At 31.9% G+C, this 144,179-nt stretch overlaps 3 protein-coding genes and 3 long non-coding RNA genes across 8 annotated transcripts; 3 read left to right on the top strand and 3 right to left on the bottom strand.

Annotated features, from left to right (window-relative positions):
• Positions 1–6,029: 6,029 nt before the first annotated feature.
• Positions 6,030–10,462, bottom strand: LOC139510515 (uncharacterized). The gene is made up of 4 exons (XR_011661897.1): positions 10,348–10,462; positions 8,471–8,538; positions 7,247–7,363; positions 6,030–6,641 (listed from the first exon to the last, which is right to left on the bottom strand). It is a non-coding gene; the product is annotated as an uncharacterized lncRNA (long non-coding RNA).
• A 16,203-nt stretch (positions 10,463–26,665) lies between these two features.
• LOC139511714 (uncharacterized) lies at positions 26,666–34,712 on the top strand. 2 transcript variants are annotated; one of them, XM_071298745.1, is made up of 3 exons: positions 26,666–27,374; positions 31,329–31,460; positions 33,540–34,712. In XM_071298745.1, exons 1-3 carry the CDS (start codon positions 27,140–27,142, stop codon positions 34,466–34,468), a joined length of 1,296 nt encoding a protein of 431 aa, XP_071154846.1. In that variant the 5' UTR covers positions 26,666–27,139; the 3' UTR covers positions 34,469–34,712. The 2 variants fall into 2 exon arrangements, with proteins under 2 accessions (XP_071154846.1, XP_071154848.1); XM_071298747.1 differs by having other exon boundaries at positions 26,743–27,374; positions 33,543–34,712.
• Positions 34,713–41,901: 7,189 nt separating this feature from the next.
• LOC139511713 (uncharacterized) lies at positions 41,902–44,417 on the bottom strand. The gene is made up of 2 exons (XR_011662083.1): positions 44,103–44,417; positions 41,902–42,353 (listed from the first exon to the last, which is right to left on the bottom strand). It is a non-coding gene; the product is annotated as an uncharacterized lncRNA (long non-coding RNA).
• A 22,925-nt stretch (positions 44,418–67,342) lies between these two features.
• LOC139511712 (uncharacterized) lies at positions 67,343–72,063 on the top strand. The gene is made up of 2 exons (XR_011662082.1): positions 67,343–67,712; positions 71,821–72,063. It is a non-coding gene; the product is annotated as an uncharacterized lncRNA (long non-coding RNA).
• A 10,735-nt stretch (positions 72,064–82,798) lies between these two features.
• LOC139511710 (kelch-like protein 13) lies at positions 82,799–111,890 on the bottom strand. Of its 2 annotated transcripts, none has more exons than XM_071298743.1 (8): positions 111,751–111,890; positions 106,213–106,515; positions 101,023–101,123; positions 99,931–100,111; positions 90,711–90,826; positions 85,827–86,027; positions 85,453–85,569; positions 82,799–83,136 (listed from the first exon to the last, which is right to left on the bottom strand). In XM_071298743.1, the coding sequence occupies exons 2-8, from the start codon at positions 106,464–106,466 to the stop codon at positions 83,042–83,044; spliced, it is 1,065 nt and encodes a 354-aa protein (XP_071154844.1). In that variant the 5' UTR covers positions 106,467–106,515; positions 111,751–111,890; the 3' UTR covers positions 82,799–83,041. The 2 variants fall into 2 exon arrangements, with proteins under 2 accessions (XP_071154844.1, XP_071154845.1); XM_071298744.1 differs by lacking the exon at positions 111,751–111,890 and adding an exon at positions 107,647–107,856.
• On the top strand, positions 97,564–139,938 carry LOC139511709 (uncharacterized protein PF3D7_1120600-like). The gene is made up of 13 exons (XM_071298742.1): positions 97,564–98,107; positions 122,231–125,393; positions 126,187–126,274; positions 127,350–127,545; positions 129,103–129,246; positions 130,085–130,279; positions 131,363–131,621; positions 132,634–132,766; positions 134,254–134,813; positions 136,053–136,246; positions 136,989–137,097; positions 138,530–138,772; positions 139,759–139,938. The coding sequence occupies exons 2-13, from the start codon at positions 122,243–122,245 to the stop codon at positions 139,815–139,817; spliced, it is 5,331 nt and encodes a 1,776-aa protein (XP_071154843.1). The 5' UTR covers positions 97,564–98,107; positions 122,231–122,242; the 3' UTR covers positions 139,818–139,938.
• Positions 139,939–144,179: the final 4,241 nt, after the last annotated feature.

Here is a 144,179-nt window from a genome sequence, read left to right as displayed (position 1 = left end):
GGCCATATTCCTGACTTGGTACAGGACATTTTTGAAGGAAAAAATGGTGGGTTGAACCTGGTTTTGTGGCATGCCAAACCTCCCTCTTTTATGGCCATGTGAAATATAACATTAAAATGACAACACAACATTACAGGACTACAATATAAATAAATAGGACACAATTGACAAAGAAACACACGATTAATAGCTAAAACAAGGCAACAAGTTTAAATTTTTTAATACGCCAGAAGTGCATTTTGTCAACACAAGAGTCACCAGTGACGCCAGAAACAAAAAATTAAAAGCTGAAACAAGCGCAAAGTTGAACAGCATCGAGGACAAAACGTTAAAAAAAGCCGTGCCAAAAACGGCCAGGGTTTTCTGTTAGGTACCAGAACATCCGTATTATTTAGAACAATTTATACTTTTGCAAACAGTAAATTTTGTAAAATTTCTATACAAAAGATGCAAATGATAAAACTGAAGTAATAGCTATTTACAGGAAACAACCGAAATACATTACATAACCCGACAAAATGCAACACATCCAAATAAGTTTAAACCTCAACGCCAAGTGACGTGATATTAGAAATTGTAAAAAATGACGTCACATTTGAATTAGAAAACATATCATGAAAAATGACGTCACATTTGAATTAATAAGATAGAACTAGGATTGATTTAAGATTATGTTTGAACTAAATACTGATATTACATTTAATGACAATGCACTTTTCAGAACTTATTAATAGCAAACTAAGGTAGCAATTAACTGTATTATATAGCAATGTCGCGTTTGTTTTGAATCTAACTTCAAACGTAAGTAAAACATTGTACAGATTACGTTGAACAAAATCAAATCTAATAAATGAAGGCGGTGATTATTTTTCTTTACCATAACACATGAATATAATAGAAAATACGTAAACAGATTAGACAAAATCGATGAGAATTACAAATATAACATTAAACATTTAAACTAAATACATGAATTTGGGATAGATAAGTACCGTAACACGTCTTATGGTAATGGGAATTCACACTCAGCAAAACAGTCACAATCGGAAATAAGTCACGTTTGGTAATTAAAAGATTAGACGACGTAATGACAAACCACAATCTACCATGAAGTGAAAATGTCCTTAGCTAGTTTGGTCAAAGACACCTCGTATGGATCCACCAATTGGTGATGATATCCATAAAATTTACGGAGTGTCAATTTTAATCTGTCCTCCTCATAACTTTGTTGGAGCAGTTTCTGCGTAAGGAGCACACTCCTGTATATGAAGTCCGTATAGTGGGAACACGCACGAGATTAACGTATCAATTGTGATATGTAAACACCATACAAGGGGGCAGAGGGTATGTTACTGCTGAGAAATGGGAAATTGATAATTGGGAAGTTGAAATCGTCCCGTTTATCATAGATTTTCGTGTGGAGTCGTCCATCTGAGTCAATATTGAGAAAAAGATCAAGTATGAAGCAGTTCTTCTAGTATCGGTAGTATCCTTAATTTCAAGTTCACTGGGATATATGAGATGTATGTATTGGCTGAAATATGAGTTATTCAATGATAGAACATCATCAATATATCGGAAAGTAAAATTAAAGAATTTCGCAAGGTGCTTTTTCTTTTTGTCTTTTAGAAGGTTCTATATGAATTCTGCTTCATACGAGTACGAAAACAAATCGGCCAGCAGGGGTGCACAATTAGTACCCATTGGAATACCGACTGTCTGTTGAAATTTCAACAAATATATTGTCAATCAAAAAGTCCAGCATTTTGATAATATCATCTTCGGTATACTTTCTGGAAGATTCAGTGTGATTCTTTACAAAATATGAATTATTGTAACCCAAAACAAGAAATTTGTATCTACGATTCCCATTTTTATAGAAAAAGCTCTGTTTTATGAGATGGTGAAGTCGATCTTTCAACTGAGCATGTGGAATAATAGTATATAGCGTAGAAAAATCAAAAGTTTTGATGCCGCAAAAAATCGATTTATGAATTTTGAACAGCGATATACAACAGTTGCCTATATTAAACCCTTTTTCCTAACAGGACAGCTCTGTTAATGTAGACAATTCAAAAGATGTGGGGACAGCGATAATGGAATCTCTTGTTGGAAAAAACGTCAATGACTTTACTTTCAAGAAAAAAAGTAATAACTTTAAATAGCAAAACTAGTATCAAAGTAGATGGTGAATTAATACAAGTCGACCCACAGCTACTGTTCCAAAGATGCACCAGCCCCCAAGGGTGACTGGGGCATAGACATATGGTCACTTGGTATTCTTCCGACCGGCAGTAAAACGCTTGCCGAAGTGGGGCGTCCGTTTGGCTGTGCGGGATGTATCAAGTTCGCAGGCACGTCCGGTCAGATTGGGGGCGTTAAATCCGATGCCTCGTGTAAGGAGAGTGCCACGCTCTTTGCACCTTAAGAACTTTTGCAACAACTCTTTGAGGGTCCGTAGGTGCAAGGCAAAATATCTGTCCCTTTACAATATACCCTCATATTCCCGTGGCAGTCCAAATTTCCCAAACCATCATCCCAGATGGCCTCTTTTGTGACAAGACTTACTTATTGTATTTATTGTGAACTTGTTCTCGTCCTGAATATGCATGAAATATTTGCCACTGGACGTTAAGCAACCAACAATCAAAACCAAAGATGCACCACCATAGCTAATGGACCATTTGAAGACATCAGAAATATGAACTCTGTAGTGTTTCATCTTCGTTATTTGACAATAACGGCTTACCTAGACAAGCAAATAAATCATTCTAGCAGACTCTATTTTGGACTTTGATGGAAGTGGATGTTTAGAAACAGGCACCAATGTTCACCATGTATTAGATGGTGGGTCTCTCATACATCGCATACCTTGGACAAAGGGAAACTCATTTAATAGTATTTGTCAAGCGTATATTGATTACATTAAAAGCAAATACTATGAAGTAAGTATTGTATTTGATGGTTATCCAGTTGTACCAACTGTGAAAGATATTACTCACAAACGACGATCAAAAGGATGTATTTCTCCAAAAATTAATATTTCCTCTGAAATGCCCTGTAAAACTAAAAAGGATGAATTCTTGAGAAGAGAACAAACACCGATTTATCAACCTGTTAAGTGCAAAATAAATTTGAAGAAACTAATTATGCCGTAATCTATGCCCCTGCCGATGCCGATTTGATTATTGTTCGGACAGCAGTCTCAATTTCGGATGAACGACATGTTGTAGTTATAGGTGAAGACACAGATCATCTTGTTTTACTTAGCTATCATGCCATTCAAGTCAGAACCGAGCAATGTGTTAAAAGATCCGAATATGGGATATCAAAAAGACAAAGGAACATTTGGGTGAAGCCATCTGTCGGTTGTTGCCGTTAATACGTGCATTTAATGGGTGCAACACCAACACCAGAAAAACTGCTTTAAGAAATACGATGTAACTGCGAACAGAAATTTGATTCAAGAAGATATATATTCGTGCCGAAAACATGAAATTGCCTGTTTTGCTAGTTGTGTCTTGACATTTACTGTTCAAATTCCAGCATAGTAACACAAAGTGATTTGGACGAAATTTAGAATTTATGTTGTTTTGAAAGGGGGGAAATAGTCATAATACTATGATTTTAAGTAACAAAAAAGTGTTATATAAACAGGTTTAAGGACTAATCATGTCACTTTTGATATGAACTAAGTATGGACATTGTCTCATGAATGTGTAGCCGATTTTGTTTTTGATTTTCCTCTCCAACTTCTGTTCAATATATCTATATAGTTCTATGGGATAGATGTAAAGGAGGAAGTTTCAACTGACAAGAACGACAAAATCAACGATGAAGACTTACTTGCTGTTTCTGCTTTTCTTGATGAAGCTTCAGTAATTAAAATAGCGACAAGTAAAGATACACTTTACACTTTTTTTAATGACTTATGCTACACATTGAGAACCAGTATAGCTTTCAATATGCCATTTTGCTTTTCTTTATTGACATATTTGTTTGTTTATCAGATTTAGATTATAACACAATTTTAACTGCTGTACACCTAATATTTACATTTTCACCTATTATGCCTGTGGTTGTCAATATAGTTGATATTGTATGCGCCTGTCATACAAATGAGAGGTTAAGCTAGCTATTAAATCATTTGTAATCCTCCATTTTCTTCATCAGAAATGCCTGTACAAAGGCTAGTATATGGCAGTTGTTATCAAGTCGTTTGATGTGTTAAAGTTTTTGATTTGCCATTTGATTAGGGTCTTTCCGTTTTGATTTTTTCTCAGAATTAGTTTTTTTGTTGTTGTTATTTTTACATTTTTTATTACATGCCTGTGCATCCTGTTTTGGTTGACAATTATAGAAAAAAAAAAGTTTGTTGGAGTAAAATTTAATTACAAACCACTGCCTATGTAAAGCTATACGCCAAGACTCCTGATTAATGTAGAAGATAGCCAATATTCTGTGTCAGGAATACTTTGTAGCTGTAAATAAAGGCAACAGTAGTATACCGCTGTTCAAAAATCGTAAATAAATGGACAAAAAACAAAGTCGGGAAAACAAACTAAAACTGAGGGAAACGCATTAAATATAAAAGGAGAACGTGTTGAAAATTTCTCAAATAGTTTTTATTTAGTTTCACTCATTTTTATTTGAAGATCTTTTTTAGTTTACTACTAACTTGATTAATCTCTAAATACGTGTTTCATCATTATAACCAATTTGGTATGTGAAGTTTACAATCGAAGAGGACAACGCTCTTTTGCGTAATCGAACCCTAAGAAATCATTTGGATGTATAAGCGCCGTGTTGCAAGGGTAAATATTTTCCTAATTCAAAACTAATATCTTTTCGAACAGCAGTCTTACTTGTTTATCAAAGCCGACATATTGAATTTGATATAAATTCGTTATTTACAGACAGTAAGGCACATGAAATATCTCCTTTTTGTATGTGACCAGGTTAGAAATGTGTCTGGTAACTCTCATTTTCAGAGTAAATCGATGATATATATGTATTTATTGTCCTTCCCTACGCCTATATTACCCTGCTCACTAGGTATGTAACTCTCGTATCACGGCTTTTAGATTCCCAGGATCATCTTAAATGATATAATGAAAATAGTTTGTAACCCGGATTTGTTTTTTCTCTATCGATTTATGAATTTTGAACAGCAGTATACTACTGTTGCCTTTATGTAAAGCCGTCTTAGGGAGGGGAAAATGACCAGTAATTGAACGATAAACAGATATATGTAATCGGGTTTTCTTCTTATAGATATAGTAAAATATCAGCTGATCGACACATATGAGCTTTTTCGCTGTGCTAACTCGCCAGAAGCTCATATTGTGGCTCGCGGCTGATATTTAACGATATCAATGTTCAGAAATCCTTGTAACCTTTACTTATCAACTGTTCGGCATGATTTTTTTTGTATCGTCATCAAGACAAATGTTACTATATACAAAAATGAATCATGGTTTTGCTAAGTCGACATAATAAATTAAGTATTCTTTCATATCTCACTTTGGGTTATTATACCGGCATTTCCTCATAATTAATTGAAACTTAATTTTAGTTCAAGTTAACCCATGTTAAAAATGTAAAAGAAAACTGACAAAATATAAAAGTCAGACGTTGTAACAATAATTATCTGATTCTAGTTGCGAGGTGTATAGAGAGATTTAACGTTCCTTTGATTATCTTTCTTTGATTAATGTATATCTAGAATAGATTTTATCTCATATAACAACAAATAGTTACAACAAAAACCCGTATGTCGATTTTTGTTGTTTTGTTATCGAAAAAAGAAATGTGAGTGTGTCGTATCTATAAGTTATTTGTATTTTTTTTGAAATATGGTGGAAATATGGAAGACACATGAAGGGTTACATAAAACTTCGAGGGCGGGATATTCTCACCCTGTTTCCATGCTCAATTTTATCAAATAATACATTGGATGTTACATTCTGTTTTATTTTCTCAAATAATAATTAAAAAAAAAACAACATTAAGATATGACAAAAGCCGGCTGAGGACGAGGTTATTGACTTCGGGGCAGCAAACAAAATACATAAGACGGGGTTAAACAATTTGTTTTTAATTAATCTCTCCTTTTTTTAAATTCTGATCAGTGAACTACACTATTAACATAACAGAACATACACTAATGTATGTAGTGTAAAGATTGTTTATACATGTAACTATATTTAATACAGTGGTGTGAGATAACTTGGATTAATTGGGAAGTGTTTTAGTATATTTTGAAAACCTATTAAAAAACAATATGAATATTTCGGTTAAACGGAGAAAGACACATGTAAACATTATACAATATAATATATAAGCGTTATTAAGGGCAACTCTTTATTTGATTTAGCATGTCAATTTTCTGCAGTCCGGTATACAACCACAATATACTGGACACTTTCTTCCATTGATAGTGTAACGTACAACATTAGTGTGTATACAGTATGGATTGTCAGGGCTGGTTTTGGGACAATCTTTTAGTACTTCTTCTTCAGTTTTGCAACACCAATGTTTGCAGCCCGATATACATTTGACATTATCGATGGTTTTGTAAAATGTTCGGGTGGAACAGTCTTTTGATGGAGCAGGAGGGCATCCTGTTGTTTCAGCGCAAGCTAGGATGAAAATAAAGGAATATTTTATAGCTAGTGACTCATCGAAATACAATGCAACAATTTCACAAAAAATGCAAATCTAGATTAAAACAGAATCTGGAATTAGTTTTATTACTGAAAAAAACTATATATTTTTATTTGCGATATTGTTTACAACGATGTCAATACGATCTTTCTATTTTAAACGGAAATTATATATATATACATATATGGTATAGCTCTAATCTCATTTCACCGTATACACTAATATCAATAATATAATTATATCATAAGTACATGCTTAAAACATCACTAAATACTTTTTTTAAAGAATATTAATAATTAGTGGAAAGTCCGTCATCTCGCTTCAAATACCATACACATTATAAGTAGAGGGAACTGGATATTAGTTTAAGAAATAGTACTATTATTTCTAGTTTAAAATAATTTCAATTATATAAGCCAAATAGTGCTGGTGTTGTTACAGTTCATTGTATCAGGATATTACGCATTCTCTCCTCGTGTGTGTATTATACCAAGATGCACAATAAATGTCACAGAAGCTTCAATGTAACGTTACCATACCAACTATAACACACATGTGTTTCGTTAAAAATCTTACTTACTTGGAAAGTTGTTTTTACATTCATATCTTGTCAAACATCCTTTCGTGTAGTGTTTAATTACTTTATCACATCCATCAGGGTGACGTGGTCGCCTTGGACAATTTCGAGCTCCCGAAACTGTAGAATAAGAATATAATCATTAAGAACAACTTGCAATACAGAAGTATATGCAGTATAATTATATTGCAAAAATTGTAACATGTGTAAAGCAAAAAAGAAATAGTTTGACATAAAAAAAAAAAAAAAAAAAATCTTGATACCTTTTCTTAATTATTTACAGATCACAATATATAAATGTAATAGTTGTGTGTATAATCCTTGAAGTTTCAATGTAAAAACAAAATGTAAGGTTTGTATTTTACACTAATGTAGACTTGGACTCAACGCCCACGTTTCTGGCTACATGAGGAGATAATTATTATTCTGCACATATCGCAAAATGGTAATAGATTTAGAACACAGTGTCATTTCTTACAAATTTCAAAAGTACACATGATTTCCAAATGATATTGTTTATTTTTTCAAAAGCATGAGACTTGGAATTTTTTGTTTGTTTTGTTTCTGCGATTTAATCTGCATTCTCTAGATTTTTTTCAAAAAACCAAATGACGAATAGCTAATATGTGCGATAGTGTATGTGTTTAACAGTTATAAAACAGTATGATACTTATATAAATTATAAACATGCAACATATCCATTTAAAGAACTCTCTACGAAAAACAATTACAGTTTAATTACATAATTAGGATTTCTATATAAAATGGTATATGTAATCAGTTTTTTTATATTTATCAAGCGATCGACATTGCTACTATACTAATACAGGTTACCAGATAACACGAAGCGATATACATATACAAGACGTAAATAGTTTCATGGTATTCTGCTTCTGTTGCAAGCTAACGGTTGTGTCAAAGTTTTGTTTACAGTTCAATTTGGGGTCCTCATTGTGGTCTGCGTTTATGTCCTGTCGATTTCTTTCAAACACAAATTCAACGCTTAAGATGTCAAAAGATGTACAAAGTTAAACAAATATCGGCAGTATGTGTACTCGGCTCGAAACAGGAGTAATAGGTCGCTGAAGCTCGCATTACACCTGTGTATTGGCCTAGTACAAATACAGCTGAAATTTAACGACATTAGATAGTTATTGTCTATATATATTTTATTTTCATTTAGAAATCGTTCAGAATTATGTAGATATAAAATAACTATATATTTACCGAAAACAAAAGAAGTCACAAGAAGAATCAATATCAGATGCATCATAAAAGTCGTTTAGATGGAGAACCTAGAAAGAAAAAAATATCATATATCATAGGTACTTGCTTTGAAAATTTAATATCTTAATGTTTGTTTATTTTAACATTTTGTGTTAATGGCAGTCGCTATCTATCACGATTACCTTAGTTGTATTTGGCAAAACATTTATGAATTTTGGTCCTAATGCTTTTCAACTTCGTACTTTATTTTGTTTTTTCAACTTTTTTGGATTCGAGCGTCACTGGTGAGTCTTTTGAAGTCTGGCGTAGATACAAAATTTATCCTCGTATCTATGATGAGTTTATTCACTACAATAGACTAGAGCTATTTCTGTATTTTTCATATTATATAGTATTTTCTAAATGCATCTAACTATATAGTGTTATGTTGACTCTTATGGTCATTTTGAATAACATTGTTCGTCCGTTATACATGTGTGGAAGTTGACAAATATGGTTCAGTTATCCTGGACCGATGGTGTTTATGAATATTTAAACTTCTCCATTTTGGAACATCTGAGGCAACTCCTTTTTGTGCTGCTCAAACTTAGTTTTTAATTGTTTTTGTTGTCTTCTGCTTCGACCATTTGAACATCTTGAAACTGGTCTTCTGAAGGGTCAATCCACAAAAATATGCACATTCAAAGCTAGATATAATATGATTGTTATTTATTGTTCTCCTTATTAATTATGAGAGACGTGTGCTTACCAATCATATTTTACATACCAATTATATTAATCGTGTATTATGAAAATTGACTTCTTGTTTATTTTACATTGCATGTTGCATACATATATTAGTTAATAGAAACATAACCTCCAGGGCCCGGTTGTTCCTAAAAAAAAAAAAAAAAAAAAAAAAGACGTCGTGTATATTTTGATGGAATACAATTTGAATAACTCGGTCATAATAACCAATGAAAGAAGAATACTAACCCATTTGTAGTATATTTATAATACTGATACTGAATACAGCTAGTAGCACCAACAGTCGAAGAAATTTAACTGCTGCCTTGTGGTTGTGAAATGTTTTAAAAAAATATTTAAATAACAAAATGAATTGACTTTTGCCATTTTTTTCTCACATCTGTTTCAAAAACTTTTGAATTGGTAATATAGATTCGGCATAAATAAAAATGTTTGAATATTGTATTCTTCTTAACGCGATAACGTAAATATTTGATTTAGAAAAATAGAAAATCTCTTGAAATTTATTGAAATGCATTATCATTTTTAAATTCAACACGAGAAGGTTATTTCACTGAGGGCGCAGCGCTAGGTGAAACATTTTTTAGACTGACCATTTTTGTGGACTTTCGTCGCTTTTTGGGGGCCACAATTGTTTTAATCATTCATAAGGCACTTGCCATAAAAAAAATAAACAAAAAAAAGTTAACTATTGAAAATAAATTTGAGTCTTTGAAGTTTGAATTTCTCGTATGTACAACAAAGGTAGATAATCTGTAAAATATTGATGGCCCTAAAAAGGACCGTTTATGAGAGATATCATCGGTACTCGATGCATGTCTGAAGCCTTGTTTCCTCGTCAACCAATAGGCTTTCTGTAAATCCTGAATGTTTCTATTTTGTTTACTTAAGTTTCTGACGTCATTTCAAGGGAGTCCGATCACTCGAATTTACAAATCAAGAAACTCAAAAGGTTTTTTGACGGTGAATAATAGAGTTATTCACTGCTTGTGTATAAATCTTGTGTGTCCTTCCTTGCAACTAAATACAAGTTTAATGAATTATTCCATCTCACGTGATTGCGTTTTACCCAATATAATTCTTTATAATACATGTGAGGTATAATAATAAATTAAATGATATATGCTTACCTCGTATGTTTTTGTACAGCTTAACTGTAATAGTTTTTTTTTATCGTATTGGACGTCTAAAGTAAATGTGAATTAGTGAAAAGGTTTCTGGGACTTCAATTTAAGTACTTCTAGTCATTTCCTTGTACGTAGATAATGTAAAGGGTTATTAATAGTATGGCACAGAAAGAACTTGTTTACATTTTTCTTTCCAGAATGATGATTAATAATAATAATAATCTTTTTTGTCATATTAATATATTTAAACATGTTTGTTAAAAATAAAAAGAAACAACATACACTCATTAACATATCAGTTGTTGTAAAGTATATAATGCAGTGACAAAACAAAAATGCAAGTTACTTTTGGATTATAGCTCTTCATCTTTTATATAAGCTTTGGATTTCAAATATTTTGGCCACGAGCATCACTGAAGAGACATGTATTGTCGAAATGCGCATCTGGTGCAACAAACTTGGTACCGTTGATTTTATTACAACATATACAACAAATCCTTAAACAATCAAACAAGAGTTCTTGTGTCCTCAGTTCCATTAACTGTTTTAATTGATTTTAATGAATTTATCAAGAAAGGAAAATAAGTCGATATGTAAAGTTTTCGTCTAAAAGATGTTCAATGGTAACATTTTGCTTTGATATAAATTGTGACAATAAAATATATGTAGGATTATATACATTTAATTTGACCCCTGTGGATTTTTTTCTAAATATGAAATTTATTGTGAAATAAAATTTATATTGAGACAGCTGAGTACATTTTAGCCTACAAAGTTGGTTTATAAGAATATCAAGACTATTTTGAGCATGTTTTATGTGCTATTTTTGTTTGACTGTCCGTATTTTCATAGCTAGACCGGCCATAGGTCCATAAATTAATGTATTGTTTACAAACACTTTTTTCTAAACGAAGTTTTTGTCGCAATTTTATAAAAAAAAAAAGTGAGATGAAAGATATATGATTTTTATTTGATTTCTTATAAAAGATATATTAACAAGTGGAAAAGGTATCACTCCAAGGGATTGGAATTTTTTTAGCCAATTTTTAGGGCAATATGTAACAACTTTATCCCCCTTTTCGTATATGTTTATAGCAATAAATGCAGACTGTTGCCATGAATACACATACAGAAATTATATTTTACAATTTTAATAACAAGAAATCAAGTATATGAAAGATACTAATTACAAACATATGCACATATATAATACAAACAGTAAGCTAATTTTTTTAAGAAAGCAAGGAAATGGGGATGGTAAAATTCATGAGGGTAAATTTTGATATATTTTCCTAACTGTTTTTTGCTACCTCAATTAATGTAGAGTAGTATGCGGAACGAAGCTAGAACTACCTGGGAATTTGCTTCTGAGTAAAACTTAAGAAAAGTATCTGTTTTGTTTCTGTTGTACAGGAAAATCGGTTCTATTTATTCTGTCATAGCTGACAATTGTAACATTTTCTACGACTTTTTGTAATAAAAAAAACTAAATAAAACAGTTACGTGTGGTTATAGTATCTTTATTATTCTGTTTAAAAAATTCAACTTGCCCCTTGTAAGAAATAATCGTTTCCAATTGCGCTATGAGTTTCCTTGTAAAATAATTCGAGACAGTCGGATATTTTTCTTATCCCATTTTTGATGTTTGACCAAAACCGTAAGTTCATGATATCAAAGTACAAATAAGGTTTCTTGTGTAATGCTTTGTTATTGTGAATATCTTTTTTTCGTAATTCTTATTTTTGACCTTTTTTGTCGAATTTATAATTTTCAAATGCCTGCTTGGTATCCTCTATTTCTATTTCTGTTTAATATCGGCACATACGATATATTCTCTTAATAATTTATATTAATGACAGAGCATATATATCTATAAGTCTTTTTTTTTATAAATCCCCAAAATCTGTACATGTATTTTTTTGTACATAAGAAAATGCCTATACCAAGCCAGGAATATGACAGTTGTTATCCATTCGTTTGAGCTTTTGATTTTGCCTTTGGTTGAGGACTTTCCGTTTTGAATTTTCGTCTGAGGTCGGTATTTTTGTTATTTAACTTTTTGTTTCATATATGGTTCTCATGCAGATGTTACTATATGCAGTTTCGACAAAGTCGACATCGCATTCGTTCCACTTGCACCTTTAATGGTTTTTCTTAGTTTAATAATTTCGCACCAGATTTTGTTTAAATTGATATATCCTAAAAAATCAATAAAAACGCTCATAATAACTACACAATTGTGGATGTTTTGTGAGACCTATGTTAGTTGCCTTTTTTTTTCTTTTCTTTATTTTATATTATTTTGCAAATTGATGTCTGGCATTAAATTGAGAACGGAAATGGAGATTTTGTCAAAGAAACAGCAACCCGTTGTGCTTCAGCTGCCCCCACCCCACCCCACCCCAAAAAAATGTGAACTAGTTCAGTAAAAATGGACAATAAACTACAAAACATATAAATAAAAATAAAAAAAAAATACTTACAAGTATAAAAGAGGGACGAAAGATACCAGTGCGACAGTCAAACTCATAAATCGAAAATAAACTTACAACGCCAAAACTAAAGAACAAGCAACACGAACCCCACAAAAAACCATAACAAAGGGCAGAGTCACAAATTGAATATATGGCAGGGTTATATTAAACATGTTTTGTGAGATTTCAACCCTCCCTTATGCATCTAACCAAATTAGAATAACCAAACACAAATCAATATGCACAGTAAATCTCAGTTCAAAAATGTTCTAGTCCGATGTCAGAATAGGTAACAAAAGAACTACATTGTAAGTAGAATGACAATGGTAATACAGTTAAATGTACCAAAGAGCTACTAGCAGTTAATCATATGCAATCTCTAGACCTCAATTTAACTGATTGACGATTATGTCTTCATCATATGAAGCACAATCCTTCCGGTTAGGGAGGTGGTACATGTATGATCCCATCACAACATATTATGAGAAGGACAAAATCCGTATCATGTCAACAACTGTTTTAGAATAAAAGTTTTTATTTTCGATGCAAAGACCCAACGAGTGAATCAATATAAATACAAAATATGCCATCTTTAATGATCTGACAAGAGTTTCGTAACCATATCTTTTCTGAATAAGTCTGTTTAAAGGTTTGGTTAGCTTTTGTGAAAAGTGTGAAATACCCGAACTTAAAAGATGTCTGCATGTTGATTTATATTTACGAATGATCTCCAGGTACCGATGATAAAATTTAGTAACTATTTTGACTAGTTTGTGACATCGAAAACCCTGGTGTAATAATTTTTCCGTCAGAGATGTCTATCAAATACGTTGTTACATACACGAGCGAATCGAACAGGTTGATATATATAAACACTATAAGGTAGTGATAAGAGAAGGTCACCATCTAAAAATGGATAATTAACTATAGAAAATGAAAAATAATATCTTTTATCATAATTTTTGGTATTAAGCTTCCGTTAAAGATATAGATATCAAGTTCCAGGAAAGGAAAGTGATAGAGGGTTGCTGCTCACAAGGAAGCTATTAAACCAAGAGTTCCAAATGATGAAGTTGAAATCATCCCTTCTTAAATTTTACGGACGCCATCACGAGTTGGTTGACCGTTATGGAATAACCGTATTACAAATGATATCGGATATGTTCCTTACGTCGTACTACAATTTCCTTACCTTTAAGGAATGTGACGTGCCGAATTAGAATATTTACCGGATTTGTTATCACATAAGCAACACGACGGCTGCCACATCTTGAGCAGATTCTGCTTACCCTTCCGGAGCACCTGAGATCACCCCTAGTTTTTGGTGGGGTTGGTGTTGTTTATTCTTTAGTTTTCTATGTTGTGTCATATGTGCTGTTGTTTGTTTGTCTTTTTCATTTTTATCCATGGCGTTGTCAGTTTGTTTTAGATTTGTGAGTTTGATTGTCCCTTTGGTATCTTTCGTCCCTCTTTTGTTAATATCAGTTTTTTTGTAAAGGTAGATCAGCAGGATAAATCTATTTATCTTACCTATACATTTCTAGGAATATGATTAGTTAAAAGCGTCCACGTGGAGACTGTGTATATTTTTTATAAGGTTAGTAGGGAAGCGGGGCCTATTTCATACACGGTTAGTAGTGGTGTGACGTCCCTTTATATTACATATTAGGTAAGGGAGGCGGGGCTTATTTCATACACTGTTAGTGATGGTGTTATGTCCCTTTATAAAAACAAAACAGTATTGAGAAAAACTCTTAAAGGTTTCAGCAGAGGAAGAAATTGATTAAGATTGAAATAAATTCATAAAACATATTTAAATCTAACAATCTGTTTTTGGTAGGATCAACGGAAGTAGTTTCCTAATGCTAACAGCATTGAAGACTTGCAAATTTTGATAGGTCACTAGTCTAAATTTCACACTTTAAGATAGTCGGTAAAACAAATTCGTTACATAGTGTGCTGGTGACGTAATGCGGTATATATGGGGTCAGTAAATTCCATATGGGGAACAAAAAAGTTCAGCGGCAGTTATCGTATCAAACCAGGTTTAATTAACATAATTCTGTCGTTTGTTGTTACTTAAAAGACCTAAAAGAGTTTGAACATATATTTGCATTCTGAATTTTTAAATGTCCATTTACTTAGGATTGTGATTTTTTTCTTAATAACATTATTGGGTAAAGTGTTATATAGAGTAGAAAATCAAAATTTTGAATAGACTCGAAATCACCAGTATAAGCATGCAATTTATCAAGTACTTCCAACGAATTTCTGACACTACGAAAGTTATTAATTTCACTATTTTCACTGGCCTTAATTGAAAAAAATTATGACCATGTTTTTAATTGTAACAACTATATACTAGTAAATAGAATAGACAGGCTACAATGTAGTAGTTCAAACTTGAACAATTATGGTTTGAAGACGAGATAAATCTATATAACATGTAAGGTGTTGTGTGCAGCTTGGGAAGCCAGTACAAATAGGTAGTACAGTCAATGTATTTGGTTCTGTTTGTTAATAGGTATCTTGAAGATCATGTTTGTAACAGATGGCATTTTCCAAAAATGGAGTAAGTTGAAATGTCGATGAATTTATAATATCCTTTAGCAGAACCTCTATAAAGGCAACAGTAGTATACCGGTGTTCAAAAGTCATAATTTGATCGAGAAATTCGGTAAGTGCAAAAAAACAAACACCAACAATTTTATTTAGGAGCCGGTGTCCTAAAGCCATTCTTCCCCATGCCAATTTTCCGGGGGGGGGGGGGGGTGGCTGGATTGATCAAATCCAACTTTTCCCCTTCAGCGTGATGGGGCGGGGATAGCAGAATCATTTTTACTCCCTTGTATCCCCTAGGCCTTTTGTAATATAACGTCGGCATGTCTTTTTTTATGCCCGCGTCACACTGTCCCGATTTTTACGCCGATGGCAACACGATTATGGAAATTTTCAAAATCGGGACTGATCGTATCCAGATCGGGCTATTCGTAGTGCCATCTTTAACCATCTTAGAACCATCGGCCACTTTTTCTAGCCTTCGGGGACAACTTCGGGAAGGGTTCTAAATTTTTTAACATGTTAAAAAATCCCCGAAGGTGCGTCCGATGTTGAGGGTTCGTATTGAGTTCGTATCACCATCCTCACCATCGAAATGTCACCGGAAATGCATCTTTGAACATCGTATTGCATTCGTGTTTCCATCGTTTCCATCGGGCAGTTTTGACATTACGATGTCTACACGAATGAATCACGAAGCTACCCGAAGGTCTCACGATGGCAACACGACTTCGTGAAGACCTCGCAATCCCGTCGTGTTGCCATCGAATAAAAGTACGAAGGCGACATGATTGAACTACGACGGCAATAAATCCAGGTAAATGTAAGTTAATTTTCGCGCTAAAATACATTTAAAGTGCCATGCGCGATATGCACTGGTCAGTCTAATACGACAGTTAAGAAAGACGTTCACAAAACATGGAGCTCATATCATATAATTCTATGAGAACAAGAAAGGCGACAGCGTTGTTTCTATCAATTCAAATGGAACAAGAAGAGCAGCTATTACAGGCTTTACTTTTACAAGTAAAATATTATTTTTGTCAATTTTTCATATCAAGTAACATAATGAAAATCATAAACGCGCCTCGTACACCAACACTGCAGGTACACGTATATAGGGAAATCAACTTTTTCTTCATTATTCTGATTTTGTATGTATCGTCTGAGTTGTTGTCACACGAATGTTTACTCCATGACCATTTTGTTTTCTATATATATGTCATATTTTGCCGCATTTGTTGCTTTCCCCACATCCTTCCTTTTGTCTATATTATCATGATATTCTCCTGGAAAGAGCTCTTTTTGAATAAAAGGGATCAACGAACCCATTACCTTACCTTTAAGATAGATCAGTAAACATGGGCATAATTATGGGTGATCAGGGCCGTAACTACATTGAGGCAAATGAGGCAAATGCCTCATGTAAAACATTTCAAAAAAAAAATGAAACAAAAGGTTGTTCTCATATCAAATTCGCGGAAAGTGTCTTGCAAGAAACAAGACGTTCTCTTCAATCTCTGGTGTATCCCCTGGATGTTTTTCGTTATTCATGTTTCTAGTTTCATTTTAGTTTTCAGAGTTTATATTAAAGAATACAAAACAGTTTGTTTTATTGTAAATAAAACTAGATAGCTGACATGGTTTGAATCAAAGTAAGGTCACATATTTCCCGGTATCAAATAATTTGAAGAAAAAAACAAGGTATTGCCATATATGACCTTTTACATTGAAAGGTTAAACTTGCATTAAGTCGTGTTGAGAACCTTTAACAGATAATAAAGGAGTATGGGGACATAATCGCACACAAAGTCAATGCATAGAAAAAATACAAATGATCAATGGTCAGAGTTTGTGTTCTGCTCTTCATCTTGATAGTTGCCGGATGGTCTTCAACAATACTTTTAAAGAATCATTAATACCGTAAAAGATCGTAAAACAAGGTGAAGATGGTCCCTAGTGTGGACTTAAGCAGTACTAGTACTTAAAGTATAATACTGCAATGTCACTATATTTAAATCTAGTCATAAAAAAATCTCCAAAGTCTAATTACAATACAAGACAAGAACAAACAGACAGATACGGTATTAATAATTAGGAGAATTACGATTTTTGCTTTATCCTACATATCGGTCTTTTAATGTTGTCTCTAATACCTAAAAGTCTTAAATTACAATGAATCTTTGTTTTTGCTTTGGTACCTGATTGTCGAAAAAAAAAATCTAAAAATTAATTCAAGATAGAATCTGGGAAACGCTCAGAATGCACGATTTTGCGTTATTTTTCTCAGAGCTTCTGGGGGCCTTAAGCGGCCCCCAGACCCCTCGCCCAAAATTTTTCGCCTCGCTCCGCCAGGCGAATAAATTTTGCCTCACTATTAAAAGAGGTAGGTTACGGCCCTGGTGATTATTCAGACTAGCGCACACTTTTTACAGTTCAAACAAGGCAATGCCGAGCGTGGCACCCCCTCGTATGTAACATATTGGGGACAAATATGGACACTATATTTGTATATGACACATGCAGAAAATGGTAAATTGAATATGCGTATTTGATACATAAACTATTTTTTTAGAAATCAACCAAAACATTCAGTAACTGGAAATACCTTTAATATTGTCTTTAGAACCAGCAGGTAAAAAAAAAGCAACCAAATTTAGACTTCGTATGGCCATCGCGCCATCATCGTAATCCATCGTGTAGCCTTCGTAATCCATCGTGTAGCCTTCGTGATCCATCATGTAGGCTTCGGCTGAGATATGAAGCTTAAATACCCGTCTTCGGTTAACCTTCGTATGTCCATCTTTTGCTATCGTATATAATTTCGGCACCATCGTATAGACTTCGTTAATCATCGTACTTGCTTCGGTCACTTTTTGGTATTTTAACGAGATCGGGACCAACTTCGTACGAACTTACAATTTTCGCATTCGGGTGTCCGTCGTATATATAAATCGGGACAGTGTGACGCGGGCATAATAACGAAATAACTACGAACGATTTTAACAGACATTGACTGAGAAAACATGTCTATTAAGTATGGTTGTGAAATGACAGTTTTCAACCGGAGATAGATAAGACTATTTAATTTTAAATTATTATAATGTTGTTAAAAAAAGAGAAAAACTATTTAATTTTGAAGCTTTACTTACATCTTTGAAATACAAGTTTCCTCGTCATACTAGCTTGTCGTCAAAAAAACTAAACCTAAAACGTGAATTGTTGTGGCAAAACATAAAAATGTTCCTTGGGTAATAATAAACCCAAATGAAAACTGTTTGGCATTTCAAAGGATGAGAGTATTAGTATGGTGTATACACCTACATGTAGTAAGTTGTCATGTCAAAAAAATGCATGCAAATGTCACCTTTTTGAAGATTCGGACGATCAGACAAAAAGCAATTACAGACAGACTGATTGATATGTAGGTATAGTACAGTATAGTATAGTAAAAATATAGACCGGCTGGTAGTGTGAAAAGTAGACAGAGTGATGGACACATACACAGACTGGTGGACACGTTTTCAGACTGTTGGAAACGTACACTGACTGGTAAACATGTAGATAGACTATAAAAAACGTAGAACTGGTGGATATGTAGACAGTATATTAGACACAAAGAATGACTGGTGAATATGATGTCCGACTATTGAACATAAAGAAAGACTAATAAAAAACATATACTGACCGTTAAAAATGTAGACGGACTAGTGGACATAGACAGACTGGTAACCATGTAGACAGACTTGTGGACACATAGAGAGACTGTGCATGTGGAGAATGTAGACAAACTAGGGAAATATTAGACCGGTGAAAATAAAGACAGACTAGTGGACGCATAGACATACGAACGAACAATTGTGTAATTTAAATGTAAATTGACAATAAATATTTGTCAAAATAAAAAACTAATTCAAACTCTGTTGGAATGAATTTTCAGACTTATATAAATATAATGAAATCTATCATATAAGGGAAAGATTAGCATGTGGGAAAAGTGACTATTTGTATACGTAATGCCAAATTTTCACGGTGGGAGAACTGCAATCATCCAAAATTTCCCTAGGGGACAAATTGGCATAGGGGAAGAATGGCTATATAAAACCTGCTGAGGACCATCTCCGGGTGTGTAGTTTTCTCGCTGCCTTGGCTGCCTTGAAGACTCATTGGTGGCCTTTAGATGTTGGCTACTCTGTGGTCGGGTTGTTGTCTCTTCGGCATACTCCCCATTTCCATTTTAAATTTTGTACTTAAAACGTACTATTTGACAGAAACTGCCATACTCCTGATTTCGTATATTAGGACATTTTAAAGAAAATGGTGGGTTGAACCTGGAAAGAAAAGAGTTTGGTTAACAGATAATGTCTGTCGTTGTTTTTTGTAATAGTTATTAGGTCCGAAATATTAGTATTATATGTACGAACTTTCCCACGATTGCGGTTTATTCTACGCCCATGAGAACGATTTTAGAAACAATATTAAAAATGTTCGGAATCGGATCTTGATGTACTCCAATATTACAGATTCCCCATGATAATATTATTTAGACCGAGAGGATACTGTCTGTAGGTGGCACGGTAGTATTTGCATTCCAGAATTTAGGTTGCTCTTTTGTGTACCCTACTTAGGTAAATGTATCTAAACAGTGTGATTGGACAAAAAATACAGTATCAACTGAACATACTTTCTCAAACTGAGGGATGAATCAGGTGTAGAAAAATATGAAATAATTTTACATACAGATGAAAATGAATTTTTGAGAATTTTTTTAAATTTTGTATTCACTGCACCATAAAAGACCTAAAATTACTAGTGGCCTTAGGTTTCTAAAAATAGCAAAAAAAGTAAACGGTCATGATACATATTCAAATTCATTTCTGAATAGTAAAATGAAAGTACTTCAGTTAAGTGTGAATATAGATTTTTTTGCAGTGTTAGAAAGTGGTGAAAATTCTAAAAAGGCTATCATTATTCCTATGGGCCAGGAAATACTACCGTGCCACCTGTAAATTATTAATCCAATTTATTTCAATTATTTCCGTGATCGTATAAATTTTGAATGAGATTCCACAGGCTACATTGTACGTATTTACTATTTCTAAAGATTGAACTGTTGAAAATGTAATATGATGATAGTGCTGCCTATTAAACGTTATCTCATCTGAAAAGATATGTATACTACTTTCTGTGTATGAAATACTATAAATATCCTTCTCATATGTAGCTTTTGATACTAGTATTCGTTGTTATTTTTTCACTGTTAATAATAGACCATAGGTGAATGAAATGAAATACCGAAAATATTGAAATATCAATAGATTTATCTGTACATTTGATGCATTGACACGTATGAAAACCATGATTTGATACCAGTAGATGAAATCGAAATATGGTCAAATTTTATTCTAATGCAATCTGACAAACAGATTTTTGTCAAAAATGAAAAAATTAGCATGTCCATCTTCCAGTCCGGAACACAGCCACAAGATACTGGACACTCCTTCCCATTTAATGTGTAGCGGTTAATATATGTGCTTACACACCATGGTTTGTCTGGGCAATCTTTAAGAACTTCCTCTTCAGTTTTGCAACACCAATGTCTACATCCTGATTCACATTTAACATTATTGCTTGTTCTGTGGTATGTACTAGTGGTACAGTCTTTAGATGGAGCAGGAGGACACGCTGTTGTTCCCGCGCAAACTAGGATGAAAATAAAAAGTTATTTTGGACTTTAAGTATACTTGTTGTTTTCATTGTGATACAATGATAGAGATGCTTTAGATACAATTTTCCTTAAGCCGAACAAGGTTTAAATAAAAAAAAAAAAAAAAGAGTACGTATCAATGTCTACTTTTATATCAAATTAATCAATATGAATGACTATCATGTAGGGCATCCATTTTTGCTAGTATCTGGCTCTAATTGTCTATCTGTCGATGCGATAAAAAAACATTATACTATCTGTTTATTTAATTTACGGTATTCAGCACGGAGCCTTTGCTCACACCGAACAGCAAGCTATTAAGGGCGCCAAAAATGACTAGTGCAAAACCATTCAAACAAGAAAAACAACGGTCAAATATATATATAAAAAAAACCAGAAACACTTAAACCACATCAACAAACGACAACCACTGAGCTTCAGATTCCTGACTTAGGCCAAGTGAAAACAATTGCAGCGGGTTTAAACGTTTTATAGGTACTATCCTTTACCCTTATCTGAAACTATGGTGTAACATTTCAACATAGGCCGTGTTCACATTGACCTAAACTCGGTGTTGTGTTAGTGTAACTCACAAATAAACTAAACATAATTACGTTCCCATTGATAAAACTCAATGTTTACATGTAGTTTACATCAGGTTTTGTCTACATGCAGTCGATAGTCGATGTTGTGTAGGTTAAGTGTACACAAAACTAGGCATTCAGAATTTTAATTTTCCCATGTATATTTTCTTTTTAAACCGATTTTTATATAAAGTTGATACTAATAACATTTACTAATAAAGTTCTTTACAGAAATATTTGTCTAAACTTGATACATTTATTTGTTATAAAAACATTTTACGTAGCCTTATTAACCCCTTTTCGATTCATCCATTATCAATGCAAAACACATAATTGATTTGAAAAGATCTTCCCGAATCGACTGGACGTACACACTGACAGAAATATTTGCCACTGGTCTTTTAAATTACTCAAAAAACGATTCACTCATAAATGCATTACTGAGGCTCACGTTAATTGTTTGTTTGTGTAGTATCTCAGATCCGTTAAAATACAATTTGAAATAAAAACAAAAAAATTACCCCCTTTGCCAAATACTCCTTGGAAAAAAATACCATTTGAAACAAACAGAAAAGATAGAAATGTACATGTAGTGATCCTTAACATCACAATTCTTTTTCCTTGGGGCAAAAATTGAATAAAAATAAGATAAAAAGTCCGAGTTAACATTTTCCCACCATTTGAAAAAAAATATATCTTGAAAAGGAGCTCCGTAACCCTATTAAAATTTAAGCTTATTTTGTTCGGGAGTAATTAATGCTCTTCCGACTTATAGCACTAAATTAAAAACAAAAAAAGGTTAAAACATTTGCCCAATTGTACCTAGACTTAGCTGGCATCTTCTAGTAATATAAATATTAAGACACGTGACCTAGTACGTGCAGACGTACGTGTATGATTTCAAATGAAACAACTATCGACGTGCACCATTCCCTAAATGACGAGGTTGAGATAAACGTATTCATTCAACATGATATTTGGATTAATATCACTTATTTCTAACAAGTCAATATATCAGTATTTCTAATTCGTGATACATTCATTATTAATAGATTGAATACATTATTGCTTGTAGGTAATCTATAAATTGAAGTCACATTCACCATTAACGTCATAGGAACACTTCGTGTGATGTGAATTTTGATATGGGAATATGTGAAGGCCATCCGGTGACCGATAGTTGCGTCCATATATATAAGCATACGGACGATCAAAATTATGTAAGGTAAACTTTTCTGGAAGAAGACGTAAACATGTAATAACTTTAGGTACACTTACAATGTATTATCAAATAAACACTTTACAATTACGTAGTTGTATTTTCTAAATAAGGCTAGATGTAGGTAAACATATAATACATTTGAGTGACAAGTACTGTACCAGCACCGAACAGAGCTCTGAGCACCGAAGGTAGTAATTATAACATTCTGATAATTATTAATTAAAACAGAACAAATAGAAGATGACATCACAAATGATAAATTTTGTTATACATCCTTATTAACAAGTAAAACATTATCATGAATATTTTTGTGCGATTTCCGCCTTCATTTTAGTCTTGTCGATTTTTTTAGTAATGCCAAAAAATTAATACGCATTGTATAAAAATAATCTACCAAGCACTCAGTCTGCTTTATAATTGATGGAATTGGACACTTACAGCATAATCCTTCGTGTTTTGTTTTAATTTAACGCGTACTCGCTTCTAATTGATTTATTCTATTGTAACAGTGTAAAAGGTGTGGTTACCATATTTAGTTTGCATAAGTATTTCACAAACGTCAACTATCTCCGAACGTATATATATATATATATTAAGTAAAACCAATTACTGAAATGATTCAGTTGTGTATATTAAAAAAAATATATATATTAAGTAATTATATCGCCCAAACTCCTGTGAATTTCCTTTTCTAATAAATTATTGTTTTATAACAAAAATAGTTCTGTGATAACAGTTGTATCCATAAAAAAATATATTTAGGATTATCAATCAGCCAGTCCACTTGTTGACAAAATAAAAAACACATAAAAAATCCCACTACATAGTATTAAATTATTGGACTTCTATTTAAAATGTTGAAAATGTGTCAAATCTTTTAACACAAATCTAACGCATCCCATTTGATTTATAAACGTAATGTGGTTTAAAGTATTGTATTAAATATATATATATATATATACGGTATACTTTGCAAATGGTTTAATATCTTTCCATTTTTCGCTGGAACGACCTTTTGCTTTTGTTCTGTTTAAATTTTTTTCTCTGCCGTCTGAGATTTTTTTTTTTTCTTTATTTTGTTGGTAGGAAATTAAGCCTTTAATATAGTACATATACAGCGATTACGATTTCCCACTGAATGGCCGAACACTTTTTCTTATAGTAGTTGTCTCTCCGCGATCCTTTTCTTCTTGTTATCTTTATTTGTTTTAATTAAGTTAAACATAAGTGATGTGATCCAGTGCACGTGACATCTTATTAGATTTCTTTTCCAATTTAACATAGGTGATATGCTGAATAAATCATACATCATAAGTCAAAGAGACCGAAAGTCTTTTGATATGAAGTCCTTGGTTCATTTGGAGGAAACTGAGGTCAAGGTCAAGTATCAAGGTCATGGCCTAAATTTTGAACTTTACTTGCCATCTTATCCCCAAATGAACCGTAACAGCAAATGATAACTTTACTTGCCATCTTATCCCCAAAATGAACCGTAATAGCAAATGATAAATAGAGAATGGAAATAGGAAATGTGTAAAAGAGACAAAAACCCGACAAAAGATACAAAAAGCCAACAATGGGTCTTTAACACAATGAGAAAATACCGCACCCTTAGACGGACTTCTGATTGCCAGCTTTTGTCAAATAATATTTCACGACATGGCACAACTTCAACCCTTGTAAGTCGAAGTGTTTCGGTCACCCATTACATGAGTTTTTTTTTCCTCTGTGTATTTGAAATAAGTATTACTCCTCAACAACAAAAATGAATGACCTGCGAGCTTTCGATTTGAGAAGTGCCGTGTGACCTTGAAATTGAGATCAAGGTAAAAAGTCAATTTGATTTTCTAGATTTTTAACTTTGCATTAGGTTACAAGACATATGACCAGTTTAAAAAGGGCCAACCTGAAGTGACATTATGTCAACTGGAAATGGCCTATTTTATACTAACCTAAATAATGTCGACTAATCTCCGATTGCTATTTTAATATTAACTTATATCAACCATTGTCGTATATAGTTATATGTGTATAAATAGAAACTAAACTTGAGAATGGAAATGGGGAATGTGCCAAAGAGTCAACAACCCGACCATAGAAAAAAACAACAGCAGAAGGTCACCAACCTTCAATGTAGCAAGAAATTCCCGCACCCGGAGGCGTCCTTCAGCTGGCCCCTAAACAAATATATACTAATTCAGTGATAATGAACGCCATACTAATTTCCAAATTGTTCACAAGAAACTAAAATAAAAATAATACAAGACTAACAAAGGCCAGAGGCTCACGTTTGGTAATTTTAATGACAAAATTAGTGTCAGAGAGACAAAATATCATTTCCACACGCGAACTAACAATTCGGTTTAGACATATATCAACTAAATATTATAGTTAACTTTTTATTTACATTGCCCACGTTAATATTTCTCAATGTGTACTTGTATTATTTTACATATTATTTCTGATATGTAGTACATAATTTTATGATAATTTGAATTTTTTTCGTTCAATCTGCTTTGATTTGCAGTTGATCGAATGTTTCGAATCTACCATTGATGACTTTGATATTTGTCAGTGAAATATTAAAGTAAAAAAATCAAGTTCAAAACGGTCTGTGATAATACAAGGGTTTTTTACTAAAGATATAAAAACCTGTTTTAGTCCTTGTAATTCAACATGTAAGAATATTTCTTGATGCCCATAACTAATAACATTTTTAACTCAGAAGTAAGTCGGTTCGAAATTTGGTGTTTTGATAATATCATAATGACGAAGTACAAAATTATCACAATATTGTGTGGGGAAGGGGGAGGTTAACCTAATGATTTATAGTTATATTAATTACAGAATCCTTAAAGTAACAGGAATATTTTGAGATACGGGTCTGCTTATATGGAAAATACAAAAGATTTAAATGTCGTGTGAAGGCATCTTGTAACCCAAAAAAAAAAGGAAAGTCCCAAGATTTAAACGCATTTAACTGATCTGGTGAGGATATTGTCGTTTCTATTCTTCTCAAATGAACTATAATACTTTACCCAATAGTCTGCTGGAGATATGGTGTGCCCCTATAAGACAACAACCAACGACGCAAATAACCCCAAAACATCTAAGAGGTCAACATACAGTCTAACAATAGTTCAGCCATAATTATTTTCAATATTTTGAAGGTACATATACATAAACATGGGCCTTTAAAGAACGAAATATAAAGTAAGAGGCCTGAATGTCTTCCTATTATCAAATTTCGGCGGAGTAAAATATCTCTTGACGTAGACTCTGACTATTTTTTTTAACTTGGCTGTTTTTAAGATACTTCAAATAGTAAATTCAACTTGGGGAAATAAATAATTATTCTAATTTCTTTTAATTATGCAGACATAAAGTATCATAATCCTGCTTAAAATTGAAATAGCTACAGGGTATCGCATAACGTTTTACATTTCATATGATACATGTACATGTAATAGGTTGAAATTTGATAAATATTATTTTTCTTCTTCTTCTCCGTAATAATTATTATTGAATAAAAACTTGCGATAAATGCAAACTATCGAAAATGCATGTTGTGGACAAGTTAAGCATTACACAAATTCAACACAGTATATTTTTATAGACAATTGTGTATTTTCGCACACTGACATTATACGTTGTACCTAAAAAGAAATTTATATGTCTTTCTCTCAGCGACATGAGGTTTGTACTTAAACTCTTATTGTATATGCAATATACACCTTTCAAGTACCGCTGTAACATTTAAATATCCAGATTAGGCGTAATAAAAACCATGATGAATTTGTTTGGACGAACTTTAACTTAAATGTTTATATGTGTTCGAGTGCCTATTATGTATGAAGATACTGGAATTAAACTTTCAAATGATCATTTCTTTTGTTAAGTAAGACTTAAAGATCAAAAGTGATTCAGATTTTCAAATGATTGATACATGTAATTAGCATATTAGTTATTAACGTTTAAGATACGCCATAGGTGTGAAACGGGCTTTGTGTGCTTTATCTTCCATTTGAGATAAAAACTGGATAAAAACAAAGACAATTGAAAAATAACATAAATGCTGCGCATTTTGAAAAATACAATACACTGGACTTATAATGTTTATATCATATGGGAATTATTTCATTCAGAGCAAGTCCTTGTAACTGCGAATTTTCATTCGTAATAAGTAAGCATTTCTTTTTCTGTCTTTTTTTTTTTCAATGAAAAAAAATAGAGACAACTTTTATGAGATATGGAACAAAATGTACTGCTGGATAACGCTACCTCCGAATTGCATAGTATAAAAGGAATGGCACAGAAGAATGTTGCAGAAAAAGTTTTACATCAAAAACTTCAAAAGCAGATTGATAAACAAAAGAAAGCATTTGTAAAGCAGCACTCAAAGGATGAAAACGAACTTAAATTGATTTTACAGAGATTACAACTTGAGCAACAATTAATTGAAACTGATGTCAATGATTTATCAGGTATGGATAAACCCTTTCAGTTATTGAAATTTATAAGATATGAACACCCTTTCAGTTTAATTAGTTTGATGTTCTTAAACGGTCTATTATAGTAATGGAAAGAATGAACACATGGGTAAACTTTCTTTAGTATTGCCAAATACTTAATTTGGCTGTGCCTGTCCAGTCAAGAGCCTATAGTCCTAAATAATTGCCATCTTGGCCTGAATGTTTTTTACAACATAACTGACGAGTTTGTTTTCATTATTACTACAATGAATACTTGGAGTACCTAACAATAAAAATGTCGCATGGTTGCATGTAACACGGGAGTCCAAATAAAGTAGATGTAAACAACTATAGGTCATCTTAATGTCTTCAACAATGAGAAGAACCATACTGTATACTAGTATCTGGCTATAGAAGGCCCCGGAATAAAAAATATGAAACAATTCACAAAGATAGATACAAACGACAGTCGTGGATCATATTAAGATCGATATAAAGCAGAAACATATCCAAGAAAATCACAGATCAGACGTGGCATGGTTATTTCTACTTGGTAGAGTATTCATATTCGTCCAGACTTTTTGTGATGTTACACTATTCGGTTTAGGATGAAGGTGGGTACCTATTTAAGCATTTAAACCCGTTGCATTTGTTTTCACCTGTTCTAAGTCAGGAACCTGATTTTCAGTAGTTGTCGTTTGTTGATGTGGTTCATAAATGTTTCTCGTTTTTTATCTAGATAAGATCGTTGGTTTTCCCGTTTGAATAGTTTATTCTAGTCATTTTTGGGGTTCTTTATAGCATGCTGTTCGATGTGAGCCAAGGCTCCGTGGTGAACGCCGTACTATGACCTAATATAATGGTTTTTCGTTTACAAATTGTGACTTGGATGGAGAGTTGTATCATTGGCACTCATACCACATCTTCTTATATCTATCAAATATCAATCGGTACACATCCAACGTATTCATGTTCAGATGTTACGAATAGTCTTAAAAAACAGACCTTATATAATGCCTTAATATATGCATATACTAGTATCGACATAATGCTGGAATATAAATTTTAATAACTGGATAACAATAAAGTTAAAGCCTTTTGTAATAATATAAGGGCTTTAAAATAAAACTGCGCGCACGATTATCACTTTTACAAACCTCTAAATTACATAAAGAAGCATTCAACTCTTATAATTCCATTTAATGCCAAAAATTAAAAGACATTTCATGTTCTGATTTCCTATGCATTGTTGTGTTGTTATCACGATAGGCAGTAAAACTGTAAGGAATGTTGAATTTTATTAGGAAATAAAATTCAATTTTGGAATGTCCATCGATTATTGTCGGCCAATCAAAAGTAAGGAGTTTTAAGAAACATTCATGTATAATATATGTAATGTTATTATTTTAATATACTTTGCAAATGTGTCACTCTGAAGGTATTTTCGATGCACAACTAAATAGTGTCAAGGCACAACTACTCTTAATCAAACAAGACTTCCTACATTTTGTAGACGTTAATTATTATTTCTTAAATATCATATAAACACATATTGTTGTGATGATAATCCGACTCAAATAACTCCCATGTTAATTCATAAATCCTCAAACACAGACGTCAATAAAGAAGCATTAAAATCTAAATGTTCCTTTTATTTCTTATAATCGGTAATGATTGATGAAATTGAGTGTGTTGAAACTAGCACCGTTATTTTTGTATAGATGAGTATGTGTTATAACTAAAATACGTGTTAGCTACATGTATAAGTCTTAGATATCATTGTCATGCAGAATTATAGTTTTTAATAATTTAGGAAGGCGATCTTTCAACGATTTAATCATATGTAACTGAAAAAGCATGAAATAGGGTAGCCAATATCATTTGACGACTTGAGTTTGTGTGACATTATACCTTAGTGTTCTTTGTGTCCAAAAAATATTGTGTGTATAAACTAGCCCTTTGTGTATATAAACTACATGTAGCCCTTACAGAATGATTTTTCACCATTTCGTGAAATGCAATGCATGAACAAATATGATAATGGATAGATAGGCCCGAAAAGCAACAGCAACCCATACAAAGAACAGAAAACAGCCGGAGGCCGCCGAATGTCTTCTACACAGCGAGAAAATCACGCACCTGGAGGCGGGCTTCAGCTTGAAAACTGTAGGCCCCCTCGACTAGACCCTCATTAACTGGATGACATAAATCTATGTAATATCTAGTTTCGTTTATTAGGTTATTATGATAGTGATAATAGGGTCCACATGAAAGATCAATGAAAAGGATATCGATTCTATTGTTCCCACATTATAAGATTAATTTATATTGTGTTCTTGAACTAACAATGTGACCTTGAAAAGCACTTTTCATCGCTTAATATCAGATAAGATGAAAATGTGTATTTCACACTTGATTGACAAGAAATTACAACGGTAATTTAAAAGTGATAAAATGAATTATAATAACTTAACGAAATCGATAGTGTTATGATAAATTTCGTACCTGATCACACTAGTAAATTTTGATGAAATGTTACATATAAAACACAAACATGTGGTTAACGTGTATCATCATCATAGTCCATTTCAGTTATGCGCATATTTTTTTGTTGAATTTACAGTTTCTTTTTTTACACAATCAACATAATTATATTAATTGAACTTTGAATATTGTTTCCAACTTTACTGATCTAATATTTTCTTCAGGTTTTATTATCATTACATGTACTAGCTAACCGTACATTTTTATTTATGTCCTTTTTGGTTACACGTTCTTGGTTGAAATATTACTTTGGCGTTGAGAATTTTGACTTCAAAATGATTCAAATCTACAAAAAATTTTCGACCTCGACATCATATATATTTTCATCCAAGGGATATGAAAGAAAAGGAAAACGGATGATCTTGTACTTTTAGTATTTGAAAAAAGGAGGGCGAAAGATACCATTGGGACATTTAAAACGCAACGTCAAAAACAACCAACAACACAAATCTCAGAAAGTCCACTCAAATTACAATGAAAACGACTGAGCAACACGTACCCAATAAATAACCAGGCACGATAAACTTTTATCATATATAAATATCAGTTTGAAGAAAATTAAGTATCATACAACTGAACTGAGATTAAAAAAAGAAGAAAAAAAGGGGGGCATTGGACAAGCTTGTTAACTTATATGACGTCTCTGCTGAAGTTGACTTTATTTAACATGCTCTCAGTATATGTGAACATTCTGTAATACGAAATTGTTATTTGCAGAAATTGTATCAAAATGAGAAGATGTTGTACGATCAGTAGTTACGACTGTTAAAAGTCAACTGGAACATCTATTTAATAGTTTTCCCCTTTTTTTATCACAGGATTACTTGTACGATTGTGGTGACATTTACATTTACAGTTTACATAGACTTGGGGCGATTAGAGGTTGAACAAAGTATGGGAAAATAATGCTTCCGCAGCGCATTTCACTATTTACCTTCACCAGACACGCCCAAAGTCAACTATGATTATATAACCAAAAGGCATATCTTATGCTTGATTATTTTTATGTTCTTCAACGGTTTAGACTCTTACAAAATGTATACATCATTGGCTTTCAAATATTCATCATTGAGCGTTCCCGGTGAAGTTCAATTCCTTAGCCCTTCACCACATGAACATTATAACATTTTGTTTCAATTTTTGTTAAAGCAATTGCCTATCGTTAAAAACTGCCTAACGTTGATTTTTCTCTCTCTCGTTGAAACATTTCTCTCATCTCCGTTTATAAATTAATATTAACAAAGATACATTAAATTTGTATACAAGTACAATCATATAAAACATTAAAGAAGATTTGTATGATTATCAATTATGAGTCAACTAATCACAAGAGACCAATGATACAGAAACCGTACGTGTACAAACATTTTTATTATAAGCATGTTAATATTTGAAGTCTAAGGTATTTTTTGTGTCTTGTAGATGAAGATGCGAAAGATGAAAAATCGTCAGAATCGAGCAATGAAGACGACTTCATATCAAATCCGTACCCTGTCATGATAATGCCAAAGTTCAGCCAGTTACCGGTCAAACAAGATAAACACAAAATAACAGGTATTGCTATAATTGTTTGACTGTCATGGTTTATTGTTGTAAAATAATAGAAACATTCGTCGTATCTTATTCGAATTTAAATAATAATAACAAAGTATTTACATGATGTTAAGCTGTAATTTCGAAAACAATTCTTTGAAATGTACATTACTATACTTTTGGGTTTTGTGTTAATATCACTGGTTTTTGAAAGTATAATGTCGTTCTTCCCTCATGGTAAGTGGTGCCTACTTGCTTCAACAACAACAAAAAACAATCGTTGAAAGTTATTATGAAAATGTTTAATTAATTTTAAATATCTATACAGTTCTGAACTGCATTGATACAAATTTTGGTTAAAAGTATTTTTTTAAGTAAAGTGACCTTTTTCAGTTTAAATTTAAATTAACCATTACAACATGACATTTAAAGAAATTGTTGCTGTCGACCAATAATCTCATCAAAAGTGAAACAATACAATCTGATTTAAATACAGTTAACGTGTCCGCGTTTTGTTTAAAAGGAATCTAACAACAATCCGTCCTACTTTTTGTTCTGATTAATTTTTATATCAACCCATATTTCTGCTACCAAATTTTGGAGGTTTGTATCGATCATAACGACAAAACCTATAAAGGCAAAACAAAAATGTATGCGTGTTTACTGTATCCTTACCTACCCTAATTTTCATCCCCTACCCTAAAGTTTGTTTGACCATTTTTAATTTAGCACTGTAAAAGTCACAATGTTACTCCCATAGACTCAATGTAACAGTAAACACACATGCTTGGCCAAAGGATCACGAAAGGCCATCGAAATAGAAACTAGAATGCAATCTTTTCGGATTCTGTTCAGCGAAACGTTGACACAGGATCTGGTGTTTAATCAGATTTGAAACAATATTACTAAGCAGTAAAAGTACCTGGTATCAAGTTTGACAACTCACTCCTCTTCTCTAAAATATCATGTTATTGTTTATCACAAGCTTATCATGATTATAAACCCGAGAACACGATTTTAATTACTATCTCTTCTATACACAAATACTACCATGGTTGCGTTCAATATCATAGCGGCTACGTAGTGCTACGTAGATTTTTGTCTACTGAACATGAAGCTAGCCTAGTTGCTATCAATATCTATGTAGCAGCTAGGCTAGCTATACGTTCAATAGTCATAAATCTACGTAGCCCTTTGTAGCCGCTACGATATTGAACGCAGCCCAGGTATCTTTTTCTCAACAAATTTATGATTTATTCCACAACTGCATACATGTTTTATTATAGCTCATTTAACAATATTACATACAATTTACAAAAATGTACGTAGACTTTTATTTATCAATTTGACAAGTCATATAATATTGTTATATGAGTTTTAATACATGTATGAAGTTGGGGAATAATATCATTAGATAGAAAGTACAAAGGCACTGGTAAGATCTAACGAATTCCTAAAAATATATCCTTCTCAATTACGTTTTGTAATATTCAAATGAAGCGCTTTCACCAGAACTTCTCAAACCCATAACATGAGAAAATCAAGGATATATAATCAATGTGTGAGGAGCTATATACCCAACGGACATAAAAAGAATAGCCAATCCATCTATCTTAAAAGTAAACGTTTCCTAAGGGAGTTGGAACCTAAGTTTTAGAATAAATTTAAAATGTATCTACGGATTATGTAAAGCCGTATCTTACATGTAGCCTTTAGTAATCCTGCCAGTGCTAACGCACTGACTACTGAGCTAATGGCACCATCGGGAAATATTCGGAAATTCGGGCCGATACATTGAGAAATATTTAAATTTGAAAAAACTTGAAACATTTATAAGCGTGGTTGTTACTTTGTCAAACTCAATCGTTGAATTGTCTGGTCTTATAAACATGGCTTTCCAGTGTTTTGAATTTGTGTTTCAAATTTGATTTGAATTTGGTTGACAGTGAAGCTTAGATCTTTATTTGAGTCACAAAAAGGAAAAGAATAAGTACTAAGCTCAGACGCCAAATTTCACCTTACACCGAATTTATAAACTTGTCATCGTTATTTTCATAAATGTTTTGAAATTAATGAAATAATCCTTTTGATTTTTATTAGTAGGTTCAAAACAGTGCTTCAAAATGTCGAGGAGGAAATCTTTAGAATACGAAGATGTTGATAAAATAAAGTCATCTACATCCGGTATACGAACAACACTGCTTGCGGCATCATTCATATCTAAACTGCGTTCTTCTCAGTACAAGAGACAAAATGATGGCGGAGACGATAACTATTGTGACCAATGGGAATCAACTTCATCGATCCGTCGACCCCGAAAAACAATCGCAGAACAAAATCAGCATAAGCTATTGCAACGAGCGAAAAGTGAAATTCTCTGCCGACCTGGTTCTGGTCATTCATTATCTGTATCTTCAATGACGTCACCGAGACGAGTTGATTCTTCGAGACATGGTCCGCTATCGTGTAAAAAGGACGTAACAAATTTCGGCAATCTGCAGTACGAGGGTACAGTTGAAGATGACAACATATCACCGCGTGCTATTGGACGACATAAAAATAGAAGAGGTGGGTCATTGAAAGAAAGAAAAACAGTAAAGACAGATATGGATTCTTCCAAAATGAGACGGAGTAATTCGTCAAAAGAAAAGAGGAAAACTGTTCGTCAAGAGACAGGTGAAGAAAAATGCAAAGAAAAGACTATATTAGATCCAGAGAAACTCTTATCACCGAATCCACCGAAGGTTAAAGAACCACTATTAGAAAAAATAGTTTTAGAAGATGAAAGAAAAACAATACTGAAAATTAAACATAACAGACACGGATCTTTGAAAGAAAGGGGAGAATTAAAAGCAACAAAGTGTGGCGGAACAAGGAACATTTCTAATGTCCGAGTAGCATCCGAAACCTTTCATAGCACGAAGAAGAAATTTAGGAAGCAGAAATCACTTTCTACAGATTCTTCACCAATACACTCAACAGAGACCAGTCCAACATCAAAAGAAAACGAAAAACAGTTCAGGTTCTGACTATTTGTGTATGACTTTTATAATGTTCTTATATATTTTAATTTCTTTATATCTTAAAGATATAAGCATGTTCTTTTTTTTTTGTAAATCATGAATAGTTGACACATGTTTTAAGCCATTTGTAAAACACTTAGCCCGATAACGATGTCAAATTTTTATTTGCAAGGTTAATGCGACCTAAGCAACTTATGAGACATTTATTGCATTCAATTAAGAAGTCACTGTATGTCCAATAAATATATAATATGTGATAATTGTTTTATATAACTTTTTGAAACACACCTTGCTGTGTTTACCATAGTCCTGAATGTTGATTTCGTTGAAACGCATGAAGAATAAATTTCACGAATTTGTTATTTACCCGAGAAAGTGCATCTTAATATATTTTTAATTCTTTTGTAATGAAACTTAAAATGAATAAAATCGTCTCTTGGTAGTAGGGGACTCACCACGTTTCACAGCCAGGTCAAACCACATATTTTAATATATATATATATATATGCTTCTTAACTCGGATTTAGTATTTAGGAGTAAGAGTCTCGTTGACTCTGAGTCAAATAATGCGTCAGGGAATGGTGTCATGTCTTCCTGTGTACTGTTTATGTTGCACAAGCATACAAATCTGGCACATTGAATACGTCCAGCATATATTCACAAAACTTTATTACGTTTTGTTCAGAAAATATATGTAATATTTACCACTGGGTGTTTAACATCAATATATAAAAAAAATCGACTTCTCCTTCAAGAAGAGTAAAGAAATACCCTCAAGAGAGACGGTTCGTGTTCGCACTTATAAATATCAAATTGAATGTTCTGTTGGAAGTCTGACAAAATGTTGTCTTCCTCTGGCCGGGGACTTCATGTTTTATCTTGACAATTTTATTTTTTGCAATTTACATATGTATATAGTATAATAGTCTTTCTTAATGCATTATGCTTTGTTAACCTATAAAGTTAAAATAAAAAATCATAGGTTGTCTCGGATTGGTAATTAAGACCCTTTTTGTGTCTTTTGGCATGATTTATCACAGTGCACTTTATGATTTTCAATTTTTGGCAACACTGGTGTGAACTTAACATATGGAATGTGCGTTTGGTGCATATAACTTTGTGGTGCCAGTTAATTGTTTAGTTTTGTCCTTGATCCTTTATTGTCAATGTCATTCGTGAAACACATACCTGATTTATATCCAAATCAAGAGACCTTTAAATTTTAGTTAAGGGGAACGAGTATTTAAACGCAATTAATCACATTTGGCAGGTCATTAACATATATTTTACTGATACAGCCATTGCGATTCTCTTGATGTAACAAATTTTTAAATTGATGTGCGCTGTTGTTTGTCTTTTATGCAAATATGCCTGTTTTTATTCGACCAATAGTTTTTGGTTGGCTAGTTAGCATCATCTGGCTCTTCTTGCAAGTTGTAGAAATGATATCGATTGATTAAAGATCCAAACAGTTGGATAAAAGAGGACGTCTGGGTAGAATGTACTTAAAACGTAATCGTCCCTAATCGTATGGCAAAATCAAAAGCTCAAACACATGAAACGAATGGAAAACAACTGTCATATTCCTGACTTGGTATGGACATTTTCTTATGTAGAATACACAGTTACGTCAGATCCAAATTTGGAGGTTTTATTGTCGAGCCTGGATGCTTCATACTTTGTATATAGATGCCTTCTGTAATATACAAATTTTAATATAATATATAACAACAAACCAGAGTATACTGATTTGTATCACTACAATATAATAGTTATTACGATGAGGTTGAATTTATCATCCATGCACGAACTTATCTCAGAATTCTTTTTATCTGTACTTTCACCTCACTTTCAGGTTTAGACATGTATTTTTTTTTTCTGAGACACTGAAGTGCTTGTGACCATCCACAAGAACTTTAGGTCATCCGATGTTCAGTACTTCAGTACTTTGAATGTTTTAATTTGTCATTACATATTTGCGAGATAATCAGCTATAAATTCTTTTAAGTTGTCGATTTGGAAATATAAAAGTCGTTGTTTATGGTAATCCTTTATATGAATTGTAAGATTGTCATATTATCACTGTATTGGGATGCTCTGAAAAGAGGCTTATACGAAATGAAACAATGTACTTCTATTTATATCTTTATGTTTGGCTTGATTTGTTGTATTTCTAAATTTTTATTGCAACCAACGTGTGTATGGAGCGTATCAATGTACTTGTGTTAGATTTGTTGAAAATACTTTAATTCTTAAATCACATTTTACTTTTTATTGCATCGGTGTATTATTCACCATATGTTACTCTATTGGTACACAAAATATAACATTGCGTATATCAAATACTAAGAAACATTTTCCAACACTTATAAAACGGGGGAAACCATTTGATTAATTATTTTTTTAGCGCTTTTCATTGCCACGCATTTATCAGGAGCCTTAAAGCCGAAAACTTTGAAAGCCTGCATTATGAACCATGGAAATGTTTGGAAGCGATAGATTTATAAATCCATGATATCTTCAGACCTTTATAAATTTCTTGTTTACAAAACTATGAATTTTTCGAAAAACTAAGGAGTTTCTTATCCCAGGCATAGATTACCGTAGCCGTATTTAGCACAACTTTTTGGAATTTTGGATCCTCAATGCTCTTGAACTATGTACTTGATTGGCTTAATACATATTTTGATATGAGCGTCACTGGTAAGTTTTATGTAGACGAAACGCGCGTCTGGCGTACTAAATTATAATCCTGGTACCTCTGATAACTACTTTAAGACCGTTAAGAGACATAGAAGAGTAGCCGAATCCTGAGTGTAAGAGAAAATAACGCATTTCAAACTATTATTAAGAAATAATCTTAAATGAGGGAATCTCGAAAAATTATCGTTAAAGCTATTAAATGGAATGATTGATTGCTGCATACTTTATGTTCAGCGATATTATAAAACAAAAAGTTAAATAACCAAAAATACCCAACTCAAAGGAACATTCAAATCGGAAAGTCCTTTATCAAAGGACAAAAGCAGCAGCTCAAACACACCAAAGGAATGGAAACCAACTGTCTATGTGTGACTTGGTACAGGAATGTCTTTGTGTATGAATTGATTGGTTAAACCAGGTATCATAGCTAGCTAGACCTCTCATTTATATGACAGACGCATGCAATTTTATTATATTGACAACAATGTGTGAACAAAACAAACCGTCATACAAGAAATAGATTAAAATGTAAAACATAGAGATACAGCAGTCAACATTATAATCTTTATCATTATAAAAACAATAGACAAGCACATCAGCACTATATAAAACTAGTCATTCTAAGTTTTGTTTTTACAATCGTTATCGCTAATGTTTATAGGTTATTCCTGGCTTTTCTGTGTATGTTCTAACTGTTCCTCTTTTGGTTTCAAAATTCAATTCTAATATGACGTGCTTCTTTTGCTTTGTAAACAACACCGTGATAAAATTCTCGATATATCTATACTTAGCGCAGACTCCAAGATGTACACAAATGGCTGTTTAAATATGCCTCCCACGTAAATCCACATGTATCGTAACCTATGTGTAGACGGTTGTGGATTTCGCTGTGTTAACAATTTACAATTGAATAAAACCCTACAGAACATTTATTCTGATTCTGACGCATAACAAAAAGAATTTACACATTAGAGAACAGTAAAATGGACAAATACAAAATAAATTAAAATTCCGCGAAATTCCAGTAATGATTTTGGCGCATTAACGTCATTTCAAAACATGACGTCATACGAATGAAAACGTCAAAGCTGAACGTTTTTCTATTGCGTTTACCTTCTAAACTCGGATACAATTGCATTAATAAATTATTGAGGTAGGTGTTGCTTGTTTTCTGTTCTATTGCATTATTCGCACATTTACTGATTTCAGCAAGTCAACATGGCGGCTCCTTGGTTACAACATGTCAACAGTGAATTTGACGGTAGCTTACGATAAAAAATGTAAATTTAAAATTGCAAATGTTGGGTTTACTGAGAAGTAACAAAAGTAATCACATTTTTTTTCTAGCGGTTAGTTAAGAAATCATTCATGCAGGTTTATTAGATTTGTTTTACATTTATCGAACAGTGGGTAAAATAGAACAGCCACACACACGGTATACCCATCATCGCTTCAGTTTTTTAATGATCGTATTTGTCCTATTAGAATCGAAATAATTCATGGAAGCCATAGATTTGTTGTAAATTTACACATGGCCTGGGCCGTGATATTCGTTAATTTTATCCCTCGCTAACGCTCAGGATAAAATTCGAATATCACGGCCCAGGCCATGTGTAAATTTCCAACAAATCTATGGCTTCCATGAATTATTTCTTAAATAACATTTTTATTTTCTTTCTTTTAATTTTACAAGTTTTTATGTATGTTTTTAGCATCACATTTCTCCCATCGTTGTCTTTTATGGCCTTTTTTTTATGAATAGTTCTTCTCATTTTTTGTTTGTTTTATTTCTTTTTGTCAAAGCTCATTTGTTCAAGGATTACGTGTATCCCAATGACAATGTGTAAAAAGTAAACCATTAAATGTTTTGTACGGCATTCATCACGGAGCTTTTGTTCACATCGAACAGCAAGATATAAAAGGCGCCACAATGACTATTGTAAAACAATTCAAACTGGTAAACCAACGGTCTTAAATAGCTAATTTGAAGCTGACAACTGTTCCACCTCCTGTGTGCATTTGCATTTGTAAACCAATTTTTCTTCGACATGATATTTTTATACCAAAATGCACCATTAACATATATATTTCTACTGGTTTGCTTTTATGTGGAGCTGTGAGAACAGTAAATAACTTGCGTACCCTAATGTCCAGATTCGTATTCAAGAGGTTTATTTTGTTCTAAGAAATAAGAGTGTTTTTTCCATATTTATTTAAGAAAAGAGAGTATAAGGTGATAATACACTGAAATATAAGTTGAAACTACAAATGTTATCACTGATTGTTTTATTCTAACAATACACTAAGTTTTCTTCTATCAAAAGAAAGACATTATTTATTTTGTAAATATTGCTACTAGGTTAAAACAAGTAATACAGAAATACTAAAAGAATGGAAAGCATTCCTTTTAAGAGTGTATTCTATTGTTTTGCTACACTGTAACATGATTTTCAGTGTAGACAAATTAATTTTCCAAATAATATTTGAGGCATTCTTTACAATTTGTTGTCTATATATCTTTGATAGCCAATGAGATGGCTTATTTTCATTTCGCCTTAGCTGTCAAAATCATAACATAAAATTAATCCCAGTTTGCCTTAGTACAAATTTTCAGGTTAAAAGAATTAACTAAGGCGAAATGGGAACTTGTGTAAACAATGGAATTAAGTTATTCTTTGTTTGTATTGCAATTATGTTTGATATGTGTTATTTTAATGTCAAAATCAGTCTTGAAATACTTTTTAAAAGATGTTTTTTTTTGTGTCTTTCCAATGTCTCTCTTTTTGAATAATTCTTTTAAGAGTGGCTCATCTTTTTTTCAAATGTATTTTTAAATTAGAAAACTAATAATGTACATGTAATTAAGAATCACATGAGAGAAAAGCATTAATACAAAAAGCACAAAATATAAACATAAATAAATATTAATATAATGATAGTATTTTACATATAAATGGACTTAGTTTTTCTGCCAGGAAACATTACAATTTCCCTCTGTGGTTAAAGTTTTTAAAATAACTTTCTTAAATTATCCTGGATTTGTACCAAATTTCGACTGAAGCTTGTTTATGATCATAAGATAGTATACAGAAGTAAATTTTGTAAGATGAAATATTCAATTTTTTTCAGTATTTTACATATAAATGGACTTATTGTTTCTGCCAAGAAAACATTACATTCACTTAGAAGCTAAAGTTTTTAAAATTTTGATAACTTTTGTATACTATCCTGGATTTGTACCAAACTTAGACAGAAGCTTGTTTATTATCAAAAGCTAGTATCTAGAAAGAAATTAAGTTAAAATTTTGTTCTTTATTTCCTTATTTTACTTATGAATGGACTTAGCTTCTCATTTCTGTTGAGACTGCGATTAACATCAAAAGTAAGCGAGACACCAGGTTTAACGGAATCCTTACAAATTTAATATACAAGAAGCACAGTTTTTTTTTAATTCATTTTTTTTTATTATTATTAAAGTTTCTGTTATAAATGTCTGTTGGAAAACATGTTTTTTTTGTTCTATTAAACTTTTTTGTGTGTTGCATAATGTAAAAGGATAATTAGATTATTTAGATTCTTCTAACTGCATAAAATAAAATAAAAGTTTCAACTTTTATGAAATATGAAACAAACAATATTTCAAGAGAAGCAACTTTCCAACTTAAAAATGTTTTATTTTAGATTTTTCCTAATTTCATAACTTTTGAAATCATAAAAATGGTCACTTTAATTAAAAATAATAATTCAAGAGAAACGATTCACTAATTGCATGTTGTTTAAATTGCAATAAAAACACAGAGGTTTAATTTGTTTATTTAATATTTTTATCTAAATTCACATTTCGCCTTAATTCTATTCCCATCTGGCCTTAGTATTTTTTTTTCCTTTTTTACCTGGAATTTCCAGTTAAGGCGAAATGAGAACACACCAATGAGATCACTCTCTTCTCCAGACAGCTCGATAATATTTTAGTCTAAACTATTTAATGTGTAAGTATAGACCAGATATAATTTAGAATCGATTATCAAAATCTGTTTTAGGGTCGACAGACTAAATTACACGCCAATAAATTTAGTTGGACGTTGATTAAAGTGTAAAAAATATTTTTTTATGTTGTAAGGTAAAAGGTGAATCTTGTGTTTGTCCATTGATTTGCATTAATAAGGGGGAGGTTGAGATCTCAAAAACTGTCACATAGTTTTTATTTAATGTCTTGGCCGAGTCCGAAACCTCGACAGAGGTTGTTGTAAGCCATATGTTAGCTTTTGGCGATGAAGACAGATAGTAAATAGTTTCAGTGAAGTTATTTTTATATTTATTTTTCTCAGAAGCGGCCGGGGGTAGTTTTGAGATTCACAGTTATTGTTTACCTTCTACAATCCAAAAAGTACTTTTGAAGACTGTATATAGACCTCTAGATGTCTTTCAGGTATGTGTTTCGGTATGGCTAACGTCTCTTTGGTGAATATCCAATATCTTATACATATATCAGCGTATTTCCTTTTAAAATGTTCATTTTTGTCATGTTTGATTGGGAAGAAGAAAGTGATAAGATTTCTAGTTTTCGAGATCTGTTTAGTGTGTGTATATATTTTTTGTCTGTTAGCGGTTTCTATCTGATTTTGAAACTAAGCGTCCTTGCCTAGATGATAATGTATAATGTTTTCTGACAGACACTTGACGCACAAAAATAACATGACATATAGCCAGATCAATTAGACTGAAGACAAAACAAATCTTTTATAAATTATATTTTCTAAAGAAACATGATCAGTAAGCAGTGGAAAAAGAACCTCTGAGGTAATGTGAGATCGTCAATACAAGTATGAAAACTTAAACAATAAAACATGTTAATCTATTCAGTATTTATGGATGTAAGATTCTTTCTATGTGCTTATATCAGTAATATTAGTAACCTCCCGTCAGTAACCATCCCTCAATAATATATCAGTAAACACCCCTCAGTGACATCACTAACCCCTCAGTTATATCACTACCCAACCCGTGGTAAAATAATTTACTACCCCTTATTTTTAAAAAGCAAGTGTTAAATATATCCAATCCCCATATATGAACAAAACAGCACATTGTTAAAACTAATGATCCCAGTTCATTTCTCTTTGCATCAAATAACTTAATCCAGTTGATATTCTTCTTGAAAATTCGCTTGCAGATACAAATCCATCTTCTGAAAGAAAAGAAAAACATTTCATTACATATCTTTTTTTTAAAAACCTATCAACTATTTCTGAATATTGTTTTGAATGTATTCGTTTACATACCAACATATTTGTAAAACAATTTAATAAAAGTAAAATAACAAAAATACCAAATCCAAAGGCAAAATTCAAAACGTTAAGACACTTATCAAATAGCAAAATTAAAATCTCAAACAAATCAAACGAATGGAAAACAACTGTTATAGTCCAGTATTTTTTTATGTAGGAAATGGGGGATTAAACCTTCCGTGGTTTTATGACCATCAATACATAGAAAAATATAATCAAGTTAGTATTTGATGCGATAAAGCGATAGTGCCACTTTAACTTATTTGTTTCCCGCGCTATGTAAATCTGAAAAGTGTTAAAACATAATGGCACTCTTTTGTGATTTGTGCTTTCATGACACCTGTTTATTGTTGAAGTAGTTATCAAAGGTACAAGGATTATAATTTAGTACGCCAGACGCGCGTTTCGTCTACATAAGACTTACGCTCACACCAAAATATTTAAAAAGCCAAACAAGTCCAAAGTTGAAGAGCACTGAGGACTCAAAATTCCAAAAAGTTGTGCCAAATACATCTAAGGTAATCTATGCCTGGGATAAGAAGATCCTTAGTTTTTCGAAAAATTCATTGTTTTGTTAACAGGAAATTTATACAAATGACCACACTATTGAAGACTATCTGTGTAAGATGTTTATTTTCTGATTATAACTTAGTCGTATGATTGCTGTGTTATATAGTTTTGACATAAATTGCCCTTTGTATATAATGTATATATAAGTATGATAGTACAATGGATTCAAGTGGAAAGTTTTAAATAAGTAGCAACAATGATTTAATAAACAAAATAAATTGTAATATTTATATCTTATTATATCTTTATGACTTGATCCATTTACAAGTGGTCCATTTTTTTATAACTTGTGCCAAATACTGAAGTACGTAATTAATTTCACATGTTCCATCATGAAAAATTAAAAAAAAATATATAAAAAAGCAACAAACATGATTTATTGATGATAAACCCGGTAGATCAATTTTGGAATTAAAGAACCATGAAAAATAATCTGCAAACATTATATAAATATCGGGTTCATTTATTTGCCAGTAATCTCTATCCATGCATGTTTTACGCGCCATGTGAAAATAGACTGAAGAATCGACAGTTTATAGATAATTATTTATGAAATTCTATATTGATGCATTTTGATTTATGACTATATAGGGAGGGATCGTTAAAACCTCACGCAAGCCATTTGATTTTCTTGTAATGTGCTTATAACCTGTATTCTAATGCAACAACGTTTGTAACGTTCATTTTGATTGGATAACGTCACTTATTTACATGGCATCAATTGACGATTGATGCTATGGGACGTACGCGCAAGCGCAGACTGCATATGACAGATTTTAAATGCATGTTTTAACGTTGTTTTCTGTCATTTTCATTAGAATGGAGATAACAATATTGTATTTTAAGCTCCAACGGCATCAATTGGGGATTTGATGGTTGCAAATACCCGTTTACTGTCTCCGCTAACGCGTCGCCAGTAAACTTAATTTGCGACCATCAAATCCCCAATTGATGCCGTCGGAGCTTAAAATACAATACAGTTATCTCCTAATTGTATATTTTAGCTGCTTATAAATCATTAGTAAATCTTTTCAAGGTTGTCTTTGGAATTTTCACTTCAACTTGTTAAATTTACTTACTATCCAAGTCAAAATATTGAAACAATAACACAGATGGTATAACAGCTTCACTTAATGTTAAAGGATCAATTGTCTTTTTGGGTTCTCTGTACTTTAGCTGGTAATTGTTATTGTATACAATTTCATCAAAATGTCGTCTCTTTCCAATTCGTGGGTAATCGTTTTCTTTGCTGTCTGTGTAGAAAAGGCACATTCCAAAATCCAATATGCATATGATGGTTAATAGACAAACAGCTGTAATCTTAATCATTCTGAAATAAAAAGCACCGACACTGAAAACATATGTTACATGTACGAATGTATATAATTTTCCCCCTAAATTTGAAATAGGAAGAGATTGTCAATGACATGACAATGAAAAGAATTTCACATGGCTTCCGGTTTAATGTCGTGTTGAAATGAACAATTATTTTTATGCAATATAAAAAGTTTGGATACACATAGAATGTAACAATGCATCAACCTAAATAAAGGCAACAGTAGTATATCGCTGTTCAAAACTCGTAAATCTATGGACAAAAAACAAAATTGGGGTAACAAACTAAAACTGAGGAAAACGCATTAAATATAAGAGGAGAACAACGACACAACATTAAAATGTAACATACACAGAAACGGACTAAGCATTAGACAAAATCCGATGAAAATAACAAATATAACATCAAAACCAAATACATGAATTTGGGATAGAAAAGTACCTTGACACGTCTTATAGTAATGTGAATTCACACTCAAATATAAGGGAAAACAAACGACACAACAAAAAAATAACGTTAAAATGTTACACACACAGAAACGAACTATAATATAGCAATGGCCATTTTCCTGACTTGGTACAGGACATTTTTAAAGATAAAAATGGTGGGTTGAACCTGGTTGTGTGGCATGCCAAACCTCGCACTTAAATGGCAATGTTAAATATTACATTGAAATGACAACATAATATTACAGGACTACAATACAAATAAATAGGAGAATGTATTAGACAAAGAAACACATGATAAATAGATAACAAAAGGCATCAGGTTTAAAATTCAATACGTCAAAAACGCGCCTCGTCCACACAAGACGCACCAGTGAAGCCCAGATATAAAAGATCGAAAGTGAAAAAAAGTACAAAGTTGTACAGCACTGAAGTTCAAAAGTTGAAAAAGGTTGTGTCAAATACGGCTATGTTTTTATGCTTGGGATAAGAACATCCTTATTATTAAGAACAATTTATGCTATGCAAACAGTAAATTTTATCAAATGAATAAAAAAGATATACATAATGAAACTGAAGTATTAACTAATTACAGAAAACAAAACCCGAATACTTAATGCAAAGACCAACACAGAAAAATAGACACACCTGAATTAGTCCAGGCCTCAACGCAAAAAATCATAAAAATGACGTCACATACGAATGGTGAAAGATATATAATAATAAAGGGTTGTATGGAAAGGTATTCTAATAGGGGCAGATATGGTTTCACTTTTCCATATTTAGTTTGTTTTTCAGTTTTTTTGTCGCGTTTGTGCCTAATGGTGATGATGTTAGTTAGATAATTTATAAGCGAAATTAAGAATCATCTAGAACATGCTTTGAATGGTTTTACACTAGTAATTTTTGGGCCCTTTATACCTTGTTGTTCGGTGTGAGCCAAGGCTCCGTGTTGAAGGCCTTACATTGACCTATAATGGTTTACTTTTATAAATTGTTATTTGGATGGAGAGTTGTCTCATTGGCACTCACATCACATCTTCCTATATCTATTATAAAACGGAAGTACAATTATTGAACTTGTAAGCTTAATAAACGATCTGACCGAGCATGGATGTGAAACGCCACATTTTATTTAATTGTTTGGAATGAAAATGTTTTTTTTTATAGCTGTTATAAAATTGAGAAAACAGTATGATGTATGTTTATCTCTGTGGTTATGGTTTTTAAAACATGAAAATATATAACGTTAACTGAAAACTTAACATTTCCTTGAAAAAAATGAAAATGTCGATGTACACTTCAAACGGTGACATACACCGTAACACGGAACATTACTACTTATAAGGAAAGTAATTTTAAAAAGTGATCCTAAATTCTTTACACTATTCTGGTCGTTTCAAATGATGGGCAGTTTTCGCGGCAAATGTTCGCGGGACCTCGGTGGCCGAGTGGTCTATGTAGTACTACTGTAATCACTAGGTAATAAACACCGAGGTTATGAGTTTGAACTCCGCCCGTGCGGATGCACTCGGCTCCAATCTTAATTGACTATGATAGTCAGTTTTCCTATCGAAGTTCGGTGGTTTTCTCCGGGCATTTCGACTGTCTACACTAAAAAAAATGTTCGCCACGAAATAGCCTAAATGCGGTGCTTTAGGTGGTACCCAACACTTTCACTAAAATTAATTTGGCTCGTTTAATTTTCATCAAATTTTGACAAAGTGTTTACTTTGACCCTCAAAAATATAAAAATTTTAAAAATTTGAATCAACCATTTTATCAGAAAAATTACACTGGTTACAAAGCAGTTTTACAAACACCAATTTTGATCACTGAGAAGCTTAATCTTCCCTTTACAACACAACGTAATTAAAACGTTTAGCTGACTTTACAGAGTTATCTCCCTGCAGTGTTAGGTACCACCTCTAAAAGTGTCGTCAAAACACCAAAAATAAAAATAAATAAAATGTTCGACTTGTCTGCAGCTGTTAAAACTGTGGAAACAAACATTGAGTTTTTTCTTATTGTGTTGGTGCCTAAAAAGATGCGTAAAAATATATTCATAGGACAGGTGAATGAGTACCAGAACAACCAAAGTACTTCTTATATATTACTCCTACATGTATATTAACACACTTGTTTTATATCCATTTATCTCTGTAATAAGGTTGTTGTAACATAAAGTAATACCAATTCAGTTATAAACAAACCTTTAAATGAAGTATTAATTATTTTGTTTCTTTTGCAAGTAATAGTTATTGAGGAAAAAAAGACTTTATATATTCATTTGTCTACTTTCTAATATAATTGTTTCTGTGATATTTAATATTTTTGTTTTTTTTTATCCAGACTTCATTGCGTTCAAGATTATTGTCCGAGAAGCCTGTCTGCAAACAGATAAAGCTATAATCCGTATTTTGTCTTACATCTAATTTGATATATTTTTTGTAGTTATTATCAATTAATAAGATTTCCATCGATAAAAAACGCCATTCAAATAAGTAATCGGTCTACGTGGGTAAAATGAGGTCATTTGAACCATATGTGAATACACAATAAAATTATTACCTGAAACTGACAAAGAGCGGCAAAAGATACCGAAGAGATAATCCAACCCTTAAGTAAAAGACAAAATGACTGTTTTTGCCATGGCATTGTCTGACAATGCCATGGCAAAAAAGGTAGTTATAGGATGCCTTCTGAAGATGCATGTAGAAAATGGGTAAACTCAAATGTTATCATCAGCAACAGTCTGTCAGAAAAATATTTCGAAAACTTCTAATTTGGTTGATAAATGTAGAACAGAGTCGACGTAGTATGATTAATGATATCAATTTTTTATGCACAAAGCTTGCATTTGTTTTACTTATTTCATACTTGGTAAATGGAGCAGAAGTCTATCAACCAATTGGGACAGCACAAGTAATACGTATAGTGACTTTAATGTTAAGAACCTACATCCCTGGTACATTGAATAGACCAAACTATACACGATAACATCAAAACTACAATTATAAACTGTTGCTGACAAATATACTCATCACTGTTCATATTTACAAGTTGAAAATATTGATGGGTGTTATTCCAAAGACGTTCATGTCATGGCTTGCGTCTTTTGTAGATATAAAATAGTTAGCAAATACACTGTATCAAATACAAGCATGGTGTGAATTGTCATTAGAAGTATCGTGAGATATTTGTCCAGTACTACATATTAATATTCTTATATTTGACCTTATTGAAGAACCCGCATCAATTGAGTCATTAAAGATATCATAATGAGTATAATTGTACGAAGGCGGTAATTAACAAGTATTATAATATGCATCCCAGTTTATATATACACATGACAATGGCTTGCTATTCCACAGAGTTTATGAAACGGTTTGAATTCACATATAATATTGATATTTTAAAGTTTTGTCAATATATAGTTTCAACAACAATAATTGTATTGTTCTTTTTAACAAATGCGTCATCAATGAATTGAAGACGACATGACCCTCACAATGGGACTATGGCAATGTGTAACTGTTTAATTTTATTATTCCTTTTTACATTAACCAGAATAAACATTTGTTTTTTCGCTGTTCAAGAATCATTGGTAGCCTTGTGCCGTTTTTGCTCTTTGGTCGGATTATTGTCTCTTTGACAGACTCCCCGTTTCCACTCTTAGTTACGAAATTAGAAAAAAATATATTTACAAGTACGGCAAGTCCTAAATCTAATGGCAAAATCAAAAGCTCAGTCACATTAATCAAATAAACAACAACTGTCATATTCCCGATTTTGTACTGGCATTTTCTTCAGTAAATGGTGGATTAAACCTGTTTTATTGCTAGCTAATCCTCTCACTTGTATGACAGTTGCATACAAAAATGTTTAAGTTTTGTAAGTGATAAAGGTACTTTTAGCTATCATTTTATGGGTTAAATAATTGTAGCATATGTTCGTCATAAGAATGATAAAAGTTCTAGTACACCAGCTGAGTTTGTCGTTTAATAGATGTTCCATTGTTAACATCAACAATGGTGTGTAATAAATATGAATGGCATATATGTATTTATTTATTTAATATTACATCAGTATCAATCCGAAGCACCAACATGATCACACGATCTCTGCTATTATATAATTATAATAGTAGTGTTAAGGATTATGAATGGTATGGTATGTCGTAATGAAAGAGTCATATCATATTCACATTAGCATATACATCAAGTACATACATGTAAAACAAAATACCGGAAAACAATCAAAGAGCGTATCGTTTATTACAATTGTACCTAGTACAGAACACGATTACGATTCTAAAATAGAATTGAGAATGGAAACAGGGAGTGTGTCAAACAGACAAAATCTATGAAAAAAACTAAGGATCTTCAACGCAATAAGAAAATTCTACACCTAAAGAAAGGGTTCATGCAGACCTCTGAACAATAATGTATACTAGTTCAGCGAAGTGGACGCTGCACTAAGCTCCGAAAAAAACAATCCAACTGAACCAAAGTATAAAAAAAACTTACAAGACTAAGAAAATACAAAATTGATTTTACAGTTCGTTCAAATATTATGTCAAACAATTGTCTTAGTTTAAGGTAACGCTAATAAGCCTATTTTACCCATATTAACCTGTGTTGCCATGAACCTAACAAGGAATCTGAAGTTGAATGTTTTTCCGTTGTTACCCACTGTCCTAATTGCTACCCCCTCCCGCTGTTGCTTATATTTACTAAAATCAGGTTATTATTTGTCCCTTTTGAATGGTTTCAGTTGTTGCTATCACGGACGTTTTATAGCGTATCATACGATCATATGATATTAGTTATTATCAAATTAGAATAATGTTAACAATTAAATATTTATAAATATACTATATTTTCTATTCAACACGAAGTATGTGGGACATTTCAACTTATATTAAAATAAATACTCATCATAGATACCAGGACTAAATTTAGTATTTACGCCAGACGCGCGTTTTGTTTACAAAAGACATCAGTGACGCTCGAATCCAAAAAAGTTAAAAAGGCCAAATAAGGTACGAAGTTGAAGTGCATTGAGGACCAAAATTCCTAAAAGTTTTGCCAAATAAAATACACAGCAGAAAAAAAAACTTATCGTCTGACAAAAGAATCAACAGCATTATTTAGAGATAAGAACGTGTGTATATTTTTTTCGATAGAAATACAATAAATGATATAATATCTTTGTGCATTTATAACACACTTGTCTAAGGTTATTTGAAACGTGAACATGCATGATAAAATATAACTTATTGTTATAATTTCGTTAGTAACTAAAGATGAAATAATAAAACTATTTGTAAAACATTGAAACCTTGCAATCTTAAGTTGGAATACTTCCTCATATAACTTCCAGTATTTCATTTTTTTAAATTAACTTGCAATTGCGCAATTTATTGGAGTAATTGTTCCGAATTGTTACAAATTGTTCTAAGATCCACAATATATTGAAAATATCAAAAAGATATTAGCAGATATTAAATTTGTATTGTAAATATAGCACTATCATTTTTTAAATCATAAAGGACACAATGCAAACACACATTATATACATTTCATTAAATTCGAATTATTGTTTAAATCTTCCTTTGTGTGAATATTATTATATTTATACTTTCATCATTATTTTTTTTTCTATAAATATTATAATTCTATACGTTAAACACTTTACCTGTTGATCGTCTTGATTTCTCAGTAGATACTGTTGCAATCAAAACATTTAGCATTTGTATTTATAAGGGTCATGTTTTCGCCTACAAAGTGTTTATTATAAGTCACACCTATCATGATACTTAATCAGTCTTCTAGTATATCAGCAGGATTCATTAATCCCAAATGATATCGGATCTTTGGATTTACAGAAACTTCAGAACTGTTTGTGTTAATCTGGAATAGCGTATTGAATATAAAATATGAGATAATTAGCTATTAAATGCTCATAATGCGCGTCATTTATAAGTTTTATTGTCAAACTTTGTCTTTATTTTCATTTATAATTTATTAACCAGGATTTTGAAATGTTGAATACTTTGCGGCCGTATACTCATCAGGGAAATAGCTGTTTGCATAAGGCTTCCTCAAATTGACAATACACGAGTTTTTCCTCACAATATGACATTGATTCGCTGTAATAAGTTACCTCTGTTCCCAGCATTATATCTTGAATTACATCTAGAAATTGACAATGAGGGTAGATTGAAAACAAAACTTATCGACAAAAGAGATGATTTCAGCTTCCCACTTTTTAGAACTTTCCATTTCTAAGTAGCAACATTCCAGCAACGCCTGAATACGGAGTATATATCTCCCAATTGATCCGATATTCTCGTGTTTGTATTTCATATCATGATTTCCTTAATAGAGGTTTGCTGCTCACAAGGAAGCTATTAAACAAAGAGTTCCAATGTTGAAGTCGAAATCATCCCTTTGTAAATTTTACGGACGCCATCACGATTTGGTTTACCGTTATGGAATACCCGTTTCACAGATGATATCGGATATGTTCCTTACGTCGTAACTACAATTCCCTTCCCTTTTGATAAATGTGACCAACCGAATAAGACTATTGACAGGTTTTGTAATAACATAAGCAACCCGACGGGTGCCACATTTGGAGCAGGATCTGTTTACACTTCCGAAGCGCATGAGATCACCCCCAGTTTTTGCTTGGATTCGTGTTGCTTAGTCTTTAGTTTTCTATGTTGTTTCTTGTGTACTATTATTATTTTATTTTTTTCATTTTTAGCCATGGCGTTGTCAGTTTATTTTCGATTTATGAGTTTAACCATTCCTATGGTATCGTTTGCCCTTCTTTGGTTTGTTTGTATACAAACGTGCTATACTACAACTTTCAACGGACTTACTTGAAAGAAGCTTGATTATTAAGCTACATATTATTAAATAATTAGTAAACGTATATTCAAACTATCAATGTATTTAACTATGTTGATTGCAAGACAACTTAAACTAAGTGTTCGTAAAGTGATGACTATAATTGTTTGATTAAACTCATCATATGTATCTGGCTTAAAATTGTGTACGCCAGACGACACGTATTTTGTCTACAAAAGGCCAATCAGAGACGTTTGAACCAAACAAGTTTTTGTTGAGGTTGATCGCCCAAAATTTCGAAAGGTTTTGCTTAATACAGCTAAGGTAATCTTTTTCATAGGTTGAAAATCATAAGAATTTAAAAAAAAAAAAGGCCAAGTAGAGATTCTAAATAAATGTTTGGTCAAATACAGCTAAGGTAATCTATTCCTTAGAAAAGAAATATTTCAAAAATTCAAAGTTTTGTAAATAGTAAATTTAGTATGTATGACCATATCAATGATAACAGTAGTGCTGACTACTTGGCTAGTGACACCCTCAGGGAATAAAAACTCCACCAGCAGTGGCATCGACCCAGTGTTTGTAAATAAACTCTTCATAGAAACCAGGATTGATTTTTTGTATTTAAGCCTGACGCGGGTTTCGTCTACAAAAGACTCAACAGTGACGCTCGATTAAAAAAGTTCAGAATGTCAAATAAAGTACGAAGGTGGAGAGCATTGAGGACCAAAAAATCCCCAAAGTATTGCAAAAACAGCTAAGGTAATCTATTCCTGAGGTTTGTTTTTGCGTTCTTATATCTTTAGACACTATAGTAGTCTGATCTGCAATTTGACCGAGCTTTTCCTATTTCCGATTTTAACATTTTGACTGAGTGTGAATTTATATGCCCGGTTTTGTTAGAAGAAGCCGCTTATATATTTACACCGTCGAGATCATGTGATTCCTTAGGTTTTTTACACCGTCGAGATCATGTGATTCCTTAGGTTTTTTTGTTACCTTGATTTGTATCTTCCAATTTAATTTAGAAGACTTGAACATCGCTGAACTACTGTCGCTGTTATTTACACCACGGACATTTTTGTTGAAGACTCGAACATCGCTGAACTACTGTCGCTGTTATTTACACCACGGACATTTTTGTTGAAGACTCGAACATCGCTGAACTACTGTCGCTGTTATTTACACCACGGACATTTTTGTTGAAGACTCGAACATCGCTGAACTACTGTCGCTGTTATTTACACCACGGACATTTTTGTTGAAGACTCGAACATCGCTGAACTACTGTCGCTGTTATTTACACCACGGACATTTTTGTTGAAGACTCGAACATCGCTGAACTACTGTCGCTGTTATTTACACCACGGACATTTTTGTTGAAGACTCGAACATCGCTGAACTACTGTCGCTGTTATTTACACCACGGACATTTTTGTTGAAGACTCGAACATCGCTGAACTACTGTCGCTGTTATTTACACCACGGACATTTTTGTTGAAGACTCGAACATCGCTGAACTACTGTCGCTGTTATTTACACCACGGACATTTTTGTTGAAGACTCGAACATCGCTGAACTACTGTCGCTGTTATTTACACCACGGACATTTTTGTTGAAGACTCGAACATCGCTGAACTACTGTCGCTGTTATTTACACCACGGACATTTTTGTTGAAGACTCGAACATCGCTGAACTACTGTCGCTGTTATTTACACCACGGACATTTTTGATGAAGACTCGAACATCGCTGAACTACTGTCGCTGTTATTTACACCACGGACATTTTTGATGAAGGCTCGAACATCGCTGAATACTGTCGCTGTTATTTACACCACGGACATTTTTGTTGAAGACTCGAACATCGCTGAACTACTGTCGCTGTTATTTACACCACGGACATTTTTGTTGAAGACTCGAACATCGCTGAACTACTGTCGCTGTTATTTACACCACGGACATTTTTGTTGAAGACTCGAACATCGCTGAACTACTGTCGCTGTTATTTACACCACGGACATTTTTGTTGAAGACTCGAACATCGCTGAACTACTGTCGCTGTTATTTACACCACGGACATTTTTGTTGAAGACTCGAACATCGCTGAACTACTGTCGCTGTTATTTACACCACGGACATTTTTGTTGAAGACTCGAACATCGCTGAACTACTGTCGCTGTTATTTACACCACGGACATTTTTGTTGAAGACTTGAACATCGCTGAACTACTGTCGCTGTTATTTACACCACGGACATTTTTGTTGTTCGCTACCTTGGTTTATATCTTCAACACCCTTTTCAATGACAATTGTTATCCATTCGTTTGATGTGTTTTAGCTTTTGATTTTGCCACATGATTAGGGATTTTCCGTTTTTAATTTTTGTGATTTTATTTTTTTCTACTAGTCGTAGACCGACTGCTACACGATGTTCATTGACACATTTTTTTAAAACTCTAAATGGACTTAATCACAAAATGTTAACCAACATATGTATAACCCTTCCACATTCGGCATTGGTCATAGTTTGAAGTGTAATAACACATAGTGAGGGCAGATAACTGTCATTTGAAATATACACGCTTCAATGTATATACTTAATTAAAATATTTTACACATTGCGAACATACATCTGGATTGTCTGTCTCTCGAACCAATTGCTCGGATAGACGATATCAATAAACGTTTTTGCCTTAAAATCAATACATTAACCAAATGCTTAAAAGATTTGTATCACTTTAAGACTGCACGTTTCAGTGCTTGGATTTTAAACGTGACATGGTAAAATATTCCTATTTAATGAATGAATTCGTTAAGACTTCTAGAAATTGTATGTTTGTTTTCGAAACTTAAAGTAACACAAACATTTTTCAATTGAATTCTTTTAAAATAAATTTTAAAAAATTTAAAAAAAATCTCATAATCATTTATATGGTCATTTTTTGGAAAACTGTTTACGAAACGTTGAATATTTCGATGTTTAGGTGCTTGAATATCTTTCACATAAATATATTATCCTAACTGTATGTAGCAAAACTCTTTCAGAACGTCGGGTCCTCAATGCTTTTCCTCTTTTTTGTCCTAGCGTCACTGATGATTCAACATCGATAAAAACAAATACTACAAACATGTATTATTAGAGTGTAGCTCGACAAAAAATTCATTTTTTTTAATAAAAATAAAATATGGAGATGTGGTACGATTGCAACTACAAGTATAAAACACAAATACCGCATAGTTAGCTTTAAGCGGCATGCAACAAAGCGATGAAAAAACGGTCTAAATTATGAGAAAAGCATTAAACGAAAATCACTTAAATGCTGAGCCAAAAGCAGTTTTACTATATTCTTATCGCATTAATCAATCAAAAAGATGTAAATCCAGGTAACAAACGTAACCGAAAGGCAATGCATCAACTCTAAAAGGGATTACCACGCGTGCGTAAGCCAGACAACATCAAGTTGCAGATTCCTGACTTTTATCGTTGATACATATTTCTTGTTTTGGTAATGCAAATTCTTATTTTTAAGCACTGCACACATTCCAAAAACAAATGTGACGTTTGCAATGATGATATTATCACTTTTTTGGTGTATTGACCTTTCTAGAGACATTTGTTATTTCAATAGCTTTCAATTATGTGCACCTATCGTCCCCTCGGTTGCTTAATTTTGTTCTCAAATGAAGCAGATTTCATACAAAACCTTCAAAAAACACAAACTAAAATGTCAATGTTCATTAATTTCACTTTCATATAAATATTGATAATGACCTGTCTCCCAATAACCCGCATTTCAGTGAAGAGGCGGAAACCCGGTTGAAATGGAACAAAATAATCAACGCTCTTTGTTAGAGAAGGTGATAAATGATAACTGTAATGTAAACTATAGTAACACATTATTATTTTTTTTCACCACGGACGGAGAACATATCAATCGATTATAGTGCCTAACAAGATTTTGTGAGGTAGACGAAATTGACTTTAAAACGATCGTATTGACTTTTGATGTGCAGAAATAGGCAGATCGGACATATTTTGACTTTAGTTACTTACTTCTTAAGTTTGGGATTAATTGTAATCAACATATTCCAATGAGACTGAAAAATGCTTTTTTTTATTATGATAAATAATAATTTTACCTGCCGTAGTCGTGCGTAAAATATATTTCGGTATTTCTCTTACGAAAATGACTTGTTTAATGGAACAAAACGTATTATTTGTAAACTTTCTCTTTTCTCTTCACAATAGGCTTTTAAAAAATAACCTTTCCAACTGTATATTCCGAAAATTTTGTGAAAATCGAATAAGTGGCAATTCTTACCTTTCATACCTTAACTTTCATTGATAAAACATAATATTGACTCGTCCAGTGTCCAGTTTAAAGGTCATTTTAGTTACCGGTCACATTCATGCACGTTCTAATTAATCAATAGTCATGTATGAAAAGCATAAACAAGTTTGAAGGTAAACTAATAACAACTTAATCCAATTAAATTGCCTACGATTCAATAACAATGACCAGTCCACATCATAAAAATGTATAGGGGTAAACTGGATAGGGAGAAAATGTCAGATATATTAAGTTCATTATTTTGCAATAACGAGTAAAAATTTGTTAACCAATAGATTTGTTATAATTTCATAATCATGTCGTTATGTATTGGTATAGTTTTTGGATCTTTCATTAGCGTATTTAAGGCTGTAGAAAGTTTGGCCTTCAAAAGTCAACATAATCATTGACTTTATAAAGAAAATTCGCCTTTTTAAAAAATTGAATGTTTCACAAATAATACGCGACAACAAAGCAAAATCATTTCTTAAAACACTACAAAAAAAATAATTCTGATTGATGCAGTGGTATTGTCATAAATTGCACTGGAGTGAACAGTGGTACATCAAACGTCGAATTCCCTCACACAATGTTATCACACACTATAGTTCAGTAATTTTCGTGTCTGACCTTCCATTATGTGACTTATGAAAAAAATCCAAGAAATGGGTAACAATTGTAACGAAAAGAAAAAATCGATTGTACCGTTTTATGTAAGGGCGTTTTTGAGTTGAATATTTCGTCTTGAAAACGTATAAAGCAAGAGCATTTGATACATAATCTCGCTTCAGATTCTATCATTTTTATATATTAAGGCTACAGATTGACTTTATAATATAAGAAATTCACAGTACTAAAAGATGAAATATATAGGTCAAGTGAAATACCTTTCTAATGAATCACAAAACAGAGTAGCCGTGTTCGAATTGTTAATTTTTACTTAAAGTACATGTACTTGACGACAGTCTTGTAAGTTGGATGGTGAAAATGCATATCTTCGATAAAACATAATTTTATGTGTGTAGGGTTAATAGTCTTCAACCACTGAAAATTTTTAGTCTGCCCTTCCACGAAATATTTAATAAGAATTTTTTAAAATGTTTATGAATTTTCGAAAATTCCATCTGACAACCGATCAGACAATAGTTTTAAGTTGAGTCAATGTAGACAAAAACAATAACTGATGCCAATTAACTAGAAGATACATTTGTCTTTTAAGATACAACTGACATATAAGATAGTTATCAAAGGTACCAGGATTATAATCTAATACGCTAGACACGCGTTTCGTCTACAAGACTCGTTAGTGACGCTCATATCAAAACCAGTTAAAAAGCCTAACAAGTACAAAATTGAAGAGCATTGAGGACCAAAAATTCCACAAAGTTGCGCCAAATACGGCTAAGGTAAAAATGATCGTAATGGTGCTATGTGGATACATTTATCGGTTTCCAAGAGCTTAATTGGCAGCGCGTCAACCCTACAATGGCTTTCATTTACTACGATTGTAAAAATGAACTAGCGTAATAGGGAGATAATTTTGACGAAGTAGAATCCTAACTCTTAATGCTTGCATCTAATTTATCTAACTGATTGTGAGAGTTAATGATACTACCGAAACTAGAAGGTCTTCTTAATTTCTCCATCTTTTTCACGATTTTGACACAGATGATCAACATTCGTTCTTATGTTGTACTGTTATACCACTGTTCCAGGTAAGGGAAAGGATTGGGATCCCGCTTACATGTTTAACCCCACCACATTATGTATATACGTGTCTGTCCCAAGTCAGGAGCCTATAATTCAGTGGTTATCGTTTGTTTAAGTGTTAAATGTTTGTTTTTCGTTCATTTTTTATATAAATCAGGCCGTTAGTTTTCTCGTTTGAATTGTTTTACATTGTCATTTCGGGGCCTTTTATAGCCAAATATGCGGTATGGGGTTTGCTCATTGTTGAAGGCCGTACGGTGATTTATAGTTTCTGTGTAATTTTGGTCTCTCGTCGAGAGTTGTCTCATTGGCAATCATACTACATCTTCTTTTTCAAATTCAAAATAAAGTAAGTGAAAGGCAAAACGTAGCCACGTGGTTAAGGACAGAGAGAAGTAAAAGCAATTCGGTGTGGCTTTATGTCCCACCAAAGATGCATAGCACTAGAAGGTATAAATAACTGTCAAATCATTAATTTGAACAATTGATATCAGGTTAAACAAAGGTTTAGTTATTGCGCTCAAAAGTAATGAAACATACATTGATCTAGGTATATTATTGCAGTAAATGCATTCCCGACTTTTTCTCTTTCGGTGTTTTTGTTACTTTAAATCATAACATTTCTGTTCAAGCACACAGGAAAAACAATAGTCCATGTAGCATGTTTCTTCTTCTTGGAAACACCAGTTTTTCTTTCTAAAATTATGTTATTTTTAGAGGATAATTTAGGAAGAATCCAACTTATAAAAAAGAGCGTGTATGTAAACTACTGAACTTCATGTAACACCTTAATTTGAAGGTGACGTATTTACGAAATGATCTTCAATATGTAAACAAAATACCGTGATTTTGTGAATAAAACAAAAGAATTATACCATATGATCAATGACCGTATCTCATATTTAATATGCTCATGTTAATGTTGCATAAGCTTATTCCTAAAGGTTTTGAATATTCTATGTGATAAGATTTTTAAAATATCGTCTTTAAAATTAGTATTTTCAACTTTGATTTTATTTTTAATTTAAGGTTGTCATATTATAACTCAATTTCGGTAATACGTGTCTTCCGTGTTTTGTTTTTTTGTGTGTGTAAGTTGTTTTTTGTTTCTTATTAATACTAATCAGATCAGTCAAGCCCTTTTAACAGGTTCTAGCATTTGATCTTTTTGTGTTTTGTGACATCTTGTTGATGGCAGGTTTGGCGGCTACAAACATGCGTGTGTTATTGTCTGACGCTTTAAGACTGTTTTAGTATATTCTAGGCCGTTGGTTGATTTTTATTCTAAATATTTCAAATTTCGTCATCAAGGGGCTTTTTATACCTTACTATACGATAAGGGCATTGCTTATTATGAAAGTGCCGTACTGTGACATGCATGTGTTTTTGTGGTGTATTATTGATGTTATATCTTTGTCAAGCATAGTTATATTTCAACAAAATAATTCAACACAACAATAACATCTCCTTTTACATGAAGATGTTACATATGCGGGATGCGACATATTATATGGTATAATCCTTTTTTTCCCTAAAACACGATTTTTTTCATATATTAAAGAATATAATACATTAATAGAAAGTATGAGATATGGATTATCACAGGATTAAGAGTTTGGATGTTGTATATGACACAATCAAATGTAAGTGCTTTTTTTAAATAATACCTCATGTTACTTTTTGTTGATTAGGTAAAACTATGGGTATATATTGAAGAAGTCATTGTTAATTATGTGTAAATTCCCACGCAACATGATTACCACCGTTAAGTTTTACTGTTTGCGATCAGTAGTTTTATTTGTGCTTTATTAGGTTTTAAATTTATTTACTCCACACATAGAGCAAATTATTATTTCAATTATTTAAACATTAATAATTACCAGTACGTCAGAATAAAGAACAAACAGTACAAATTGAAAAAAAAAGAACGGATCTGACGTCACCTACGCCGTTACTATATACGAGCATCATTCGATCAATGGCGTACAATTCGAGCTGATCAACGACTACGTCGGAAAAAGAAAGTATTCGACAAATTACTTACTAGTACCATAAAATAAACAAATATAAACAACTATTATAGTATTCTTAATGTTTTACTTACATGTACTCGCGAAAGAAGGTACAATCGGAGTTTAGCAGGTCAATGTTAACTCTATGCTGGATTTGTTCCTAAGTTAACTTTGTGTGAAGGATTGGTTTCGAGGTTAACTCTGCCAAGCACTAGTTTGGAAGTTAACTTTGAGCAGAACTGGTTCAAAGTTATCTTTATGCAGAAAATTTTTCGAAGTTACCTTTGTGCTGAACTTGTTTCGAAGTTAAATTTGTACATAACTGTTTCGAACTAGTTAACTTTGTGTGCAGACCTGGATTCAAAGTAAACTGTGGACATGACTGATACGAAGTTACCTTTATGCAGAACTTGTTTCTAATTTAACGATGAACAAGACTTGTTTGAAGCTAATATTGTGAAGAATTGGTTTCCAAGTTAACTTTGGGCAGGACTGGTGTGAAGTTAACTTTGGTCAGAACTAGTACTGGTTTCGAAGTTAACTTTGTGCAGGAGTGGTTTCAAACATTAACTTTTTGAAGGACTGTTTTCGAAGTTAACTTTGCGACAGACTGCTTCAAAGTTTACTATATGAAGGATTTATGTAAACTTGATTTGGATTCTAGTTGAGTCCTTAAATTATTTTTTTTTTTCAATTTTCAACAAGTAGGGTAATAAAAAAGATTTATAATTTCGCTTTTACTTTTACTTTAAGAAATGACAAAAAAAAATTTGTGCAAGCAATCAATTCGCACTGTTCACTTTCTTTTTTTTTAATTGAGTTAGGAATGTCAATTTTCTTTTTATCAATAAAAGATAATTTCATATAAAATTATTCGATTCATTTTTTTACATTTCAATTAAAATTATTAAATTTATGAACTAGACTTACTTACTGGTTTATAAATATTGTTTGGAAATTGCCCAATTGACGTTTATCCTGGTATTTTTTTCCATATCTATTTGTCTCTGTCTTTTGTTAGCGCTACCAGTGGTAACATCTGTACTGTACAGTATGAAAGTCTGACTTTGTTAGCTGCTACTATCAGGATTCTATTAGTGATGTTAGCCTGCTAGTAGCACTAACAAAGTCAGACTTTCATACTGTACAGTCCAGATGTTACCACTAGTACATTTTTGTAGCGCTAACAAAAGACATGGTGTATAAACTGGACCAAGTCACTCACAAACATATCATAAAAGTTCTTTTTTAATCCTATTATATCTATCAAACATGAGCTCCCTTTTGATTTTCATAAATTGCAGATTTTACTTTATTAAGTAATATACATTTATATTACTGAACATGGAAAATGATAGTGTGAACAGGGAATCAGTTTCTGATATTAATAGGCATGTTTGTTTGAAAGAAAAAAATAAGTAGCAGCACAATATAGCATTTATACTAGTTATATGAAATTTATGCATTATCATAGTAAAACTTATTTGTTTATCTTTTTAGGAAGACAGCATAAAGTTTTAACGCAGAATCCAGTTTTGCAAATGTGAACTAGAAGCTATAACACTGGTGAAGTACAGACTTTGGCCGTCAACCACAAAGTTTCCTAAACTGGCATTTGACATGGAACCACTGAAGTGGTTATATGACTTCTCATAGAGTGCTAAGTGTCTTGCAAAGGTTTTTGTGAGGCTTTGAAATTTAGAAGTTCTAAATATCAGAGAAATTATATCAACTTTCAGGTTTGTTTTTAAACATGTCCCGGTTTTTACTCTATGATACTGTAAATGAGATGATCTTAACGGGACACTAGCTGTCAAATTTATGTTCTGGCATAAACTGTTAAATTGGCAGTGCATTATTCGAAGTGTGCACATCAGCGTGCTCATATATGCCTTATACTCTTTATTTGTGCAAAATGAGGTCAAAAACATTGCTTTCGTTTTTTTAAATTACATGTTACTAATACCGGATCTTGACCTGACAATGGTGAAACGTGGACAGGAAACATATACATAAAATCTGTGTACATCTACAAAGCTCAACTGAGTGAAGAAGATCTTTCCGCGTTATTTCTTCAACAAAACACTAAAATGTAAGAAAATAACTTTGAATAAACCAATCAATCTATACAATGTCTAGTAGTTGCGGTACTGAAAATAGTTTACATGAACAGGTAGATTTCAGCTGTCCAACTACTTATTAGCCTTGATTAAAACTAGAAAGTATTGAATTAACGGTTGTTTTGATAGCAATTAATCATCATGTTACTTTTGTTTAAAAACTTTAATCTTGTGTTATTTTTAGGTATCAGACATCTACAAATCTCTAATGACAGAGACTTTCAGTGAATTCAGGAATTTCTTCCAAAGAACTGAATTTCCAGAGAACTTGGATAACGGAACTGAATGACCAGCTTGTTTTACAGTAAGATTTTGTTTTATTTGAATTCAACTATGTAGATTTTTTTATTTATTATATTTGATTATCTGATAAAAAAAAATGTCTCTTGCATCCTTGTAGAAAAATTCGGAAAGTTATTTATATGTAGGTTAAAAAATTACTATTAATAATTTATTTATACCACTAAATATATATGTTTATAGAAATGATATGGACTTATAACGTGCTAAAAAAAAACTTCTTAAATCTTTTTTTCCTGACCAAAAAGCACTTATTGTATCTAAAAGTTAACGAAAGCTATTTTTGTATAACCTCAAAAATTAAAAAAAAATTTGGTCGTATATTGGTATCGAGTCGTCGTCGTCAGCGTGGAGTGAAGACGGATAGTTTCCGGATAATAACTTTAGTATAAGTATATAGAAATCAATAAAATTTTAAAATAAGGTTCATTACCACTAAAGAAAGGTCCGGGATGATTTTGAGGGTTTCGGTGCCAACAGTTTAGGAACAAGGGGCCCAAAAGGGATCAAAATAAGTATTTCTATAGTTTCGAGACAATAACTTGTATGAACTTTTCTGAAATTGAACCACAAGGTTCCATTCTGAAAAAGGAAGTTTAGGATTGATTTTGGGGGTTATGTGTACATATGTGTCTATAACAAATACAAATTTAAATTGAGTAAAAAATTATGCTGAATGTTGTATATTTTCAGACTCTACCAAAAATATACAGTTTCAATGCTGATTTCCAGCTGGTGCGGAAAGCTTCATCTGGAAAAAAATGGGAAGAGCCAAAACACTATAATAAATTTTTCTTAGACCAGACTCTTGTAGATGGGTTTATTGACAATTATTATGAAGACAGAGGAAAGCCTGATGTGGTAAATATTTCTTTTTAAAATAGATTGATTTATTTGTTGTGAATGTAAGAGGTTATGAAATAAAGGATTAGGCAACTTTGAAATATATATATATATATATATATATTCCAAAAAAACTCTTTACTGTGTGTAAACCAATATATATACATATATAAGATATAAAAGAATTTTTTTTGTTAAGAAACTAAACTTTACTTAAATTTTTTTTTTTAATTTTTAGATAGTACAGGAAGCCTTTTCTATGAGGCAAACTTGTCTCCACTGTCTCATAAATTATTAGCTGGTTACCAGTAGTTACATAAGGCAAAACTAATTTTTATGAAACTGCTTTCAAATAAAGTTAAATTGCTTTTAAATATTTTAAAATACTGTAACTTTTCAAACATATTGAAATAAATATCCTGAAAATAAGTTTAAACTACACTAGTTTGCTAACAATTTCATAATTGTCACTATCATAGATTTTAAATCTTATTAGTAAGACTGATATTTGGAATCTTCAATATGGTAACAATCTAGGAGAAATATTCTTTTAAAGTATGTGTTTAAATACCTTGAGCAACAACTAATGATTGTTAATATTTTGCCTAGTAATAACTATTCTTTACAGAATATTTTTTTTTATGGGAGTGTAATGACTTTGTGTGAGTGTAATGACTTTGTGGGAGTGTAATGACTTACAGGCGGGAAATAAATTAAGATCTAAGAATAAGAATAAGAAGCTATCTGATGCAGCTGTATTTGGTTCCACATGCAGACATGAATTTCCCAAGTATTTCTTCAGTCTAAAACATGGTGAAAGGTAATGAACTATTATTTGAGTTTATTGGTAACCAATATTTGCTTTAAGCGATTTATAAATCTGCTAATAAAAATCACATTTCAAAGAGAGAAAACTGACCTTTGAATTGAGGTGGAAACTGCATAAGTATTGAAACAGTGGTAGAGGAAAAGTTTGACCTTACAAAAAATGTTTTTTGCTGAATGTGATTAACATTAACAGTATGTTTGACTGTAGATGTAATATAAAACCATCACCTGTCCTCGGGTGTTAGTAATATTTTAGTCATTATTTTTTCAGGTTTGTCTGGAGAAAAAAAAACTATTCAACAATACTTAAAGTTTCCAATATGTTGAATGCAATTTATATTGATCTCAAAGCTGGTCTCAACATTAAAGAAATATTTTTCTTTTAAGTTAAAGACAAACTGACAACTACATTACAAATTATAAGTTAGGAAACTTCATAAAAACAGAATTACTTTATATCTGGTATTCAGCTTTTAACAAATTTACAACACATATATGAAAACAAAACAAAGGAACAGTAGTTTTTTATGCCTAACCTGCAATAGTAGAGGGACATTATGTTTTTTAGTCTGTGGGTCCGCTCATTTGTTTGTCCGTCCATCTGTCCTGCTTCAGGTTAAAGTTTTTGGTCAAGGTAGAATTTGATAAAGTTAAAGTCAAATCAACTTCAAACTCAGAACACATGTTCCTGATGATATTTTCTAATTTAAATTAAATTAGATTTTTTACCCCAATTTTATGTTCCACTGAATATAGAAAATGATAATGCAAGTTTTTGGTCATGGTAATTTTTGAAGAAGTTGAAGTCCAACCAACTTGAAACTTATTGCTTATGTCCCTTTGCTATAATTTTTCTATTTTAAATGCAAAATCAATGTGTTACTCAAATATTATGGTACATTGAACATAGAAAATGATAGTAAAGTGGGGCATACGTGTAATGTGGACACATTCTCTTTTTTTTTTCTTTATTAAAAAATAACCTTAAACAAAGAAGTACATATTTTAAACAAAGTTGTTCTTCACTTAGCTGTAGCTGTTTCAATGAACAAAATAATTTTGTTATTGGTCTTTGTACTTTAAGATATAAAATTGATCAGTTATTTGCATTATTAACCTTTTAGACTAGGATATTCAGTTTACTTGCTTCAAAAGCTACCAGAGGAAGAAAGAAGTGATGAGAAGGATCAACTGTATATTATGTATGACATTGCATGCAGTCTTGAAAGTCATCTCAAGGTATTTATAGTTGAAAGGATATTTCTATAACCATTATAACTATCAAATAATATAAACCTATATATATATATTAAATTAGAAGAATAAGAATTACATTTCAAAACTATGCAATATGTAGTATATTCCGCCTATGATACATATATATCTCGAATATCACTTATCTGTAAATGCTGTAATGTTAGCTATGCAAATGAGCCTTGTTGACGTAACTCGTACAATATTGAGAACCAAATTTATCCATTTCAGTTTTTTAATTTCTGGATAAAAAAAACTTCTTATATTTGATTGCATGTAGGGTTCTACCAAAAGTTGTACCATACACTTCGTTGAAAATATCTCAAATTCCAATTAAAAATTTTCTAATAATTTAAAAAAACGTTGCTTTCACGTCACACTTTGAGGTCGAATTTCTCTAAACTAAAAATCGCCCCATGTTGACTAAAACCGGTGATTTGATAACTATGTTCATAACTATAGATATGAATATCTTAACTCCCTTCAGCTTTGCTTCAGGGTATACTTGGATATTTCAGGGAGTGTACTTGCAATAACATTTAAAGCCAAAAAAAATGTCAAAAATTTCATCAAGCATTCTTAACTGATATTAATAACACACTTTCAGACTTATTAATGTCTATTAATCCACATTACTAGTCCCCCATTATTATCCTCCCTATATATTGCTCCTTATTCGATTTAGGGACTATGTTGCGAATACTTAGATGCTTTCCCTTTTAGGGCCCGAACCAAACGCTGAAAAGATACAGTGCAAATGAAGCATATGTTTTATACTAATCAGAGATCAGTAAGGGGCCCAAGATATGTTAACCAGTTCTTGGTTAGAAGTATAAACTGAAAAAACACAGGTTTGGGACAAAGAACCACAGTTTAATATTTTCTTTGCATACCAATAAAGCAATACATGTAAACATAATTAGAAACAAAGCAAGTTCCAGTGATATTAATAACATACTTTCAGCCTTATAAATGTTTTATGAAGCATGTTTTTATTTTTAATAGTACCAAATTTGATTTGATGTTCCTTCTTTTTCAGAAAAAGAATGATCAATCCAGACTAGATAAAACTCAGTTTTCAATTCCGATCTTTCATTGTTATGGACACAACATGTCATGTCAGGTAATATATATCCTATACCATATTGCCTAATGTTAATCACTCTTGTTGACTGTTTTTTATTCATATTTACAAGATTTTATGAACACTCATTTGGCCTAAAGTGAACCTTGTATAATAGAATATTCCCAATTTAAAAAGTTTTAAAAAAATTGTTGATATTGTTCATTTGTTATTTGTCCACTTTTTAGCTCACTTGGCCCGATGGGCCAAGTGAGCTTTTCTCATCACTTGTCGTCCGTCGTCGTCGTCCGTCGTCGGCGTTAACTTTTTACATTTTGATCTTCTTCTAGAGAAACACTGAATTGAATGAAACAAACATGGCATGAATGTTCCTTATGAGGTGCTGACCAAGTGTTGTTACTTTGAAGCCGATCAATCATCCAACATGGCCGCCAGTGTGGAACTTAGTTTAACATAACCCTATGGGAAATGCATACAAATGACTTCTTTTAGAGAACTACTCAATGGAATGAAACCAAACAAACCATGAATGCTCCTTATGAGTGCTGACCAAGTGTTGTTACTTTGTATCCAATTCATCATCCAAGATGGCCGCCAACGGGGGACTTAGTTTAACATAGGACACTATGGAAAATGCATACAAAGGACTTCTTATAGAACCACTAAATGGAATGAAACCAAACATAGAATGAATGTTCTTTATAAGGTGCTGACCTAGTGTTGTTACTTTGTAGCCGATCCATCATCCAAGATGGCCGCCAGCGGGGGACTTAGTTTAACATAGGACCCTATGGGAAATGCATACAAATGACTTTTTTTAGAGAACCACTGAGTGGAATGAAACCAAACATGGCATGAATGTTCCTTAAGAGGTGCGGAGGAAGTGTTGTTACTTTGCAGTCGATCCATCATCCAGGATGGCCACCAAAGGAGGACTAAGTTTAACATAGGACCCTATGGAAAATGTATACAAATGACTTCTTTTAGAGAATCATTGAATGGAATGAAACCAAACATAACATGAATGTTCCTCATGAGGCGCTGACCAAGTGTTGTTTCTTTGAAGACGATCTATCACCCAAGATGGCCGCCAACGGGGGACTTAGTTTAACATAGGATCCTATAGAAAATACATTCAAATTTCTTCTTTTAGAGAACCACTGAATTACTGAATTGAATGAAACCAATTGTTTGTTCCTTTCCTTTTGAGGTGCTGGCCAAGTGTTGTTACTTTGTAGGCAAATTTTATCTTTTTTTATATAATTTCAAAAACCCAAGAAAAGTCAGGTGAGCGATACAGGCTCTTGAGAGCCTCTAGTTTATGGTTGGAAAAGGATCATCAGTTTACACATATTGTGAAATTTTAAATGTATTGCTACTTATAAGTTTTGTATAACCCTAGGAAAAAACCGGAATAGGATTAACAGACGGCGAAAGCCTTGAAAGACTTTGGTCGTATTTGGGGAAATTTTCTAAAATATTAAGGAGATGACACCAGAAAACCACATAGATTTTTTAACTGATGGATTAATTCATTATGGACAGAAAATCAGAGAGAAATTAGGTAAGATTTTATATTGAGGAACTTGAAACAAATGTGCGAAGGGATTTACTGTAGAGTTTGACCTTATGTATGCCCCCCCCAAAAAAAAAACAAAAAAAAAAACAAGCGCAAATGTGCCCAAAATAAAAATCTTTCCAATTTAGTTCCTCAATATTGATAATATGAAAAATATTTGTATAATTATGTTGTATTGATATACCTACCTCCCAAACTACCTATTCCATATTATACCTGGAGACACAAAGAACAAGGACTAGATCTTTCCACTCGTCTCTTTTTTTAGCTCACTTTTCTGTTTCGCCCCAGCTAATTCATGATATTAAAAAATTGGAAACTATTTACAAATATAGAATGAAACAATTAATATCCTATTGATTTCCACAGTCTATCTTCTCATGGTTACATCAATTGTCAATAAGTACTGTGCTCTGGTTAACCAATCTCCGGCTCAGAGTTCATATCCGTTCCATACATGCTCCTCAATACTGCACTTAATATGACCTCTGCCATACATTGTTCGACCCCATGAGATATTTCCTCATGGCCGACAAGCATTCGGTATTCTCTGCAAGGTCCGTTGCGCGATACACAACCTATACCGAGGTCTGTCAAATTTTTTTTATGCGGCAGGTTTGGAGTAATCAGGTAAATTGGCCGTGGCGGACATCAAGAGAATCATCTCCTCGCCTCATCTCCTTCAACTAGGATTCTCGCCAAATTAAAGTTTTGAAATTACTTTGACGAAACGTGCATCTGACGCAAACACAAAATTTCGATTCTGGTAACTATGAGGAGTATATTTGAAGCGAAAAAGAAGAAATTCTATGAATTTTGCCGACAGGCTACATATGTAGGCCCTACGGCAAGAGTCTTTTTTATCATTCAGTTAACACCTTTGATCCTGTTCCTCGATGGTAGTTGTACTCTCAGCAGCTCTGTGTAATCAACAGGGGTTTGGTACAATTTGCCGGGTTTGCTATATATATATAGTATACATATGAAACCCCCCAAAAGTACACTTCAATGATTTTACATGTCATGTTTACATAGAAGCATAGGCGAATCCAGGGGGCCCTGCCCCCACCCTGTTCTTGGGGAAAATTTGGTTGATTATATCGGGAATCACTGAAGCATGACTGAAGCGAGCTCCCCTTAGGTCAGTGAGGAACTCCCCTTATGAAAAGTTCTGGAACCGCCACTGAGAAGAGGAAATTACCCAGTGGGAAAGTCTTAATGAAACAATGATTCGAAACAAAGTCGCAAATGAGGTTCCACCCTTGCAAGGAATTGTATATTTAAATTTACAATTCCTTGACCCTTGTAATTTTTTTCGGTTTTTGTATGGATGCAAAGTAAATCCAGCAAATTTTAACAAACCCCTTCCTGTGTTCCAAAGATTTAACAAAAAAAAAAAATAATAGAAATTAAGATGATCTAAGATTGGGAAATCTGGAATAAAGTGCTACATGTTACTACAATGTATCCATACCATTAGGAATCCCTAAAAGTTCCATAAAAAGATAAATGGCAAATATTAACAAATCTCTGTGATACATGTATAATAGTATAACCCTTCGTCAGAGGGACAGCCTCTCATAGTAGCTCGGTGGGGTTGTTCCTATCCTAATAAAAGTTCCTGCTACCAAATGAGAAAAATATATTGCTTTGCATTTCATGGTTACTCGTTGAAAGCATTTAAAGGTCATTGAGATATACACAATAAACTCCTTTTTTTTCAGATGATAAAAAAAAAAATTAGGTATAATTTTTTTTATTAAATGATTAACAAATATTACTAATTTTACTTGAAGCTTTGGTCGACATATATTGTGCTTATTATCATACCACCTTTCATACCTATTTCTTTTGATATTCTACTTCACAGTTCATTAGATTATTGAAAAGGATGTCATTGAGCCTTTCCTGTTCTGGGATAGATGTCATAGTAGTCCAAAAAAAATATGAAGCCTATTCTAGTTCAAGCATTCTACATAGACACCTATATGAAATAATTCTTTCAAATTCTGAATCTTGCAGCATTAAACATGATAATGTTTTTATTACTCTACTTTTATTGGTGCATATACAAAAAAAATATCTTGACCCCTTCTCTCTATCATATAATCGTGACTTTTACTGCACATTAACCAATATCTATTATTTAATATACATGATTGGAGACTGGGTTTTAAGCTAACAGATACTTTGGTAGCTGTTACACCCATATTATGTCCTGATACTCTTGGCATTATCAATAATTGATATATGAGTTGTGTGCATTAAACCAGTTATGAATGTATGTACTGTTTTAAATCAATTGCTATTATTTCAAGATGAAAATAAATCTGGTTCAATGACCCATTTGTCACTGCTAAATTATTGTCTCACTGGCAACAAACACATCTCATATTTTTTATTTAGTAAGCCAAAAAAACTTGGAAGCTACATGGAGCTTGAATTTCTCATTTGGTAATACATGTCATAATGAATTCAGAATAAATTGAAGAACTGAAGAACCATTGTGAGCACATTCACATACCCCACGTCTCCACATTGTCACTGGAAAACAAAATCTCACCAGATTCCTAAGTTCACTCATAACTAAAGTCTTTACAAAAATCAACTTATAAAAATTTTCCTCTTTAACTACTAGAAAAAAAGTCAGACTAATGAACGGGTTAAAAACATTATCCCCTCTGCAACATCATTGTGTGGGGTCATGAAATAATTGTCATTGTAATTAAGAGGTAATAATACTGAACTTTCTTATGCATTAATACAACCATTTAATCAAACACAATTTTAACACAGACATGATGTACATGCATCTAGTTTTATTATAATTATTTTGCAAGACAACTGTTATTACTGTTGTCTTTTTGATGAAGGCAGATCTTTATTTGTAACTGAAGTCTTTTATTTTGATTTTTGTGTTTTTGCTGTCCATTGGACATTTATTTCTTCCTTTTTTTACAATATTTTAAAGTATGAATGTTGAATTGGAGATCTTGGGACATGACATGTTGGTTATTTTGAACCATTCAGGAATCAATACTTTATTAATCCCTCTAAAAATCATATGTTTTTTTGCTAAAAAATGATAAATCCAATTAAATGTACTGACTGCACAAACAAGTACTTGTACAGATCAAAAACATTTTTTTTAAAGAGGCTGGGAAAATAAATCTCATTTTTATGAAAAACGCCCACATATTTTCCGGGCCAACTGGTTTGTGTACTTATATGAAGCAGACTTCATATAATACATGTAATTTCTGATTAAAGAAAAATAAGAATGTGTCCCAAGTACACGGATGCCTCATCCGCACTATCATTTTTTTATGTTTAGTGGACCGTGAAAATGGCATAAAATCTCTACTTTGGCATTAACATAAGACAGATCATATCATAGGGAACATGTTTGCTACGTTTCAAGTTGATCGGACTTCAACTTCAAAAAAAACTACCTCGACCAAAACTTTAACCTGAAACGCGATAGACGGACGGATGGACGAACAGACGAACGAACAGACGGAGGCACAGACCAGAAAACATAATGCTCATAAATGGGCCATAGAAAAGAAAAATCCACTAGCAAAGGTCATTAAACTCAATTTTCAAATTTCAAGTAAATTTTTTTAAAGACTTTAATTTTAGGAGCATGGTTTTTACATATTACTTAATGTCTCCAGTAAATCACTGATAAGTGTGTCCCAATTTCAATTCCTTTAATTTCTAATTAGTAACCACAGGATACTGATTTTTTTTATTGTTGAACAAGTTGACTACTAGTTTTTAGTAATATATTTAAGTTTTTTCAATGTATTAGCCCCATATTTTCATTTTGTTTGATATAGTTGAATATAAAAAAAAGATGTAGTATGATTGCCAATTAAGCAATTATCCACTAAAGTTCAAATGAAGTAAATGTAGGTCATTATATAGACTCATATTTTCACCCAAATCATTCTTAAAAACACTGCTTTCTACCACTTTTTCTATATAACAAGAACTTAATTCGTTATCAAAGTTGAAAACATTTGTAAGATTAACCAGTAGAGAAAATGTTATTATTACTACCTAAATGATTGTTCAAACTATTTTGCAGCGATGCTCTGTATAAAAAGAAGACTGCCATAGAATCTAACAGTCCGGAGAAGGCCTTTTAACTTACTGGTATCCATCAAAAGATTAGTGTGCTCCAGTGCAAGTTGTTGCCAGTTTTCACTGTAATTGTGGCGGAAAAACCACTAGATCTCATTTAGGTAATAGTTTCTGGCATTGAAAGAAATATCAACTGAATGTTTTATGGAATAAATCAAATATGACGATCATATGCATGAAAAGTGGAGCTATTTTCGTTCATGCAGCAATGCGTAATACAATTAATTTCAATTGCAAAAAACAAACAAACAAAGAAATGAACATCAATGCGAGAGACCATCTCTGAATAAAATCATGCCAAAACTGAAAGGTCATCAGTGTTGCAACTAATTTATCTTTTGTCTTTAATGATTAGTAAATTTTAAAGATTTCTTTTATTCATACTGTTGTTCGTAATTTGTTTGTCTCCATTGTCAGTAAAACCATGTATATATCATTATTTTGGTTTGTTCATATGCAAATTCTGATGTTTTAATTTTCACCTATATTGGGACATATTTGACAAGTGTCCGACTTTCACTTTTTGAAGGGAGGGAATTTGACATATTAGCATTCGACAGAAATATTACAACTGAGACAAAGACAGACCAAGGGTCATAAAAGAGGGACGAAAGATACCAAAGGGACAATCAAACTCATAAAATCTTAATCCTGGATTGTCTCGTAACCAACTCCAATGACTTGTTCATATTATTATACCATCTGTTTGCCGTCTTAATTTCACGTTTGGCAAACTCTTAAAAAAAGACATGGTAGTTCACAAAGTTTATATGAAATTAAGAATGAAGTTTGTTTATTAATATAACATGCAAAGTTATTCTATAAAGCTCCTCACATGCTAACCGGCTGATTTACAAATTTTTATCAGAATCGGGCACCCCTTAAGCCAATTTAATAACCCGTCACTGTTGATACTTTCATATGCACGTTTTAGTTTTCGTAATCAACAACGATAAAACTTCTTCACTTTTACGACGAGATTTTTTGTTTTTTGTTCACTGATTGAACTCATTGACAAATTCAATGGAAGATGCGCATACCTGCACATCGTAAAAGTAAAGTCTATGTTCTTTAACACACGTGGATACTTTGGATAAAATGAATTTCAAACATGATATGCCATTTATATTATGATGTTTTTTTAAATGTTTTGCATACACTTAATATTAAGTAAAAAAAAAAATATATTACAAAAATATCGAGTTTGAATTGTTTTACATTGTCTTATCGGGGCCTATTATAGTTGACTATGCGGTATGGGCTTTGCTTATTGTTGAAGGCCGTACGGTGACCTATAGTTGTTAATGTCTGTGTCATTTTGTCTTTTGTGGATATTTGTCTCATTGGCAATCATACCACATCTTCTTTTTTATATTGTCCCATCGATACGCTTATCGTTGTGCTTGATCATATACTTTCATAGACAAAATGACCCAGAATAAAAAAAATCTTGTTGCAGAGCTACATTTTGGAACACGTTAAATTGGATCCTCATAAAGCTCCATTATAAAGTTTGATATATTTTTCTAAAAAAAAAAATGCAATCAAGATTGACACTTTTTAAGACACCCTATGTTGAGCAATGTATTATTCAATTAACAGCTTATTTAGCATCTTACAATCCTATATTATTATGATTAATAAATTCTTTATTTATAATGAGAAATAAAATTCATTCAATCATTCATAAAAGACAGAAATAGACACAACGCAAGCTTTACATTAACAATCACTTAAGGGTTATTGGTTGACCGAAAGGATATGTCTTTGTTTCAACTCTCTAGCGTAATATTCCCATCTTTAGTTCAAATGTACTTTCGACACCAGGATAGTCGTCAAACTATTTTAGAATTCATGGACTATTACATGTATTGCACGTAGCTCACTTTAATACTATGCATAATGAATGCACACGTGTTTTTGTGAAATAAAATGGTTAAAGCATTTTGCATACTTTACATTATGACACTCAGTAACTTTTACGATATAACAAACACGTAATTGTTTACGCCAGACGCACGTCTTTTCTATATAGGACTCACCAGTGACGTTCGAATAAAAATGGTCATTACAACTTTCCATTTTCATTGAAATCAAGTATTGTTCTTCCGTCAGGCATCAAAATAAAATAATTAATGTTTAACTCCTCTGTAGAAAAAAGGCAAAATGATACCCGAGGTTTTTCAAACACGCACCAACTATGCGTGAGTCCTAACTAAAAATGATCATTCATTCATATTTATGTGAAGAGATGAAAATCATTAGGCCTAGCTTGCTCCCAACGCTGTTTAACATTTTCAATCTTTTTCATACCTGGTAAAAAAAAAATCATATAAATGTTCTTCTTTCCCATATGAACTTCTTTAACCGCTTAAAGTGTGCCACTTTTACTATGGAGTTTCGCAAGAAAAAATATATATCATAAGATGGGAAGTTCATATGAACTTTAATGTTTTGAATTGTCAAATCATAGGGCTGTGCGAAATATTTCAACATGCATACATGCCTTAAACTTTAAGAGTTAAAACGTATACTAAAATTATATGCTACATCTCTTTTCACTTTGTTTCTTCCTCATAATTCAATTTCGCCGCTATCCTTGTGTATTGATATTTGTAACATTTCCAAGTTATCATTCAACGAAGAACAAAATATCTTTGAATATTATGTATTATCCCCGCAAAGAGCCATTGGTTTGTAAAACAGCTGTATTTACAAAGTGCAATATAGGCATGATAGGAAGACACTGTCATTCAAATGATGACCTTTTAATATCTTGATCCAGATAACAAAATTTATACAACATAAAAAAGCCAATTTATGTAATTTTGGTTACCGTAATTCTTTTCACATTTTGCCTGTAGGTTTAACGATATAGCAAAAATTAAACCAAAAAAAAAGTATTTGTACTGCACTCTTATACGTAACTGTAATATGAGTCATATGCAGTGTTTCATCACTTATATTGTTGTTATTTCAATTCCCTACACAGCCGTGTATGAAAATTTGAACTAAGGAATATCAGGAGATACTCGATGCGCCAATGCGTTTAAGGTGGGTTTTTTTTTTATAACTTTCAACCTTTTTGTGCCTATCTAAAATCCAATGAGATCGTCATTGTGGATCAACGTTTTATATGAAATCATATTAGAAGAAAAAAATATATCTTTGTGTTATATGTCATAACTAAGTCTGAAGTAAAACATGTACCTATTTTGAGTGTTTGGTGCATATCAGAAATCCTAGGTGAGTGTAACCTTGACATCAGTAAATAATTACAAATAAGCCCTTTACGAGAGATGCAACACATTCTGCTGAAATGATATGAGGAGGTTATACGCCATACTTAACATAATCATATATTATAATAATATAATACACTCTAACGGTTCTTACTATCAGTTTCATTACCCTCCGTCCATTAAGCATATTTATGCATGTACAAGATGCATATCATTCGTAGTTTTATGGTCATTTTTGACTTTTGTAATGGTGATTACAGTTGTATTTGAAGCGTGATGATTTAAATTTAATCTAGCCGGAAACTAAATGACGTCGATTTAACCACATTGAGTTACTATTCAATTAGCAAATGCCATACAGCAGATCAAATCAAAAGGGCCCCGACATTACAACATTACATCGAACAGGTTTTAGTTAAACCCTAAAACAAATTAATTAGACTTATTTTTTTGGGTATTTTTTACTTTTCTCATTCGATCGTCAGTGCTGGGTCTTTTTGATAACAACACGCGCGTCTAATGAACAAAGTTTTACTTCTGGTTTCTATAATGATTATTTGACCATCATTCTTTTGAACAGATTTTAGTAGGAATGTGTTGAATTTAGTTATTAAAGGTACAAGGCTTATAATTTGGTACGCCAAACGCGCCTTTTGTCTACATGTCAAACATCTCGAAGTGTTGAAACATATTTATACATGAGAGTTATGTCTCTTAGAGTACTCTGTAGCAGTTCCTCCTTTTTTAAAAGTTCTATTCGGGTTTTTTTTTTACATCATCAAATTCAATATTTGCTATATCAATTGATATTGATTAGTTTTATGACCTGCTTCTTTTAGTGTTTTCGAAAAAAATAACAAAATGACACTAAACGACACATGCCTTAATTTTGCTTACGATAAAATACTGTTATAACTATATTTATAATTGATTAAAATATTTCTTTTTACCTTTTATTGCGTTATTAAAAGTAATTCTATTTCGATCTTTATATAATTTTGTTAGTGTCTTTTCTCTAATTATCGAGGTGACCTTCTGCTGTTGTCTTTTCTATGGTCGGGTTGTTGTCTCTTTGGCACATTCCCCATTTTCCATTCTCAATTTTACTAATGCAAACATTTAATTCATATTCTACTAATTATTATGCATATGTATATGAGGTTTTTTTTTCTTTTAAATTCGTATTATGTGTATTTCGTAGATTATGATTCAAGGATTGTGCCGACATTTTAGACTTTAACATTGTGTTATTACTTTATATTGTACTAGAATACACCCGCGAAATCGCGGGCACATACAGCTTGTGAACTGTTGTAGAATTATTTTTTAAAAAGATATTATGTATGAAGAATTTCATAAAAGGTATCAAAAGCCCTCTCCCTTTTTTTAAAGTCCGATATTTGTTTCCTTTCTGTTAAATTCAATTATTTTCGTGTTTCTGGCCTCAGACCACAATTATTCGTCTCTTTTGCTACAATGCTTCTTTTGGTAAAAGTCCAATCAAATTAAAAATTTGCACCGTTTCAAACATCAAATAAATGTAACTGCTTATATATAGTCCATTATAAGTCTAATAAAATATGCTTCAAGGACAATCCATCAGTGCTTTTTCTTTTGAGAGTCTTACTAACATGCCAATGGTAGGATATGAATCTTGAATGACCTTCTGCTGTTGTTTTTTCTATGGTCGGGTTGTTGTCTCTTTGGCACATTCCCCATTTTCCATTCTCAATTTTACTAATGCAAACATTTAATTCATACATGTATTCTACTAATTATTATGCATATGTATATGAGGGTTTTTTTTCTTTTAAATTCGTATTATGTGTTTTTCGTAGATTATGATTCGAGGATTGTTCCGACAGTTTAGACTTTAACATTGTGTTATTACTTTATATTGTATAACATTACATTATTAACCAATATTATCAATATATATCTCCCAGTCCTTACAAGTCTTCGGTTGATTTATTTTTGAAGTTGTCAGTTTAAAGTTTGGAGGAGCAGAGTGAAGAACTTAAGGTAAATGAAGGTATGTATCGACAAACATTTAGTATGTATATACCCAGATGTGCTTTGTGTACAGCCAACTTCGCATTTTAAATGTTATGTCTTTTGTATGAATACAAAATTTGGACCAAGGTGACAAAATCCTTTATTTCTTTTATTGACTGTCCATCAGTTAAAACAAATTAGATAGATGTATGTCTTTGCGAGATACTAAACGTTAGTTTTTGAGTGATAAAAATGATAATTGTTAGTTTATTTGTTTTTATACATATATATAGTCTGCTTGTTTGTTTATTTTCCTTTATATATCTATAAATTATCTTGGTTGGAGAATAGACTGAAAATACAATACTAAATATAAGGAAAATGTCAAATTTTATCAATGTTTCTTGAAAAGCTACTGTTTGATTCCAGTGTTTTATGATTACAGGAACACGACGACAAGCCAGAAGACAAAACCTCTTCTCCTGAGCATAAAATTTATGTTGTCAATAAACAAAAATGAAGCATTTGAATGATGCAAGTTTCAATTAAAGTTTTTTTTAATCCGAGAGGTGTCTTCGTTAAACATAATAGTTATATCTTGCTTTATGTTTTAACAGTTAAAAACAAATCTATGACCGTTTTTGAATCCTTCGTTGATGAAAAAAAAAGTGGGGGACGAAAACAAACCATGTAGAAGATAAAAAATACCATTGGCCTAAACTAAAAGCCATGAAAGGTGTTGGTGGTTGCAGGTGCCCCGCAAGGGTAAAAAGTTCTTGCTTCAAATATGGCACCCGGCGTGTTTCTCATATCCGCTGAATCAGTTGTGTTTGAGGGAACAAAACAGGGTTGCGGTTATAATAAGTGGGTCATCTAAGACACACATACATCATAACGGTGAATACAACCGTGAAAGGGGTGACTCAACCCTTAACTGCATAAAACAATTGATGCAATACTATCATTGTTATGTGAAAGCGCTTGAATATCGTTTTATGTGGTAACGAAAACCACTGAATTGCAGACTTCTGATTTAAAATAGGCACATACATGTAATATATGTGGCATAGTTAAACATGTCTGTTATGACTCAAACTTTCTTCAAACCGGAGACAACGTTGTAACAGCTCACAAGAAGAAAAAACTAAAAATCTGTTGCTAATAGCTTTACATAATAAACTCGAACGAAGCATACAAAATAATAGATATTACACACCAATATATTTTATTTTAGCTGGTTAACTTGTGTTTTGTTTCAATTTCACCGGGTTCCTCCAATGATAAAAACAAACAGGAAGCCGCGATAAAGCCAAACTTGCTGAACGCGTCCTAAAACAACAACAATGAATCAATCTTAATTTCATTAGTTGTTTATGGTTTCACAGGTTTTGTTTAATGTTGAAAAGTTTAAAATACGTGTCATTAACATCTTGCTTGCCTTATTGACTTTGTAGTTGTTTTCGGTGTAAAATGTATAACTATATGTGTTAGGATTTATTGCACATCTATATTTTATAAGCATTTCTAACCAGTATAGTTTTTTCGCAAACGTGACCTGTTAAGGTGGTACCCAACACCTTCCCTAAAATTAATTTTGCTCGTTTAATTTTCATAAAATTTTGACAAAGTGTTTACTTAGAATCTTTGAGAAAAATATAAAAATTTCAAAGAATTTGAAGCAACCATTTTATGAGAAAAATTACACTGGTTATATAGCAGTTTGACAAACACTAATTTTGATCATTGAGAAGCTTCATATTCCCTTAACAACGCAATGTGATTAAAACGTTTAGCTGACTTTACAGTCAGAGTAACCTCCCTGTAGTGTTAGGTACCACCTTAAGTGCACTAAACTCATATTCCAACGCAATAACAAATCAGATTTTGATATCAATAAATATACTTACTCAATTTCATCCACGTATAAATAAAAATAGAAATACAATATCGTGAATTAAAGTTGAATTTAAGACGTTCCACTCAAATTCAGTTACGTATGTATAAATGTACGTGTTTCAACTGGGGATTACAGATATTTGTTACACAACAAACTTCAATTCAATGATTGTCCAAGCAATTAGGTTTAAGACGCCATCAGACATAAATGTATCATAAGATTGTTTAAAAAATATTTTGATGGTAGTTTGTTTTTTGAATTGATTTATCATAATCATACAACTAGATTGATTATCTATCGATAGTTCTTAAATTTTGAAATGTATTCTACTACAAAGCAAAACGAAACTTTGATAAGTTAATCAATACCACGAAATGTCCAACTTTCGTAAAACATCTACATTTTATTCAATTGATTTTGGCTTTTTCGTCGATAGTATGTGCCTCTGATGGGCAGAAATACTGCTCTAAAGCCGTCTCTTCCAACAAAAAGTATGTATTGTAAGATGGTATGGGTAAGAATTTTTTTCTGCACCAGATACGCATTTCGTCAATCAATGTCTCTTCAGTGATGCTCGAGGCCAAAATATTTAAAAGTTCAAAGCTTATTAAAAGGACGAAGAGCTATAAACCAAAAAGGACAAAAAAATAATTTCAAAAAAATTTAACAGCAACTTTTAATAATTTTTCATGCCAGTAATTGATACTGGAATGGTGATGCCCTCGGGGTCTATCAGTCCAGTAGCAGAGACATCGAAACAGCGGTATTATGGACACGTACAGGTGAAATAAGTTGAAAGAATAAACAAAAAGAGAAATAGGGAGTATATGACCAAAACATGTTAATCATCACTAAATTATAATATATAAATTGGAAAGTAGATGGCCAAATATATTTATAGTGTATTTACCGAATTAGACTATTTACCGGATTTGTAATCACATAAGCAACACGAAGGGTGCCACATGTGGAGCAGGATCTGCTTACCCTTCCGGAGCACCTGAGATCACCCCTAGTTTTTTGGTGGGGTTCGTGTTGTTTATTCTTTAGTTTTCTATGTTGTGTCATGTGTACTATTGTTTTTCTGTTTGTCATTTTCATTTTTAGCCATGGCGTTGTCAGTTTGTTTTAGATTTTATGAGTTTGACTGTCCCTTTGGTATCTTTCGTCCCTCTTTAAGTACAATATTATTTGCAACATTGATAAAAGCAAAACATTCACAATTCATTATCTACATTGTGACCCGACTTAAAAATATGTTCAAACATACAAACACTCAGTAATACATGCTGACATTATGAATGTAGAATTTTGCAATTGCTTTCTTTTTCACAATACTGTTCTCCAGATATTGGGTTGGAAAAATATTTGATACTATATACATGATATACCGTAAATTGGGTTATTTTGGTGGTAGTTTTATTTTGGTTTATTTGGTGCCTCCATTTAAAGTGCCGAAAAAAAAATATGTTTTTTTAAAATCACTTCCTTTAAGCGTCCAAGCCCGAGATACGGACTTATTTGCAATTGCTTTCGTCTCCGATTCCTCCATTTAGTTACATTTAACTTTTTCGTGTTTCTAGTTTGTGGAGGTCATTAATATTTTGTCAATAAACATAAACGGGTAAATAAGGGCAAATATGAATGAGCTTGCATACTTCTATTGTTCCAAAATTAAACACATCAATTGGGCGTAGCACCAAAATTACACACACCAAAATAAAACACATGCCTTTTGAGTGAAAACCGCCAAAATATCCCGACTCCAAAATTTCCCAATTTACGGTAGTAGCTGCAGGAAACACCAAATGTCAAGATGAAAGGGTCTTTAAGCGATTGAAATAACTACATTTAAAACCACCAACTAATAAAATGTGATGAAATTACATATATTGTTATACAAAAAGCATCTACAACGAGTTATTTTGCTTAAAAAAAACCAACCACATGTTTAAATGTTTTAATCATTTTAAATAAAAAAAAAAGGTGAAAGATACTAAAGGGACACCCAAACTCATAAGTCGTAAATAAACTAACAGCACTAAGAGTATCATTTAATTTATAGATGAACAGTTGAAGCAAATAACTTGTTAATTGAAGACTCAGTCTTTGAAAAAAGCATGTCAGTATTCTTTATTTGTATATATATCTCTATATATAACAATCGATCAGTATCTCTTCCCACAACATTGGTCGAAGGGAGTTAATTCTAATTAAACAAGAACTAGTGTTGGAAATTATATGTACAAGTTATCAAAACTTGGAATATGAGTCGGTCTAGAAAGAGGTGTACTGTGCAAACCTGTCATACAATAATTGGTAACGTCTGTATATCTTAGTACCCTATTTATGACGTTCTTTAATTCTAGAATATTCTGTTGTTTTGATGCTTCAATATAAACATATTATAAACAGACCAGCACACATATTGAATAACGACGATTTTTATAATTCTGTCTGATTTCATTTTATATATTGAAAAGACTCGTGTATCATATATTTTCCTGTATAAGAATATTGTTTGTTGGCTGGATCATTCAACGAAATGTTTATTCCTTGTGTATTCCTGGCTTCACTCTTGAATGTCGACATTCCATACTTTATAATGAATAAACCACAAATTGAAAATATACAAAACCTTCTCCGTTCATTTTAAGTCGCCTGTGAATCGAAGCAATAACCTCTAAGGGGGACCAAGATAATGTTAGCTACAGTAGTTAACTGATGTTCATTTCATAATCGACTAAGCAGACAAACCAAATATTTAACAAACAAAACTGAAGAAATAGCATGATCTCCGAAAGGAGGGAGACGGAGTGCTTGAACCGGGTAAGCACACCCTGCAAAACATGCATCTTCCATCATACGCATCTACGTGCACATTCACGTAAAAAATAAAATCACAAAAACACTGAACTCCGAGGAAAATTCAAAACGGAAAGTCCCTAATCAAATGGCAAAATCTAAAGCTCAAACACATCAAACGAATAGATAACAACTATCATATTCCTGACTTGTAACAGGCATTTTCATATATAGTAAATGGTGGATTAAACCTGGTTTTATAGCTAGCTAAGCCAATCACTTGTATGACAGTCGCATCACTGCACACCCGATTTATTTTCACCGGTAACTAAATCTAATAATTGTATTATCAAAATTAACTGTGCAGCTTGAATATGCATTATGTATAAGTTAATTATAATAAAAACAAACACTGGATTTTTTCTTCTTGAAATCTTGAATTATTTATATCACAATTACAATAAATATCACTTAAAATTTATACATGTATATAATAAATAACTACAATTTTCAAATGGCATTTGAAATACTAGTACATCTTCTGGCTAACATTGCATATATTGATTTATTTCTTCGAATGTCCTTAATTGTTATATATGTTATCATTTCTAGAAAAAAAAAAGACTCAAATAAACAGTTTAAGTTGACAGCAAGACGTGAGTGTTTGAATTATCTCCCGTTTTATACGAACTACAAAAGATATAATTTTTCGACAGAATTTGAGGAAACCCTCAATCAATGTGATCACAAGGGCGTTAAATTGCAAAAATATTAGTTACGAAACAAATTCAAATAATGAAGTGTCATTCTCTCATAGAGATTTTTATATTTTTTAGATCAATATTGGCAAGATATTTTTCCGAATAACGGATGAATTCCTGTTGCATAGTATATCTGCCAATTACACACATTACGCAGTGATAAAAGTTCTTTTTTGGCAATGAATTTATATGTTCATCAGAAGGGAAGTAACTTTAACAAAATTGATCATTGACATTTAATTACAGAGTCATTAAGGGAAATCAGTGAAACGATGATAACAACAAATATCTATATAATAACTTGTCCAAATATATGTAGACCTAAATTTAAAATCAAAAACCACCAACCAAGAATGAAACTATTCTGTTACCATTTGTCAATGACAAAATGAATTAAAGACTCTTGGTACGGAAAATATCCGAGTATAAATTGAACACACGTATCTAAATTAGTCATGCGCAGAACTACCACATTACCCATCGCAGTTTTTCATTTAGATTTTCCTCCTCTAATTTAGTAGGAACCTCTAATATTGCACAAGTAACATTTGAAACATCACCTAAAAAAAAACAATAAAAAAATACAGAAAATGTATTGGATGATTTACATAACGAACGTTTCTGAAATTGTCCGTTTTTAAATTTGTAAATAATAAAGAAACTAAGGTTACCACTCGCTCAGTCAGAGTCGACCTTCGGTAGATTTGGCTATTTTTTTTTATTATTTCTTTTTGGTCGTATAGTTTTTTTAACTGTTTTGGTTCTTATATATCGTTGGCTTTCAAATATTTGGCTTTGAGTGTTGATTCCAGAAGGTAATTCCAGAAAATCGACGCATGAAATTTAATTTTTCTTTAAATCTTATTTACAAAAAATCTTTGAAGTACGTTTATGTTTATGCAAATAATTTTTATGTTTGAAATATAATGAGAAGATTTGTCTTACTTACCTTCATTTCAATCATCTATTTACAGTCATTTGGTCAAATTTATATGACTTACAAAATTGTTTATATGTTAATGATAATACTTTGTTTAACTTAACCTTATTTGGAATTTCTTGATATTGAAGATTCCTTTCCATAAAACTTTATAGTGATAAAGAAGATAACTCTATAATCATTTTCTTGAAAATTTGTTCACTTTCCACCAATGAATTAGATTACGTATGAATGTGCTGCAATATGGAGCAGCGACGAAAGGTAAGTAATACATTCTTTGACCTGAATATACATTTTTGTATAGCTTTATATGCCAGTTTTTAAATGTTTGCTTACAGAGATCAAAAACAAAAACAGTCATATAATTTTGTTAATTTGAAACTGTAAAACATCCTCCCAAACCCTAGATATATTTAGTGTCAAACAAAATAACAAACAAAATTACCAAAACATATGTATTAGAACCCAAAACCAAAATCACTCAACAATAAATATGCTAATAAAAGATTTACAATATAATATAAGATCAAAGCATTTTACATATAATACTTACCGTGATCTTAAAAAAAGAATAAGTTTAGATTTATTGTAACAATGTAAACATACTTAATATTTTCATATCGTTGTAGATTTTAAAAGTCTGTCTGCGATATTCAATAATCAAAATTCAAAATCGGGTAATGTTATCGAACTTTTAAATAAACTTATTATAAAGGTTACCACTTAAATACTATAATGAGATCTTAAGAAATGTTTTATCTGCGCCCATGCTCATGAAGATTAGTTTGTCACTCGAGTCAACTAGAGTTAGACCAAAGTAAGCTATGTATCTTGGCACTGTTGATAATCGCGTCTTTACACTAAATCATGTGGATTTTGGATGTGTAGTGATCGATATTTTAGTCTTATCAGTTAGATACATGATTGTCCTATTTGGTCTTATTGTCTTTGAATTAGCTTTCAAATACTATAGGTACTCTTAAATCGAAATTATCTGCAATGTATACTTTGTGGTTTGTTTGTTGTTTTTCCTTTGCATCGATCGGATGTTTTATGTCCTTTTCGAATTGTTTATAAATTGGTTCTAATTTTGTACGGTGACACCTCTGTATATGTTAAATGAGGAGGGTAGGCACCATCTAACATGTTTAACCTCGCCATATTCTGTATGTTCTTGTCCTAAATCAGGAGCCTGTAATTCAGTAGATGTCGATAGTAGCTGTATTTCATATTTTAATTTCGTTCATCGTTTTGTTCACAAAACTGGTCATAATTTTTCTCGCTTGGATTGTTCCCTTTTTATTTTTTATTTTTGAAAAAATACACGCCAAACCTGTAATCATGTGTTCTATGTGAATCTTTCTACTTACTAGCATTCACGCACAATATATGTCTTCTGATTGAGTTCAGTCATTCCAATTGATATTTTATAGTGTGTGATGCTATGCTGTGGATTCATTTATAATCGTGGGTACCAATTTTCGAGGATAGAGGAAAACTTGTATGTTCGTGGATATTTAATTTCGTTGTTTTGCCGAGGTCTGCATACAAGCCAATTGAAAATGTGTCATTCGTTGAATATTTAATTTTGTGATATACCTGTACCCACGAAATCGACGAAAATTGGTATCCAACGAAAAATATTGAATCCACAGTACTAATGTTTCTTAGATAAGACCACTGGTTTTCCCGTTTGAATGGTTTTTCACAAGTAATTTTTGTGGCCCTATAAATCTTTTTGTTCGGTGTTAGCCTTGTTGAAGACCGTACCTTGACCTATAATGGTTTACTTTTATTAATTGTGAATTGGATGGAGAGTTGTCTCATTTGCACTCATACCACATCTTCCTATATCTATTCTCTACCAACTTATGTTGAATTATACCAAGTCATTTGCAATATTATTGTCCACTTTTTAAAAGTAACGAATCTATACCTTTTCGGAACCTAAAGTCTTCTTGCCACTGACCACGTGATATACTGTAGTATTCAACAATACGAACTGCCTGTCCTGTTTCCATTAATGAGCCTCCAAACACGTATATTCTATCTCCTAAATAAAGGCATATTATTTTTAAAGGTTAACAGATATATATTGGCAATGTACTTTGTTGAATATGTGACTCACGTATAAATCTCCTATAATAATAAAAACACATTATTTTCGCTGTTTATTCAATAATAGAGGGAGGTCAATTTAATACAACAATATTTGTACTACCGTTGAAATTATAACCCGAATGTTTCTCTGTTTAAAATAAAATTCTGAAACTAAATTTGGGTTATTAAATTAAAGTTTACAATGCTCACCTATTACTATAGCACCAGCGCTGTGTCTCCCATAAGTCATTGCTGGTAACTGATTATGCCAGGGAGAAATCATTTCACCAACAATATCGGTTCCATGCTCTGTCCTACTTAAAGCAGACACACTTGTAGTGTATGAATGCATCCTCCTTTCTGTCATGAATCTATATTTATTGCTGGCTTTTTCCATTTTTGAGGATACTCCTGTTAAATGATACATGTTTCCAATTAAGATATGTGTATGATTTTTTCTCGTGTGCAAAATTGCATGCAAGCAAAGTATACCATTCACAACAACTGGAGATATGCATAAACTGTACAGCTACCTTGGCCGGCATTGGCTCTTATTGTTGTCGTTTTCTGGTTAATAGCTCCCTTTTTTAAGAAGCTTTGGATTTTCAAATGTTTTGGCCTCGAGCATCACTGAAGAGACATATATTGTCGAAATGCGCATCTGGTGCAGAAAAGTTGGTATCGTTTATCTTTGCACCAGCAGCCGAGTAGTCAGCACTTTGGTGTTGACATGATCATCCATTATATGGTCTTTTTATTATACATTTACTGTTTGCAAAAGTATGAATTATTCGAAACAATAAGGCATCCTTATCTTAGGCATATTACCTTAGACGTATTTGGCACAACTTTTTGGAATTTTGGGTCCACAAAGCTTTTAAACTCAATACTTGTTTGGCTTAATAACTATTTTGATATGAGTGACACTGATAAGTCTTATGCAGATGAAACGCGAGTCTGGCGTTTCGAATTATAAACCGGTTACATTTGATAACTATTATGTTATCAGTGAACATTTATCTTACTCCTTACGTGCGACAGACAAATCCATCTCAAAATCGCTAAAAGTTAGGTGATTGAAACATTTATTCTCTTGAAGGCAATAAAATAACAACTGAACTTCTTTGAAATAGTTATCTTGAAATATTATTCCATTTCAGATATATATGGTACTTGAACATTGTATTATTAATTTCACTCTATTTATGTAGACAGCTCGTGTGCTTGGTGTAGAGTTAGCCTTATCGTATTAATTTGTTTTTCTGATATCTAATATTCTGTAAATAAAGTAAACAGTAACAGTGGTATACCGCTTTTCAAAAATAAGAAATCGATAGAAATCTATTATTATGGTTATAAAATAAAACCGAGTGAAAGCCATCAACTATTAGACGAAGAAAATGGAAGAGGAACACTTAAGTGCAACAAAACAAACGTCAACATACTTATAAAAACGGATCATTTGATAACAACTGTCATATTCCTGACTTGGTACAGGACATTTTAAGAAAAAATGGCAGGTTGAACTGGTTGAATTGCTACCAAAACCTTCAGCTAATATGGTTATGTAAAAGAACACAACTATAATGACAAGACTATGTGATAGGAACACAGTACAAACAAACGCGAGAATATTCAGCACATGCAGAGAGTATAATTAATATAATAGTCTATTGATAACATATAAACCGCAGAAAACGATGAACATCTTCCATTAACGACAGTGCAGAACCCTACAAAACAGTGACGTAATTATGTAACAAAACTTAAAGGAAACAACATCTAATTATAAGTCTGATCAATGTATATTTGTGATTACACAGTCAATCAAAACCCTCTAAAACAGCCTTCTTCCATTAGGTATGTCTAAACATGAATATAGGTTAAAAAGTAAATTCACAAAAATACTGAACTCCTATGAAAATTCAAAACGGAAAGTCCCTTATCAAATGGCGAAATCAAAAGCTCAAACACATCAAACGAACGGATAACAACTGTCATATTCCTGATTTGATACAGGCATTTTCTTATGTAGAAAATGGTGGATTAAAGTGGTTCCTTTCGAGAAACAAATCTACAATAGAATTAAAGTTGGTAATTCATTTGTACTTTTGAAAGCGTATAAGTGGTGTCTACAATGAGTTTGATCTGTTGCGCTCGATGTATAAATACACAACAACATTCGGTCTAATTTTAAACACTAACTCTAATGCACGTGCACATGTAAGTACATGTAGGTTTCTGTATATAAAGGAATTTGTGCAACTTTTGGCATGGCGTCACATACGACAGATTACAAGGCTTTTATAGTATTTTAAATCTTGGTTCAACGATCCTTTTCAATAAATACATTGTAAGTGTCTGTAATAATTCATGAATAACAGAAATTTCCCCGAGATTGGCAGTTGTATATGGAAATTGGTTTTTAAATGAAGCTTTATGTTACAATGTAACATTAAAAAAAAATCTTTATTTGATTGGATACATTATTCACAACCAAGGCAATGTAAAAATATCTTTTTACTTGTTAATCAAATCTCATAATTGAAAAATATTTCAAACTGATAGATTTCCTTATAAACTAACGTCAGTTCATTTTTTCTCTATTCATTTGAAGTTTAATAAGATATGGGATGTCATAAAAAATACTTTTAGAACTTATCTCGGGCTTTTTTACTGCTGGACGTCAAAACTTCTGTTAAGAAACACTTAAGAAAAACTCAATGTGTGTTACCTTTGTTAATTGGTATCTGGACAATCTAAACTATAATAAATATCTGAAAGTTTTTAGTTAACAAAGCGAATGATAATCTCTTGTGTCTACTATGTCACATTCGGGGAAAGGAGAACGGGATAATCTATATATCTCGCTTTTTTATAACAGGATGACCTTATTGCTACATGTATGTAATGTAACAGATCAGATATAAGGCGTGGACATGAAATAACAACAATAACAACCACTGAACAACACTTTCCTGACTTAAGACAACTGTCTACTGTACTCTTAATTTTGGATTAAATCATAACATAAATATATTCTTTCAGTGCATCCCGTTTACAACAATAGTAAAACATCCTCGGTTGTAATATTTTCAAATTCTCTTTGCGTTTAAAAATTTGAAAAAGCAACTTACTCAAGTGTATAAATTTTATTTTCAAAGCCTGCGTGTGGTATAATCTTCATTGTATTGTGATATTCATTTATCTATCCGCCGTATAATATTTGGATCAATTAAATCGCACTAGAATACAGCCATGAATAATGCATAGGTCTATCTGTCATCTGATTCATTGTATAATGTATTTTACAGATTATTGAGGCAATGCTAGAAATGGATATTCTAAAATGGCTAAATCATGGATACGTTTAATAAACAAACGTGAATCCTTTTGCATCAGAATAGAGTTACTTTGATCAGGTTAACAGATATAAGAAAAATAATGAAATATGTCACGTTTGTTATGTTGTTCATTGTTATGTTGTTGAGATCCGTAGTCACTGTACACAAAGTCGACAACAACACGTAACTACAATGTATACAATAATATTTAGATGCTTTAGAACTACAAGTATAAGACAAAACAGTCAGATATTCTGCGAAGGCCAACAATTTATTAATTTAAAAATCCACTTCCTTAACTAATACAAAAACACGGTAAAAACAGTATGAACATATACGAGTCTAGTAATTGTCGCAATTTAATTAGAATTATGTCATTATTTGAACGGAAATGAAATCTAAGAAGATACTATTATAAAATTTTAGCTATTAATTTCGATCTTCCGCGTCTAAATAAGTTGCTCTATTATATGATTATATTATTTCCGTTGCATAAAAATTCAAATGACACTGAAAATATACAAAATGCACGTCAACAAGAAAGTCGGCATATGTTTTAAAATAATTTGCATGTGATAGTGGAGGTTACCTTTTTAAAAATCGTACATGTATCAGTACTTCTTTGTAACATTGACTTTGATCACGTAACGTTGCCAATATAATGAAACTTGTCATTCAAGTAAGCGGTTTAGCTAGCTATGAATCTAGATTCAATCCAACATGTTCACCATCAGAAAATGCCTGTGCAGTCAGGAATATGACAGTTGTTATCCGTTCGTTTGATCCGTTTGAGCTTTTGATTTTGCCATTTGATTATGGACTCCGTTTTGAATTTTCATAGTTCAGTATTTGTGTGATTTTACTTTTTTTTAGCGTTCCTCGTGGTAATTAATCAAGAAAAGCTGTTATTTGCTCTCAATATGTTTTAGCCTTTTAGTGTTCATGATGAAGGTAAATCCAGGAAAGCGTTCAGACGTATTCAACATTAACCAAATCCTTGCACTAACCGAGGTTTATTTTCATTTTCAATCACTGGGTCTATAACCGCTACGTATATACTCATGTCAAATATAGAGGTGGTACCACACACCTCGACTTAAATTAATTCGACTCGTTTTAATTCTCATTAAATTCTGATAAAATATGTAAATATTTAAAAAAAAAAAAAAAAAAAAAAAAAAAAATTGAACCACACATTTTATTGGAAAAATTTCATTGGATGTTCAGCAGTTTGACAAACACTAATTTTGATCATTGAGAACCTTAATATTTCTATAACAATAGAACGTGATTAAAACGTTCATCTGACTTTAACAGAGTTATCTCCCTGTAGTGTTATGTAACACCTTAATATGTATCAAAAGATAGGTTTAAAGGAGGCCTGAACATTTCGAGTATTCTGAACATCTAAGATTTAATAGATTTATATAGTTTAACTATAATTATCGTTGGTCATCTCAACCAAATTCATTTTCTCGCTTGTGCCGGTACGGCGAAAGTGAAATTGGCAATCGAGTTGGGATGACCAATGAAAATCAGTTATCGCTATTTTACCTATGACGAAGTTGTTAATTTCATGAACAACGACACGTACACCCTAAGTTTCTAGCGTTAATTCTTCATATCACTCTACTGTGTTGAGAAAGGAAATTACCAGTCAGTAAGATCAAAGACAATTTCGTAAAATAGCGATAATCTATATTTAACAAAACAAATATGATTAGGAAATGTTAATGTTGTGGTAACTTACCTCCAATAAAATACAGGTTTCGTCCATGGGACACAAAACTAAATCTATCTAAGCCATGAGGTAATCTTTGAGGATAATCACGATCTAACTCTTTCCATTTATTCTTTTCAAAAACCCTGTACGTAGATAAAAAATTCAGATGTATTAATAAGATACATAGATACTGGTCTTGTGATTTGGTCATTCCACATTTTGTCCCTATTTGTCGTTTTTTCTTGTTTGTTTTTCAAATTGGGATTTTTTTTTCGGATCATTTTGGCGTGGAAGTTGTGGTCTGATTTTCCAAAGTTTTTTTTATGATTTCTTTTGTCCGTTAGTTTAAATTTCTATAAGCATGTTTGTTTGATAAAAAATACAATGTGATATCTGCATTCAGCTAAACATGAGTCTCCTACATGTACCTTGAAAGTAATAAAACCATTTCATTTTTAATCATCAGTGCTTGTTATTTACACAAAACATGCATTATTTTGTATGAAACGTATCGACAAATAAGATATACAAAATATGTTACTGCGACACATTCTATTCATAGTATGGCAGTGACTAACACACTTCTGTTTAGTATAATAAAAGATAAGGAGACGTGATATGCATATGATTTCCAATATTAAATTATGTGCTACTTTTTTTTTTACAAAATTGCGCATCAAAACGACAATACTGTTCTCCAAATCATATAACCTGATTATGTTTATTGTTATATGTAAGTCTGTATATTAGAAAGTGTGTACATATACATTGTTCTTCTTACCTTTTTTCAAATCTAAACAGAAGTTTTTTCTAGATCTACTCAGAAATTCGTTTGAAGCGGAGGATTTAAATCCATAAAATTTATTGAAATGTATTAAAACTTTCGATGATAATTTTTAAGTTTTAGAATTATCCGAGGATGTTTCATAGTGTTTACATGTATATGCATTACATATATGTAATAATAAATTCCATATATGAGCAGATATAATAAGTCAGATTCTAGAGTATTCGAAGACCTAATTTGCAATTCTTTTATGTTTCATCAAAGAGTAATTTTACGCTCAATTTATTTTGTCATATTTGATTTTGACAAATGAATATTTGCCCTAATAAAGAGACTTTTCACTTTATGATGAAATTGCTATCGTTATCAATAATAATAAACATGAATTTCTCATAAATTTCTTTGAACCTAGCTGATATGAATTCGGTGTTCACCAGAGAGTGCCACTAAATTGTATTTATGCCGATTTTTCCGAAGATTAAATCGAATCATCAAATACATAATATACTAATTCGGTTATTTCATTGCTAAGCAGTCAATTCTATTTCTGTTGATTGTATCCAAGATTAAAAGAACTGTGTGAATTTTAATGAAGGATCTCTATACAACTTAGCAATGACATCCTTAAAATCAATCTTTTTTTTATATTTGAAATCACATCAATTCCATAATCGATGGATATTATACAAATGCGAATGAATAACTTCCGATTTCTACAATTTTATGTCTTTAAAGTGAAAATTAATCCGCAATTTAGAAGGTAATGAAGTTTATATGAGAGGTACAGTACAATACCACAGCAATAGCTCAGTACAAATCGTGGTGCTTTAACAAGACAATTCTCCTGAGAATTCGTTGTAATTAGGTAATAATTACGACGTTTCTAAGTTTCCCACTGGTTTGTCACGAAAACAGTAAATGTAAATACAAATACAAACAGGTGAACCAGTTCTAAAGCATTGTTTGGCAACCAATGACAACCCTGACATTCTAACCTTTATTTTAATTCATTGTATTTATTTACAAAGCTTTGTAAAGTCTCCCACATAAGTAAAACATTTTAGCACATTAACGTAAAAAGCAGATACATCACTATAAATAAAAAATTGAAAAAAATAGACTTATGTATAAGTCGAAGGAAAATTAAAACTTTAACGACCCAAACAGATTTCTAGCAAGGGAGAATAATAAAAAAAAAAAACATAACGCCTAAATTAAAATATTGCAACAAGATAAACCAATATATCATTTGACTTATTATAAGACATTAAATTAGAACAACAAAACTGTAGTCTCAATAAAAACAACTCTCACACACACACACACACACGTGAAAGCGACTCGGTGATACGTGATGTACCAATGCAAATATATTTAAAGAATATGGAAGCGTTAAAAGTAAACATCGTTTCTTGGTGTCTTTCGTATGTTTGTACTGCTGTCAATCTGATAAGTTCAGCAATTCAGGACCCTGTAGGTCAGTGGTTGTCGTTGGTTGATGTCACGTTTGAATAGTTTTTGGTGGTTTTTATATAGCTTACTATACGTTATGCAGTTTGCCTATTGTTGGAGACCATTCATGCTAAACAAAATTTACAGATAAAACAAAAATAAATATAAATACAAACTATTATACTGTTTAGTAAACTACAAATACTTGGCATAAAACAGTTTCAAGTTGCATTTATGCATGCGCACTTATGGGAGAAAAAAAATACTATTTAAATACTATTTCCAGTATATCTTTAAACGTTAGAATCGACACAAGACTCCATTGTACTTAGAAAAAGCTACATAAGCATAATACCAATACGTATAAAAAAAAACTCATCTCTCTTCTACAAAAACAATCATATAATGTTTGGCTTGAATCAGAATTTCAATATATTATAGATAAAATGATATATAACAAACGAGAGATATCCTGAATTCTGGTATAACGATCTCCACCAAAAAGGGACTTTGGTTTAAGAATAAAATTATGATCACCTTGGTTTACTTCAGGACCCAGTTGTTTCAATTCTCGGTTAAATTTTAACCAAGGGTTAAATATCATAACCCTTGGTTAAATTTTAACCCTTGGTTATTTTCTGTTGTTCATCCGAGTGGTAGTAAAAGCCTTGGGGCGTTTATTTAGGACTGCAGGGTGTATTAGTTCACAGACACGTCTGGTGGTATAATGGAGACGTTAAAACTAATAGTTGTCTTGTAAATAGTATTGTAAATAATATTCGAAAACATACAATTTTTACTATGAAATTATTTGTTTATTGTAAATAATACATGTATAGCCAAGTGATTATATACCAATTAATCAGAATTAATCATCATCCTCTGCAGAAATGAATCTTCTATATTTCCAACAGCATATACATCATACACAGTATTAAAGTTTGGTTGTATCTAACCTTTTTTAAAAGTATTGGGAAACATGTTTCGCCGAGCGGAATTTTTTTTGAAGGGTTTTAGAGCCACTGAAGGCTCAAGAAGCTATAGAACAAATAATGCAAAATCATGCTTTCTGGGTGTTCCCCCGACCCCTTCTTAATCTGAAAATGCAAGTTCTGTTTTAATAATTTGACAATATTTTGGTCTCAAAGCAAAATGTATAGATTCAGTGTAAGTCTGTGGCTTCTGGTTGTTTTTTTAAAACTCATGATCAAGCTAATAACAAAATTACTAAATTACAAAAAGAATGCAACACTAACAGAATACAGAAGGGCAATCAATGAACAAAAGACAAATAAATAAGAAACATTGATCCCGAAAAGGGGCTACATGTACGTCTGAGGGAGAACAGAACTTGCTGCTTGCAAGACACTCGCCGCGAACACAATTTGATATGGAGATATGCGTTTGGTTTTGAAATTTCCTACATGAGGCATTTGCCTCAATATAGATACAGCCCTGTAATAAAGGCAAGGTAGTGTTCCTGAGAAAATATACCTCAAGTTAAATGAAACCAATTTGCAAACATTTCAAGTATAATTAAATAATATTTATATTTTTATCATTAAAAGATTTGGGAAGTGTTTCGCGATTTTTTTTTTGAAAAGTCTTAGAGATGAATTTATGAAGAATCTGGTGCCATCTCATACTTTTGATTAGACCTGCTGAGTTATTTATTTTCAATACACTGCAAGTCAGATAATTTATTTTCAAACTACCACAGAACAGACCATTTATTTTTGTGATTATCAAGGCTGAGTTATTCATTTTCAAAATCCTCCTACCCTCCCCCCCCCCCCCCCAGAATATCAAATGATCGTCCCCTAAGTATATTATAAGGGGTTAAAAATATTTCGCTAAAATGGGCTTTGACAATTTTTAAATTTCGCTAAAATGTGTTCTACTTTTGGCGCTAAAACGTCCGATTTTTTTTGGCTCAAATGTCCTATCAATGCGCTAAAATGTCCTCCGCTGTTGATAACACCTTGCAACTTCACTTTATGTCCGTAGTTGACTTGACCTGTTATAAGGCAAATGTCTGCCATATCAAACATACTCTCATTGTCCCATGGCTAATAAAAATTTCGCTCTTCATTCAAGTCGATCTTATCTTGAAAAATCTACCTAAAGCGTATTCATCTTAATAGTTAATCTGTTCTTGTCTTGAACATGACATATTACCAACGTACGTTAATCAATCAATCAATCAATATAACAGTCTCTGTCTGCATCTATTGTGTCTATATAAAATCATTCTAGTGTGCACTAGAAGTGAAATATATATGCACAAATAAAATGGATTAGAAGTTAACCATGAAATAGATATTTGTGAAGGCAGCAGCCAGCGCCGAGTTTTTTTTAATACATTTTCTCAATTTCAATAGAAATGAATATGCCAGTATAAAATGGTATTCCCATGATGCAAACAACATTTGCTAGAGTTATCAAAGACCACTAATAGATTATATAATGGAAATTGTAATTTCTCAACCGTCTATAATATTTGTTACTAAGAAATTAAAAGAAGCCATAACATCCGAAACCGATAGTAATGACGGAAAGAACATCCGGAATTCATTTTGTTTTCCAATATCAGAATCACAAAATACAATTTCAATACCATCTTAAGGGTATAGAGACATAATGATTGATTTGATCTGTAAGACGGTTAAGCGACACACAAAACTAGGTGGCCTCATTTAGTATTATAGATTTTAAGGGTTTCACAAAATCCAATCATGGACTTTGCTATATCGACAAGAGGTTTAATAGAGACCTTGTTTTTTTTTCTCAATTACTAAAAACGAAATTACCTAATCTCAGTGAAACTTTCCCAAAATCTTATGTATCTACTAGAAGCATGCATCTATTCAAGGTTTGTTTTACTAGACTTATGTGTTTCTAATTGTCTTTGTCAAATCTATTTGTGTACAACACGAGTAGACATTTTAGATTTGCAGCAATCCAAATTCAATGACCTTATTTTAAATGAACGGTCAAATAATCTTTTAGAACTAATGGCTTTTTGCACCTTCTATCTTTTTTTTATCATATGATATTTTAGAACTGAATTACAGCCATGTACTACAAAAGTAATATACAAATTTTAACTGCAAAATAAAAAAAAATATGTCAGGTTTTACATCTGTGAGCTATTTTAGCAGCAGTTGGTTGACCGATTAGACCATCGAGCTTACATGTTTTCAAGTTGAAACTGATTTCGATTTATCTTGGTTTCAAATGACAGGGTTTTTGTATTTTAATTTAAACAGAAAGCTAACATTTGGCTTTTGTGCAAAAAAAGTAAAAAGAAATGTTAATTCTTTTACCACGACTTTTTTTTTGCAGCTGCTACCATGATTTGGTAATTTAATGGTGCTTTCTCAGATTTTGAAAACCAAAAAACAACAATCATGTACATCCCACTTCAAAACTGAATTGCTTTCTCCTATATACATGTGTACATTTAAGCAAATAACTACAAACACTACCTTTAAAATTAAAAATGTTTCTTTTCTGCCAGAAAAGTTTAAAGTACTGAAAGAATTTTACCACTTGTAGATTAATGCACTTATATAAATCTATGATACGGCTTTGATTCATATATTTTTCTTAATGATTATAGTTAAATGCAACGTTTACAGATTAAAAAGGTACACAAGTTGTACGAAACGCATTGCACTTTCGAAAAAAAAAATACTATGGTGGTCGATTAAGGTCATTTCGGGTTTTGTCTTTTCTCCTTTTTGCCATTCATATTCTACAAGGCGAAAACTCGGAATGGCTTTAACCGGTCACCATAAAGTACCCTTAAAGTTTTAGTCAAAGGTTTTACATCAACTATTTAAACGGCATATGCAATTAAAAAACCATCATATTGGCATTGAAAATTAAAAAAAAAAACAGTAAGTATGTCTTTAAAAAATAATGGTAAGTATGTCTTTCTATGTTGTGATGTTACACTATTGTTTCAAATAAGAAGGTTTAGTACCATTGAAACGTTTAAACCCGCAGCAATTATTTTCACCTGTCCTACATCAGCAATCTGATGTTCAGTAGTTGTCGTTTGTTGATGTGGTTCATAAGTGTTTCTCGATTCTCGTTTTTTTATATAAATTAGACCGTTGGTTTTCCCGTTTGAATGGTTTTACACTATTTATTTGTTGGGCCCTTTATAGCTTGCTGTTCGGTGTGAGCCAAAAATCCTTGTTGAAGACCGTACTTTGATCTATACTGGTTTACTTTTTAATATTGTGACTTGGATGGAGAGTTGTCTCATTTGCACTCATACCACATCTTCTTATATATATATGCTGTAAATAAATACTCGATTAAGACACTTAACCTAAAGCAGTAAACAGGATGACGAACATAGGAATCAAATTACAAAATATAAATTACAAACATTAACTGCTGTGCGGAATGGATACGGATGATTAGATTGTCACCAACTTCAATAAATGTAGTTCTAAGTTTGCGGAAACTCCTCGTAGAACTGTAACCAACAGTGAAATGTAATGTTATTGACTAACGAGCTTTAATATGTTAGTGATCGTATGTTGTGAAGTTATTTTCCTAAGACCAATTGAAACTACTGTTGTCTAAGCACTGATATTGATCGAATATTGAAAATACGTTTATGTCACTCGCAATTGGGATCTAAGTTGACAAATATCGTTCTCAAAATCTTATTTTTCTGAATTCATTAACAATAATTGAAAAATGTCATTGGAAAATGAAGGACAATTATGCATCAGATTTAAAAAAAATAACCCAATAACTAATATAAATCTACGTGTTAATAAGTAATATGTATTATTGGAAACATATTAACTTTTAATGATTATTCATCAAAAGGATTAGAAATTGTGATACAGTATCCAAGTGATTTCAGAGTGAAAGGACAATATAAGAAGACAATGTGTTGTGCGTAGTACATCGAAAATGAAATATTGCTAAGAACGATGAAAATATGGATTAGACATCACGATTTTATTTACCTCTAAGACTTACAAGTATACAAAGGGAATTAATAAGAAATAAAATAAGTTTAGACTAAAAAAGACAAAGCAATATGTCCACCTGCAAAAACATATTTTTTCAAAGAACGATGATTCGTTTCATATATGCAAATGTGTCTGAGGGACTAAAGTAAGAAAACCATACTGGGAATGATTGGTTAACTGGGGTACGTATACTAGTATAATAAAGTTAATAGTGATGTGACAGCATAGTAAGTATAATTATCACCTTTTACGAAATTTCAAAAATATAGGGAAGAGGAAGGGGGGGTGTAATATGAATTTCACAATTATATTGAGTAAAATGATAACTATATTTGGTAATTTGGATCCTTACGAGGTCTGCATGTTCGTCAGACAGGATTCAACTGACCTCAACCTCATTTCAGTGATCAGTGATCCTTAACAAGTTCCGTATCTCAGATACTATACACAATAGATCAACTATCAGGGGTGGTGTTCAAAATTACTGCAAGGCGTGCATGTCTGTACTAAAGAGTTCATTATACCTTAATCAGATTTCATTTTCGTAGTTTGTGGTCAAAGCTTGAATGTTTTATATTAAGGTATGTTTCTCAGATACTATGAGCAATTAATCATAAATTTTTACAGTAGTAAATCTTTTATCTTCAAGACTTTTAAAATACTTTCAAACATGATGGTTCAATCATGAATTATATCGAAATATTTAAGCGTACTATGCATTTTTGTTTAAATTTTTGATTCCTTTTTACCTCAATTTTCTAAAATACAAAGGTTGGCAGTTTAAATAAATGTAAGTTATTATCGGTAGCATTTATTTTATTATGAAATGAAAGAAGTCTTAATGCGAGATTGAAGTGATAAAAACATTAATCCTTCATGTACATGTATAATTTAAGACTTCGTAGGTTCATATCGTTTGCATTCAACCTTTTTTATCGGATTTTTGTTTTGTTTACTATTAATATCGAACCACGACGTGAAAGAATATTTGTTTCCCTAAATACTTTAAGATAACCTCTACCTTTGACATACGATATTGAAATCAAATAGAGTTCAAGCCTCACAAGGAAATGAACTGAACTATGTATAATGGAGATTGTTTTAAAAAGTGCAACTGTACGGTGCTTTCGAGCTTAAATCGCCTTTTATCATATTGTTACTATGATCTCTGGCCTTAGACTTTGAAAGTAAATTGGATTGAAAAACTCATCATGGGAAATCATTTGATAATCAAGAAAAACTATCTACGGCGCTATAAGTGTTACCTCGTAGTTTGTTTGGTGGCCTTTTATTTAAATTGTTCCCGTAAGGTCAAGTATTGGATGTTTAATATCACGCTGCGGTTTTATACTTCCTACACTTTTATCAATACTTTTATATGAAATCTAAATTTAAACTGTAAAAGAGAACGTCGCGAAAATCTTTATTTAGGTAACTGGTATTTAGTCAATATATAACCACACTGGCCAAACAGTGTTTCAGTCACCTTTTTTGTAGCCTGTTCAGGATCTATAATCACAATAGATTATAAACTCATGCAATATTGATTCCATGGCCATTTCGAAAATAGAAGAAGATTAAATTTACTTTCATAATTCTTTAAACACGCTGATATAAATATACTGTTATTGATATTGACAAATGTCTATGAAATCAAATAAAAGGCATGCAACTACTCTTTAAACTCATTTTCCAATTTTTGATATTCACAAACCATGTCATTTGAGAATTCGGATTTTAATCGAGAATCAATTAATAACGAAAACAATCTGAAGGCTACATTCATCTGAAGGCTACATTTTTATGTATAACTAATTGCTTTTCTAAACATGTATCGATTATGACACATTTGTTTAGTTTTGATAAAAAAAAATACTTTAACGAGTAAATGGTCCTAAATCTACTTAATGTGTTTAGATGTATGTACTTTTTTTTGGTTATTGACGGGTAGGGGTTTAGCAGTCGAATTATTAGAATTTATTTTTCTTTGATATTAGATACTCACCAGAAACTTTTGTGACACTTCCCTCCATAGCACCCACCAGCGCAATAAATTTCGTTTTGATATACAACACTACACAGATTAGAACGTGGGGATATTAGTTTGGGTCCTTCTTCCCATATATCGTCTTCCGGTTTGTAAATTTCACAGGAAGACAAAACTTTCCCATCGTCTCCTTCGCCACCTACAAACAATAACTGTAAACCTAAACACTTGTATCAACCAAATATACCTCTTACAACAAAATCGAAATACATTACAAGTATAAATCATGCTGTAAGTTTTCTCGTTTGGATTGGTTTACATTTGTCATTTCGGTACCTTTTATATATTACTATTCTCTTGCTCATTGTTGAAGTCCTTATTGTGACCATCTACGTCATTTGCTTTTTGTAAAAATATTTCTCAGTTGCAATCATACCACATCTTATATATCAAAGCATAAAAACGTTTCGTCCTCACTAGCTAATACATATACGAAGGTTTAAAAATAGGTATCCATTGTGATATCTCAAGCTCTTATGTGAGGACTAATATTCAAAGCAATTTGATAAACTTTAACCTTGTTTCAGGATAGTTTTTTTCCCGTAAACGCACGGTATTTATAGATGTCTATCTCGACAGTAGCCAGGTTTTTTTTCTAGTTTCTTTCTTTTTCACAAGTTAATAACTTTCATTGCATTTTTGTTGTTTTAAAATGTACTCAGATTACAGCGTTTTTCCTAATTAATCATTATAAGTCTAATAACATTCTTCATGTACTGGACAAATATAATAGATACATTCATTTAAAATTCTGATTAAAATAAATATAAAATACAAAAATTGTTTGTATGTCCCTTGAGCATGGTGTTTGTATTTACTTTTGCAGTTCCTTTAAAGTCCTTTGGTTTTTTTCTTTTCTTTTGTTTGCTTCGACAAACTTTTAGTCACGTGATATCCAAATTCGGATTGGTTCCCAAGGCATGATATATAATATGCACTGAAAACGGTGACATACACTAAATAAACAATGAGAAAATTTAATTCTCGAAATGTAAATAATAAAGAAATGCAAAATACATACAATAACTGTATTAAGTCCAAAATAATTACCAATAACAAATATTTTGTTTTCAAATACTGAAACTGTAAACTTTTGTCTAGCTGCAATAAGAGGTGCACGATCTACCCAAATTCCTGATAACGGGTCATACCTAAAAAAAAACAACATTGTACACTTAATCAATTATGTTCAAACTTTTATTACTTAAACCATTTGATTATGCTCAAACTTAAGTGATATCTTTTATTTATGCTCAAACTTTACTTATACATTGTGATAGAAAACTGTATGAGTTCAATAGCTATTTGTAACAGCTATATGTCACTATTCATACAATTCAAATGATTCTATCTATACTAAACAAACGGGTGCTATCTGTATCCCTGGTCTTGTGTCTGTTTTTCATTCAAATCATCTCCCAAAATAGAATTTTAAGTAATACCCTTTGATTGTTTTTAATTACGGATAAATGCGATGGACGTAATTTGGGAATATTTTCAAAGTCACTTTTAGAGTTGCATGCAATGTTTGTTATTGAAGTGTTTATTTTCAAAGTGTTGAAATGTTTTTTTATTTAAATCGATAGAAAGTTTGAACAGAATTTTACTTTTGAATGTAGTTCAAAGGTGATACAGATTTCTAATCAGTATTTTTCCTATTAGGTTTTTTTTTAACTTTTAACTTTTTTAATTCAGACGATTAATGACGGAAATCGTGGATCATAAATTTGTGTAAGATCATTTACTAAGTTTATACAAACAGTAAATATTATGGTAGTGTTAATCGATTCAATGTAGAATGGTCATATTTCCTGCATCGATAGCCCCGTTTGATTGATGGGTTGATGGCTGTTCCATGTCCAGTGACAAAAACCTTGCTTTGCACCAGATCCACCGGCTTTTTAACGTGCTAGGTCACAGGGTAACAGTTTGTAAACGGAAGAAATCATTCGAATCGAGACGAAAAGTCTTTACTCTTACCCTATAATGCCGTGTGCTTAGAGAAGAAGCAGCACTCCAAGTGCAAAGTGTTTGGTTGTCCCGTTTAAAGGCAGTATTGACTATGAATAATAGATCAAATGAATAAAATGATTACATACATTTTGTAATGCATGTACATTGAACATAAAGCAAACACAACTGATTATAATGTATGTGTAAATAGTTTTTAGTAGTTTCACTTTTAAACCATAATTACTTGGCGTCTATTTTTGTTCTTTAACTTTCATAACCTATGCAAAATAATTTTATTGATTACGTTGAAAAAATAAATAAAAGTATTTACGCGAAAACAATTCCTGACCGCATACCGAGGGAAAACACATAGAAGGCTACAAGTATTTGAGCACAATAAGAATAAAGACCTAGTGTGTTAAACATCCACAGATGGCCGGGCCATTGTGCCAGAAAGGACATTTTTACCATGCCAATTCGGATTACTTGACTGTATTTGTCAAATTACGACATCTATGGAAGCCTTTTCATAACTTTATTAACAATTATAGTTATTTGTGATTATATCACTTGAAACGTATATAATAGGTTTGCGGTTTAACAAGATTTTACTGACCGTTCGATCGTGGTAAACCAATAATTTATAATTCTAAACACGTAGGAATATCAACGTTTAACCTTCTGGACGATGTCTTTTGAGCCATAAGAAACATATACTAGTCAACAAAAGAAACGATACAAGACTTTTTTCAAATTAAAGATAAAGTTTTCCGTTCATTGGACCAATATTGAAGGAAGTAATACTTAATCATTATGGAAATATAAATCCGTTTAAAAAAAAATATTTTTTAGCTTTTGTGACGTTTTTTCGCGATTTTTTTTTTTTTTTAACAAAATTTACATAAACGACAATTTTAAAAACAGATATTCCAACTAATGATGCCAACCTCTCATTTAAAGGTATTTATGTTTGCCATCAATTTGTTTTTAAAAATCATACAGTTTCTTCGTTTATTAGTTAAGCAAAGTTCGGCCCCACGAGAAATCGTTAAAGTGTATACATTATCAACTGATTTACCATAGAGTGACAGTATGTGTAAAGTGATATTCAAAAAGCGGTAACAATCTTAAAACTAATCCGAAAGGTTCCAAATTTACTGTGTATTGTTTTCATATTTAAAGTATTGATTTGAGACGAAAATAAAAAAAATTTTTTTTGCAATTTTTGAGATTTCAAAAAACACTTTTTTTCCCAAAAATTTAAAAAAAACAATATTTCAACCCATTAGTTACAACATGAACATAACTTGATTAGCATATTGAATATTTTTAAACAAATTTGAAATTTTATTTAGAACTTAGAAAATTATGTGTCGATTTTTTATTCAACTTTCCGCAAAACTAATTTACACCCTATGATCGTTTACACGGAATTTAGATACTTTCCGAAAAGTTTTGATTTTCATTATCACATGTGCATATATTGCAAATGAAAGCTTTTAAAATAGTGTATATCATTTTGTTTTATATGTAACACTTTTTGATAAATTTTATTTCAAAGTCGTGCTAAACTTGATTTGACAATGACATATGGATCGAAAAAGAACCCTGTTGGTGTAAGGGTCAATAGGTCAAGGATCAAGGTCGCAGCAAATATGATTGAGATAAATAATCAAATCAACATATATGGGAAGTCATTCATTTAAGAGAAATCAGATTAAAATAAACAGTTTGTATCCATCTAGATAAATAATAGTTAAATGTTGAAGATGTTGAATCATGCAAAATAGTTATTATCTATTTTGTTTCGGTGTACCGTGTACTCTGAGACCGTGTAATAAAATGCATACCTTAACATGTGAAGTGATTATGAAAGCTCGTAAAAACAAAATAGATAATTTGCCCTTCGAGTATTTCAGTAACTGAACCTTAAAGTTTCACTGACATTTAACACATATTTTACTAGGTACGAGTAAACACATTTGTCAATTCGGATTTGTAATTAAACTTAAAGGATACACGTTTACATGGTAACAGAAAATAACAAAACATTATATATGCAGATTTTTTTTTAATATCTTATCATTCGTAATAAAAGCTTTAAAGGTTTTAGTTACATGACAAAACCAGGAAATAAAATTATAATTGAGAAAGGTTCAGAATTAAAAAAAAAGGGATACATTAATTGGGGATATGACATTTGTATTACAAACTATGTATCCTCTAGGTTCAGCTGGTATGTTGGTATATATACATAAATAGACACTAGAATAATCTCCTGATGTTGAGTTTTCAACTGACCCTTATTGTAAGTTAAGATAGAAAGGAAACTAAACTTAATCGCTGGTAATCTTTATTTCCAGTTAAATGGGAATTATGCGTTTAACATAGTCTCCAAACTTTGATTTTTAACCGTGAGGGGACATGATTTAAATAGTGAAACGTGAAATTAAAAGATTATATTATTATTCAAATCTATAGTTTTCCTTTCCTTTATTTTGATTATTCTCCCTTTGTAAAGCTGGTATTAATGTATATACATAAATGTGGTATAATAAATGAGCACAGTTGGTTCTCACAGAGTTGCCAATTTCTCATGAAAAACACATCAAACAAAAAGTCAAGGATATGTGATGATATCAGTTCCAGAGAACAATTTATCTTGAGCCTTACGCGTGCATATAATGTCGTATTACAAGTTCTTTTACGTTAAACATTTCAGAAGTGATATCTAAATATTAAATAAAATTAAGAATGGAAATGGGGAATGTGCCACAGAGACAACAACCCGACCACAGAGCAGACAACAGCAGAAGGTCACCAACAGGTCTTCAATGCAACGAGAAACTCCCGCACCCGGAGGTGTCTCTGTCAAACATTTTTTTCCATGGGTTGAACTCTTGATTTAAGTGTCGTTTAAATTATACCTATTTTATGCCAGAAATTAAGATTTTGTTTTAATTTTATGCCGTAGAATATTTTAAGAGATGAAATAGATCAAATGACGAGATATTTGTACACGGGATCCCTGTTAAATACTTTTAAAATTTAATTCCATATATAAATATGTTTAAGAAAGTATTAAATTTTACACCCACGTTGACAGCTTGATATATTATAAAATTCAAAATTAATAATAACCAAACCAAAACATATTCACTCAGTAACACTTATTTAACTCGATCTTTATATATGTGCAATTGCTCCATGTGTGTATGGAATAAATATGTAAATGTTTAATAGGTAATTTATCATGGTATATCTTTGTAAATCTTTTAAGAAGACGGAATCTTGTCTTCTATTCGTATATTATTGTTACAAATAAAATTAAACAACAATATCCGTGTTATTAACGCACCATTCGACATACCTCGGAAGATCTAAGATCGGGTAGCGGAATCTGCCGAGGTTTCCCGATTGATTAACGTATAGTACATTTGCCAGTATGACATTAATGCAAAGGGCATTTCTGTGAAAGTTCATTATAAGTGAATGACATGTTTTAACATTACTACAATATTTTTGAATTTAATTAGAATAATGGAATGGATTATTACGATTTAATGTCATGGCAACGTTGTTAATTTTAAAGATCAATTAAAAGTATTATATACAGTTAGTTTCGATCAATTAATGGATTTGACTTCAATCAGTTGTGTTATAGATTAATCTATTTACCATATAACTTACTAGTTTCATTGTTCAATTATAGAGTGTTTTCTTGTACTATTTGTAGTGTATCATGAAAGAAAATACCAGAAAAAAAAATGCCTTGTCTCAAATTGAATGCTGCATGTATCTATATGATGACGGATTACTTAATTTGAATTTTGTTGTGAGTGTTTTTTTTTTTGTTTTTTTTTGCATGTGTCGGCTTTTATCTCTTTTACACATTACTTCAAGCATTGGAAAACAGGAGGGGGGTGCTATTAACTCTTCCTGAGTATAGTGCGTACTTTCACCGTTCGTTTAGTTAATGGTTTTGTAGCTCAATATGTATGGTCGTCCGTTGACTTTTCTGAGGGCTTTAGCTTGTCTCCTTTTTATTCTGCAGGTTCTGTAGTTAACCAGTGTTTTTCTTAAATTTGTGTTTGTCTGCCTTTGAAAATCTACTTGTATTTTCATAACTTTTTCCCCCCAAGTTAAAGAAAATTCTTTTTATTCCCTGTGTACTTTGAATCCATATTTAAATGATAATCCGTTGTATAGTTGTTCTGTACATGTAAAATGTTGAATTTGTTATTTCATTAAAATTCCTGTGTTAAAAGACAGTTATGCTGTACTTACCTAGAAACTTTTCTTATGGCGACAGCCTTATTTATATCAAACCCTCCTATTATGTACAAAAAGTTCTTATGGACCGCGACTCCAAAGTTTGAAACTCCTGTGGATGCGCTCCAGTGATCCGTCTTGACTTGATAGTTCTGTATTTCTGACTTGTCGTGAGTTAATAGGAGGAAACTAGCATCCCCACTTCCGCTTCTATTAATGATATAAAGACGTTGTTGATATATAGGGTTTTTACTTATAAATCCGTTCATTCTCTTTTTTGATCATTGTCTTTTTATTTATTCTGTAACTGCATCATTCCTGAAAAAAATATATGTGGAGATTCAACTAGGTGTATTTTAAACTCTGTTATGTATAGTTTCTATCATATTGTATCCCCGTTTCGTAAAGCGCAGTGTTCAATAATAAAACAGTCTGATAGTTCGTTCGTCCTCCTGTTTCACTTTTGCATCCGTAATTGCTCCTGAACGGTTTGACAAAGTTTTGTAAAACTTTATCACAAACTTATTCACATTATGTACTGTTGCCACTTATATCCATTTTGTATACGTAACTCCTCCTAAACTGCTTCCACATGTATTGCAATTTATTGAATTTTATCCCCATCTTTAGCATAAACTGCTATTACAAGTATTCACCCTGATTAAGTTTTGTATCCGAATAGTTTTTAAGGTTTTCATTATCAAATCATGACTTTGGAGTACCTTTAGTTTTAACTTCTGTTTGTTAACAAGTATTGTCAACTGATATTCAAAAAAATTTGAAATCAGAACTTTATAGATAAAAAAGATGTTCGTTGTTTGTTGTATATTTAACAAAATACCCACGGGAATGACCATATTTAAAGGAAATTCCGGTACTTCTGCATCAAAGAACAATCTAACTTGTAAAGCTTTTTGCTAAAGTAACAAGTATTACCTAAAATCTTGCAGAATAGATATAAAAACAAGGAGACGTGGAATGATTGCAAATGAGACACCTATCTGCCAAAGTTCGAATCAAGTCGATGTAAGCAATTATAGACTACTGTATAACCTTCGACAATGAGAAAAATCCATACCTTTTAGTATGCTATAAAAGACACCAACATAAAAGATATAAAATAATTCAATTGAGAAAACTAATGTTATAAATTCATAACAAAACAAGTTGCAAAAAACAAGTATGAATCATGAACTAACGACAACCACTGAATTACTCCTGACTTGGGACAGGCACATATAGAAGGGGCAGGGTTAAACTGGTTTCAAGGTGCCAACATTCCCCTACGTGGGACAGTCACGCGTGAAACAGCATAAATTGTCGGTTAAGAAACACAACTAAAACACGTCTTCAATACATTGAAACAGGTAATATGACATGTATTTTAAGCAAAGTGTCAAAGCAGAACAGTTTCTTTATTAAATAAAGTAAATATTTAAAATAACTTACTGTCATCTTGGTAATATATGGAACATTTAACGTACTAGTACAAAATTTATACTTTGTCAATATAAACGAATGTACCAATTCATGGCTGTTTTTCAAATACAAAGCAGATGACACCCAATTCTATTTAAATTCCATTTTAACAATACTAAATAAAGATCATCGAATCGTCATTTTAATCTTGTATAACATTTTAAATGCTATTTTAGATTTAAGTTTAATAAAACGTGAACAAATGGAAATAATTCAGTGTTCAAATATTTACATTTACTAATCGCATAAAAGTAGTTAAATGAAAATTATGCATTACACAAACACATAATTTATTATGTAGATATGAGCATTTTAAACAGGGTGAAAGGAATTTATCTTCAGTATGTTTAAGTAATTGATAAAGGCGTACGATATTACAATAAATAGGTCTGTTTGAATACTGTCTAAACTGAAATATATTGCTAAGATAAAATGAAAATCGTTATGTCAATATATGTTGTGGAATTAATACAAAGAAAGATTAATGGCATTGTTTTACTAACCACTTCATTGTTGTTCAGAATATAAAGACTTATTAGTCGATTGATTTATTGTGTCATCGAGGTATCAGAGAGAATTATTCACCATTCAGAAGAATATAAGACGTTATAATTGCTTTCTTCGAGTTTTTATTGCACAGATCGAGGCACTTATTACACGTTGGCTAATTTTATTTTTGACAAGTATTTTTATGTTTTGTACGATGACAATTATATTTTCCTAAAAATTCTTTTCAAGATTGATATACATTTTAGTACATAGTAAATGTTTCAATTCGACTTACCTGGATAAGAGTTGTGTTAAACCTTCACAGGCAGTAATGTGGAACATACTTCATTAATGAAACCTGTTCATTGATGAATTGGTGAAATCAAGGGGTTCATAATGATAAAGATGAAGTTTTTTCTTCAAAAGTTTAAAGGACGCCATTATTAATTGGTTGGGGGCCTCGGTGGCCGAGTGGTCTAAGTAGTTACTACTGTAATCACTAGCCATTCAACACTGAAGTTGTGAGTCCGAATCCCGCTCTAGCGGATGCACGCAACTACAATCTTAAGGTGGTACCCAACACTTTCACTAAAATTAATTTGGCTCGTTTAATTTTCATAAAATTTTGACAAAGTATTTACTTTGACCCTTTAACAAAAATATAAAAAATTCAAAAAATTTGAACCAAGCGTTTTATCAGAAAAATTGCACTGGTTATACAGCAGTTTGACAAACACTAATTTTGATCATTGAGAAGCTTTATATTGCCTTCACAAGGCAACGTAATTAAAACGTTTAGCTGATATTACAGAGTTATCTCCCTGTAGTGTTAGGTACCACCTTAAATGACTAGGATTGTCAGTTTTCCTATCGAAGGTTGCTTGTTATCTCCGGACACTCCGGCTTCCTCCACATTTAAAAACTGGCCGCCACGTAATAGCCTAAATGCGGTGTTTAAAAGTGTCATTAAAACACCAAAAATACAAACTATATATAAATTGATTAACCGCAATGGAAAATCTTTGTAACAGATGCAACAATGCTCTTCAACTTAGTACTTTATTTTGACCCTTTAACTTTTTATTCGAGCATCATTGGTGAGTTTATGAAGACGAAACGCGCGTCCGGCGTACAAGCCTGGTATCTGGTTATTTTTACCTATTATTTCTGTTTGTTTAGCTTATATATTGTTGTCAATATAATGAAATTATAATACGCGTCTGTCACACATGTACAGGTGGGAGGTTTCGCTATCTATAAAACCAGGCTTAAGCTTCCATTTTCTAGATAGGCAAATCTCGTCAGGGATATGATAGTTGTTATCCATTCTTTTGATATGTTTGAGCTTTTGATTTTGAAATTTGTTTAGGGACTTTCCATTTTGAATTTTTTCTTCGAGTTCGGTTATTTTGCAATTTGATTTTTTAATATTATTTTTTCAATTGTCGAAGCCTCAATCAAGTCATGACGGGTGTCATATATGGAGCAGGATCTACTGACATATCCGGAGGATACAAGTGCCATGTCATTTGATTTATTCTAAAGAGTTCGATAGCTTTATATGATTTTATTTTAGGTTCTATGAACAATATAATATAAATTTTACCAAATTATAACTTACAGGGCTCCCTTAACAGCAGTGGTAAAATATATCAGCATTTCATTTAAGATTTATTGAAAAATTAGAAAGAAGGTTATCCCAAAGCCACGGCTATAAAAAAAAATCAATTATGAATTGTCCTTCAGATTCAAATAATAAACAAATTATCGTCACGAAATGGGCAGTTTTCTGGAGCAGCATACGTGTTATTGATCATGACCCTCACAAACATGACCATATTTACATGTAAAAACTTACCAAAGATACAAGGATTATAGTTTGTTCCGATACGTGAGTTTCGTCTACAAAAGTCTAATCAGTGATGCTCGAATCAAAAGGTCAAATGGCCAAATAAAGTTCGAACTTCAAGTTAGATGTTTTTATCAAATAAAATTTACCCATACTGGCAATCTTCAGAAAATTCCTATTCGAATCCTAAATCACAAACACTCTGAAGATACGTATACTCACATATTTTACACATCACTCTAAAAGGAGATCGTGGGAAGATGATGCAACATTCTTTATATTTATCCGACGAACAAATATAAAACGTAGGGGTCTATTGGTATGTATTTTTAATTGTGTAATATTAATTTAAACTGGACCAAAAGTTACAAATGCATAAACACATTTGTCTCAAAGTACAAAAACAAAAGGGAAAAAAGGAGATTATGTTTACCACATGCTTCATTCCAAACAATCAGATTGAATTAAAAATCTATGACCATGGTATTCTCTATGTAAATTAAGGAAAATCAGTTAGACAAAGTTCAAATGGAATATTTATGGAAAATTACTTTCGATACAACAATTAAATCTTAGTTTGCCTAATATAATTAATGTCTAGTGAATCGATCCGAACGATTAACATTCATCTCTAAAGGTAAAATATTTTAAATTAATAAGTAATTTAGAGATATTTATGCATTTGCATAGTTTATTTTTTTGTTTTGCTTCTGATAGTCTTTATCTGAAAGTACGCTTCTCTCATATCGAATTTCCTCAATTTGAATTATGTAACGTGCATAAAGTCAATGATCACTGAACTACTAACTAATAAAAGTAACAAGATTAAAGGTAAATATGGGAATGATAACGAAACTTAATGGAAATTCAACAAAATAAATAAAAACAAAAAACGATACTAAATATAAGTTATAATCTAAAACTAACATGCAAATTGACATTTAGGAGTGAAAGCCTCCCCCCTCATTGAGCCATGCCATAGTTTATTTGTAAAAAATGAATAACAAAATGAAATGAAAAAAGAGAACATCATAAAGGATAAATAGATATGCAGAAAATTCTCAATTGCTAAGAAACTATTTTGTCCGTTGGACTGATAAGACGTTCAAAGTACGCATCAATCAACATAGAATCAGAATAACCAATGCTTGACACGTTGGTTATATATGGCATCAAATATATGGGCGTCAACATTTAATGTTTTTCTGCTAGAAACATTTAATATAAAAAAAAAAGATGTGGTATGATTGCCAATGAGAAAACTATCCACAAGATACCAAATAACACAGAAATTAACAACTAAAGATCATCGTACGGCCTTCAACAACGATGTTTGTTTTGTTAACGGCATTTTTTTTTTTAAAGAATTTAATCAAATGGGCCCTTTAACATTCAGTCAAACTGGTCGACATTTCATTCTTTACTTTGAAATTATAGTCATTTGATTTTTAACTCATCTTTCACCAATAACCAGTGGAGTGGCACATGCTTATTTTCTCTAATATCAGAAGTTTTAATCTCGACTGTTAGATGACAGATCTTTTTTATTGTATCTAGATTATTATTAGTTCGTACATATCAAGATATTTATCGATAACGATAAGAGTACTAGTGTAACAAGTATTGAATTAAAACAAAACAAATTAATCATCACGAAGAAAATATTAAAATATGTTTTCAAATATACATTTATAAGTCTGCCTCTGATAATAAAACATGACAAAAAAGCTACTCACCCTTTTTTAAGGTTGTACCGTGTATATTTTTGGTATCCCTTATACCACTTTCAAACTTAAATTTAACCATGCTTACTGAACCTTATTTGCAACTTTTAAATTACATGTTTGACTAAGAATTTTAAATAAAAGTTTTGTAAATAAAAGTGAAAGCGAAAAGACAATGAATGGAAGTCTAAAATACCTATTGACGAAAATTATGCTTGGATGTCACTTAAATTTGGTAGACTGTAAACTTCATTTCAATAGTTTTCAATAGTCTTTTGTAATATGCATTATCAGTTCGTCTATTTAAACTTTTGAAAGGTAATTAAAAAGTAAATAGATTTGTAGGTTTTAAATTACAGTTCGACCGTACGGCAGTTATTAGGATTCAATATAGGTATACCTTATATCATTAGGTCGTCTCGTCATATCGCTCTCACATTAAATTGGCAGGTGGTACGTGTAATAAACTGTTCATATGAAAAATCAATCTATCATTTGACAAAAACATTTACATTCATAAAATATCACAATTAAAAGGATACTGGGGTTAAGTTGTTTATCAAGTGGTTCGTCATCTTTCTGTATTCATTAATGCATTGATCGATGAAACCAATCATATATATTCCGTCCTAACAGGTGTAATTTACAAAAGATTAATTCGCTTATGTATAATATATAATGTTGGTTTTCCGATGTTTACCAAATGCATTATAATTCCAGGTAAAACCATACAGGAATTTAATCAACAATCCTATGTTGATTGAGATTAGATACATGTACAGGAAAATTGTGCTGTGCAAACATATACAGTCATTATATCAAAGTCATTTCTTAACCATATCCATATTCATGACAAAACCGGTAATAATGTCAAATAGGCCAAACATTTAATTAAAATCGCATTCCTTGGTAATTTTTGAAGCACTTGAAATCACTCAAGACTTTTGGTTGGGTTCATGTAACTCAAGCTTTTGTTTTCTGTTTTATGTTTTGTAGGCTGTCGTTTGCTCTTCTTCTGTTTTGTTTTAACCAACATGTTGATTGTTTTCATGATGTGGTTGTTTTTCATTAATCCATTGTTATCTTTAACCCTATTAAGACCAGGTATCGACTTTGAGGTTTTTAACTTTGATAACATTCACTTTATATTTTTATGTTTGTTGTGTAAGTGCTCATAGGTTATCAATGACTGTTCAGCCTTGGTTTATCCTGGTTCTATAGGCTCAGTTATTTTCCTTGTTTTCAAAGATCCTGAAGGAGTCAAAAGGCTAAAGTTTGTTTTCTTCGCCTGCGATGACGTCACATAAAGGATACTTAGGTACTGTTTCCTTTACCGTCAGCGACGCAAATAATTGTTGTAACCACGTCAGCTAAACGGCATAATAAAGTTATTCATATGCTCTTTGGTATGTGTTAGCATTCGAACATCTGCATTCCTAAGCAATTGTTAGGTCTCGTCCGATCAGTCATGTTCGATTGACTGAAAACCTTGTTGCATAATTTACAAGTACAATTTGTGATAAGGTAAGTTTACGGATATATCATGTATATAAGGGTACAAATCAATGACATTTGGTATATTTTAAGAAATGGTACATTTTATTACCATGTATATTATTTGGCCAACCCCAAGTCATGTGCCATTTAGTTGGAAGTGTTTGTATAGTCACATCTGTACTCAACTATCGACATTTCATACAGGCGACACTAATCTTATTATGGTTTATATTCAAGTAATAGGCTTAGTTTTGGGATATCTTGTAACTTTTTCATACGGTTCACAATGTGAGGCATTGCTTAAAATGCCTAATACACTTCTCGCAACATACCTCATAGGATACCTACTTGAAAGAAATCCAGAAAAAGATGGTTGTCTTCTGCTCTGTCTATTAACAAATGTCATCTTAGTATACAAGGATGAAAAACAAGTTGATAATTGCATACGTCAAAAGCGTCAAACGTCACCTAGAACACTAAAAGCCTAAATGTGAAAGCTAAGGTTGTAGAAGAACCGAAACAGTTTGAAGACTTATTTGACCAAACAATGACAAAGAATATATTTGCACATGCTCATTTGGAATAAAAGCAATATACCATTGTATTCATAAGCATGATTAAATTTTTACAGAATAAATCGTTCATTCTGATTACAATAAACTTCGAAAATCAATACCGATTTCTGGGTATCATGATTGTCAAATCCTCATTGCAGATAGAGAATTTATCTATTTCGTTTAAAGTACTTGCATGATTTAAGTTATTTGTTCGTTGTTAGCATAATGCAAAAGTACGTCCAGTGTTCAGCTAATTTATAGTCTTCGAATCAATGTATTATCCTCCGACGCATGAATGTTATCACTAAAGAAAAAACAACCTTTTCCGAAGATCCCGGATGTATCAACCCTTTTAATGGTAACTTTTATCTGTTTTTATTTTAATTTTATCTATATACTGTAAGTATGGATGCCTTTTAAATATTTTTTTATTCGAGCCTCACTGATGAGTCTTTTGTAGACAAAACGCGAGTCTGGCGTAAATATAAAATTTTAAACCTGGTATCAATGATGAGTTTCTTTGCTGTTTGGTTTATCTACCTGGTATCTATGATTAGTTTATTTACAGATGTTAAGAAAATGTTAACCCTTGTTGTCGTACAATCTTAATTTAAAGAGATAAATTAAGATTTCGTACTTAAGTTACAATTACCAGTTGCTACTTTTTTTAACTTAAATGTTTACTAAAACATAGTTTTACCAAAAGAGGAACTGCCTATATATAAATCTATTTTGTTACGACTATAATTGATAGCTCATGTCGTATTTTGTGCCACGGCTATTCTGTCCTCGCGAATACAATATCTGGTATGTAATAGTAAAATACACTGTAAATTTTATTACACTATTGGATATTAAACCTGGTGCCTTTTGTTATTATTAATGTGTTTCTTTGTTTAATATTTTCTCCTATTTATTTGTATTGTAGTCCTGTGATGTTATGGTGTCATTTTAATGTTATATTTATCATTGCCATTAAAGCGGGAGGTTTGGCATGCCACAAAACCAGGTTCAACCCACCATTCTTTTCTTTAAAAAATGTCCTGTACCAAGTCAGGAATATGGCCATTGTTATATTATTGTTCGTTTCTGTGTGTGTGTTACATTTTAACGTTGTGTCGTTTGTTTTCTCTTATATTTGACGTGTCACGGTACTTTTTTATCCCAAATTCATGTATTTGGTTTTGATGTTATATTTGTTATTCTCATCGGATTTTGTCTAACGCTAAGTCCGTTTCTGTGTGTGTTACCTTTTAATGTTTTGTCCTTGTTCTCCTCTTATATTTGATGCGTTTCCCTCAGTTTTAGTTTGTTACCCCGATTTTGTTTTTTGTCCATCGATTTACGAGTTTTGAACAGCGGTATACTACTGTTGCCTTTATTTATTAGTACAAAATTATAAAAAAAAATTAATCGTTTTGATAATAGTTTTAGTGCTTGACCCCGATGAAGGTATTGGAATATATTTCTTTCCATTAATAACAAATTCAAACTTTGTCGATAACTTGATTGCTGATAATTGCAATGACAATGTACATGCGGTTTCCTTTTCAATTTTCCCAGCAAGATATCTTAAACATATCTGTGAAAATACCAAATGTTACTTAGAAAATTTCTTGCGTTAACAGTTTTAATTAACAACTAAAGTTTAAAAAAAGGACAGTTGCAGTTCAACTCGAGTTTGAGATTAAGTTTTAGATAAAATAATAATCATAAAGTTTAAGAGGAGGATATAGTACTGCGGATTCATTTATTTTCGTGGGTATCAATTTCAAAGATTGTGATCAACTTGCATTTTCGTGGATATTTGATTTCGTGGTTTTGCAATCTCTACATACAAAGCCTATAATAAATATACCCACGAAACACACGAAAATTGGTATCCAACGAACAAAAATGAATCCACAGTATAAAAAAACCACCTAAGATAACTCATTTCTGCTTGCATGTATCAATTACTTGTCATTGTATTATAATAAAAGATTTAAAATTATTCCTACGTGTAAGATTAGTCACACCGAAAGACTCCTGATCGTTAGACAAATGAAACAGAATCCAAAAGTTCATTATTTACAATTTGAAGCGACAAAAATTAATATTCATATGTCATCATGCAGATTCCGTGCCGCGTCCTTTAAGTTCTAGTATAAATTTTCACTTGATACCTTTGTTGCCGTATGACCTTTTCCTAGTTAATGCAAAGGAAGTACGTAACATTTAATCAGGGAAATCAAAACAGAAGATTGATATAGATCTAAAAGCTTATGTGTGCAAAATATGCAAAATAAAGACTAAAATATAAAAGTAGAAAATAGGTGAACCAAAAGTCTTAGTTTTGTTTTCTTCCGATTTCCTTGTGGGGGATGTAATTTTAATAATAGAATAATGATAGAATCCTTCCATTTGAATAAAAGAAGTAATGAATAGTTTGATTCACTTATAAATGCGTCAGATCGACCGAATATTTTTTTTTTACATTCAAATGCACAGCGATTATAAAGCAGGTTATAATATGCTTAGACATATTACGTTTTTAACTTGATTAGGTAAAATTTTCCTAATTGTTTTTGATGTTAGGTTTGTATGCAGTGTTGAAAATATATCTATTTGTATGGATCCCGATTTCACGCACACATCATCGGGGGATACTTTATTAAGGTTGAAATGTTTGAATGGATGGATTTTTTTGTACGTAACTAGTACAAATCTATACCGGTTCCAAATTAGTTTGATATAAAATGGGAATATTTTAGTACTAAAGAAACTAGATAAACCCTGCAATATAACTATTTGCGTGTTCAACTTATAAATATCACATAGTTTAAGAGGAGAATAAAGTAGACGTTTAACCCTCAGAATAACCATTGTCAACCTAGGAGAACACAATTTTATATTTCACCCTCGAAGTCATGATGTATCCAATCTAGGTTTTTGTTCTATTAGATCTATAAAATCGTAACGTATCTCCCTTTATACGCAAAACTATAATGCTTTGTTTGGTAGCACTTTACATAGGTTCTTAAATAAATGTTTTAGGTTTTGGTCTTTGTTCTGAATGTTCTGTTCTTCTTGTATATCAATTATTTAATTTTTGTTTTGAGATTTTTTGGTAAATACGGATGGTAATATAAAAGCGATGTAGCATTATCATAAGGTTGAAGAAGTTCTAACAACATTTATTGATTAAAGTTAATTATATTCAAAGATTTAATAAAATAAGTACCGTGCCTTTAAACAATAAAAACAAACATTAATTTAAATAAAAGTAGTGTATTTAATTTTGCCAAGAACTACTAGGGTAATCTCTACCTGTTGCAGTAAATCCATAGTATTTTCAACAGTTGATTTATAATTATGATTTATTCAGGGATAATAATATCATCACAGAGGTGGTGACTACTAGTCTGGTAATACACACAGGGAGGACATCTCCACGAGCAGTACGAAGTTAAAGATCAATGAAGATCCAACATTCCGAGATTTTTTTCAAAAACACCTAAGATAACCCATTTGTGCAGGCCTGTATCAATTACTTGTCATTGTAATCTAATAAAAGATTTAAAACTATTCCTACGTGTAAGATTAGTTACACCGAAACACTTTCCTGATCGTTAGACAAATGAAAAAGAATCAGCAAGTTAATTATTTACAATTTGAAGCTAAAAAAATTAATATTCATATGTCATCATGTAGATTTTGTGCAGCGTCATTTAAGTTCTTTTGTAAATGTTTACTTGATACTTCAAGTCATCTGACATTTTCCTAGTTAATGCAAAGGAAGTACGTAAAATTTAATCAGGGAAAATAAGGCGGAAGAATGATATTTACCTTAAAGGATATGTGTGTAATATATTCAAAATAAAGACTAAGATATAAAAGTAGAAAATAAGTGAACCTAAAATCTTAGTTTTGTTTTCTTCCCATTTCCTTTTTGGGGATGTATTTTTTAAATAGAATAATGATAGAATCATTTCATTTGAATAAAAGAAGAAATGAATAGTTTGATTTACTTATAAATTCGTCAGATATACCGAATGTCTGTTTTTAACATTCACATGCACAACGAATATAAAGCAGTTTATAATATGCTTAGACACATTGTGTTTTTAACTTGATTAGGTAAATTTTCCTTAACAGTCTTTGATGAAAGATTTGTTTGCAGTGTTGAACATCTTTCTTCTTGTATAGATCACGATTTCATGCACACAGCAACGGGGGGTGGTTTTAATAAGGTCAAACTGTTTGAATGGATGGATTTCAGTATACGTAACTAATACAAAACTATTGTGGTTCCATAGTATGAACTAAATAAAATTGTACGTCTTTCTGTCATACGTGTGTTGTTTTGGAATTGACGTGTTTTTCTGTATGTTATTTGGCATTTGTTATCCGAATCGATGGGGTCATTTTAACCTGATGTATACTTAATATACTAAACAATAAATTCTTAATGCATTTTCAGATCTAATCACTGTGGTAAATTCAGTTCTGTTCCGACAATTCGCTTGTAGTCAAAAGATCAAAATGATAGTTGAGTACTCAATGTAGTTTTCAAATGACGTATGCTGACATCTACTCTAACATATGCTATAAACGGTCTCTACAACTGTTTCCTCCATCGGTTTTAAAATCGGTTAACACTTACATTCATATTAGTAACATAAACTTCAGGAATTTACAATATCCATTGCGGAAAATGCCAAATACCAGGATTATAATTTAATACGCCAGACGAGCGTTTTGACTATAAGACTCATTAGAGACACTCAGATCAAAATTAGTTGTGAAGCCGACCAAGTAAAAAGTTTAAAAAGAGCTTTTCTGGATTTATATTCACCAGGAACGCCCAAAGCCGAATATGTAAAAGCCAAGGATGTTAACGAACCGAAACAGTTTGAGACAGCATTTGACCAAACAATTACAAAGAATATATATTTACACATGCTCAGTTTGAATTTTAACAATACACCCAAGTCATGTATTCATCAGCATGATTAAAGTTTTACAGAATAAATTATCCATTCTGTGTACAATAAACTTCGAAAATTAATACGGATTTCTGGGTATTATGATTGTCAAATACTCATTGCAGATAATGTTTTAATTTTTTTCGTTAAAGTATTTGCATGATTTAAGTTCTTCGTTCGTTGTAAGCATAATGGAAAAGTACGTCCCGGTGTTCAGCTAATTTAAAGTTGAAATAATCTTCGAATCAATGTATCATCCTCCGACGCATGGTTCTCATCACAAAAGAAAATCGAACGTTTTCTGAAGAACCCGGATGTAATAACCCTTTTCATGGTAACTTTAATCTGGTTTGTTTTTAAATTTTATCTATATACTGTTAGTATGGATTGTTGTTTGGTTTATCTACCTGTTTTTTTATGATGAGTTTATTTACAGATGTTTGGAAAACGGTAACACTTGTGGTCGTACAATTCTAATTAAAAGAGATAAATGCAGATTTCGTACTTAAATCTCAATAACCAGTTACTACATTTTTAAAACTTAAATTTTTATTAAAACGTAGGTTTATCGAAAGAAGGTACTAACTGTATGTATCTATTTTATTTAGTGTTAAGGCTGTTGTTGCTAGCTCACCTCGTACTTTGTGCCAATATTTGTTATTCTGTCCTCGCGAATATAATATCTGTTATGTTAAAGTAAAAAAGAGTGTAATCAATTTTACTAGTACAGTATTATAAATAGAAAAATAATCATATTGATAATAGTTTTACGTGCTTGACCACAATAAAGGTATTGGAACTTATATCTTTCAATTAATAACAAATGCAAACTTTGTCTATAACTTGTTTGTTAATAATTGCAATGACAATGTACATGCTGTTTCCTTTTCAATTTTCCAAACACGATATCTTAAACATATCTGTGGAACTACAAAATGTTACTTAGAAAACTTCTTGCGTTAACAGTTTTAATCAACAACAAAAATTGAGAGAAAAGGCTGAAGAATGGGGCAGTTCAACACGAGTTTGAGCTTGAGTTTTTGATGAAATAAATACTAGTATAACATAGTTTAGAGGAGGATAGAGTGTATGTTAAACCCTTGCAAAAATGATAACAAAGCGAACAAACCTCATCTTCTCCTTAACTCTCTCAGATATGAGGCATCCAATCTAGGGTGTTGTTCTAAAAGAATCTGCAAAACCATTATACATTAAAAGATAAGCTCTTTATGCATAAGTATAATTCTTTGTTTGATTGTTGTTTTTCTTTGATATTTTGTTGTTTTCGGACTTTGTACTGAATGTTCTGCTGTTATTGTATTTCAAATAATTTACTTTTGCTTTGAGAAGATTTTGGTAAATACGAAAAATTAGTACGAAAGCGATTAAACATAACCATTAAGGTAGCACAATACAAAGATTTTTCATCCCCAATCAGACATCTTTAAACTGATGTAATTCCACTCATCTTTCTTTAAATTTTATAAATGAGGTACCAAAAGAAAGAAGAAGATTTAATCTTTTAAATTGTGATAATTTCATTATGACATAATTATTACATAATTAATTGTTATGTAATTAGTTGCCATTCTGTGATGTCCATACTTGAATGAATTTAGCTTCTTTGTTCTTCATAGCATCCTAAAAAAAATTATAGATTCTTGCACAACACAGTTTGACCTCCAAAACCGTGTCTCAGACTTTTCCTATTGTATTTCATTCTCTCATAAATCTTCAATGAAGTTTGCAACATCAATTCATTAGAGACCACTAAATTCAATTGGGTATAAAATTTGTTCTATTGATGTTTTTGGAAATCTGAGACATAGTTTTGGAGGTCAAGCTGTGTAGTACAAGAATCTATAAAATATTTTGGGATGCTATGAAGAACAAAGACGCTAAATTCATTCAAGTGTGGACATCACAATATAGCGACTTACCACATAATAATTAATTATGTAATAATTATGTCATAATGAAATTATCACAATTTGAAAGATTAATCTTTCTTCTTTCTTTTGGTACCTCATTTATAAGATATTAAGAAGGATCACTATGAAATGAATTACATCAGTTTAAAGTTGTCTGATTTGGAGTGAAAAAATCTTTGTATTGTTCTACCTTAAGTTAATGAAATTCTAACAATTGTATCTTGCTTTCATGAATTTGTATCCAAAGATTTTTAAAATTTAAAACGCCCCGTAAAGCAATAAAAGAACAAACATTTTGAAAAATGAGTATTTAATTCTGTCAAGTACTACTAAGGTTAAAATGTATATATATTGTTAACATCTTATGACCATTTCAATGCTATTCATGTCAACTCAGAAATACTAATTCTCTGGGTTATAAATACCAAGTTGAAGAGCATTGCAGATCCAACATTCTGAGAGGTTTTGTCATAACAGCTACGATAACCCATTTCTGCAAGTCTGTATCAATTTCTTTTCATTGTTTTCTAATTGAATATTGAAAATTATTTCTACGGGTAAGATAAGTCACACCGAAAGACTTTGCTGGTCGTTAGACAAATGAAAAAGAATCCAAAAGTTCATTATTTACAATTTGAAGCGAAAAAAAATAATATTCATTTGCCATCATGCAGATTCAGTACCGCGTCATTTAAGTCCTTGTATGGATCACGATTTCACGCACACAGCAACTGTGGATAGCTTAATAAGGTTGAACTGTTTGAATGGATGGATTTCATTTTACGTAACTAGTACAAAACTATTTTTGTTCCACAACAGTTTGATATATAATGGAAATTCTTAGTACTAACAAGACGAGATAAACCCTGCAATATAACTATTTGCGTGTTCAATTTAAGACTTGTCTCAGTTGGTTTTGAACACTCTTTATATGCCGTCTGCGTTGTATTCATTGTCAATTTGTTAAAATTATAGAATAAATATAACTGTACGTCTTTCGGTCATACATGAGTTGTTTGGGACTTGATGTGTTCTCTGTATATTATTTGGTATTCGATATCTGAAACGATGCTGTCATTTTTAACTGATCAGCACTTAATAAGACTGAACAACAAATTATTAATGCATTTTAAGATCTAATCACTGCGGAAAATACAGTTCTGTTCAGACAATTCGCTTGTAGTTAACCAAAATATGTTCAGTGTATGATCAGTAGTTGTTCTTTGCTTGGTTATACCAACATCACACAGAAATGACTGAAACGCTACTAAACAGTACTGTATTGACTACAACCTTTTTCAGATCAGACTTTTCAGTTTTTATGAAGATCAAATTAAAATGACGGATGAGTAGTAAATGTCATTTTCAAATGACGTACGCTGACATCTACTCTTGCATATGCTATAAATGGTCTGTATAACCGTTTTATTCATCAGTTGTTTAAGCCAGTTACATGTAACACATACATTAATACCAGTAACCTAAACTTCATTTATCTTTTGTTTGTTTTTTTCATTATGTTTGAATGTTTGTTTTTCAGATACAGGTGACAATGAATGACATCCAAAGACTAGCGTTAGAAATTTGCCAAAATAGGACGGACTTGAGCGATGAGAAAAAAGAAAGAATCCGGAAGATGCTACTGGAACCTGAAAGTATTGACAATATATCTTTGCCGTCTACTTCTACTTCGAATAACATTTATCCAGTCAGTCCGCAACGAGAAATGACAATGGGAGACACGCAATTGTCTAATCTGTCTGAAGAATTAGAACAATGTCGATTGTCGAGACGTTTTTCCAAAACAAGAAAGATATTCGGGTCCGACATGTGCCAAAATACAGGAGAGTTAAAACGTGAAAAACGTTGGCCATCAGCAGCTGCTATTTTAGCGTCCAGAAAAAGCACACCTAAACTTAAAAGACAACTTTCCACAATAGTTGCATCCAAAGTTCCAAAAGAAAGCATAAATGGACATGTTTTAATTTCAAGTGCAAATGGAAATAATGAACGGCATTTTAGTGAAACGGTATTTCAAGGACGTCGGCGTACTGTTCCAACGGAAAATGGAATAACGCATATTTTTGCTCAAAACGGTCAGACTCTGAGTCTTCCAAAACATCTACCATACGCTGGTGTAAATGTATTTTCACCTTTAAAATATAAAAAGAAATACACTTTACATGACGTTTATAGAGATTTGACCATGATGCGCAGAGCTGTTTCTTCTTGTTTAATACCTAAAACAGACGAAATTCACAGTTTAAATGGCAACACTATTGAAATAAATAGTCATGTGCCTCTAGATGACAATTTGATCAAAAGTGATGGTGAACCGAAAGTTGAAAACAATACGATAGCTCCCAATGCAGCTGGAGAATTTCATGAAAAAGAAGAAAACGATCATCAACAAAGCAATCAAAACTTATCAGAAGACCATTCAAGTAAAAAAGTTGAAAAACCTCAACTTTTAGATAAAGCGGATATTAATCACATAAATTTTGATGATAATGCCAATGTCAAAAATGATCATCAATGCAATGAACCGGATGAAAAGGTATTATCAGAAATTTCTTCTAATCGTACTGTTAATGAACAAATATCAGAATTTTCAGAAAATGGAAAAGAATCCAGTTTGCTTGATAATATGAGCGACACAATCAAACGTAATGATGAAACCATCTCACTTGGTGATCAATTGATATGCAACCACAGCATATTAAAGCAGGCTGACAACGAAACAGTAAAAGCAAAAAGTACAGCAAAAACATTACATCGAGAAAATGACTCTAAAATAACTTATTCAAAAACTGATGATGTTGACAAGCCAAACGGTGATGAGTCCAAAAATTGTGACTTTTACTCTGATGTGAAGAAATCAGCGTGTGCACATAGCTTCTATGATAAAAATTCAGAAAATGCCGAACATGGTACCGATCGAAGTGAAATAGCAGATGATGTCGATAATGTGACAATCACACATGATTCTTGTGATTTGGAAAACCAGAATGACAGTAATCAAGCAAGTTCAGAACCTGTTGCAAGAGAGGATCAAATGCGTAAAAATTGTTTTAATAGCAATTCAACAACTAATGACAATTTGACACATAAATCAAAACATAAAAGCACATGTAGCATAAAAAATTATAAGTTGTTAAAAGCAAAAGGAGATTCTAAAAGCAACAACGATTATTCAAGTAATGTGCCTCTACAGTATGACTGCATTACTGCGACTAAAAACTCAAGCAGAACATTATCAATGTTATATTCATATAAGCTTCCTTATGATAATATTTATGATGACGGCCAAAAATCAAGTGAATTCGATGACAAAACAGTTGATTTGGTGAATGGCTGTAGCTTAGATTCTACTTTGAACGAAATAAATAAGGAAACAATGTCGTTCGGAAAAGAGACCGCGAACAATTATTGCATGTGCCGTCATAGCGATCTTAGTCAAAGTGATAATACTAAAAAGTGCGAAACTATGGAAATCTTAGACAAACTATCTCATTATTCATCATATAGACCTGACGAGGATGACAAGTGTATACACGCTCATGAAATTTCTAATGGAAATCAGGTTAGTTCAAATACCATGACAACAAACGAAAGGGACATAAAACGTTTTAGGAAAAATACTAACAGAGAATTGAAAGAAGATATATCGTCAGTTAAATATAAAGTCATAAGAAAGAAAAATGAGAAGTACCTAAATGGGAAAACACCAAACGGCACTGTCGGTTATATTGCATATAGACCGATAATCGCTGACCAAACAAACGTTAACAATGTGGAACAATTAATCAGGAAAAAGAAAAGTGTACCACCTCGAACGAATAGTGACCAAAAACTGAAACAAAATGGAACAATACAGCATGAATATTCTTTTAAAAGATCTAACATAAAATTTAACACTAAAAGAAGCAATAATAACGGTAATCAACAGCAATCGAAACCCAAAAGTTTGGCAAAAAGTCGGGATGAACTATACAGTCACTGTAGATGTCATAAACATCGAGGTCAAGACCAGAATGACACTGGTCATCTACATACGCGTAAAGTAAAAACTCTTTCAAAATCACGTGATATTCGAAATAAAGTTTTGTCGAAACAGTTGAATAATGTTAGAAATATTCCAAACGTCAAATTTTCCCAAGCTTCCACTGATAATAAATTATGCACAATAAATAACACAATAACAGAGGGAATGTACCAAACTCACCAAAAGAATGATAGTTATAATGCCTTTAATACCTGTTTTAAGACAATAATTAATGAGAACACGCAATGTTTGGCTGGGTCTAAAAACAACATATTGGATCAGCATGGTAACACCACACGAGATAATTTTGGAAAATATACGTCGGAATATAGAAAAGATGGACAAGCAAAAATGTCTTTACAAAGTGAAGGAGTTAAATTTATAGACAGTGGACAAGACAAAGATATCAGAAATGTAATTGTAGAAGAATCTAAAGATGAATTCCAAATTCCCGATGTAGATGGCGGTAGCGATTCAGATGAAGCTGAAAGCGATGATGAAGTTTTCAACGCTGAAACAGAAGTTGACGAAGGAGATGATAAACCAAAACCACGTAAATCTGTAATGTTATCAGGAAATTCACGGAGGACTGACTTTACTTTGTCGAGTACTTTAAGCAATAGAACACCATTTAGTGAATATGAGTACACAGAAAGAGGTAAATGCATTTACCATATAGTTAACGAGATTGAAATACCTTAATACGTTTGGGAAATCTATTCATTCTTCTAAAATGTTAACGGTTTGAAATCAAAAGAGGAAAATATGATTTATAAAAGTGTTTATGTATAATGTGTCAATAGAAGATAATGAATGTTTTAAAGTATCATCAATTACATATTTATCGTGATTTTATTGTCCATGACGTCTGGTATTCAGAAAAATAAAATATCTATTGACGATCAAAATTGATAGCTGTTGAATGTTTAAAAAATGTAAATGCAAAGTTAACATACAATATTAATATGCATTGAAGGAATCGTTTTTTTAGCTTAGAAACACAAATAAAGTGTCATTAATATTAAATGCACTATAGAGAGTCATTGTTGTCGATAACAATTTATAGCAGTTAAATGTTAAAATTTAAATGCAAAGTTTACAACAAATGTCAATATTCTTAAAAAAAAGCAACAACATTTTAATTAAGATATCGAAATATAAATAATGTTTGATCATCATTAAATACACGATAGTGACACATTTGGTAGACTTAGTTTTTCATTATTTTTATTAATCATTTTAATAATGAGACTGATGACATTTCAATCGTGTTTTTTTTTTAATCAGCTCGATGGCAAAACTCATTAATAAAACAATGAATATTAAAGATATTGAAATTTAAAATCGTTAAGGGAAATATTTGCAGTTTGCATATTATCAAATCAATTGCGTAAAAATTCATCATCTATATTTCAATATCAAATCATTGACTTTTTCAAATATCTTTACAGAAATTGCAAATGATGTTATTTCTACCATCCTCGAGGACGTAATAGATCTCGTATGGCAGGCAAATGTATCCCGATTTAAAAATCATGTGTAAGTTGTTTTGTTTTCGTTTATATAGTTTATAAATACTTTTTTTTATAGAAATATGCCTGTACTATTGTCGTTTCTCCTCATATATTCCCATTCATCCTTTTCAATAGAAGATATATACGTGGGTTGTCGTTTCATTGAACATGTGAAAGAAATTCCTTTAAAAAAATAAAGAAGTTAATGAAAAGTTATATTTGGTATGCCTGTCGATCCTGACCTGATAATTTTTAGATACTAGTTATATTATTAGCGACGAGATTTAAATCGAGTTTGTGTATGGCTTTTCCTTGTCTATGTCCCCTATTGTTGCCATTTTTACCTAATTTTTTTATATCTGTTCTGTTTTGTTCACACATCGTTATCAAAACAATGGACTGCCATACAAGTGAGAGGTTATCCACCAAATTTTACATAAGAAAATGCCTATACAAAGTCAAGAATATGATAGGTGTAATCAATTCGTTTGATGTGTTCAAACGGGTTTTTTTATCATTTGGTGACGGACTTTCTGTTTTCAGTTTTCCTCGGAGTTCGGTATATTTTATTATTTAAATGTTCATATAACTATTGCCCTTGAACAGAACATATGAAGAAAACTGGATTGAGAGTGCAGATATCACCCTGATGTTTTTGTTACTCCTGAGACGATGTCTTGAAACGACACAAACAAGTCATGTTTTAGCGATCGACCTTATACATGTACTAATAAACAGAATAAACGCACCAATAGGGTATCAGTTATTTGATTGCGTTATCAATATTTTTGTGTGAAGATGAACAATTAAAAAAATTTAAACCAGAAATCAGTCTAAAGCTAATGGAGAAACATTTTTCAAATTCGACATAAAAAAAACCCGGAAAAGTTATATTTCTACATTCGTATGATGTTTTTAAGCTTTTAATTTTGCCATTCAATAAGGCACTTTCCGTTTTGAATTTTTCGTCGGAGTTTAGCTTGAACGCAGTACATGAACATAATTATTTTTGATAGTCTAGTAAGATATATTATTTCGTATATCTGATGAAAATCGTAGATGAAATGTTATATCTATCTAAAATGTGTATTAAATTTTAGTTGTAAAGCAAATGACATATTCGGTGATGAGACAGTAGGGTGTATTGTTTTAGTCGACGAAGAGAAGCAACCGCCTATTTCATTCGATTGCGAAATTCAAAAACCATCATCTTTTCCAAACACAGTCGAAACATATGAGATATTGATTGGAAATATTGTAAAAATTAAAGTCCAGGGTGAACAGGCAGTAAGGGAGGTAAGTCATGTTTACTGTTAGCAAACGTCCAGTTAATTACTTTAAAAATAAATGAAGAAGAAAAAACTCTTTTTAAAATAATTTCATGTGTCCGAAGGTCGGGTTGACCTTCATCGGAAACGCTCCACATGCGGGTTCGTCGGCTATGTTTGACAGCGGAGAACAACAATCCAAGTAAGTTCAAGTAACAAATTACTTTTTTGAAAATTGTCAGTACCAAAATAAGGTATTGCCCGGAAGGAACCGAAACACCTCTTGCTAGTTTTCCGCGTTGCAGATTTTTAATCTTTATATTCAAGTTTGAAGATAAAAACTACGTTTGACGATTTTCTCCTGTATAATTTATATATAAATAAATTCCTATCAAGTGCCAGTTTTTTAGTACAATTTCAGTTTACATTAATATACAATGAGTCGCTCGGGTGTTATACTTTGTGTCTTTATGCTTTTAGAAAACGGAGCATTGAAAACGTCTGCTTTTGTCTGTATAGTTTGGTTTCTGACGTGCAATACCTTATTTGGTACTAACATTTCTCAAAAAAGATGTTTTGATGCTTAAACTTACCTGGATCGTTTTTATTTGTTTCAGAACCGCCACCATACGTCACAGATAGTCGACACCCCGCATGTGGTGTTCTACACGATGAGTGTAGATTTATTTTTCATTTGACATTATCTTGGGAATAATTATGTAAATAAAATTGTTTCGTCCGGTCATGAAACTGATATTCATGCCAATAATCCTATTTCCATACTGTCAATAAACAAAACAATGCAAGTAATGACAACGGAATTTAGTGTAATTGAAGATTATGAATATTATTCTATGGCAAAAGGAATAAAGCAATATTTTATGACATGCATGTTTATTTGATATACAATCGTTGCCTTTTTCTTTTCTTTTTTATGGCCCCGCAACGAAGTTGTCGGTGTCATATAGTTTTACCCTTGTCCGTCATTCCGTAGTTGTGTAATTCCGTTGTTCCGTAATTCCGTAATTCCGTCATTCCGTCATTCCGCAACTAACCATTATATGGAGTTTTTTTCTAAACGCCTTCAGATTTTGGGCTGAGTTTTGGTATGTCAGTTAACCACGATGAGTTACAGATCAAGTTTAAGTTTAGTTCCGCTCCACTCCGCTTATATTTTGCCGAAATTACGGGCTATGGACTTTGATAAATTGTTGAAAATCACAGTTATACAGACCTTTTTTCTAAATACTTTCAGATGTACGTTGGGCTGATTTTTGGTATGTAAGCTAACCATGATGTTTTACAGATCAAGTTCAAGTTCAAGTTTCGCTCCGCTAATTTTTGCCAAAATTAAGGGGTTACAACTTTGAAAATTGTTATATGGACATTTTTCTATTCGCCTTCAGATTTTGAGTTGATTTTTGATATGTGAGACTACCATCATGTGTGTGTCCACATGTGTTATTGAAATTGCAAAATTTTCAACTTTTTGAGACGGGCCATTCGTGTCGCTTTGACACATCTAGTTTTAAACCTTTTTCCATATTAGTTTATTTATGCATGTTAATACCAATTTATACTACAGGGATACGTAAAAGTAGCAGTCCCGTTCAATAAATCTAACATGAGATTTTTCCACGAGCCAGTTCTACGGATTTTCAATTCAAAAAGCAACTCATGGATAAGCATTGATTCTTTTGAGAATATTTATTTTGATGAGAATGATTTGGTAAGTTTTATTCATAGATCTATATCTATAAAGCAGTTATAAGATTTGAATACACCTTATCGTTAATCCCGACTGACCCGGCCGCTTGAACTTTTGACGTCAACAACAATCACTTTTCCATTGTGGCGTCAGCTATTTTGTTTTATGACGACAACATTTTACCGGAACCTGTGTCACATCCAGCAATGGCGGACAAATAGCGATAAGGTGTATTGTTTAGACATTGATTGATACGTATATTACGATATTTTATCGAAACATCTCTATCAATTAAAATCTTATTAGCTATAGAAAAAAAAGGATATGGGGTATCCTCAACATGAGGCAAAACAAACTCTCACTTCACTGCAAGTTTAAGACGGTCTAAGCACCGGCTTAAAAAGGAATGTTTTGCAAAATTAATTATGAATCATGGACAAAGAGAAAATGTGATATCAACCTAATCATATCATAAATGATTTTTATCAAGATAGTGACCTGGATGTTCTTGAATTGTGGAAAATTGTTCAAGTACTCAATATGCTAGCTTTAAATTGACCGAATCAATTTGAAAAACTAATGTTCACCCGGAATTTTACTCTTCCATTTTTCTTTATTATGACTATCTTGTATATCATCACAATTGAAAACACACCCTGGAAGAACTTCCATTTGAACACCCTTGTCAAAGAATAATAAAAAAAAAATCCAAGAATAATAAGGTGATGAATTGGCACTTTTTTAAAATTTCTGTTCAGTATTATTATCAAAAGGAGTTATTTGATCATGATTTAGACAGATTAAATCTTATTACTTCCACAAAATACACATTCAACAGTATTTAAAATTTAACTTGTAGGATTTGTCTGTCTTGGAGGCTAACCTTAGTAATGTAGAGGAAAGTGTTTTTGTAGTTGTTGCAAGACCTGCTGCTGAGTTTATCACGTTTGATAAAAACTTTCAAGACTACGATTCGAGGATAGATAGTGATGTTACAGTATCAAGTCCTTTTGGATCACGAATCAAAACTGACACAGTTTCCATCAAATTTACGGTATTTTAGTTGTTCTTTTAATATGCTATTTTTTTCTAAAGTACCATAAACGCCAAGATAAATTCAGAAAGGAGGAATTCCATAAAAATTTGATAGAATCAAACGTTGGACTATATAAAACAATTATAGAATAAATGGGTTAAAAACTGTCATCTTCCTTACCAAGTGCAATCATTTACAGAGGAATACCACCAATTTGTATGACAGTTCTTTATAGTTCCGTTAAATTGACAAAACTGTAGCATAAATATATATATATAGTATAAGTAGTGGCATTGTTAATACCCAAACTCTTTTGGTTTTTAATTACATAAATAATAAATAAATAATTACAAACTATGGAATCTGTTATTGGGTTTTCACTTTTTATCACATATGGTATATGTAATATTTAAGACGATAAATATATACATTGATGAAAAGAGCACATTATTCAATAAGCAACGAAAGGATTACCCAGACCACAAACGGACAAAATTGAAACAACTGATGCTTATCTACAGTATAAAATGTGAGAGACAATAGTCTGTTTGCTGATACCCGCGTAAATGATTCTGTAACTAGAGATTCCTATTATAGTTATCTACTTTAGGAGAAACATACATTTTTTTCTACAATGGAGAGCTAGCGGAAAGAGCAAACTTATGTGTGCATAATGTGTGATCTTTAAATCTTTTGATTACATTTAGTTTTTTGTTAAGCTAAACAAATACTTTTGATACCAGAAGTAAGATTTCACCAAAAAATGTTAAACATGTTTCGCAATCGTAGATCTTTTATAATCACCATAATTATCGCCTAATCGGTAAAGTTATAAGAATCTTCTAATTTCTGAAGTGACATCTTAATTGAGTCTGTTTTGACGGCTTGTTCACCTCGACGCATCCGGCATCGCTCTGTTATGGAGATTAGCGAAAAAAAATTGTCATGATGAATTACCGTTTACTCTTATTTTTGAACTAAAGTTTGGAAAGACATTAACAAATTTATGAAGAATTTACACAAACAAATTGATTGGTTTGATTTATACAGAACTTTCCAACACATACGAGTATCATTAAATTTTATCAAATTTATCTCCAGGTTCTGCCAATAAGCGTTGACATCGTAGCAGAAACTCGAGATTCTTCAGAAAATGATTGCCAGGCATTGGTTGGAGCAAGTCCAGTTGTTATCATAGAACAAAGTTATCGGAATCCGCAGCCACTGTTCATTTGTCTTCCATGTGAACGACCAAATCTCAATGCTCTGAAAAACCGACTATCAGGTGCTCCTTGTCCTCAAGACTCTGGGATAGTGACTATGTCAAGACTTTCAAAATGTGCAATGCACGATTTTGTAGGTATGGAATTATTTTTATACTAAGTAAATAATTAAATATAATCAAGAGACTACACTCATGTTTGTCTTTAAGAAGCCTGTTCTATTATAAGGGTATTTTTATGGTTTAAAAACTCTACATAAAAAATAAGGTTGAATACTTTTTTCAAAAAATAAATGAATGTCTTACCTAAAAAGTGTATCCTATTTCAAAAACACGAGAAAAATAACAATCAAAGACATTTTTCTTTATAAACTGTGTTTAAAGATTTATATAGTAGATATTTAAGATTTCAAAATTCCTGAAACTTGCATTATATGAAACCTAATTTAAGATAGTGTCTGTCAGTAACCTTGTTTGTAAAAAAAAACATGTTTTATTCAACAAGATGAATAAATTATCAAACGTAACTGAAATGAAACCTCTTATAGAAAAATAACTTTAGCTACAAAATGCTAATCAAATTTGATGGAAAAAAAACATATTTTTCGTTTTGTGAAGATAATGGATTCTTGTTTCTTTCCATGTCTGATGATTGTCTGCTTTTTGTTTATGTTATTCATATTTTAAAGTACATGCACTTTGTTAAAAAAAAAAGAAGGTCAAATGGTTCATAGATCATTTACTGTTTTTAAATCAACCAGTAAACATTAATAATTACAATACATATTATTGTACATATGGAAAGTACGTGAACGCACAATTTCATAATACAATGTATATTCGTCCATATTTGTTTACCATAACTTCTATTTCCGGATTGACACAATTTTGACAATTTTTAGAAATAATGAGCGTTTACTCCATAGTTAATGAAAATATACTTTAAGTAAGCCTTTCTAATATTTTAAGAATCATTTTAAAAATAATAGGTATACTTTAGCTCACTAGGCATAAAATAACGAGGTGTTTAGAAAAATGAGACCTCGGTAAACTCCGGAAAATTTTCCGGAAATCTTTATTATGGGTAGGATACCGTAAATGTTAACGTCAGACATTACACTTTACCATTTAAAATATTTTTTTCTGGCAGAAACATGGTCTGAAACAGAGAGTCACCTAATACGAATTGGTGGATGTGAACGACTAAAGTGTGAACTCATGACCTACAATGATGTTGCGGAGGACAATAAAGTATCTTTTTGTATACATGAACAAAAAACAACGTAAGTCCAAATCATATATAATTAGCCAATTCTCCCCTCATTTTTAGTAAAAATTTAGTCATTCAGTTAAAACATTTATACATATTCACACACTCCTGGCTTTCAAAAGAGAGGCGAAAGAAACCAAAAGGGCATTCAAACTCATAAGTTGAAAAACAAAAGTACAATGCCATTATCGAAAATGAAAACACCAGAAGACAAAAAGCAGTAATTTAAACACAACATAGAAAACTCTAGACAAAGTAACACGAACCCCATTAAAAACCTAAGGTGACGTCATTGGTTCCTGAAAAGTAGGCAGATCCGGTTTGACACGAGGCACTCATCGTGTTGCGTTAAATGTTTAAGATATACTCATATTAGATGCCAGAATTAAAATTTTGGACGCAAGACGGAAAAAATCTTCAGTGACTGTCGAAGGAAAAAGGTCAAATAGGTCAAATACAGTACGAAGTTAAAGAGCACTGATGACCAAACTCGAAAGGTTTTGACAAATACAGCTTAGGAAATATCTTCCTGTAGTAGAGCATTTCTAATAAAGATATTCACAAAAAACACTTCGAAAACATCAAGATATTGAAGTTGTATAATTATATTTGTCTTTTTTTGATATACCGTATTACGTCACTAGCACACTATGTAACGAATTTATCTTACCAGCTATCTTAACGTGTGAAATTTAGACTAGTGACCTATCAAAATGAGCAAGTCTTCAATACTGTTAGCATTAAAAACTACTTTCATTGATCCTACAAAAACAGATGACAACAATAACAACTTGTTTGGTTTTTTAAAATGTGTTTTATGAATTTATTTCAATTTTAATCATCATTTTTTCGTCTGTTGAAACTTTTAAGAGTTTTTCTCAGTACCGTTTTGTTTTTATAAAGAGACGTAACACCACTATCAACCGTGTATTAAATAAACCCCGCCTTCCTTATAACCTAATATAGAATATAAAGGGACGTAACACCACTACTAACCGTGTATGAAATAAGCTTCGCCTCCCTATTAACCTAATATGAAATATACACGGTCTCCACGCGGACGCTTTTAACCATTCATATTCCTAGAAATGTATAGGAGGTAAGATAAAATTGCCTCTTTGTTACCATAATATCAATCAAATTGAATTTGTGTAAGCAACAAAAATCAAGCTGCACACAAAAAGATAAATGTTAGCTGTATTATTGATACAATAATACAATACTAAAAAAATATCTAATGTGTTAAATAAACATAAATAAATTTACCTGCCTTCTGTCAATCCAAAAAAATGGTTCAAACGCATGAAATCTATGTAGTTGTTTTGATTTGTTTCAAGGTTAAGTTAGATATTACAAATCAAAGAACAAAATAAAAGACTAAATATAAAGTACCATAACGGGATCATGTACAAACCAGTAAGATGCAAAGTAGTTTTGAATGCCATATTATAATATATTATTTAAATAAAGGTACGTTATAAGAATTGTATTTTGTTACAGATGCCTCATTGTAGAAACAAAGAAGGAAGCGACTAGACCAAGTATAAAGTCAATAGCATTAAACATTCTAAAAATAATCAAATACCAGCGAGTTGTTATTTCAGTAATACAGAATAAGAATATGATACAGGATTTGACAGTGACGTGTGACTTGAGGTCAAGATACGCTACAAGATGGCGTCGGCGACAAGAACAAGATTACGATATTTCTTCAAAAAATGCAAGTTTGAAAGAAGGTGATATAATTTCACTAAATTTAAGAGGGAATTTAACATCAATAGGAAAACGTTTTCATATATTTAGATTTCATGGAGCACAAGGTACTCGGGTTAACTGGAATTTGCAAGTTGTTGATGGTTATTCTCAAAGGAGTTTAGATTTTTATTACGGGTTTGTGCAATTGCTCAGTTTAAAGACTGTTCCGTCAAGTTTTGAAGAGGTAAAAACAATTGACGGACACGATTGGGATGTTATTCTAGAAATTCCTGTACGATTACCAAAGCACCAGATTGGTTCAATTCCTCTTCCAGTTAGAACGAACTTAAATGTTATTGAAGAAGGTACGTACATGTACTTCTTTTATTATTATATGACGATGCACTTGGTTGGGTGTTTCTGTTAGTGGAAAACATAAAAGTTATGATAATTGATAATCTATCAATTTTTAAAACAAATTAAGGTCACATACGATGCTGCAAGTACCGTTATTAAAAAAAATACAGGCACTTGAAAGCAAATGTTTTATGTAAAGTTAGTGGTTTGGGAAAAAAGAGAGACACAGATGGAACGATTGATTGACCGACTTACCAAAATATTTATTTGATTGGTGTATAACTTAACTTTCAACACTATTGTCCTATTTCGAGGCGGTCAGTTATTATTGGTGGAGGAAGCCGTAGTGCCCGGAGAGTATTACCGATCTTCGGTAGGAAAACTGACAATCATGGTCAATTAAAACGATGATCGAGGGCACAGGCCCAGTGCAGGGTTCGAACTCACAAACACAGTTAAATGTTGTATATTTAGATCTTGTGGCTGTAGATTTTTAATACAAAGCATGCACCTTCGTTGTCATGTACATTTTAGGGGTTGTATTTATAAATAAATATTGAAAGCTACCAATAACAGCAATTCTAACGTACCATGCATTAACATTGCAAATGTAAAACGTATGCACGAATACGCGAAATGTCAAGTATTGACGAATATCACGTATGTAAAGTATGCAAACACATGGCAAAATAAAAGTTATACGACTGATATTGATTATTGTTTTTATTGTTGTGCAAGTACAATGCGATTTCGTTATCTCAATGGGGCAATTATTAAGATTTTTGTTATTTGGAATTTTCATCTTAACCTGTTGCTATGTTGGTTTAGTTATTTCGGGTGACAAAACCGTGCAGAAAAAAATATTTCACTTGTGTGTTACACAATTATTTACATCGTTTTGTTTGGCAGACTATTCATTTTCATCCTGTTTAATGCAAGACTAATTCAACGTCCCTTAAAATGGTCGTCATAAAAATCAGCAAAAGCTTTAAAAATTTCAAACCTTAAGTAATTGTTGCGCCTTTTGAGAGTCAAAAACAAACAGTAACTGTTTTACCAAGCTGCTAAATAAATTAATAATTGACAAAGTGCTGTATATGCTATGTAACTTAAATAATTATTTTTTTAATTAATATGTACGAAATTTAATGCACTTATATATTGGTAGCATAAACATGCAGCTTTCTTCTAAAAATAATTTCCTTTCAAAAATGAAATAATAATGATATAACTGTTGATATCAACAGGTCCAGTAACACTTCAATTTTTATCGTCCATTGCCGATGGTTTGGCAGGACATTGGATGCAAGTTGCTTCTTCTTTGCGAATAACAAATGCCAGGCTGCAATCACTACGAAGACAAAACAGAAACAGCGATAAACAGCTAGTGAAAGATTTATTGTTTACGTGGTTTAAAAACATGCCTCATGCCAAGGAAAAGGTAAGAAGTAGGACGTATTCATAAAAGGGCCTCGTTGGGGTTTACTCAATATGAAATAGTTGGTAAAACGTGCAGACAACAAAATAAAAAAACAGCGAAAAACAGGCAAAAAAATGAAAAATGTCCTAAAATATAAAAAATACAGACTTATATATTAGTCACGTGTTAACCCATCAAACTTGTGCAGCAATATATCTTTTTTGGTGAGCCTCAGAGGAATATCGCTCGGATAAAAATACGAATGCTTAAATTGGAATAGTTGACAGTTTTTTTTTCAATTTGTTCTTAAGTGCACCACGAAACAATAAAATTATGGAAGCTTATGGGAGAGCATTTTTAAATAAATTGTTTTCAATATATATCCGGCACACACACTAATGGTATCTTTTAATCGATATATGCCGGATAAAACCTAATACATTTATATCACTTTTAAATATCAAAGTGCCGAGATGCTTGATTGTTTATTTCATACGTATCACCCAGATGAAAATGTTTCATGCATTGTAAGGACGACAAAAAACTACGAATTAGATACAATAGGTAGTTTTATAGAGTAGGTTTTGGTTGGTCGGTATGATGAGCGGGAAAATTTAAATTGCCACTGAAAAATTAGAGTAGATTGAATACGGATAGAAAATTTGCCTGAAAACCGGACAACAAACAGACCCTTCAGATGGTTGCTGCAAAAAAATGCCGTGTTCAACTGAAATAAATACTCATTTTGTTGTATGTGTTTTAGGCATCAATGTTGATCAATGTTTTGCAAAATTGTGGAAAGCATGATATAGCAGAAACTTTGCGACAAGAAAACGAAAAATTCAATACAGAAAAAACAAAGATAGCCACAGGTAAAATACATTGCAGTATTTACGTATATATATATATACATTGTTTAAGACCGTACCTTGACCTATAATTGTTAACTTTTATAAATTGTGACTTGGATTGTGAGTTGTCTCATTGGCACTCATACCACATCTTCCTTTATCTATTTAAAAAATATTTTTGAAGGCATTTATGGATGGATTTTTAAAAACAAGGCGTTAAAAGATGAAAAATTGTCTTAAGAATATTTGTGCCTTTGGACATGGTTTTGTTTTCAGTTGTTTTTGTTTTCTCTTGATGTGAACACAGATAATAAAATGTTACAATTTAATTTGATTGAAAATATATAGCAAATTTCTGAACAGAAAATAATATCATGTTTATCTTGTGAGAAAATGAAAATGATCCACAATAAAAAAAAAATACAAGCAAATAAATAAATAAATCTGTGACAAGTCGTCTTCTATTGGTACCAAGTTTTTAAAAATAAATCCAGAAATGACCCTCAAATATGTTTTTTAAATGTAGCTTTATATGAAATAAATAGGGAAAAACTAAAGTGACGAATACTTATGGCCATATTCTATATCTTTTTTCCATTTATTATCCGTTTGAAACAAGACAATTTTTAGAAATGTAAACATCACAAACACACAATGGGTCGAAAACAAAACTTGACAGGAGTAAGAATTTCTATAATATGTATACGAACTTATTAATAACTTTGATCGTATATACAACATTTTATTTTCATATGGAATACACCGATTTCACAAATACAGTTATTGCGCTTTGATAGTTCTTCAACATTAGAGTATTTAAATATTTTGGTGCAGAAAAATCTGGTCCGATTAAACAATGTCTTCTTATCATTCATAATGGTTGACTTCTCTATCAATTGTTTTCTTCATTTTCTCAGCTTAACAGTTTGGATCTTCAAGAAATGCTTTGAAAAAACATTGTTTTAATTCTCTCTCAAAATATCGTTTTAATTCTTAACATGTATCTACAGAATTTATCGTATGAATCGCAAACCTTTCGTGAAAATAAGTAAATCAACAATTAACGAATTCCGAGGAAATTTCAAAACGGAAAGTCCGTATTCAAAAGGCAAAATCAACTGGTTGATTCTAGTACTTATACATTATAATAAAGGAGATCGTACAATAAACGACGAGAAGGTACTTCACAGGAAACAGTGACTGACCTGGTTGAGTTATCTGAAAACATATTCATGGCATAAATTCAATTTTCTCAAAACATATTTTTGTATCTGTACGCGTGCGTTATATGTTCCTAACGTTTAGTTTTCAACGTACACAGCTAAAACAATTGATTCTTGACAGACCATTGCAGAATGTTTATCTACATTTATTTTGTAAATCCACATTACTAAAAAACATACAAACATTGTTCATTTTTTTAATTAATGATTTCATTATATTTTTCCACCAGTACACAGCGTAGAGAAAACATTGAGTACTGTCATAAAAAGTCCTCATATAATAGCGAAATGGAAGGAGCTTGCTACAGAATTAGGATTTTCCTTAGAAGATATCAACGATTTTCATAATTCCGGTAACACTGAAGGAGAAAGGTGTTTAAATATGTTAAGTCGATGGATTGATACAGGAAAGCAGAGCTGGTTGAGAATACTGGCAAGATGTGTACGAAGAATAGGATGCAAATATGTTGCAGGTAAACAAACTGAAAAGATTCATTTAAGATCTGCTTAAAATGCATGCAATAATTCTTGTCGACTTTCTTTGTCATTTATGTCTATGCAACATGTTTTTAGTTGTTTCTTTTAATATCTTTTTGTAGAGTTTAAAACATTGATCATTCAATATCTAGTTTTTCATATTTTGACAAGTACAATAAATTCATCATAAAAACCAGACTAAAACTGTATACGCCAGACTCGCGTTTCGTCAACTAAAAAGACAGCAATGACGCTCGAATAAAAAAGTCTAAATAAAGTTCATTGAGGACTCAAAATTCCGAAAAGTTTTGCCAAAAGCATCTAGTGTTATTTTTTCCTGGGGTAGACAATTCTTAATATTTCGAAAAATTAAAAGTTTTGTAAACAGTTCATTTTTTATTATGGCCATATCAATGATAATCCGTGTCAATAGTTATCAAAGGTACCAGGGCTACAATGTAGCACGCCAGACGCGCGTTTCGTCTACATAAGACTCATCAGTGACGCTGATATCAAAATATGTATAAAGCCAAACAAGTACAAAGTTGAAGAGCATTGAGGATCCAAAATTCCAAAAAGTTGTGCCAAATACGGCTAAGGTAATCTATGTCTGGGATAACAAAATCCTTAGTTTTTCAAAAATTCAAAGTTTGGTAAACAGGAAATTTAAAAAAATGACCACATTATTGATATTCATGTCAACACCGAAGTGTTGACTACTGGGCTGGTAATACCCTCGGGAACGAAACGTCCACCAGCAGTGGCATCGACATAGACGTGCTGACTACTAGACAGTATCATTGTCCTTGCACCTTTGCAATAATACAGTAAAAATACTGAGGAATAAATAAACACAAATTTACATTACAACAGTGCAATTGCTTTAAAATGCTATGAAATTTCAGTGATCAATGGAAAGAGATAGAATAATGGTAGACATCGATTTTGTATCCTCATACTGCAGGTGTTTTTTTCTTTTCAGATCATTTATTGTCAACACTAGTAAAACAGAATCAGCTAACCTATAAGATGGACACATAACTTTAAAGATAACTATCATATGAACCAATCATGTTCATTAAAATTGCAGCATATAAAATGTAATTTAAGTACTTCCGATAATATTTAGTCAAAACAATTAAAATAAAACATTTGAAACATGTGTTTTTCTGTTAACTGTACGATTAGATATTTCTTAAGGAACTTTCATTTTTGACATCAAAGCTCCTTTGTTCTACCAGGGGTGATAAGAGCCTAAGATATCTTATCGCACCGCGAGTAAATTATCACGTTGTGATTGGCTTAAAGACGTCACGTTGTGACCCCTATGAAACCGTAGGGGGTTAGTAAATTTTATAGGGGGTTCATAACGTGTTAATGGTGACGTCATCTATTGATGTTGTTGTATTTTATAGTTTATTTATCAACAAAACGCAGCAAAAAAAGTACAGCATGCGATAAAATATACGGTGAACCACTGACCCGTCCGAATCCCCTATGGATTTTATTCACCCTCTATGGATCCGTAGGGGGTCAGTAGCGAACCATATAACTTATAATATCGTTTCGTTTCAATGCGTTTTAAATAAGTTAAGTAGATAATCGATGTTCTCAACTCGTTAACCCATTCTGAATAATTATGTCGTCAAGAAAACAAACGAAGTAAATCTCTGACATAGATAAGATTCCAGTTATACTTGCATCACCGACATAAGATTGCACACATTAAAAATATGACAAGACGAGTTGTTTGTGTCGTCTTTTACATTGTTTCACGTTATGGTATCGCAAAATCTACGGGTTTAAAGCGACACAGTGGCTTGTTATTGTTTATATCCCTCTTCGTTGTTCGTTGAAGAATAACTGTCAATTGGCAATCATTCTTTACTAAGAGGCAAAAGATACCAATGTGAGAATCAACATTACTTAAGATAAGGGAGACCGATAAAATCATAGCAAAAACGGAAAACAAAGAAAAGACAACACGTAAATTTTACATTGAGGTTCTGAAAACAGAAATTACCAATTCACCAACATTCAAACTGACTCCATTTTCAGAAAACGGCATCTGTAACAAACATAAACTTTTAACTACCGCTTTACAAGCAGAACCAAATACAATGAAAGTCCCAACTATGTATTGGCTTCCGAAGCTACACAAAACACCTTACAAATATAGATTTATTTCGTCTTCAAGCCATTGTTCCACTACTAAATTGTCTATTCTCCTTACCAGTACACTTGGTACAATCAAAAACCTGATAATAAATTGTTCAAATAAGGCCTTCAAAAATAGTGGAATTAATTACTTTTGGAGTGTCAAGAACTCGTTGGAGGTAATTGATAAATTGCATGCTTATATTGGTGATTTTGAATCTGTTCAAAGTTTTGATTTTTCTACCTTGTATACCACATTGCCTCAAATTCTCATTAAGAAAAAATTCACACATCTAATCAAATGGGCATTGAAAAATTTAGAATGTGAATATATATGTTCAAATTCTTTTAGGTAATTTTTTAGTAGCAATAAACAAAAAAAACTATGTCAATTGGACATGCTTTGATACTATATATGCCCTTGAATTTTTACTAGATAATATTTTTGTTCGCTTTGGAGTTTCCGTATATCGTCGTCAGGTTATCGGAATTCCAATGGGGACTAACTGTGCACCACTTACTGCGGACCTGTTTTTGTATTGCTATGAGTTACAATTTATGACAAAAATCAACAAAGACCCATCGAAAGAACATCTGATAAACAAATTTAATAATACTTTTAGATATTTGGATGATATTTTGGCTCTCTATAATGACGACTTCAGTGTGTATACTAAAGAAATGTATCCTGTTGAACTTACTTTAAATAAAGCTAATACTAACAATGACCACTGCCCTTTCCTCGATCTTGATATCTATATCACTAACGGAAAGCTTAATACTAAAATTTATGATAAAAGAGATGATTTTTCATTTCCTATCGTTAATTATCCATTTTTAAATGGTGACGTTCCCTTGTCACCATCTTGCGGTGTTTATATATCTCAACTTGTACGATTCGCTCGTTTATGTAACAATGTTTTAGATTTTAACGAGAGAAATTTATGTATTACAAAAATGTCAGTATTCACCTCAGAAACTAACAAAACCTTTAAATAGACTTATTAAGAAGGGATATAGTTACGATACTGTTGTCAGGTCATTAAAGATTGCATATTTTGGCGTTAATATTGATTATAGGGTCTTTGCATCAGAACTAAACACGTTTATTCAAAAACCAGTTATTGGCATGACACGGGTTATGTTCTTCTCCTATATGTTATGATGGTATGATACTAAACCCCTAATGGGAAGGATTGTACCTGATATTCATATGATGAAATCATAATCTTGCAATCATTTAATTGAAGTTTGGAGCTGGCATGTCAGTTAACTGCTAGTAGTCTGTTGTTATTTATGTATTATTGTCATTTTGTTTATTTTCTTTGTTTACATCTTCTGACATCAGACTCGGACTTCTCTTGAACTGAATCTTAAATGTGCGTATTGTTATGCGTTTACTTTTCTACATTGGCTAGAGGTATAGGAGAAGGGTTGAGATCTCATAAACATGTTTAACCCCGCCGCATTTTTGCGCCTGTCCCAAGTCAGGAGCCTCTGGCCTTTGTTAGTCTTGTATTATTTCAATTTTAGTTTCTTGTGTACAATTTGGAAATTAGTATGGCGTTCATTATCACTGAACTAGTATATATTTGTTTAGGGGCCAGCTGAGGGACGCCTCCGGATGCGGGAATTTCACGCTACATTGAAGACCTGTTGGTGACCTTCTGCTGTTGTTTTTTCTATGGTCGGGTTGTTGTCTCTTTGAAACATTCCCCATTTCCATTCTTAATTTTAACGGTTAAGGTCTACAAAACACTACGCAAAAATTAAAGACTGAGCAACACGAACCCTACAAGAACCCGGCGGTGATCTCATGTGATACGAAAGGATAAGCAAATCCATCCTTAGATAAAATCGGCGACAATTTGAACATGTCTGTGTTCATCTGTGACACAACTATTCCATAATGGTCAATTTAACCAACTCTTTATGGTGCATGTAAATCTTTCGAAAGGTGTATAACTATTCAAAGTTGGTTCAACAGCTTCCTAGATTTTGAAACAAGTCGTGTTTGCTTATTTAGAAGGTTTTGAGATTGCATCTTGTTAAGTCGAAGTTATTTAGGTTTGGAAAACTTTCTCCTGAAGTTGTACATGTTGTACATACGAAGAAATACTCTTAGTCAATATAATTAAAATAATCAATCACTTATTACTTACTTTATCTAACTGGAATTATTTCATAATTTTCAATATTGCTAATTAGTAATTCGAGATTAATTTACAAAAGTGATGTGACTTTGATTAAACTATTTAACTCATGTGAACCAATATCGATTCAGGATAGTTTAGAATTTGTTACCTTTGACCATAATATGAATAAACTATCATGGTAACAGTGTGGGTGTTGAAACTTAGATTTGTTCTCTGATTGGACGAAAGTTTCATTATCGATGTTCATCGAGAACACGTTTGTTGATACTGCAAAATAATTTTCAAACTCGCGGATTTTCAGTTCATTGTCCTTGCAATCACCAATTGTTATTACCAATCGCGAGATGTGTTATTTATTATTTTCATTCGGCGTCCGTCCGTTAAACGCACCGATAAGGTTTCTGTCTCTAATTGATTAATGTATGTTTGTTACTAATATCATTGATATGTCTTCCTTGATCTAACACGGTTCTTTTTTCAATTTGTTTTATATATCTGGTTAATATGATTTTAATAACATTATATATATATAAATTTAAAAAAAATCTTACTTCACAGGCACTTGTCTCTGAGAAAAAACACTAAATACCTTTACATGTCAAAGGTATATACTTATCTATATATTTTCAAAATTGTCAGACTAGTATTGACGTCACATTGCGTACATTTTTAAAATGATCAAAAAGAGTTTTCTCCCATCCCAAGATGTCGAATATCTTTTTTTAAAGATAAAAGTTGTTACATGCACTTGTTAAGAAAGTAAGTTTAATTCAATCTAGATCTTACATCATAGACATAACTTGAAACCTTTTATAAGCTAGGCTGAATATGTTTATATTTGATTTTATTTAATCTGAATATAACGAGTCTTGAAAGTTCAAACAGAAACCACTATGTATTAGACAATCCTTTAGGGCGTCAAACTGAATGGGTGTATCGATTTCACACCAAGATATTATTGTCAATGCAAAATGCTTGTTTTCCTTAATTTATGAGGATCCTTTCAGCGATTTGATCATAAATGCTATTAGAAAGCACGATAAATGCATGATATCCAATCAACGGCATCTTGCCATCCTTGGTGTAGGTA

Source organism: Mytilus edulis, chromosome 2 (genome assembly GCF_963676685.1).
Source record: "Mytilus edulis chromosome 2, xbMytEdul2.2, whole genome shotgun sequence".
In the NCBI taxonomy this organism is placed as follows: Eukaryota; Metazoa; Mollusca; class Bivalvia; order Mytilida; family Mytilidae; genus Mytilus; species Mytilus edulis.
The sequence above is the reverse complement of the archived record's forward strand: the minus strand, read 5'-3'. Positions and strand labels throughout refer to the sequence as shown.

Bases quoted from the DNA above. Each gene is read 5' to 3' on its own strand.
- LOC139511709 (XM_071298742.1), top strand. From the start codon at position 122,243: ATGAATGACATCCAAAGACTAGCGTTAGAAATTTGCCAAAATAGGACG. The intron at 131,622-132,633 runs GTATGGAATTAT...TTTTTCTGGCAG, and splicing joins TGCAATGCACGATTTTGTAG to AAACATGGTCTGAAACAGAG. The intron at 134,814-136,052 runs GTACGTACATGT...TGATATCAACAG, and splicing joins CTTAAATGTTATTGAAGAAG to GTCCAGTAACACTTCAATTT.
- LOC139511710 (XM_071298743.1), bottom strand. From the start codon at position 106,466: ATGAACGGATTTATAAGTAAAAACCCTATATATCAACAACGTCTTTAT. The intron at 90,827-99,930 runs GTGAGTATCTAA...ATCTACGTACAG, and splicing joins AAGTGTCACAAAAGTTTCTG to GGTTTTTGAAAAGAATAAAT. The intron at 85,570-85,826 runs GTGAGCATTGTA...GCCTTTATTTAG, and splicing joins CGCTGGTGCTATAGTAATAG to GAGATAGAATATACGTGTTT.
- LOC139511714 (XM_071298745.1), top strand. From the start codon at position 27,140: ATGGAACAAAATGTACTGCTGGATAACGCTACCTCCGAATTGCATAGT. The intron at 27,375-31,328 runs GTATGGATAAAC...TGTGTCTTGTAG, and splicing joins TGATGTCAATGATTTATCAG to ATGAAGATGCGAAAGATGAA. The intron at 31,461-33,539 runs GTATTGCTATAA...GATTTTTATTAG, and splicing joins AGATAAACACAAAATAACAG to TAGGTTCAAAACAGTGCTTC.